At 48.3% G+C, this 119,534-nt stretch overlaps 5 protein-coding genes across 6 annotated transcripts; 2 read left to right on the forward strand and 3 right to left on the reverse strand.

Moving 5' to 3' along the window:
- Positions 1–406: 406 nt before the first annotated feature.
- On the reverse strand, positions 407–22,611 carry KCNJ4 (potassium inwardly rectifying channel subfamily J member 4). The gene is made up of 2 exons (XM_081084129.1): positions 22,240–22,611; positions 407–2,531 (listed from the first exon to the last, which is right to left on the reverse strand). The coding sequence occupies exon 2, from the start codon at positions 2,490–2,492 to the stop codon at positions 1,167–1,169; it is 1,326 nt and encodes a 441-aa protein (XP_080940255.1). The 5' UTR covers positions 2,493–2,531; positions 22,240–22,611; the 3' UTR covers positions 407–1,166.
- A 10,889-nt stretch (positions 22,612–33,500) lies between these two features.
- KDELR3 (KDEL endoplasmic reticulum protein retention receptor 3) lies at positions 33,501–43,230 on the forward strand. The gene is made up of 5 exons (XM_081083341.1): positions 33,501–33,720; positions 38,408–38,508; positions 40,548–40,706; positions 41,325–41,577; positions 42,445–43,230. Exons 1-5 carry the CDS (start codon positions 33,630–33,632, stop codon positions 42,483–42,485), a joined length of 645 nt encoding a protein of 214 aa, XP_080939467.1. The 5' UTR covers positions 33,501–33,629; the 3' UTR covers positions 42,486–43,230.
- On the reverse strand, positions 43,222–62,679 carry DDX17 (DEAD-box helicase 17). Of its 2 annotated transcripts, none has more exons than XM_081083340.1 (13): positions 62,327–62,679; positions 58,819–58,969; positions 57,579–57,678; positions 55,960–56,093; positions 55,599–55,664; positions 54,079–54,220; positions 53,339–53,499; positions 53,079–53,251; positions 52,642–52,752; positions 52,322–52,383; positions 51,297–51,356; positions 47,143–47,379; positions 43,222–46,233 (listed from the first exon to the last, which is right to left on the reverse strand). In XM_081083340.1, exons 1-13 carry the CDS (start codon positions 62,374–62,376, stop codon positions 45,728–45,730), a joined length of 1,953 nt encoding a protein of 650 aa, XP_080939466.1. In that variant the 5' UTR covers positions 62,377–62,679; the 3' UTR covers positions 43,222–45,727. The 2 variants fall into 2 exon arrangements, with proteins under 2 accessions (XP_080939466.1, XP_080939465.1); XM_081083339.1 differs by having other exon boundaries at positions 47,137–47,379.
- An 8,489-nt stretch (positions 62,680–71,168) lies between these two features.
- LOC308513364 (protein FAM50A-like) lies at positions 71,169–72,549 on the forward strand. Its single transcript, XM_081083342.1, has one exon. It carries the CDS (start codon positions 71,348–71,350, stop codon positions 72,365–72,367), a length of 1,020 nt encoding a protein of 339 aa, XP_080939468.1. The 5' UTR covers positions 71,169–71,347; the 3' UTR covers positions 72,368–72,549.
- A 335-nt stretch (positions 72,550–72,884) lies between these two features.
- DMC1 (DNA meiotic recombinase 1) lies at positions 72,885–104,321 on the reverse strand (the record flags this gene model as incomplete). Its single annotated transcript, XM_081083343.1, has 13 exons — positions 72,885–73,400; positions 78,993–79,109; positions 90,902–90,962; positions 91,556–91,670; positions 91,798–91,871; positions 93,412–93,503; positions 97,292–97,364; positions 99,205–99,246; positions 100,497–100,549; positions 101,284–101,366; positions 102,137–102,283; positions 103,418–103,462; positions 104,271–104,321. 13 exons carry the CDS (start codon positions 104,319–104,321, stop codon positions 73,331–73,333), a joined length of 1,023 nt encoding a protein of 340 aa, XP_080939469.1. The 3' UTR covers positions 72,885–73,330.
- Positions 104,322–119,534: the final 15,213 nt, after the last annotated feature.

Here is a 119,534-nt window from a genome sequence, read left to right on the forward strand (position 1 = left end):
TGGCACACACCCCCCACACATATGCATATACAGACAGGTACCACACACATCCATACCACACACACAACACACAGGCCTGCCACATGCAAGACACATGCATGCATAGCACACACACACCGCACATATCCATATACAGCCAGGTACTACACACATCCATACCACACACACAATACACAGGCATGCCACATACAATACACACATGCATACCACACACACACACACACACACACACACCATACATACCACACACACAATACACAGGCATGCCACATATAATACACACGTGCATAGCGCACACACACACCATACATATATATATATCATACACACATACATACCACACAGAGACACACTCACATTATGTTGGTCTCTCTTCTTCCCGACCCTCCATCTTCAACCAACCTACCCCAATGGACCATATACTTTATTAAAAATATATAGTTACAAACTCCATTGTCGATTTGGGCTGGGTCCGGGGCCCGGAGCAACCACAGGGAGGGACGGCTGTGTCCTTCCCCTGGGGCTCCCACCTCTATACTCAAACCAGCACCATCCGGGGCCGAGAAGGCTGGCTCTGAGGGCTTCGAGGGGGCAGCCAGCTGGGCAGGGACGGGCTAGGCCACACGGGCGGAGGGAGGGTGCACAGAGAGGATGGCACCTCCATGTCCTGCAGGTACAAGCGGCAGAAGGTGGATTTGGTGCCTCCATCTCTCTCCATTTATAGGTATTTACAAAAGAAAGTCATGAGCAACAGGTCACAGTCATGCAAAAGAAACGCACCCGTCCCTCCCTCCCCCAAAACTACCCCCTGCCCACCCCAGACCCCAGGATGCCCACCCTCCAGAAGTCCAGCCGCGGTCCCCAAGGTTCTGAGAACAAAGGGGGCACGTCCTGGAAGGGCCGGTGGGGAAAGGGTGGTGAGTCCGGGGCCCCGGAACCGCCAGCTGGCAGGCGTTGGGGAACGCGAGCGCCAGGCACAGGGTTCCCGGGGCCCTGCCCAGGCCCGGGTTCCAGAGTCAGTAGGAAGGGGTCCCCCAGCTGTGAAGCCCCGCCTCCCTCCAGAAGGTCCACGGAGCCAGGGCCAGCTCTGCCCTGAGTGCGGAGGGGGGTCCTGGCACCTCACCCCCAGCAGAGGCTCTTGTGGAGGCGGCGCGGGCGGCCGGAGGTCAGATGGCGGACTCCCTGCGGTAGGAGATGCTGTCCAGCGGGAGGGTGGCCTGCATGCGCTCCAGGTCCAGGTGGCTGCCGAACTCCAGCATCCGGATGATGCCCGCCTCCTCCTTGCAGCCCGCCTCCAGGCCCAGGCCGGCCGCCACCGCCGCCGCGGCCGCCGCGGCCTCCTCCTCCATCTCCTCCTCCTCCTGGCTCATGAGGGCCAGCTCGTTCTCGTAGCAGAAGGCACTGGGCGGGGGCGGCGGGGCGGGCAGCACGGTGATCTTGCTCTCCTGCAGCTCCCGGGCGGAGCAGCAGGGCGTGCCCGCCACCTCGTAGGTCTTGTGGAAGCGCGAGTAGTCCACCTTGTAGTGGCTCTTCTCCTCGAAGACCACGGGCTCGAAGCGGTGGCCCCACAGGATCTCGCTGGCCAGGTAGGAGCTGCGGGCCTGGGTGGTCATGGCGGTGGCCTCCACCATGCCCTCCAGGATGACCACGATCTCGAAGTCCTCGGACTCCAGCTCCTCCTTGCCCATGCCGTACAGCGGGCTGTCCTCGTCGATCTCGTGCACGATGATGATGGGCGACACCAGGAAGATGCGGTCCAGGCCGACGTCGTAGCCCACGTTGAGGTCCCGCTGGTCCAGCGGCAGGTACTCGCCCTCCTGGGTCATGTAGGGCTTAATGAGCTGGGCCCGCACGTGGGCCTCCACGATGTGGCTCTTGCGCAGGTTGCCCACGCGCCACATGAGGCACAGCTTGCCGTCGCGCACCGAGATGACCGCGTGGTGGCTGAACAGCAGCGTCTGCGCCCGCTTCTTGGGCCGGGCCATCTTGGCCATGATGGTGCCGATCATGAAGGAGTCGATGACGCAGCCCACGATGGACTGGACCACCACGGCGATGACCGCCAGCGGGCACTCCTCCGTCACGCACCGGAAGCCGTAGCCGATCGTCGTCTGCGTCTCCACCGAGAACAGGAAGGCGCCCAGGAAGCCGTTCACGTGCATGATGCACGGCTTGGGGGCGGCCGGCGCCGCCCCGCCGCCGCCCGCCGGGGCCGCCACGGGGCCGGCCTCCAGGTCGCCGTGGAAGAAGGCGATGCACCAGAAGAGGAGGCCGAAGAAGAGCCAGGAGGCGAGGAAGGCCGCGGAGAAGATCATGAGCATGTAGCGCCAGCGCGTGTCCACGCAGGTGGTGAAGATGTCCGCCATGTAGCGCTGCGACTTGTTGCTCAGGTTGGCGAAGTAGACGTTGCACTGGCCGTTCTTCTTGACAAAGCGGTTGCGGCGTTTCCGCCGGGGCGCGTGGGGCTGCCCGTTGCGGTTGTGCCCGAGCATGTCCCGAGGCAGGCGAGGTCACCGGGGAAGACACGGGGCCTGGGGGCGAGAAGCCAGACACGTGAGATGCTGGGAGCCAGCGGCGGCCGCAGAGGGCGGGGTGGGGGGAACCCCGGCTCTGGCCGCAAGGCGCCCACCCAGAGACACTCAGAAGGGAAGCGCCTGGCCTGGCCGGAGACCCCCTCCGCCCCGGCCAGCGGCATGTGACCGCGAAGGTGGCTCTGACGAAGGGAGGGGTGTCGGGATGGAGCCAGTGCCTCACGGCCAGCCCGGCTCCAGGACGGGGTCTCTGCCAGGCCAGGAGCTGAGGCCACCAGGACCCGGGGCCTAGTCCAGCCCTCCCGCTGCCCCCTCCAGCCCCCCTTTGCCCACTGCTCCAACCCGAGCTTCCTGATGCCCAGCCTGCCACCGGCCGCCCTGAGCAGAGGGAGCTGCGAGGGCTCCGGCCCCAGCTCGCCTCCCTGCGTCCACCCTCTGCCTCTTGGGTCTTTCGGGCCAGGATGGTCTCCTGTGCTGTCCAATACGACAGCCACTGGCCACCTGTGGCTCTTCACGTTCACTTAAAATTAAGTAAAAATTTAACTCGGTCCCACAGCTGCATTAGCACATTTCACCGTCCACGCTCGTGGCTACTGGCGGCCACACCGGGCAGCTGACACAGGACACGCCCTCCACTGCAGGAAGCCCCCGCGGAGAATGCGGGGACCTGCGCCCCACTTCGGTTCCTGTCCTGTCCCCAGACTGTTGGGAGCAGTGGGGGGGGGACCCAATGTTGGGCAAGACAGGAAGGGGGGACGCTGAGCGCGGCTCCTGTGGGGGCATCGCCACTCCCATGTCACAGGAAAGGAAGAGGGGCTCAGAGAGGGGAAGTGACCCGCCCGCGGCCACACAGCTGGTAAGTGGCCCAAACCCAGGTGTGTCTACCCCTTCTGTCCCCACCTGCTGTCAACTTCGACGAGGTCGCCGTGTGGAGACTCAGAGAGGGGAAGGCCTCACACCCACCGGCCACTGTGTCACCTGCGGGTGACGCATCTCACCTCCCTCGGCCCCACTTCCTTCGTTTGTAAAGTGGGGACCCGCGCCCCCCTCATGGGCCGAGGAGCGGTAGGTGCTCGCTGGCAGCAGCAGGTGCCCTCCGCTGCCTCCCGCCTCCCGGGAGCAGGGGAAGCTGGCGAGAGGCGGGCCTGGGCTGTCAGCATCCCAGCTGTTTCGGCAGAGGTGGCCCCTCACCCCCCGGGTGGCAGGGCGCACCAGCTGGGCCCGCAGAGGGCGGACCCTCCCTCATCCCTCCCTTCCACGGGGACCCCAGGAGGGAGATGGTGCTGCCGGGCCCCAGCGGCTGGCAGGGCCGGCCCAAGCCTCGGTTCCTGGTAACATTTTGGCCCAGAATTACATAAGGCTGAAAGTTTCTATTTTCTGTGCTATTCTTCTTCCTGATCTAATTGTGCATCTGTGGCAATGTTTATACACTTCCCCGGTTCGGGACAACTCAGTTGCCGCAGCAACCGGTGCGCGCCAACGCTGTAATTTAGAGATCAGCGGCGCCAGAGCCTGCCTCTTCCAGGGAGAAACGCCCTCTCTCAGCCCAGGGAGAGAGCCCTGCCCCCCTCCCCCGCGGTCACCCCACCCCTGCGCTGGGTTCGGCTCCCTTCTCCCTTCTAAGGAGCTCCCTGGGTCCCACAGTCCCGGATGGAAGTCCAAGAGCCACCTGTCACTTGAGGAAGTTACTGGACTGACCTGAGCCTCAGTTTCCTCATCTGGAAAATGGGATGAGTGAGACTCATCAGTCTGATGGCCTAACTGGTAATGTTGCCATGTGATGCTGGCCCTTCAGGGGTCATACCTCTACCTGGGCATCCCAGGCTCTCTCTGCTCAACAGCCAGGGTGCCGGGTGCGCCTTCTGGCGAGAAACAGTTTCTAGGGGGTCTTCCTTCACTAAGCGTCTCTGTCCCAGCTCTGTCCCACTGTCTTCACTGCCTCCAGTAACACCAGAGGGAACCGGAGCCAGAGGAACAGAGGATCGCTGATTTCAAGGCCCTCATTTACCTGAGGCCAGGGAAGTCCAGAGCTGGGACAGACTTGCTGAGAGTCCCAGAGTGAGGCTGGAGGCCAGCCCTGAGCCTGGTCTCCTCACTCCCGCTCCAGAGCCCCTGGCAGAGGGCACTGGGGTGAGGTTTGGGGGCCAGGGGAAGAGAGGGGCAGAGGGGACAATGTGTGGTGACCTAGCCTTTCACGGATGAGGTCACCGAGGCCCAGAGAGGGTGAGGGCCTTGCCCAAGGTTCTCTGCCCAAAGGGACTGTCCCTCACCTGGCAAGGCCGTCCCCCCTCCCCCCCCCCGCCCCTTTCCCGGGTTCGTCCTCCGGCACTTCCTTTAGTCCGAGTGCATCCTGGGGCTCCTTTCCTGGCAGAAGTCTTTCTTTGGGAAAAGGAATGGGGAAGGGACATGCTGGCTGCATTTTACAAACGTACTGTCCTTTCTTGGCAACTGAAGGATTGACAGTGCTGGGCCAGGTACCCAAGTTTTAAAAATGTACTGTGTCCTGGCCGGTGTGGCTCAGCGGTTGAATGTCGACGCATGAACCAGGAGGTCACGGTTCGATTCCTGGGCAGGGCACATGCCTACATGCAGGTTCAATTCCCAGGAGGCAGCTGATCAATGATTCTCTCTCATCATTGATGTTTCTATCTCTCCCTCTCCCTTCCTCTCTAAAATCAATAAAAATATATATATTTTTTAAATTTTTACTATGTTGTGAACATCTAAAATCTGAGGCCCCAGTCCAGACTTCACTGGACAACTAGGGAAACTGAGGCAGAGAGCAGGAATGTGGCACAGTGAGTCAGCAGTGGGCCCAGGGCACTGGGGCCTCAGGGAGATAGTGCAAGCGGCCAGCAGGGCTGTGAGCTCGCTGGCACGGCTGCTGCCCAGTCCTTCCTGAGGAGCTGGGGGCAGAGGGGGGTGGGGGCTGGAGACCCTGCCGGCCAGGGGTCCGAGGAGGTAGGAAGAGACCCGCTCTGTCATCTCTTACATTTTCCCTCTGATTTTGTGGCAAAGCTGGGATGCGATTCCTTGCCTGCACGACTCTGCAGAAGAAAAGCTGATAGGGTGGCAGCGGCCCCAGTGGGTTCCAGCAACCCAGGCAAGTCTCCCGGGCACCCTCACCACGCATGGGAGGCACGGGGGGGGGGGGGCCCGCACCTCAGGTGGCACCCAGCCCCAGACAGAAGCAGGGGTGGGTCTGAGACCCAGGGCATGCTCAGTCCACACTCCCACTAGAGGGCAGGACAGAAGCCCACACAGGGACACTCCGCCAGCCTGCAGGGCCTTTCTGCATCTCCTGGTATCAGGTGGGAGAGCAGGAGGGTGAGGCCACGCAGCTCAGCCGTGGGACCCCTGAACCATCATCTGTGGCTGCTCGTAGGGAACAAACCCTCAGGACGGCCGGTGTGTCTCACTAGAGCCTCAGCGACCCTCCGTTTACTTAACAGGCATAATAGGAACCTCCATAGCACAGGCAGGGCTAGTGGTTCTCCTCCCAGCTGAAGAGTCCCGGGTGGGGGTGGGGGTGGGGCGAGGGATGTGGATGGGGGGGGTCACACGGTAGAAGTGGCAAAGCTGGGATACCGATTCAGGTCTGGCTGGTTCCAGGCCCCTGACTCACCCCGGGCCCAGCCCCTCCGCTCTCCAAAGCCCTCGCTGGCTGCGCTGCCCGCTGCCCGCCTGCCTCCCTGAGCCTGGGCCCTCACTGTCTGCACTCCGGGACCTCTTTTCCACTTTATGAGAATACTGTGCTGGTTGAACACTTGTGCTTGGGGTGGCGAGACCTGGTTCTTGGTCTCAGCCCTGTCACCTCCTAGGGTATCCTCTTTGGGCCTCAGTTTCTTCATCTGCAAAATGGAGGTGCTGATCACAGCATCTACCTCACCAGGCCACTGTGGCGGCAAATGTGATCAGCACTCGTAATAGACACATCGGCTGGGGCGTCAACAGGCACTGCAGGTAAAGGCACAGAATACGGCGATGGAGACGAAGATGATGGTGATGACTATGTCAGAAAATCTGGCTTCCAGTCCTGGTCCGGCCACTGACTGCTCAAGCCAGATGCTCCCCGCTCTCTGCAAAATGGGGGTGGCAGGGAGCAACTGCTCCCTGGGAAAGCTGGGAAGATGTAATGAAACACGGCGCCCAGCATCGTCTGGAGGGAGACTGGCTCTTCTACCAGAGGGAGCAGGCCCAGGGGGCGGGCAGGGCAGAGGGACTCACCCAGTGCACCCAGGAGGGATTCCAGGGGTGGGAAGTGGAAGGAATTCACGCCCTGTCCCACCTCCAGCCTCTGAGGAGCACAGAGCCTGCCCCCTTCCGGCTCTGAAGGAGCCTCTCAGGTCTGGCCACCTGGTTGGGGTGGGTGTCCTTTCAGCTCTAACACGCGGGGCTTTGCAGGGGAGGGCAAGGGGCCAGGCAGCTGAGCTGTGCCTCTCGGAGTGAATGGGAGCTGAGGAGGGATCTAGCCACGGGGGGGGGGGGGGGGGGGGGGGGAGGGGTGTGGCAGGGTGTCCGCTCCTGCCCACGACCCTCTGCAGGCCTCTGTCCTGCTCCTTGGACCCGGGAGGTCTGACTCTCTTCTCTTTGTGAATGTCGAGAGCCCGTGTCTTCCCCCTCCCGGACCAGTGGCTTCGACTCCGGAGTCTCTGTCCGCTTTCTGCCTGTGTGACCTTGGGCAAGTCACTTAACCTCTCTGGTCCCTGCACTCCTCATCTTTTGGTGGGGCTAATTATAGTCCTTACCTCACAAGGCTGTGATGAGGAATAAATAGGACCGTGACCGTGCACATCACGTGCCCAGAACACAGTCAGTGATTGATAGGTGCTCGGAATCACTCCCAGGCCTGAGCGGTCCTTCCCTGGACCTCCTCCCCTGCATTTCAGAGCCCACCCTGTGTCCATCTCACGGCCCTGCCCAGTCTGTTCCAACAGCAGCACGAGGGACCAGGTGAGTGAGAGCAGTGGCCTCAGGACCTCACAGAGCTGGGCTCCAGCAGGCTCCCTGACCTCTCTGAGCCTCCCTGTCTCCACCTGGGAAGGAAGACAGCAATGCCTACCTTGCAGGCGGTCCTGAGGGCCAGGCGCGGCTGGTCAATCGTCATAAAAGTGCAGGCCACACAGTGGGTGCTCAATTAACGCTGTTCCTCCCCCACCACTCCTTCTGAACCCCGACATCCCGCTGCACACCTAGCCCCTCCCCTGGCTGACGGCATGAGGTCTGACGTTGCCCCATCCGCAAGGAGCATTCAGCACCCACTTCCTCTGTGCGGGCTCTGTGCTGAGTGCTTCGCCAGGATCGATTCCTGCCACCCTCACCATGACCTCAGAGGAAGTTGCCATTATTATCCCGACCACGGCACAGAGGGGGTCGGCGACTTGCGCGCGCTCACACAGCTCCTGGGGGGCAGAGTCAGGAGTCAGGCCCCAGTGGTCAATACCAGAGCATATTCGTTAGACACTCTGCTCTCCTGCCTCCAAGAAACCCCGTTTCTCCCACTTAGCAAACATTCCCTCACCCGCCCGCCGCGGGCCAGTCAGTCAGGTCAGGCCTGCTGGGCGGGAGGGACTGGGTCACAGGGAGTGGAGCCAGGACCAGGTCCTGGATTCCAGGTCCAGCCGGAGCCTAGACACGCAGGCGGCCCTGGGCTCCAGGGGCTCTGTGCAGTGGGTGCAGCAGCTCAGTCCTCCAGCTCCGCACCCCACCTCTCGCCCAGCCACCGGCCTGCGGGAGAGCAGGCTGGCAAAGAAAGCTGTTCCCCAGATTGTCCACACAGGCTGCTGGTCCTGGCAGTGGCAGCAGCTGGTGGCTGGAGGACTCCAGGGCTCCAACCTGCCTGGGTGCCCTTTGACACCTGGGCCCTGCCCTGAAGGAGAACTCGACCCCCCCCCCCCGCTTCGAGCCCCCAGGAGTCTCTTCTATCGATTACTCTGTCCCACCCACCACAGGGGCACCCCCCCACACAAGGATCTGGAGGCGAGCAGGGCTCCCCGAAGCTTCTTTTCCAGAACCCCAGTCTCTCACTGGCGGGGCGTCCACTCCCCCACCTGCTGTGGCTCGGATCTGTCTGTTGCACCTCGTCCTCCACGTCGCGCCCTCGATAACTACGTACTGCTCACTTGCTGTGGGCAGACACGGGGGCACCCAGCTCCACAGTAACAAGCGCAGGCGGCAGCCACCAACCGTGAGCTCCCGAGGACAGGTCTCACCCCGTGAGAGAGAGGACGAGGGGCTCTGGTTGGCCGGGGCTCCACAAAGGCCTCCTTGAGAAAGTGGCATTTAAACCGAGACCTGAGTGGAAGTCAAGGTGGCCGTGAGAATTGTGTGTCTGTGTGAAGGGCAGGGTGTAGAACATTCCAGAAAGAGCCTGGTGTGTTGCCCGGCTGGTGTGACTCAGCAGTTGAGCATCAACCCATGAACCAAGAGGTCACTGGTTTGATTCCTGGTCAGGGCACATGTCCAGGTTGCAGGCTGGGTACCCGGTAGGGGACATGCAGAAGTAAGCCAATCAATGATGTTTCTCTCTCTCTCTCTAGCCCTCTCCTGTTCCCTCTCTCTAAAAATCAATAAACACGTATTTTTAAAAAAGAGGCTTCACCTGGGTTGGTCTTTTACATTTTCGTGTGAATCAGGAGATACGACAGGCCCCGTGTGTCTGGGACACTGACGAGGACCAGGTTTGAGGGGTGACACGTTCTAGTACGCAGTGGCCTTGGAACGTCCCATGCAGATGCCCAGCAGGTCAGACCCCAGGTCTGCGGGAGCTAGACTGGTTAGACCTTGACCGCCCGGGGATATTTTAAGCTGCGAGGGTGGAGGAGATCGGGGCAAGAAAGCTGGATGAGCAGAGACAAGGGCTCAGACCCAGCCAGCCTCCTGCACAGGAGACCTGACACAGCAGAGGGAGGCTGAGCACAGGGCCAGAGGACAAGGGGACAGCGGCCGGCCGAAGCCAGGGAGGAGGGGGTGTTAGCGCGCTGCCCAGGTGCCCTGACCAGCCCCGGCCAGAAAGGCAGCGACTCCTCCTGGGCTAAGGAGGGGAGGTGTGGGGGCAGAGGTGACCTCCCCAGCCAGGGTGGGAATGGGCGTGGAGATCCCTGTCCCTTAACCTTGTCCTTGGCCTCTCAGCAAACAAGTCTCCAGGAGCTGAGGCTGCTGGTGGGGGGAGAGGGTCTCCGAGAGCTTTGGGGAGTGGAGGCCAGCACCCTCCTTCCCACACACAGGATGCCCTGGATCTTGGCTGGGCCCAGGGGCTGCACCTAAGAGCAGGTGGGGGGAGGGGGAGCACTAGGGAAGGGGAGTGAGAGCCAAGTGCCAGGCTCGCTCCCTCCCTTGCTCTGGGTGGCCTGGGTGGCCCTGCGACGCTTGTGCGTGCTCCTGGGACCTGGGCCTGCAGACAGTCACGCACCTCCGTTGCCCAGCCTGGCAGCAGCCTGCCGCCCATGCCCATCCCCGAAAGGCTCCCCACGCAGCCAGAAGGAGGAGTGAGCCCTGCAGGCAGCGATGTGGGTCTTCAAGATGTGTTTTAAGTGAAAAAAGGCAACAGTGATGGATACCAAGTATAGTATCTACCGTTTGTACAAAGAGGCGAGAGGAATTTTTAGATACACATATTTGCTTGTCTGTGCTTGTCTACGGATGGGGACCCAGGAGACGGGTGCCACTGGCGGCCTCCGGGGAGGGGAAGCAGGTGGCTGGGGATGGGGTGGGAGGAAGAATTCTCACTGTATTCCCGTTGTGTCTTTTTTAATTTTAGAACCATATGAATGTATTACCTACAGAAAAAAAAAGGCACAGAGAAAGTTTTAAAATTAGTGTGTACATATGTGTATTTTTCTGAGGAGGATCATAACATTCATAAGGTCCTCAAAAGGGACCGTGATCCCAGAAAGCTTGACTGTGCTTCACTTGTGCGCGGTGTGGCTGTGGGAAAATGCCTTCCCCTCTCTGAGTCCCATCCACAGGAGGGAGAATAACACTCGCTGCATACACGCTTCGAGACGGACAGTGTACGGGAGGGTAAGGGCGTATAAACTGTGAAGCGCAGAAGCCCTTCTTGACGAGGGTGCCTTAACGTCACCTCTCGTTCTCCCCACAGTCCCCTGAGGGTTCGGTTGCACCCCGTCCTCCCAGCAGCTCGGATGGAGGCCCTGGCTGGCCTTTGCCTTCCGCTGTGTGTCCTCTAGGCCTGAAGGCCCCTCTCTGATTGCCCTCCTTGCTCTCCCTCCTCCAGCCTCTACGTGCCCACCCCGTGCAGTGCCCAAGCTCACCTTGGCTGAAACACCACCTGGCCCATCACCCTTCCGAGCAGTGACCAGCCAACTCAGCTCCTGCTCCCGTGTCCCCTGGGTGTCTAAGAGGCATCACAAACTCGCATCGAGAAGACCCAGCCATTGCCCCGCCCCTGCCTTCTCCACCTCCCTCTGTGACCTCCCAGGAGGGGTCCACTCAGCCTAGCGCCTGGGTGTCACCCTTCAACCCTCTCCAAAGCCAGCTGGCGTGTCCGTGTCATGGTACAACTAACGTTTAGTGTTTGCTGTGGGCCGCGAGCCTCGGCCACTCCTCTGATCCTTGAGACCCTGGAAGGGGAGCTGCTATTTTCATCCCAGCTGAGGGTCCAGGAGCTCCCCCAGGCAGGAGAACCCCCAGGACTGGGGCCTGGATGCTGGCCCCACACCCAGTCCATGCAGCCTGCAGAGGGCTCCCTGCTCTGAGCCATGTCACTACTGGACTCTCCACGGCCTCCTCCTCCCTGCACCTGCTGCCTCCTCTCCCCCTGCAGCCCATCTCCGCGGGCCGAGGACCCCCGGTCTCCTCAGCTTAGAGCTGAGGGTCTTTCCTGCTCCTCTGACCTCAACCCTTCCGCCCCCACCCCACCCCCAGCCACTTGGGCCTTTCTCCTTTGTCCCTTGAACACCCCAAGTCCATTCCTAACTCTGGCTCTTTACACCGGCTGTCCCTTCTGGTTGGACTCCTCCAGGACTCCACCGCCCACACCTTCGCACCATTCAGGTCTTGATTCAAAGCTGCCTCCTCCAAGAGACCCCCAGACGCTCTCCGTCTGTCTGTCCGTCTGCGTCCTGACCTCCTCACAGCACTGATCCCATTTAATTTGCAATCTCCTTAAGTGCAGGGACCTTGAATCTCTGCCTCACCCCTGAGCCCCAGACGCTTCATAAACATCTGATGACTGACAAAGAAACAAGATAATTTCAGCCCATCATGATTCCCACAAAGGCCCTACGCAGGGTGATGTGACAGAACGTGACCAAGCAGGAGCTATTTTTGTCACCGTAGTCAGGGAGAACCTCTCGACAAAGGTGGCCGCTGAGTGGAGACCAGAAGGAGACCTTCTGCGACGCTGGAGTGGGGACAGGACATCTGAGCCTCGGCCTCCGCCTCACCCTCCCGTGGACCACTGGCTTCTGCTCTGCTGACCCTCAGGTGTCCTCCCAGGGGCCGATCAGGGCATCTGGGCTTCGTACTCAGTGTCCTCGGCCCAAGAGTTAAGCTCCAAGGACTGGCGGGGAGAACGGTGCGGGGCCGAGCCGGGGGCAGCCGGCTGCCTTAGGAGGGTCAGACAGCGGGAGGGACACTCAGCCTCCACTCCTACCCCAGCATCCCAGCTCAGCCACAGCCAGGGGAGATGGTCGCTGTCAGAATGCCCACTACGGGCAGCCAGGTGCGAGGTGCTTACTCAGCATTTCTTCTGCCCATCTGGCTACTGAAGCCAGAGACTCTGAGGCTCCATTCATTCGTTCGTTCATTCATTCATCACCCTAAATGTATGCTGGGCTGCAGTGGCATCTGCCCTCCTGCCTGGCACGTCTCTAGCACAGCACAGTGCCTGGCCTCGGCGGGCACTCTATAAATCACTGGGGATCAGGGAAGCTGCAGGGCCTGGCCTGGCGCTCAGCCAGCCCTACCCCCACCCAGCAGGAATGAATGAACATTTACTGAGCACCTACTGTGTGCTGGGGGAAGACACGTGAGTAAGGCTCAGCCCTGCTTTGCTGAGCTCCGAGTGTCAACACGTGAGGATAGGAAACGAAGGGTCTACACAGCAGAGGGCTTAGAGAGAAGGTCCCCAGGAAGGTGTGGGGCAAGCAGGGAGCACAAAAGTGAAGCAGGGCTGGGCCAGGGCTGGGCTGGGCAGAGAGCAGGACCTAGGGCCTGGGGTGGGGGTGGGGGTTGACAGAAGGCTCCAGGCCTGGAGCTAAGTGGGCTGCTGGGCAAGGGATGGAAGGTCTGAGGACAGAACAGCCGCATCCTAGAATTCTCTGTGCTGGTGTTTTTAGGAACTGAGTATCCTGGGAAAAAGGAATCTGCACCCCCTATCAAGGGCACCCCCAGGATTTCTATACAGAGCAGTAGCTTTTACACTTTTTGACCAAAACCCAGAGTAAAAACAAACATGTTGTACATTGCTATTCATTATATAATGTATATTTGAAAAGCTGAAACAAAACAAAAAATAATACTCTCACTACATGCAAAGTGCTTGCTATTTTGTTTTTTAGAAACAAGTAGTGAGCCCTTGCTGGTTTGGCTCAGTGAATAGAGCGTCGGCCTGCAGACTGAAGGGTCCTGGGTTCGATTCCGGTCAAGGGCACGTGCCTGGGTTGTGGGCTTGATCCCCAGTAGGGGACATGCAGGAGGCGGCCAATCAATGATTCTCTCTCATCATTGATGTTTCTCTCTCCCTCTCCCTTCCTCTCTGAAATCAATAAAAATATATTTTAAAAAAATAAAAATAAGTAGTGAACTCACTAAGTCAATTTCACAACCACTGATGGGTCAGGACCTACATGCAACTTATTAATTTATTTATTTTAATTATTTTTTACTTTTTTAAATATGTTTTTATGATTTCAGAGAGGAAGGGGAGAAGGAGAGGGAGATAGAAACATCAATGATGAGAGAGAATCATTGATCGGCTGCCTCCTGCATGCCCCACACTGGGGATTGAGCCCACAACCCGGGCATGTGTCCTGATTGGGAACTGAACCGTGACCTCCTGGTTCATAGGTCAACGCTTAACCACTGAGCCACGCTTTTTATTGACTTTTAGAAAGAGAGGAAGGGAAAGGGAGAGAGAAACATCAATGTGAGAGAAACATCAAGGGATCGAGCCACAACCTGAGCATGAGCCCTGAAGGAAATCAACCCGATGACCTTTCCATGCACGGACGACGCGCAACCAACTGAGCCACACCGGCCAAGGTGGACCTGCAGGCGATTGAAAACACTGACCTGCGGGGTGTTTAGGAGCTGTGAGCAGATTGAAGTGGGGATCTAGGGCTTGCCTTGATCCCCATTTCAGTCTGCTCACAGCTCCGAATCTGCTCACAGTCCCCCTCAGCCCTCAGCCCTCAGCCCTCTTTGGGCACCATGGGGTGCCTCTGCCCAATGCACCCCCTATGCCCTGCCCACGGGGCCACACAGGACCTAAGTTTTACCAGGTCGAGCAGCTGGTAGTGGTAACTCTCCGTGGCTGGCTGTCCATTCCCTCCCTGTCTCCCGGTCTGTCATCTCAGGGACCCGGGCCAGCCCCGGTACGAGGCCATGGCCCACTCGGTACCCCATCCGGTTCCTCTCTTCCCTGTGGCCCTGTTCCTGCCCCAGGTCTGGGGGGCGGTGGCGCTGAAACCCGCCAGAGGCTCTTTCCAAGGTCAAGTGGCGCAGGATCTGCAGCTGCAGGGCCTGGCCTGGCGCTCAGCCAGCCCTACCCCCACCCAGCAGGTCAGGAGGGTGGGGAGGGTACAGGGCAGGACTCAGCCAGGAGAGCAGGATCTGAAGGTGCTGGCTGGGGAGTGTGGGGGCTGCCAGTCTGGAAATCTGCCAGGAGTTGCCACCGAGTGATCAGGCCACACAGCAGCTCGTCAACAACTGGCCACTTTCCCCACAGGCTCCTGGGATCTTCCCAGCAGATGCCCGGGCACAAGCCCACCCTCACGGCTCAGGGCAGGGAGGCTCAGAGGTGAAAGGCTGCCCAAGGCCACACAGCCATCCAGGGGTGGAGCTGGACTGGCACCAGCCCTTGTGTTTCCCACCCACAGGCCTCAGCGGGGATCACTGAGGGTGGAGGAGCTAGCCTGGGGGTGGGGGGCAGGCGGAAGTAGCCACCCTTCCTCTCCAGAACAGGCTGGGTCCCTCAAGCCCCAGAGTGCAGAGCAGAGGCCAAAGTGGGAGGCAGGTACCAATGAGCAGAACCTTCTAGAGACAAGTGGGCTGCCCGTGAAGATGGTGAGGTGTGGAGGGGTGTGGAGGGCCTGATGCCCATGTGGCAGAGTGCGGCAGCCCCTCTGCCCCCCATGTCACCCATAGTAGCCAGGACCACTCTAGTCTGTGCCTGCCGAGGCCCCTGTATGGCCTCATGGAGTTCCTGAATCACTGACCCCCACTCCATCTGTCCCCCAGGCTGAGCAGCGCCTTAACTCTCACAGGGCAGAGGGCTCTGGGCTCTGAGGCCCGCGGTGGGGTTAGGAGAGGAGCTGCGGGTGGGGGTGGGTGGGGGAGAGACTGCTGAGAAGTCCCAGAGGCCAGCACTGAAACCTGACTCCACCACCAAGTCAAGGTTGAGCAAACTCCCTCCCTCACACCTCATTCTTCCCATCAGGTGAATGGGATCAGGCCGTCACAGTGCATGTACCCCTCCTCCCCGGCCTCGCTGAGGTCCCCTCCCATCCTTGCAGGCCAGGGGAGCCAGGGCGGCTCTGAGAACAGGAGGAACAACAAAAGGAAAGAGCCAGGCACATCTCCCTGTCACCACCGTCGTCCAAGTTTCACACAGGAACTAAGAAAGGTTCTCGGGGGACAGTGACCCCGTCAAGGTCGTGTGGGAAAAGTCAGTAGCTGCGCTGGGGTTCAGTTCCTAATTCAGCTGCACAGCTGCTGCCCCTTCCCCTCCTTCCATCTGGGGGTTTGCCCAGGAGAGGGGGCTGATGGGATTTAGCACTTCCCTTCCTCCTCCAAACCCGGCCATATAGGGCATGTCTGAGAAAGAGAGAGGGTGTCAGCAGCCCTGGGGGAGGAAGAGCTCTGGGTTCCAGTCCAGCCCAGCTCTGCCACCGCTGCTGGGACCCCGGGCAGTCACTGTGGTCTCTGGACTCAGTTGCTCCGTCTCCCATCAGAGGCTGGAGAAGAAGCAGACGCAGGAGCAAATTGGGGCCACCAGGTAAAGCCGGGGAGAGTTTTCTCCATCGTCCCGGGCCCACGGGGTGCCTCTGCCCAATGCACCCCCTATGCCCTGCCCACTGGGCCACCCGAGCATGCCTAGACCAAAGCTCCCAGCTGCTAGGTCACCATGACAACGCCTTCACCCTGCAGAGCTCCAGCTGGGGTCTGGAGCTCCGAGGCCCACTTTTCTCAGTGGCCCCCTCCTTGACCTGCCAATGCCCCTCATGGCACCCCCTCCCCCTGCCCACTGAGGCCAGACGTTCCTGCTGCCGGACTAGGCTGTGCGACAAGCGGCCAGGTAGCCACGGGAAGAGGGGAACCCCGCAGGGAGAGGCAGGGAGCCCCAGGCTAGGAGAGGTGCACCTCCCCGCTCAGGAGGACAAATGGGTCCCAGAATGACCGGAACTGGGAGCACAGGTGGGTCAAAGGGTATTTGGCCTTCTACCTGCGGGGCCTTCGAAGACCCTTGCTTCTCAGTTTATGTACTTATTTTTTTTAGAGAGAGAAAGAGAAGGGAGAGGGAGAGAGAGATAGGAACATTGATGAGAGCCCTGACCAGTTTGGCTCAGTGGATGTTTCTAACTCTCTATCCCTCTCCCTTCCTCTCCGTAAAAAAATCAATAAAATATATTTTTAAAAAGAGAAACATTGATTGGCTGCAACCTACATGCCCCCTACTGGAATCAAGCCCACAACCAGGGCACATGCCCGAGACCTCTTGGTTCATGGGTCAATGCTCAACCACTGAGCCACACCAGCCAGGCGAGCCTCAGCTTTCTCATCCGAAAAGTGGGAGTGATGGTCCTCAGGGCATCGCAGGGAGGATTACGTGAAGTAATGAATATAAAGCCCCGCTCAGCCTGGCACACAGGGGGTCGTCCCCCACTCTGCAGCTGGGTCACCCAAAAACCTCTTTGTCACCCCAGCCACCCATCAATATCATCATCTAGCTGAGTAACTCCGGTGTGAGTGTGCGTGTGAGTGGGAAAGTGTGAGTGTGCAAGTATGAGCGTGCGAGCACATGACTGTGTGTGTGTGCGTGTTGGGAGGAGACAGGGCACGGCACACAAAGGGAAGGGCAGCCCCCCCACCCCCAGCATTCCTCCCACCCTTTCGCCTGGCCTGTGTGTCCTGGAAAGAACCGGCCTGAGAATCAGACAAAACCCGCCAGTTCAAACCCAGTCCCAGCCGCGTTCTGCGGTGCCAGCCAGCCACTCCCCTGGCGGAACCTCAGTTTCCCCTGTAAGTGGAGAGGACAGCTGAAGCCCCTTTAAGTCGCCGCAGGGACCCGACAGTGGGCCACAGGGGTGGAACTGGTCCAGGCTTTCGGGAGTTGGGGGCGAGACCCAGAGCAACCTGGAGCGTGAGCCCCCCCCCCCCCCGCCCCCCTGCCGTACCCCACCCACCACCCCGTGAGCGGTGCGCGCGCCTGCAGGAGCGTGCGCGCGCGTGTGTGACTCAAGGTCTATTCATAGCCGCGCTCCACCAGCTGCATCGTCACAAGCAGAGGGGCCTCAGCCCATATTATTATTTCAATTACCATCTGAATTAAAAGTTTGAGCAGCGATCAGCCCACGTAGCCAGGGGAAGAGGGAGCAGGAGAAGAATAAAGATGAAAAGGAGAAGGGCTGGGCCTGGAGATCCCCCCAAACCCCAAGGAGGGCTGAGGGGCTGAGGAAGCTGCAAGGTTATAGCAGCCCCAGGTTCCTGCCCACCCCTTGCCCAGGGCCCAGGACCCCCGTGGGGATGGGAAGAGCACGTTGGGACGGCAGCCCAACGGTGGCTGCTTTGTGGAAATAACTCATAAAACCCGATTCTTGGCCACACGGATGGGTGGGCCGAACTAGAAAGGGCGAGGACCCGACCTCAGGTCACACAGGAACCACACCCAAGGTTGCTGGCTCCACGACCCTCTCAGGCAGGCCCCGCCCTGTTTCCTTGGCGTCACGGACTGTATGACACAGACCTCTGTGGGTGGCTCTAGGGCAGGGCCGGGGAGGACAGAGGCGAACCTGCTGTCCCTGCTGTTCCCCTTCCTGATCTCCGGCTTGATCCCCGCCCCAGTCCTAGCCTGTCAGCCCTCTGCCAGATCACCCTGAAACCTCAGCCCTCACCCCACCACCAGCCCAGATGCCCCTCCTCACCCGCTGGTGCCGGGGACAGAGCCCTGGCCCACATCTAACTCTCAGGCCATTCTTTGTTTCTGAATCCCAGTCTTCGCATTTGTAGAATGAGTTCTCCCTTGGGTGTGTCTTTAGGATGGAGCCCCAGACGGTCCTTGAGGGAGTGTCACGCTATGGGGGCGACAGACCATCTCCTGCCAAGATCCAGGCCAGGGGAGGGACGCTCTCCACTCTTCCCAGACTGGCCTGGACTCAAATTCAGGCTCCTCCACTTCCCTGCTGTGTGACCTTGGGCAAGTCACATAGACTCTCTGAGCCGTGGCTCCCCCATCTGTGACACTGGGACATCAATTCGACATTGTGGGGATGCTGGGAAACGTAGAATGAGCAGGGATTTGCACAAGCTCCTGGCGACAATGTGTTTCCTTGCTGGAGAAACAGGTAACTGATGGAGCTGCTTTCCAGAACCTCCTCGGGGAGAGCAAAGACTCCTGGGATTTTGGAGGTGAAGATGTCATTCAACCTCACCTAGAAAGCTGGGGTCACCCGGTCAGGATCCCTGGCACATACTCGTCTGGTTCTGCTGGAATAGCTCTGGTAGGGGGGTTGGGGAGCTCACTATTTTACAAACCACCCACAGATGCTCCCCAGCTCTCACCATTCCACTCTGGGAATCTTCTGGAGGGGCCACCATCTCCCAGCTTCACCCCTGGGGCAGCCTGCCCTGCCTGGGACTGCCTGCAACTGGCTTCTCAATGATCCTGAGAGGGAGCTTTTCAAATGGATCAAATGAGGGGTGGGATTAACGTCCAGGGATGGAGGGGGTGGGGCCAGGGAGCAGGAAGGGAGCCTAAGGGAGAACTGGGCCCTCGAAGTTCCTGGGTCCTGTCTGGGCAGCCACTGTGCTCCCTGGGGTTGGGCATCTGCTGTCTATCTCCACGCAGGACTGGGAGCTAGGAGCCCCAGGTTCAGGCCCAGGTTCTGCTTCCTCCACCCCCTAAACCAGCCGTGGGCAAACTACGGCCCGTTCGGCTGTTCTATCCGGCCCGCGGAGCCGAAAGAGCGGAGGGTTCTCTTGCTCTCCCCTCCGCTCCTTCACCAGCAGCAGTGTTAACATGGCAACGTCGGGAAACACGGCCGCAGCTCCTTCTTCTGAGTCCAGTTTAAGAACCCATTGTGGCCCTCAAGTCAAAAAGTTTGCCCACCCCTGCCCTAAACCATCACTGTGACCTTGGGGGGCTCCACGTCCCTCTCTGGGCCTCGATTTCTAGTTCTGTGACATGGGGGCACCAGAGCAGCGATCTGAAGAGCCAAGCCTGCGTCTGAATGGCCACCCTGTCCTTCTGCCCCGCCCCCCGCCTCGCATGCTAGGAGCACGGGGCCTCTGAGTGTCTATGGTTTCGGGGCCAGAGACCCTCCCTCTTCTCCCTGTGCCCCTCTTGCACATCTAGTGCCGTTGCAGGTTCTGCTGCCCCCATTTCACAGGCGAAGAGATGGAGGCATAAGGAGGGAAAGTCACTTGCTCAAGGTCACAGAGAGCAATTCAAGCTTCAGGACTCCTCGGTGCCCAGGAGAGCAGCGAGCGGAGCTCAAGGGCGTCTTCGTTCAGGAGAGTCACCAGGGTTTGGAGTGGCCAACTGTTCTCTATACAGATGTAGACGCTGCATGGGGTGGGGGCGGGGACTGCCCAAGGTCACACCGCAGCAATGAGAAACCGGGTCCTGAACTGAGCTCCGGCTTCCCGGGCCCCACCTCGCCAGGGGCACGGCAGCATGTCTGACCTCCGGCCTTGACTCTGGAGTCTCCCTAAATGAGAGCCCTTGCCCTGACTCTAGGCTCCACCTGGCTGCTCCCAGAAGCCCCCAACACCTGGGACCGAGGCAGGAGCGTGAGCAGGAAGTCAGGAAGGCAAGTTGCGGGGTGGCCGCCTGTCCCGGGCCCTCTGGCCCTCCCTCTCCTCTCCTCGTGCAGGGGGAGCTGCAGTGATGTAATGCACTCGGCTTTGGTCCTGGTGCCAATCTCAGAAGAGAGACGACAGATTGCGTGAGCCAAATTTGGCATCCTAGGGGGAGAGGCACGAAAAGTGGAGACGTGGAGGAGAGGAGCGGGGAGCCTGGGGAGGCGCAGGAGAAGCCCCCCTGCCCAGCAGACCCCAGAAGCGCCGGTTCTCCTTCCACTCCGGCCTCCCCCTCCCCAGCCCACCTGCACCGGAGGCCTCCCCTCCTGACTCGAGAGGCCAGCCTGGCTGCTCCCGGCCCCTGCAGCCCTGGTGCTGCCAGTCCTGAGCCTCCCCGCCCAACACACCATTCCAGCTCCGTTTCCCATCGCCGCTAGTCTCTTGGTTACCATGTTGCTGGTTGTCATGTCGCTTACATGTTCTCGTGACTCAGTGGTCCCTGCAGAGGGGCCCCCTCCTCCTCACACCCCCCTCAGCTCTCGCCCCCGCCTCCCCCAGATCCACATTAAGAACCAGCCCGCCCTGTAAGCCTACGCTGTTCCTCCTCCCCTTCCCTCTTATCCTAAGCTAAGAAATCTTTTCACAGCATCTCCTACCACTACTTCATTCTCTTCCACAAATGTCTGTTAAAAGAGCCTACTATGCCCCAGGCTTGTGCAAGCGGCCTTCAGAGACATGGCATCGTCTGTAAATCACTCAGCAACCCTTTGAAGTCACTACCATCATCCCCATTCTCCAGTTGAAGAAACTGAGGCTCAGAGAGGTCAAGACAGCTACCCAAGGTCACCCAGCAGAAACTCAAGGCCGGCGCTGTCTGTTCCCAGTGACGCCAAAGGTTTTTTTTTTTCCTGGGGAAGGAGCTTCTTTTTCAAGGGTAACCCAAGGGACCCTGAGGAATAGTTCCCAAACCCCAGATCGTCCCTCTAATTCCTGGACCCTCCTCTCCTTGATCAGCCCTCTATTTCCGGCCACATGTCCCCCTCTCCATTAGCTGTGCATTTTCCAAAAGGTCAAATGAATCCTTACTCCCACTTGCCCAGCCCGTCCCCAGCCTGTGAACAGCCCTCGGCTCACTGGAGCCCAGGGGCCCTCCTTGGAGGTCAGTGGGGCAGATGCGGAAGTTGAGGGTCAAGGAGCAAGTGACTTGTCCAGGGTGCCGGTTCCTCAACTAGCTAAGCTGGTTTCTAGGAGCCTGATTGGAGGATACGCAGGCCCACTGCCCAGTGTAGAAAGCCCCAGAGAGAGCCCCTCCTCCCAGTAGAAAACAGAGTCGAATGTTCTAGGCTCAGTCCTCCAGGCTCTGGTTTGAATATGTATGGGTCAGCTCCACGGCCAACAGCCTTTGCTCCTGCCATGCTGCACTCCAGCCCTTACCCCCCTGCTCGCTTCAGCCCTTTGCTCCCCTCATCCCAGTCCAAGCCAGGGCCATATGGGGTTCTCAGGCCCCCAAAGTCCTGGCAACAGTCCCCCAAAGCCCTGATGCTCTGGAGATCACAGAACTGGATGTGCAGGAGAAGCGGAATAGACATTTTACACGCATGCACACACACGCATGCACACACACGCACACACGCATGCACACACACGCATGCACACACACGCATGCACACACACGCACACATTCAGGGTACGGCTCCCTCTCCAGGCCTTGCCAGTGTGACCTCCCTCCCTAAATTGCCTTTCCCTTCAACCTGCTGCTTGACATCCGACTGCTCTTGAGGCCCCCACCTGCCAACGTGCCCAAGCCACCCTGCCTCTGGTCCCTCCACCACACTCCTGCCTGCCCATCTCCCTGCATCCTCCCCCCATCCTGGAGCTGGGCTCTGGGGCAGAAGCTGGTGATGCTGGTGGGGTAGACTCAGCATGTTGCAGGGGAAGTTTCCCGGCTCCGGGGTCCATCCAGACCTCTCTTTGCTGGGGTTCCCCCTCTAGGGAGGAAAAGGCAGCCTGTGCTCTCCCCACACCGGGTCTCTACCCTGTGAGATGTGGAAATGCCTCATTTACTGATCCCTGTCCCCTCACCCGGGGTCGCCTGGCCCAGAGTCAGTGCTCAAGACCTGGGAAGTGGGATTTGTTCTGGGTCGGACGGAAGGGCCCTGGGCCAACAGGCTGCGGTGGGATGAGGATCGCAGAGCTCCTCCGCCCCCTTGCCAAAGTCACCTGCCTCGGAACTCCTCTGGAACCCAGGGAGGCAGCTGGAGGTGGGTGGAGGCAGGGAAGGGTCGTGACCGGGGCAGGAGGTCAAGGCCCGCTCAGCCCACCTCTCCCCCATTCCTGGCATCCACCCAGACCTCGCCACTGCCGACAGACAGAAGGACAGAGCTCGCCAGCTCCCGGGAATTCGCAGGACCCCGGGTCGGGCGGTGGATCAGGTACTGAGCGCACCGGCCAGAGCAGCGGGCCCAGGACACAGCCTCCCCCGGGGCGGGACCGACGACGGGCTTACCGCGGGCCGAGGTCCGATGGCGTCCGCGAGGCTGCGCGCCGGCTCTACATCCCACGGCGCGGGCGGGCGGCGTCCCGGCGGGGAGAGGGGAGTCCGGCGCCCTCTCCCCGCGAACCCGGCGGCCGGCCCCGGCCCCTCCCCGGCTGTCGGGGGGCTCTGTCCGCGAACCTCCAAGCGTCCGGCTCCGCGCGCCGCCAACTTTCAGCGCTGCCCCGCGCCGCGCCCTCTGCGCCGCCTGGGCGTCAGCATCGCGGGGCCCGGGCCGGGCTCAGCGCGGGCTCCGAGGGCCCATGGCTCCCGCCGCCGGTCGCCCCCCGCCCCCCGCGGCGCCTTCCCCGCGCTGCTCTCGGGCGGCCCCCCGCCCTGCGCCTCACTCCCGGCCCCGCTGCGCTCGCCTCCCGCCCGAGACCTCCGGGGCGGACGGCCGGGCTCCGCCGCCGCCTCCCCGCCAGCCCCGTCTCCGCCCCTCTCGGTCCCCGTCCCCCTCCGGCCCCGGTCTCTCGGTCTCCCGCGCTCTCGCCGTCTCTCCCTGCGGGTCTGTCTCCGTCCCGCCGTCCTCCCAGCCTCGCCCCTGCCGCCCCCTCTCTGCCCGGCGTCTCTCCCCTGCGCGTCTCAGCCCGTCTCCCGCCCCGTCTCTGTCCTTCGTCCTTCTCTCCCTCGCGCTCTCGGCGCGCCCCGCCGTCTCGGACCCCGGCCCCACCGCCGCTGCGTCCCCGGCTCGCCCGGGAGCCCGCGCTCCCGCCGCCCGCGGCGCCGAGAACTCCCAACTCGGCTCACGCCGCCCCGTTTGCGAGACTTTCGCCCCTCCTCGCACGTGACCCGCACCCCGCTGCGGGGGCTGCACCGCCACCGCCACCCCGCCAGCCCCGGAGCCCCCGACGGCCCACGGGGGGCCCGGCCCGGCCCTTCCCCTCCGCCCTGGCCGGGGGGACGTCAAACCCCCTCCCACCCGCCCGTCGCGCGGGGCTGGGGGCTGCGTGGCCCCGCTCCTGCCCTCGATCCGGTCCGGGTTTTCCTCCTGCCTCCCGGAGCGCTCCTCCCAGAACCCATTCCGATCATCCGCTCCCGGGCTTTCCAGCCCCCCGGGGGCAGGTGGAAAGGGCTCCTGTGCCGGGAAGGGAGTGGGTGGGACAGGGTCGGGGCTGGGTTCCTGGGCGCCGGGCCGCTCCCCTCCTGAAGCACCGGCAGTGAAGGACCCTATGCACCCCGCTCCTGCTGGAGGGGCCCTCACAATCACCGAGGGCAGCACCGCCCATTTTACAGACTGGGAGACTGAGTTCCGAGGTCACCAGCCTGCCAAAGTCACCCGGGAGGCGGAGTGGTCCAGCCGCCAGTCTCTTGTTCTCTGCATCCTCATTACTTCACAGTGTTGTCTATGGGAGGGTCGCGCCCTGACTGTGCCCCAGGTCTGGGTTCCACACACTCTGGACTGTGGGGGCAAGTCCCCAGCACCCCTGCCCCTGGGGAGCCAGCCCTCCGAGGAAGGAGGTGGGGAAGCGCTCCTCCAGGGCAGTGGGATGAGGGCACGCCTGCAGTGAGACAGCCAGAGGAACTTCCCAGGAGCCGGGCCATCTCCGACCACCCCCAGTTAAGAGAGGGAGAGACTGAGGCACCCCGAAGTCGGATGGGGAACTTACTGAATATGAAATCTCCAGCTCCTTCAAGCTGACCCCGGAAGATGCAACCAGCGCAGGAGCCATCACACATGAACCACCCTGACTGCTCCTCTGTCCCCAGACCCTCCCCACCTGAAAGGATCCAGTCCCGACTTCTGGGGTGATGCACAGCCAGGCCCCACTTTACCCCACCCCCATATACCTCCACGTACACCCTGATTCCCACAGATTCCAGAACACACCAGATGCTTCCACACCTCTCTGCCTTTGCACATGCTGTTCTTCCTGACTGAAATGCCCTTCCTCCTCCTCGGCCCAGAGAATCCCTGCTCTTCTCCAGGCCCAGGCTCCATGCTGTCTCCCCCAGGAAGGCCTCCTGACAACCCCTGCGGAAGTCACCCACCACCCCCTCATTCACTCACCCAGCACTGGGCACAAGTTTAGTTCTTGTTAAGTGAGCTTGGGAGTCAGGCCAACCTGGGCTCCAAAGCACTTAGGAACTGCACGACCTTGAGCAAGTGTTTTATTTAACCTGTCTGTAAAACGGGGGCCCTATCAACCCCTCCCCTCAAAGGAGCAGATCCAGTGATGTAGATGCACAAGCATGCATAGCTCACAGTAGATGCTCAGTAAAAGTGACCGTCCCTTCTCCGTCCTCCCTTCACCACTGCGCAGACCTCCATGGTGCATGTCCCATCCCACGCCCAGCTCCCGCCTTGCCCAGCTGTGCTCTCATAGGCATGCAGCCAGGACTGAAGTTCCATTGAGTGAATCTTGGTATGTGAACGAATGGGCAAACTCAAGCCATCTGAATGCTGGTTCAGCAGCAGACGTGTGCCTGGTACCCATCATACCTTTCCAGGGATTGAGAGTAGGAGAGTGCAGGTGAGGCAAATGGCCTGGCTTGGTTTTGGCCCTGAGAGTGTGGGGTGCAGGTGAAAGAGGGGGGGTGCAGGTAGAAGGGGGAGATGGAGACAGGGGTGTCTGTAGACCCAGAGCATGTGTTCCTAATATTAGGTCACTGGGCACCAGTTTAAAGAAGGGTGGGGACTTGCGGGCAGTGACTTTTGGGAGAAGGGAGGGGAGGCATGGTGGCTGTGATGTCACAGATGAGAAGAAACATCTGATGGTGACCTTGCTGAGTCTGGGGCGCAGCCTGGCTCCCATTGCTCATCTCCTGTAAGGAGGGTCCCGTGGAGGCTGAGGGTAGACTGGGAGGAGGTGGGGAGAAGCAAAAAGGGCAGCTCTAGGCAGGGAAAATATCATGGGCCCCAGGAAAGAGTCCCTTCTCCACCATCTAACCCTTATGTGACTCGGGGCAGCGCATCTCTCCTCTCCATCCTCGGTGTCCTCATATGTAAAGGGAGAGGGTAATACCCCCTTTAAGGGCCTGTTCTGAGGATGATTAAAATCTAAAAGAGGAACTCACCACTGTTCAGCCCATGTTTGAGTAGCTCTACCGCAGCGGTTCTCAACCTGTGGGTCGTGGCCCCTTTGGCGGTGGAACAACCCTTTCACAGGAGTCGCCTAAGACCATCCTGCATATCAGATATTTACATGACGATTCATAACAGTAGCAACATGACAGTGATGAAGTAGCAACGAAAATAATTTTATGGTTGGGTCACAACATGAGGAACTGTATTTAAAGGGCCAGAAGGGTGAGAACCACTGCTCTACAGGCAGGTAGGGATGTGAGGCAGGTGTGCAGAGGCTGTGAGGGTGGGGGAGGGTAGGTTTGGGTGTCAGAACCTGGGTGACCCTGGGCAAGTTGCTTGTCCTCTCTGGGCCTCAGAATATCATCTAACACAGAGGCATCCCCTGGATGGAGTTGAGGACAAGCACCCTTGATGCACACTGTTCACCCAGCACCGTTCTAGGCGTTCACAGCCACTGCCTCCTTTAATCCTTACAGAACCCTGTGCCACAGGCACTGTTCCCGATGGGAAACTGAGGCACGGGCCCTAGTGTTACACGTGGTGTGGCCTGGGTGGCCAAGGACAGCTCTCTGGAAGGGTGAGACCTGTTGTGAAGTTCGGTGGAGAGTGATGGTAAAACCTTTATCTGTTTGGCCAGAGCTTCCTGCTCATCCTCCATTCTCATCTGAGCCTGGCAACCCTCTGAGGCAGAGAGTATGACTGGCCCTGGTGCACGGGAGGAAACTGGACTGCGACGCGGGGAGGGGAAGGGCCTTGCTCAGGGTCACTCAGGAAGCAAGCACCTGTCTGAGCCAGGATTTGAACCCGCTGCTAGCTTCTGGGGAAAGGCCATCCAGGCCAGCAGAGCACTGTCTAACGGGCTCACTCTGAGAGCCCAGTCAGGCCTCCCTGGTCCCACAGGGGCCTGAGAGCACCGCAGAAGGCTGGGAGGACTGGAGAGGAGAGGCGTGCCAGGAAGGTGAGCCAACTGGGGAGGGAAGGGAAAGAGCACCTCAAAATATCGGTCACAGAGCTTAGAGGTTCCTGGACTGGAGAGTTCCTTGAAGTCCAGCCAGCCTATTCTACAGATGGGGCAAACTGAGGCAGCTCAGCTGCTTAGATTAGAAATCAGAACAGGACACAGCTGGCCTGTCTCAGGACCTTAAAGTCTGAGCAGCCTTGAAGGACGAGGACCAGAGGCAGGGAAAGGGGATGGGGCCCAGAGGGTCAGGACCCACCCTAGCAGACTGTGCCCTGGGGGTAGAGGACTGTAGGGGTCTCTCCCCCCTCCGTTCCCACCCTCGCCTACCCCCCAGTACTCAGTAGTCACCAGGGTGGAATATTTTAGCACCTATAGGAAAACTGCCACAGACGGCCTGTGGCAGCTGTTGCTAAGGAGACGCTCCCAAAATAGCCCCCCTCCGCCAACCTTTCCCGCTGCTGCTCCTGCTGTGGGGAGGGAAGGAGGGTGGCACACAAGCCCTGGCCCCAGATTCACCCACCCACCCTGGCTCCCGGGGCCCACACCTGCCAAAAACCTGGGCAAGCCAAAGACCTGAGCAACCACCTGGTCTGCAGAGGGGGCGGGAGCGAGCCTGAGATGCCTGTGGCCTCGGCCACCGTCCTCAGCTGGGGGAAGAAGGTCACCCCATTGAAGTGAGATGGGGAAGAAAAGAGCTGGCACCCCAGACCCCAAGCACACGCCTACACATGCACAATCACAGAGCTCACAGTCTTACACATCCACGGTGCACACCACCAGCACAACCCCACCAATGCCCACCTAGACACGCACATACACCATCAGAGACACAAATAGATGCATGGGTAAACACATATGCCACAAATACACAACACACACCTGCCAGCGCACACCACCCAGCCATAAACACACATTTACATACACATACACAAATGTGTCTCAAGTACACACACCCTCCAACATATGCATGCCTCCAACACACACACACACACACACACACACACACACACCAATGTATATACACAGCTTCACAGCACAGGAACACACAATGTCCAAACATGATGTTTGGGTGATGTCTCTGTGAACCTCTCTAAGTGGATGGTCTGGGGACCAGAGGATCCCTGTGCCCAGGAGAGCTGCCTTGGGCCCATTCCTTGGGAACTGAAAAGTATGGGGGGGGATGGGGTAGGGGGCAGGGAGGGAGGGCTCTCACCTGAAGACTGGAAACCTCTGTGCATGGAGAGAGTTCTGAGCCCAGGTGCACTGCAGCCGGCTGGCACTGAGGCTGCAGTTGCGGTCTGGGTGATGATGAGGGAAGAAGGCAATAGGGTGGCAAGGTGATGGTCGTGGACACGTGCAAAGCCCTTCGCAGTTTGTAAGGCACTTTTACACATGGCATTTCACGGATTTACTTGGTGAAAGCCACTCTGAGGGGTGCTGTTCCCATCTCTGAGACCCAGGCGGGAGAGGGATTTGGAAGATCACACAGCAAGTTACTAGCAGAGCGGGAAGCGGAACCCAGGAGGCGCCAGCACCCAGCCCTACGTGCGTCCACCTGGCTGCGCTGCAGGAGCTGGAAGGCTTTGCCTCCTATTCGCCCTGTAATCGTGGCAGCCACGCCAACGGGAAAGCTGAGAGTGAATGAATGCCCAGGGCTGTTCAAGCAGCAGTTTGTGGCTGCAGCCCGGGGCTGGGGAGCGGTGCCTGCCCGATGCCCTCGGAGTGCCCGCGCAAGGACGAAGAGCGCCTCGTCGCCCCCCTCCGCACTCGGTCAGCCGCGCTCCAGCGTGGCTCAGGTTCACGAATCCGGGTTCCGGGTCTTCGCCGGCGCCTCGTCACTCGGGAGACGCGGCGAGCGGCGTGCGGTTGCCTTGGGAACCTCGCCGGGGCCGCTGCGCCGGGCGCACGGGCGCCTGACTTGCCGCGCGGGGCGCAGAGCCTGCGCCGCTCGGGAGAGTGGCTTTTGGAACCGAGAGACACCTGTCGCCCTCGGGCAGGAGAGGGGGCGTTGTGCTAGCGTTGTTAGGTTTTTCCTTTCCGTTTATTAGGGAATAACAATACATACATCTTAAGAGTGCAGATGGTTTTACAGATATAAAACCCGTGTAACCACCGCTCAGATAAGACACAACACACTTCCAGCGCCCCAGGAATTTTTAATTGTCCTTAATTTTTAATTGTCGGCCACAGACTATTTTTAATTGTCCTTTTTGCACTTCTCCCGGAATAGAAAATAAACCAGCGAGGGAGGATCGCCTCCGAGGACACAAAATTTCTGTGTCCTCTCCCAGCGCTGCACGGGCCTTGTCGGTGTGCACTCCTGGCAAAGCACGGTAGATACTGAGCTGACCTAACACCCTATGAAGTCAGTACTACTTGGTTTACACCCAGGTTACCGATGAGAGCACCATGCCTTATTGAATAAATTGTGTAAATAGTGGAGCTTGAGACGCCCAGGAAGGTCTTCCTCACCTAGACGTTTGTCTCCCCCCTACCCTTCCCAGACGTTGGCCTCTTTTATTTTTCATTTAATCTTTTGGTCTTTTTAAAAAATATTTTTGTTGATTTCAAAGAGGAAGGGAGAGCCCTAACTGGTTTGGCACAGTGGATAGAGCATCGGCCTGCGGACTGTAGGGTCCCGGGTTTGATTCCGGTCAAGGGCACATGCCTGGGTTGCGGCTGGATCCCCAGTGGGGGGTGTGCAGGAGGCAGCCAATCAAGGATTCTCTCTCATCATTGATGTTTCTCTCTCTCTCTTCCTCTCCCTTCCTCTCTGAAAATCAATAAAAATATATTTTAAAAAAAGAGAGAGATAGCCGAAACCGGTTTGGCTCAGTGGATAGAGCGTCGGCCTGCGGACTGAAAGGTCCCAGGTTCGATTCCGGTCAAGGGCATGTACCTGGGTTGCAGGCACATCCCCAGTGGGAGGTGTGCAGGAGGCAGCTGATCGATGTTTCTCTCTCATCGATGTTTCTAACTCTCTATCTCTCTCCCTTCCTCTCTGTAAAAAATCAATAAAATATATTAAAAAAAAAAAAAAGAGAGAGAGAGAGATAAACGTCAATGATGAAATCCTGCAACCCAAACCAGGGATATGCCCTTGAAACGAATCAAACCCAGGACCCTTCAGTCCCCAGGCCCATGCTCTATCCACTAAGCCAGACCAGCTAGGGCGGTTGCTGGCCTCTTTTAAAGAGTGATAAAATAAAATGCACTGGGCGCCCTGGCCGGGTTGCTCAGTTGGTTGGACCGTCCTCCCATGCACCAAAAGGATGCGGGTTTGATTCCTGCTCAGGACACATACCTAGGTTACCGGTTCGATCCTCGGTGAAACCCCTGCGGGATCAACTTATAGATGTTTCTCTCTCTCTCCATCTCCCTTCCTCTCTCTCTAAGAATCAATAAAACTTTTTTTTTTTTTTTACAAAATCAGTGGAAACACAGCCTCAGGTGAGGATTTTTTAAATGTGCTGGGAGAGCGGTTCGTAGCATATCTCTGCGCAGTTGTGTGTGTAGTTACTTCTACTTGGGACTCTACTCTCTTCCCCAGGTTTTGTCCTTGAGGCAAGCAAACTCCTACTCATACTTCAAAACCCACCAGGGCATCCTCTGAAGCCTTCCTAACTGAAATCTTCCCTGGCGACTCCCAGCAACCCAGGGTAAGACTCTCTCCTCTGTGCTGCGTCCAACACATGCACCAGCGCCCACCTCCCACCGTGTCCCAAGGGCTCCTGGAGGCGCCTCTAAGCTCAGCCCGCAAGGCACCTGGCACACAGTGGGTTCTCAGTAACTGTGCTTGGCACTGAAAGCGGAGAAGAGGTTTGGGACCCTTGGTTTCGCCTCTCTGTGCAAATGGGGGCGCCGTGGCCCTGCCGCATGTCACTCAAAAGGTGCTGGGCAGGACCGCAGGAAGGGAAAGGCTGCCCGCAGCCCACCCGACCCAGGTAGGGAATGGACTCGCCCTCGGGGCTGCCTGGGAAGAGTCCATTCCCTCCACGGGGGAGCGGCCCCTCACCGAGGCCCGAAGAACCCACAGCGGCCCCTGGGGACCCGGTGGGAGGCCTGGGAGCCCGGCCCGCGGCGCCCCCTTCCCTCCAGGCCCCGCCCCTGCGAAAGGCACCGATTAGTGGAGGCGTGTCGTCGGGATGGTGACTGACGTTCTAGCCCCGCGTTCCTTCCACACAATTGGAAGCACCTGACAGGATGCTGAATACGGTGGGAAAATATGCAAAGAGCGAGGACCAGGAAGGAAAAAAGATGGGACGCGCTTCTTGTGTGTGTGTGTGTGTGTGTGTGTGTGTTTTAACATTAAAAAAAAGATTTTTTAAATATTAAAAACCCAAAGAAGTATGTGCAATCTGACTTTGAACATATGTTTTGCTTTATTAATTATTTTAAAAAAAGAATCCTTGCCTTTGAGCTGAAGGAAATGTCCCTCTGGGCTTCCCCTCCATGAGCTTTTACCGCAGACACATTTTAAGTGTCAGGAAAGTGAGGCGCCCAGGGGTGAGGGACTCGCCTGGAACCACCTGGCAAAGGGGAAATAGTGTGTGATGGTGCAGGTGGCCGGGGTGCGGGCATGGGCCACAGCCAAGGGTTTCTAATGAGGAGGCTTTCCCTCTACTCCACGGAGAAGGGGGGCGGGGTGAAAAATGCTCCACCTGGAAGATGGGCTGGACCTGAACAAGGCAGGGCTGATTACTAAGGGCGGACGGGGTGGTAGAAGTGCGGGAAGAGATCTATGCGACCTGGGGAAGCAAGAGGCAAGTGTGAGCCTCAGTTCCCTCATCTGTAAATTGGGGGAGATGAGCTCCCGGTCTTGAGACATAGGGAGTATCGATTCCATCGGGAAGACTAGATACAAAGGGGCCAAGCAGTACTTCTGTCTTCATTAGCCCCTTTAACAGATGGGAAAGCTGAGGCCCAGAGCGGGGCCATGGCAGGCTCAAGGCCACTGCGGCCCTAAGGTCTTGCCGCCTGGGTTCTTTCCCCTCGGCCTCGCCCCTCAGACCTCCCCTGGCCTTGGCCTGTCCCCCTGGGGCTCCCCTGGAGAATCAGGGAAGAGGAGGATCCTAGCCCTGCTCCCGCTCCTGCTGGCAGTGGGCGTTGCTGCTCAGGAGGACAGATGTTTCACCAAATGGCAAATGCACGTGCTTTCCCTGGTTTGGGAGGAGGTGGGCGCTGAGAGGGAGATGCCAGCCTGTTGGGCAGAGAGAACTGTAGCCACACCTGAGGTATTTAAATAGCCACCGCCTTCTCTGGGCATCAGCGGGAGGCATCTGGGAGGGCAGGGCTGGGGGAGGGGGAGGGGACAGAGCAGCTCATTCAGAACCTGCCACAGCCCCAGGATGAGTGCCTGGCTCCTCCCCCCAGAGGGACTTGGACCACCCACCTGGCCTACTGAGGCCTCAGTGGCCATCACCAGCAAGGCAAGGACTTAGAGCCTGTCACCGGTGCCTGCTGAGGCTGAATGGAGAGAACCTGGTTTACTACTTGATTGCTATTGTCATCTCAACCTCTGTGCCAGGGCAGGAGTCCCCACTGCAGCATCCCTGGCAAATGGGCCCTCACCCCCTGCCCCCCACCTCCCATGACAGGGAACTCATCACCTCCCACAAAAACCCACAGTGTGATGTGATGGGTTGATGGCATGAACCCTGAAGTCAAACTACGTGTTGGAACCCAGGCTCCACTGTTCAGTGTCTGTGGGACCTTAAGCAAACTACGTAACCTCTCCATGCCTCAGTTTCCCCAGTGCAGAGTGAGACTAATAACAGTACCTCCCTCGTGTTTAGATCAGTGCCTCTCAAGCTTTCCTGTGCACACAAACCACCCGGGGATCTAGTTTAGCCAGAGATTCTGGTTCAGTAGGTCCGGGTGGGCCTGGGATGCTGCCTTCCCAGCAGGTGAAGCAGACGTGCTGGCCCTTGGACCACAGTTTGAGTCTCCAAGGACTGCCTCGTACCGGAAGTCAGGATGAGGGGGCCAGGAAGGGTCATGGGTAGCAGGAGTGGGGCGGGAGGCCAGTAATTTAGGGCGAGATGAAGGCCTCCAGGGGGAGAAGGGAAAGGGGTGTGTGGTAAGGCCCCTTGGCTCAGGTGGTTCACTCCTACAGAGGCAGAGACCAAGGCCCAGAGAGGGTGGCTGACCTGCTCATGCCACCCAGCACTGGGAGGACTGCTGCCCACCTGTGGTCCTTCCCCACGCCCCCTTCCTGCCTCCCAGCTCTCTGGCCAACAGCCCCCAGCCCCTGGAGTCTCTTCTGGCCTGCGCTGCTGTGCTACAGCTTGTCATTCCAAGAAGGAAACATTAGTGAGGTCAACCTGACTCCCAACCTAAGAGCCGTTAGATACCACTGTCCCCCGCAACGGGTCAGGTCAAGGTGGCTACTCAAATGAACATGGGGGGTGGGGGCTCCTCACCCCACCAGGCCCAAGGAGGAGGTGCTCAACCCAGGGTGAGGACAACAAAGCCGCAGGTCACAATGGATGGGGTGCCTCCAACCTGCGAGGCTCCGGCCAGCACTGGAGTGAAGCTTCGTGTTAGGGCTGGAGAGCAACACCGTCCTCAGGCCATCTGTGCGCTTCCGGCCACAGGAGAACCAGGAGCCGGAAGAACTTGCTGGACGCCAGGAGTCAGACCCTATGAGGAATGGAAACTGTCCGAAGACACCTGATCGCACACCTGCATCCACCCCAGCCCCAGCCCAGCTCAGCCCCAGACCACAGGCGACAAGGGCTCCCGGCCAGTGACTGCACCTAAGGATGGACTCCTGCTCCTGGCGGGGCCGTCAGCCACCCCATGTCCCCTTGGCCCGGTGCTGGCCAGCCCTTCCCTTTGGAGGTCCCATCCCCCGGCCTCTTTCCCTTAAATAAATTCAAATTGCCTTAAACCACCATCCGAGATGGCTCTTGAGCCTGCCCGCCTGCACCATCCCCTCTACCCTCTCGCTCCTGGCCCCGGGGTCACGAGGGGCCCCCGGCCTGCCCACGGTCACCTCCTGGCGGCCCCCGGGTTCTGGGAAGGCGGGGCCCGGGCTCGGCAGCCACCTCCCGGGCCTCGGCGGCGCGGAGCCCTCGTTGGCCCAGAGCGGAAGCCCCCCGGCCGGCCGGCCGCCCCGCCCGCGGGAGCCCAGGCTCGGGGGCCGGGCCGGGGGCGGGACGGCGGGCGGCGGGCGGCGGCGCTTCCTGGCTCCCGGGCGGCGGCCCGGCCACGTCACCGGCCGGCAGAGCGCGCTGCGGGGCGGGCCGGGCCGAGCGGCTGCGGAGGCGGGCGGCGCGGGACCGAGGGCCGCCGGGGACGTGGCAGCCGCCTCGCCCGCCAGAAAGTTTCCCGGAGTCGGCTGCGCGCGGGAGCGGCCGGGCGCGCCGCGCCATGAACGTGTTCCGCATCCTCGGCGACCTGAGCCACCTCCTGGCCATGATCCTGCTGCTGGGGAAGATCTGGAGGTCCAAGTGCTGCGCGGGTGAGGGGCGTCCGGGCGGCGGGCCCGAGGGGGCCCCCATCTGCTCAGGGTGGGGCTTCGGCTGGGGGTGGAAGGGTTTCCAGAGCGCAGCTTCCAAAGATACTGTCCAGTTGTCCCTGTCAAAGGGCGCCCTGGAGGTGATGGAGGGAGGGTGGGCTCGCGCCTTCACCCCCCCCCCCCCGCATTGCCACTGCTCACTGGAAGAGGGGGGTAAGGGGGCGGTGACACCCCTCTGCCTCCAGGGGTGCAGGGCATTGAGGCCATTGTTCTGTCTTTCCTCCCTCAGGCCGGGGTGGGAGGGGAGGGTGGGGGCAGAGGAGGTTTGAACAGGGTGGTCCCCAACGCTGTCTCCTCTTTCCTTCTCCACCCCACTCTCTCCTGCCCCCTCCACCCCCTCCAGTGCCCCCCTGTCCCCGCACCCCGCCTGGGTGTGGCACAGGCGTCTGTGATGTGGCAGGAGGGCCCAAGCCCAGCCCAGGTGGGCACGGAGCTGCCCCTGAGCCCCAGCCTGCGGAGGGCAGGAGGGCCCGCTCTTTTGCCCTGTAGTCTGGCTGCCCTGCTGGGGGTTTGGAGGAGGTTCAGGGCTGGACTGGTGGTGGCCAAGCCGACCCAGTGCAGGAAGAGGCTGCCCAGGCCTCCTGCCGCCATCTTTGCCTGCTAGGGTCCTGCCGGCCTGCCCTGTGCTTGGCACTGGGGGGAGGAGATGCAGAGATGAGTGGGGACTTCCTGTGGGGGCCTGGGAGGCAGAGGGCCAGCCCTGAAGGCTTCCTGAAGGTGCAGCTCTGTGCTGGGTCCTGGTAGACGGCAGTGTTACCAGGAAGGGTGTGCTGCGTGGGGGACACGGGGTGCAAAAGTCCAGAGGTCACAGAGGGCAGGCACATCCCTGGAGGGGCGAGCAGCCCAATTGGGGGTGGTCTGGGAGGCGAGTCTGGAAGGAGGGTGGTTTATATGTGACAGGGTCTTGTTTGTCAAGCTAGGGAGTTGGTACTGGGGAGCCATGGAAGGCTTGGGAGCAAGGGAGGGCGCTCAGAAGGGGACCTGAAAGCTGTGCAGAGGGTCCAAGAGCGGAGGCAGGGAGAGCAGCGTGGAGGCCACCAGCCTGGGAGGGGTGGGTGCTGATGGGAGGGTCACTGCAGAGGGCGGCATTCTGGACTGGGAGGCCATTCGGGTTTGGGGTTTCTGGAGAGATTGGCACTCACGGCTCGCACTCAGGGGAAGGGGGCCAGGAATGCTGAGAGGGGACTTTGGGTCAGAAGGTGTCAGTGACCGGCAGAACCAAGCTTGGACTTGTCCCTGCACTTCCGTGGAGGACTCTGGGCTGGGTGTGCAACCATGACCAGGAGGGGGCGCTGTTCTCCAGCCCATTCTGCCCGGCACTGTGCTAGGTCCCTGGCATACAGCACAGGCTGGATCCTGGGCTGAGGAAGCGGACTCTAGCCGTGGGAGACCATTAATAAGCAACAGTAGCGACTGAGTAAATGACCCGGTTTGTTAGGGGAGAGAAAGGACAGCCTGTGCGCGCCAGAGGGGGCTTGGCACAGGCCTGTTGAGTGTGTGAGGGTGAGGTGCCTCGATGCCAGCCCTGTCAGCCCCAAGAGCAGGGCCCGGTGCGACCCTGCTGACTCAGCCCTGGAGGCAGAGGAGACTGGGGCTTGCTTCTTGCCTGCCCCTGACTCAGGGGGTGACCTTGAGACTCGGTTTTCCCATCTGTCGATTGGGAGGAAGGGCTGCGCCTGGGCGGTGGCCCCATTGTGCTGAGGTGCCCTCAGGGACTCTGGCCAGGCCCTGACGCGGCTCCCTCCCATGTCCCGGGTCTCCATGCCCCGCTTGCTTTGGTGGAAATGACGCCTTGCTCTCAAAAGAGTGTTGCAACCATGGCACTCCAGACCACCAGGGCCCCCAGCACTGCGGACGGTGTGGTGCAGCCCAGGGCCTGGCAGTGAGGATGGCGATAAGGGAGGGCTTGGGGAGGCCGTGTGAGTCAGGTGGCCAAGCACCCCCACCAGGCTGCTTCCTGGGCCCTCCTAGTGGGGCTGAGGGCCTCCAGAAGGCTTCTGAGGGCTCAGTGAGATGGCTTAGCAACAGGCACAGCCCAGAGCTGTCAGTATCACCTCCCCCGGCGGGCTCGTTCCCACCTTGTTGCAGTGCCAGCCCCCCAGGAGGCACTCAGGTTCCCATTGAATCAGTTCTGCTTGTAGGTGTGAAGGCGCCCATTTTACAGATGGGGACTGTGAGGCCAGCCTGCCAGGCTGTGCTGGTAGGAAAGCTGGCACATGGGCCCAGTGCTCTCTGGAATGTTAGGGGCTTCAGTGGTATTCATCCTCAGTCATTAAAAATATTCCTCTCGCCCGGCTGGCGTGGCTCAGTGGTTGAGCATCAACCTACGAACCAGGAGGTCACGGTTCGATTCCCGGTCAGGGCACATGCCCAAGTTGCAGGTTCGATCCCCAGTGTGGGGCGAGCAGGAGGCAGCCAATCAATGATTCTCTCTCATCATTGATGTTTCTCTCTCTCCCTCTCCCCTCCTCTCTGAAATCTATAAAAATATATTCCTCTCACCCTGCTGGTGTTGCTCAGTGGTTGGAGTGACAGCCCGCTCACTGAACAGTCACGGGTTCGATTCTTGGTCAAGGGCATGTACCTGGCTGGATTGCAGGTTTTATCCCCGGCTCCAGGGGCGCATGTGGGGATCAAAGGCAACCAATCGGTGTTTCTTTCTCTCTCTCTTTCCCTCCCCTCCACTCTCTTTAAAAAAAATCAAAGAAAAAAATATCCTTGGGTAAGGATTAACAAATATATATATCTCCCTGTCTCTGAATTGTCCATCACCAGAGGAATAGTCAGATCAGGCACATTCAGCCGCAGGAAGGAACCAGAGCCTGAGTCAGGTAATGCCACTTCTCGGAGCCCGACTCCCCAGTTGTTCCATTACATTTAGGATAAAACCCACGAGTGTCACCGTGGCTGGAGGGAGGGAGAGAGGAGGAGAGATCAGATGTGGGGCCAGGGAGGCACCCGGCAGGCCCTCCTGAGCCATGGTGAGGATTTGGTTATTTGAAGGGCTCTGGGGGCTGGCTAAGAGCCCATGGGAAGAGCAGTTGGGGGTCACTGAGGCGGGGGGCCTGGCTGAGTGAGGGGCATGGAGTGGGAGCCGTGGAGCTCAGAAGCAGGAGGCGGGGGACCCAGGGGAAAGAGACTCCAGGCTGGCTCCTGGTTTTCTGGCTGGAGCGTGGAGGGGATGTGGTGGCATTATGACGGGGAGACAGGAAAAGGAGGGGGCTCCCGGGGAGAGGATGAGTTCGGTCAGACGGGAGTACATAGGTCAGAACTCGGAAGAGTCCGAAGCAGGAGTGTCCCTGCCATGGGGGACGGGGCGGGATGGGAAGGGGACAGGGAGGAGAGGTGGGGGTGGCAAGGATAAGGTGGGAGGAGGACAGGAGCAGCCAGAGCCGGTGAGCAGCCAGCGGGGCGGACAGTGGTTCAGGGTAGACGTGGCTCAGGATAGAGTGGGGGAGTGGACAGACTTGACCTTTGGATGCAGAAAGGTGGGCCCACGGACGGGTGTGGTGTGGTGGGCTCCACGCTGGTGTGGGCTTGAGAGAGCGCGGGAAAAGGGGGGCAGGGCCTCTGCGCCCCTGGTTCTGGAACCGTCTCCAGGACGTACCAAAAGTGGCCCACAGAGGCCCAGGAAGCACACCCGCTTCGGTTCCTGGATCGGATCCCGGAACAGAGGAGGGTGTCCGTGCGAAACTGCTGAGACCCAAATAGAGCCTGGGGTGGAGTCGGTGCTCCCCCAGCGTGAATGGCTTCGCTTCGGTCAAGCTCTGTGGTTATGCAAGACGCAAGCACGGGAGGAAGCCGGGAAGGGTGTGTGGGAACCCTGGCACTGTCTTCGCAGCTCTTCTGGAGATCTGAGATTATTTTTAAAATAAAAAGCTAAAAGCAAAGAGGCCGAAGCAGGTGAGGAAGCAGCCTAGAAAGTGGGACTCCAGTTTTGTGCCCTCGATGCATCTGTGCGTGTCCTATGTGTGCACAACACAGGAGCCGAGAAAGGCTGGGAAGGGCGCAGGCGGAGGCTTTGGGACGCAGGTGATGGCTGCCTTTTGGTTTACAGCTTTGTGTACATGCTGATCTTTGTCATAACGTTTACGACGAGAGAAAAACAGGCTTTTTCACATGTTTGGATTTGGAAAAACAAATAGAATGTTCCCCTGGCCCCGTGCCTTCCTCCACCTGCTCTGGTCTCCCTGGCGAGTCAACCTTGTCAAGTGAGTGAGTTGTTCTTCAACAGACAGAGCTTTGGGGATTGTCCGTGGGGCTCTGGGGGTGGAGCACAGAGAATCCTCAGGCCCCCCTCCTCCCTCTCCCCCACCCGTCCCCCTCACACGACTGCCACCGTTTCCAGAGCAAGAACCAAGGCAGGCCCACGCGGGCCCTGGGGACTCAGCGTTCAGTCTCTTTGGAGGTTGGGAGACAGATTGCAACCTCATGAAAGGAACAGAGACGCAGGTGACCCGGCGAGAAGGGTGTTTCCCGCTCTCGGGAGAGCGCAGCACCGGCACAGGGCGTCTGCACTAAAGGAGACGGGACACTCTGGAGGCCTCTCCAGCTCAGGCTCGGGCTTCTCGGGTGCACGTGGGCCTAGCCGTCTGCGTTCTCACGGTCTCCTGTCCCCCTCCGACCACAGGCATCTCTGGGAAGAGCCAGATCCTTTTCGCTCTCGTCTTCACTACCAGGTACCTGGACCTGTTCACCAACTTCATCTCCATCTACAACACAGTCATGAAGGTGAGGGGGGGGGGGCCATGGGGGGACCTGCGGAGGCCCCACACACCATGAGACTACGCTGGGGAACTCAGGCTGTGGAGCCAGGCAGACCTGGTTTCAGTCCTGTCTAAGGAAGAAAGGCGCCCTGGGAGGGAATCCTACCTTGTCTGGCAGGGCTACTGTGAAGATGACATGAGGGAGCATAGGTAAAGTGCCTAAAACCCAGAAGCTATTTAAGCAAAGTGAGTTCCCTTTCTCCTCCGTTATCAGAGATGCCGCTTTGGGATCCCAGGCATCTTGTTCCTAGGATTGGGGGAGAAGGCTGCTGTGGGTGCGAACTTGAGTGTGAGGGCCTGAAATCACTGTCTCTTTAAATTCAACACACAAGTGGTGCCGTTTCTTCTCTGCCCAAGGGTCTGACTTGTGCCCAGCAGACCAGCCCTTAGCATGGCTCCTGAGGTCGAGGAACTGTGAAGAGGTCAGGTTCCACATTTTTGTGACATAAAGAAGTGATCGCCTACCCTAGCTGGTTTAACTCAGTGGCCAGAGCGTCGGCCTGCGGACCAAAGAGTCTAAGTTTGATTCCGGCCAAGGGCATGTACCTGGGTTGCAGGCTCCTCCCTGGCCTGGGCCCTGGTTGGGGCGTATGCAGGAGGCAACCAATCGATGTGTTTCTCTCACATCGATATTTCTCTGTTTTTCCCTCTCTTCCACTCTCCCTAAAAAAAATCAATGGAAAAATATCCTCGGATGAGCATTGAAAAAAAATAAAAAAGAAGTGATCACCACGCCCGTGATTCATTCGTTCATTCCAGCATTTGTTTTGTGCTGGGTCCTGAGTCAGGGGCTGGGAATTCAGAAGTCAACAGGACCCTCTTATAGGAATTCCCTCCTAGGGAAGACACTGTTGCACAGACATTTACAGAACATATGATCATGGGCAGCAGCTAGTATTTTTAGCTATGGTGACAGAGTATGTGTGCCTCATTCTGGTGAGAAAAGACTTCAGTGAAATTACCTGAATTGTTTTTTTGTTTATTTTTAAACCTCACCCAAGGAAGGGAGGTGGGGAGGGAGGGAGTGGGAGAGAGAGAAACATTGATGTGAGAGAGACACATAGATTGGTTGCCTCCTGCACAACCCCAACCGAAACCTGAGGTCAAACCCGTGACCTTTTGGTGCCCAGGCTGACACTCTTATTTTTATTTTTATATATTTTTATTGATTTCAGAGAGGGAGAGGGAGAGGAACATCAACGATGAGAATCGTCAATCAGCTGCCTCCTGCACGCCCCCTAGTGGGGAATCCAGCCTGCAGTCCAGCAATGTGCCTTGATGGGGAATTGAACTGTGACCTCCTAGTTCATGGGTTGATGCTCAACCACCGAGCCACACCAGTCGGGCACTACAAATAACCCTTTAGGCCAGTGTAGTCCTAGGCCAGCACCAGCAGCATCACGTAGAAACTTGCTAGAAATGTAGATCCTCAGGCCCACTCAGACCTACTGAAGCAGAAACCGGGCAGTGAAGGGGCAGTCAACTATGTGATTTTGATGCATCTCCAAGTTTGAGAACCTCTGGCCCAGAAGGTTTGAGGCCAGATCCTACAATCATTACATGCTGGAGGACAGCTGCTGCTAATTAGAAAGAGAACGTTTCCGAAGGAGCAGTGACCATGGGCTGAGGGGCGTTAGTCCCTGTGGAAGAATGCTCACAAGCCACTGATGCGCACCTAAAAAGCTCCGGTTTTAAAAGTGCCCTGTGATGCCACTGAGGAATCCTCCCGCAAAGACCAGTCCTGGCCTTTGGCCTGGGCACTCTGAGTCCTCACCGTAGCACCATCAGTCCCAATCAGAAGCATGAAGTTACTAACAAGGGTCAATAGCTTCAGGTTCTAGGCTACTGGACCGAAGAGAAATTGCAAACACATTTCACCTCTTCCACCTTAAGGCAGAGCACTAGCCATGAGGCTGGGTAGGTCCCAGCTCAGGGTGGCCTTGAAGCCCAGCCAAGTGGCTGGGAAATGACTTCATCGATGCCCCCGTGTCTCCCCCTTTGCAGCTGGTGTTCCTCCTCTGCGCCTATGTCACGGTGTACATGATCTATGGGAAATTTCGGAAAACGTTTGACAGCGAGAATGACACGTTCCGCCTGGAGTTCCTTCTGGTCCCAGTCATTGGCCTCTCCTTCCTTGAGAACTATAGTTTCACTCCCCTGGAGGTAAGCAAGGGGCCCCGGGACCGATTCTCAAAGGTAAACGTGCGCCCAGCGTCCTGCCCTCGGGACTCGTGTCTGGGCCTGTTTTATTACTCAGATTGTTCAGCGGGAGGTTTAGAAACGAGCAACAAGCTGTCCATACCGCCCCATTTGGAAACGGCACATTTCCTGTGGTGTTCAGGCACAGAGCCTCACAGCACCACCTACGGCTCTTGAGACCTGTCCAGCGGGTGGTTAGTGGGCACCAGAGCACAGCCCAGGCCAAGGTTTAACTCTGTAGTCTGAGCTGTAGCCCAACAACCTGGGGCAGCAAGCACCTCGCGCGATTCTGATGCTGGTGTTCGCAGCCTACATTGTGTGAGAGAAGCCATGGCTCAGTCCAGGGGAGTTTACACAATAAAATTCTGCGGTTAAAACACTGAGCTATAGAAATGTCCATGCTGTTGTGGGGGGGAAAGCTTCTTAAAGAGGTTGAATGATACATATTAAAAATTATTCAGAATATGATTTTTTACTTCACTGTATTCTCTCCAGTAAACATATTTTAGAAATTCTTTTAAAGAGATGGGCCTCTTCTTGGTCTTGACCAACCTCCTCTGGACACTTATCTCGTTGGCTCAGATCCTCTGGACTTTCTCCATCTACCTGGAATCGGTGGCCATCCTGCCCCAGCTCTTCATGATCAGCAAGACTGGAGAGGCCGAGACCATTACTACCCACTACCTGTTCTTTCTGGGCCTGTACCGGGCCCTCTACCTGGCTAACTGGATCAGGCGGTACCAGACTGAGGGCTTCTATGACCAAATTGCAGTGGTGTCTGGAGTGGTACAAACCATCTTCTACTGTGACTTCTTCTACTTGTATGTGACCAAAGGTAGGTGCTGGGAGAACAGCAGTGTTGCTGGCACCTGCCATTCAGTGTGAGTGGATATGGAAATGTGAACAGAGGCAAGTCTCTGCCCCTCATGGTGCTTATTTTAATGGGAAGACATATACAAGTGAAATGGTGCTATGAAAAAAATAGTACAGAGGGGATATGCTGTATGTACAGTGCTAACCCTGTGTATGGGCAAGACTGTTATGAGGCAAGTTTGGAAAATAAGGAACAGCTTATATTTACTATATGAGCCCCAAGGCAAGAATCTGCTTAGTACAAAAAGGCTAGTGGGGTCCAGATCTATAAACCTGGGGATGTCAGAGGCCAAGTGCGTCCGTCACACAGAGACATATAGGCCAGGGTGAGGGGTTTGCAGTGCATTCTGATTACAAAGGGCTGCTGTTGGAGTCACTTAGACCAGCGGTCCCCAACCTTTCAGACCTCATGGACCACCAGTTGGCAACCACTGACTTAAACAGATCCACCAGCTGCCAAAGCAGGATAGTTTAGAGGCAACTGCAATGGTTGGGAAGAAGTCATTAGTGGAGAGAAGTGGACAGTTCTCTTGGGAGTAGAATGAGGGACTGCTGATGGACTGATGTTTGAGATGTGGACTAAAGGAATCAGGTGTTAACCTTACAGCGTAAGGGAGTGGTGGTGGGAGTATCAGAAACCAAGATGGGGGTCAGTGAGATGTAGTTAACTTGCGGTGAAGTTCCCCTCTTGGCTTTTTCATCTGAACAGCTGTGAACTGGGCATTAGAGATACTAAGATTATGCACAAAGTTATAAAGGAGTCTACTCATTAGTATGTTTTTTTTTTTCCTGAAAGAACTAATATTCCATCTCTCTTATTTTCTTCTAGTCCTTAAAGGAAAGAAGTTAAGTCTTCCAATGCCAATTTGAGGGCCCTCAAAGAACAAGGAGGATATGAAGCCAACTATTTGAGATGTTCTATCAAGCAACTTAATACAGGACTCAGACCAAATGTAAAAATTAAAGCCAGAAAACTGCTCAGTGTGCATGGATTTCAGCAAAGCACTGATCATTCTATCTAGAAGACCTCATCAATAACACCTCTCTTACAGAGGTAACACTTGGGCCAATTACATAAAAATGGTGACATTTGATATTCTAATGTCAACAGGAACATCAAACCTTAGTTGGTCAAATCACAAATGGGTCAAATAAACTATGGCCTCTAAGGCCCTCGTGTGAGGCATGCTACGGCAATCCCAATCTGGAAAGATGTCCCTCTGAGTACAAAACACCAAATTTACAAGCTCTGGCAAGACTTAGTTTCACGCTCACCTTTAAAATCAACTCAGGTCTTACTGTGGCTCACTGTAGTTCCACACTCAGCATACTTTAACCCAGTTACAATCTTAGGTCAGTACTGTTAGCATGACGACCATTTACTGATGAGGAAACATACCCAAGCCCTTTTACCCTACCAGGTCTTGTTTTTTGCTTTGTGACTCAAATTTGCATTAACACCAATCAATCCCACCTCCCTTTCACATTTTTAGGTGCTAATAACTAAGGCAATTTCCATCCCCAACCCGTCTTGAAGCAAATAAAAAAATGTAAGAGGACCACCATTGGCTATAGTCACAATTTTTAAGTAATAAAAAGCTCACACTTTATTGTCAACAGTGTTTATTTATACCTACAAAAGAAAACAAGATGGTATCAAAAGGACAATTTACAAACTAAGAATAGTAACATAGCTCTTAGCATCCTGTGCCTGGACATCACACATCTACAATCTTTCAAGTCTTAACGCAACAGGAATGTGTTCGGAGACCAGCAAGGACATGAATAGAGAGCACTGATCCCAAGCAAAAGCCACCAACCTTTGAGATGACAGAACTCCACACAATGAGTTGTTGAGGGATTGGGGAGAAGCAGCCCCATAGCTTAATGTTGAAATCCTTTCCCTAAGTGAGTTTAACCATGACCGCATACCTAGCATCAAATGAGATCCTGTTGCCTGTGCTCTGAAGCTAAGGCTGACCCTGAATTGTGAGCGTCAGGCATAGAGGCAGAAGGTTACTCTAGATTACAGGACAACCCTGCTAGGTTCCAGCTGTGCTCAGGCCACAACAGCTTTTAGGATTTGGAACATGCTATTTTGACTATATGATTACAATATTCCTGGTGGAAAAAAGGGAGGCAAGCAACAGACAAACTATTTATTGCTTGCTTGCCCAAAGACCTTTCCTAAAAAGGGACGCTTCTCAGACCTGCAAGTGAGTATGACAGCCCCTCTGGTGGCACCTGTTTTGAAAAAAAAAAATCAGAATTCTCATGTAGAAATGCCTACAATCGACTGGTCAGTGCTTAAACAAACAAACATTTTTTTAAGGAGGGCAAGAAGAAAACACTTTGGTTTAAAAGCACAGAGCAGTTTTGCCATGTTTCTCCTGTGCCTACTACCCTCTTTCGGCCTCAACTTCTATTAAGGGGGGAAAAAGAAGTTAAGAAAAAAGAAAGGAGTAGGGGAGAGGTGTAGGGGTGGGCAAAGATCTCACATGCATATATTTCAACTTATGCTCACAACCTACCTGTATGTTGTATATTCAACCACACTTTCAGAACCTCTCAGAAACAAACCCTTCTCTCTCCCTTAATTTCAAAAGGAAAACAAAAAACCTCAAGTATTTAGATATTTGGATCTTACAAATGAGCACGCACACAGGCCTTAGCCAAAAATGCAGTGGCCCTTTCCCTCTTCAACTACACTGTGAATGAGCAATACTGATGACAGTATTAATTACGTCTGACACTAGATGACAGGTTTCTGACTCTGTCTGATCTCCCTGTACTGTTATAGTGAACACGAGCGCAGAAAAGTCTTTCCAGGTCTATTACAGGTAGTCTCAGTGAAACAGTCAATGTTATCATGAAGGGGACAAACTCACCTACCTTCAGATGGAGGAAAAGGACTTAGGTTATAGTCCTTGGTACCTTTTTGTAAGCACTACCTACCTGTAGAAAGCTGAGTGCAAAAGGATGTCAAGGAAAATTTGCACCCACAGCTGTTACAAAGCACAGCAGACAAAAGTATGAAGAGAGTAAGAGTTCTTTCCTAATAAACCCTTAAGATTATTTATTCACGATAACTTGGCCAAAAGGGCTGAGTAGCTGGCAAAGAGTTGCTTTTATTCTAGCTCTATAGTTAAAAAAAGAAAAAAAAAGAAAAAGTTGCCCATTGAGTATACTGTTTATAATTAAAGGTGGTTTTTACACTGCAGGTGAATGCACTTAACTGGTTAATAAATTTCCAGTGAGCATTTATGTTCATTCTGTCAACAGCAGCTGTCTGGTTGAAAAATGAATTTCACAGATGGTCCCTGTTTATATGGGGAAGAAAAATAGGCAGCTTCCACCCAGATGCTGAGCTGCTCCTTTTAGCCATTGCAATAAACACTTGGGTTTTTAATTTAAAAGATACACTTAAAATACTCAGACTTGGCAATTCCATTTCTAACCTGACACTAGAATGATTATTTTTTAGTCACTGGGAAGGGGGAGGCCAGATTGGGAGACAAAACCAATTAGGAATTTTTCAAAACTGTGAATGCACTTAAAAAGCAATCAGCCAAAAGGACAATGGCAAAGCACTGTCTTAAAAACTCATCAGGCCTGAGGAAGCCTGTTCCAGCTTGGGAGACATTAAAACCGATTATGGAAAACACGCGGGGAACTCTCTCTTGGTTTTTTAACTCAGTAATAGGAACTTAAAGCACAGATGCCATCTTCTTCTGCAGAATTCAACCCTTTACCCTCCCCACCCACCCCCAACTCAGGACAACAAAAAGGACTCCCATAAAAAGGGCCTAATACCTTGCTTTTTCTTTTAAGATGAAAAATAGCTCAAATATCCTCAACATGCAAGAAGTTGGGGGGAGGGGGGGGTCTCTTCCAGTCAGCTATATATATGTATTTTTTACAAAAACTATTATTACAGACTGGATCAATTTGGCGGGCAGAAACCTGGCAGTGAATTCTAACTAATCTGCATAAAAGACAAACCACAATGGTGGGGGTGGGGGTTAAAAAGAGAAGGGGAACAGAAAAAAAGGGAAAGACAGCGTTCCTTTAAATGTAGTAAGTCTGCACAAGTCACTACCACTTGAGTGGTTTCATTTACGTGAAGGAGGAGGGGGAGGAGGAGGAGGAGGGTACTGGTAGGCAGTCTGCCCCATGTAACCTATCATACTGGTAGCTCCAGGAGGCTGTGCAAACTGCTGTGACATCAGTGGCTGTGGCTGCTGCCCAGACCGGCCTAGCCCACTAAACTGCTGGCTAGAGCTCTGTGAACTTCTCCCAGCTGTGGTGGTGCCACTAGCCCCGTATGTGCCAGCGCCATATTCCTGGGCTGTATAGCCACTGGTGCCATAAGCAGCTGCACCATAGGTGCCTTGAGCATAGGTGTATTGGCCTGCTTGTGCTCCAAAGGCAGAATTTGGACTTCCATAGCCACTGCCGTTAGCATAACCAGCTCTATCGGTTTCACTACGATCCCGATAGCTTGCAGAGTCTCTCCGGCCACCATCCTTTACTCCTCGAAGCCTCCGGTCACACTCATCCTGATACATCAGATTGGGGTTATTGGCTGAAGAAGCGGTCCGGTATCGAGAACGACCTCCTGATGAAGGATACAATGAATTTTTAATGCCAGACTTATGATGAAAACATAACCACATGTAAATGTTCTACTAGGTACAAAAGTATTCAACATTCTTTCTTGATATTTAACTAGCCCAGCCTCCAAATCAGTACTTTAATTTGAATCTTTAATGAGACATATTCAAAAGAATGGTAAACATAAAGAATTCAACTTTCTATCCATTTAGAAACTGTGTTGACTTGAGGATTACCGAGAAGCAAAATCTTAAAAATGTAAGAACAATGGCAAAGAGGTATGTGACTTACCATAGGGTTAAAAAAAAGACAAGCAGCTAAGCTCATACCACCATGAAAGGGACCCCCTACTAGTGCACAGTGGTCCCCAGTACTGCTTTATGGCCTAACTGCAGCAGAAGCGCCTCACCAGCTTTAGGAAAGATGCTCAGGTTCCTAGCTCAAGTCTAAAGCTCAAAAGCCTGTATACATAAATCTCTCAGGTAATCCCAATGTCGAACTTAAATATGCATGCAATAAACCGGGGGGAAAATACCAAAATGGTAGTCAGGAGGTGTAGATTCTAGTATATTTTGCAACTAATTTTTAGATCCAATAACTTTGCCTGCTCTACCACCTCACAATGGTGTAAAATTAGGTGTTAAAGTAGCCATAATTCAGCTTAATTTTGAACATACACCAGGTACTTAAAAATACAAAGGTCAATTTTATATTATCTACAGAAATAATATGCTGGAAATGTAGGACCATCACACTGTCTTACTCAGAAGAGATTATAAAAACTATTAAGCACTGTCCTTTGTTATTGAGCAGCATACTTAATTAAAGCCTTCACAGAATTAAAAAAGCAAAGCACAATGAACACAAAAAGATACCTTGGCAGTACCTGGAAAACTCCAGGACTTACCCTTACCCCCTCCTCCGCCGCCTCCTCTGTGGTCCACCAGCTGCATCAGTTTGGGATTGATAGCCTGATTAGCTTCTTCCAGCACTTTGATCAGCTCTCTGGCCTGCTTGAGGTTTCCCGGGGTGAAGAAGGTATAGGCAGTGCCCTTGTTGGTGCTGCGGGCCGTTCGGCCAATGCGGTGCACATAATCCTCGGAGCTGTTTGGATAGTCATAGTTGATCACAAACTTGACATCTTCCACATCTTCAAAGCCAGCGGTGAGTCAGTGTGCAGGTGGACGTGGCAGGGAAAGAGAAGGTAAAGGACATGCCAACAACAGGTGGAAAGCACAATGCAGATGACAGCAAGAGGAGAGAAGATTAAGTTAGTAACCACTCTGAACAGGAACAAAAAAAGACTCATCCCAACAGAGTAAAAGAGGATTAATGATTCTTGGGACATGCACAGGAAGTGGCATCTTTATCAGCTGTAAAATCCTAAGGGAATCCCATCCAACCATCCAAACTCCTGCCTCTTCTGTCTGTATTTTAACCAATATACTGACAGAAGTCACACCAAATTCCAGCTCTATATTTTTCAAAGCTGGAATGAAGAAAATGGTACCACCATTAAGTTAAAAGGCCAAATCACTTCTACTCTGTTGGGAGAAGCCTGTCAAAATCTACAAAAAATATAACAAACTTACCTTTAAACCAGTCACAGAGCACAATGAAAAAACAAAACAAACATACAAAAAACAAAACAAAAAAACCTCCATATACTTTATTATATTTTAAGGAGACTTAAAAATATTTTAAAATCTTTTGCTCTTATATTTTAAAAAACCAACCAGAGCCCAAGTATACATCTAGTTTCCTTTGCAGAAACATCCAAATTATCTTTCCCTTTCAATTACAAGAGCACATTACACTAAAATTTCACTGTACTACCAAGCCCAGCTCTGCCAAATGAAGGTATTTTTGCTCAACTCAAGGTTATTTTAACTCAATACTTGCTTCAATTTATCAAAGATTGTCTATGTAACCTGGGAAATTAAATAGCCAGAGTGTGGGAAAAACCATGAAACCTTGAGACACAAGTTTAATGTTCTGTCCACTGCTGGGAATTGAGTTGAATAACCTCCTAATGCTTAAAGTATGTAAATGTTAGTGTAATGCTTTCAGCTAAATGTACCTTTTTTTTTTTACCTACTTAAACAAAAACAAATTTAAGAATATAACAAAGAATCCTAATGTTTTGTGGAAAAAATCTGCATTTTACAAAGAATATTCAGAAAATATCCTAGATAAAACACAGATTTTTGTGATATAAATAATTAAAAAACATTCTCTGTTTGTTACCAGACCGATGCACACTCCCTCCTCCTTTGGGAAACCGCTGCAGCCGATCCCGTCTCTTTGCCTTTTATTTTTGGCGGCCTCCTTTCGAAAACTCCGCCTTCTGACACGGGACCACTGGAGCGCGGGGAGCATGCATCAAGGGTCCGTGGCAGTGAGAAGTCCCCACACACGCTCGCTCTGTGAACTGGCTTAGATGCTTCTCTGTAGCCCCATTTGGTTGCCAAGCGCCGGAGAACCTGGGTTCGGGTAAAAATTTCAGGTCCTCCAACGCCTCCCCCAAGGATAATTGGGGTGATTGCAGAAAAAAATAATTAATAAAAAAATGTAAGTTACATCCAAAGGGTCAGACTGCATCTATTGCCCAGACTGGATTAATTTCAGGGGGAAGGGGTAAAGATTAAAAAAAAAAAATCAGCTATTGTTAAAGGGCCAGAGAAGAAAGGGGCATTATGTCTGTTTCTTATTACAATAAAGGCTCCTCAGTCTTTACTGACCCCTAAAGTCCTGAAATCACACCAGAAAGACGAGAAGGCAGTCATCACAGGGGGCAGCGTGAGTCTCCGGCTAGGGTCGTTGATGCAATCAAGGGAAAAACAAAAATTTACAGGGCCAGGACGGATGTGAGGTGGGGATGGGAAATTAGCTCCATGATCACATCTTCAGAGATAGGATAATGCTCCTTAGTCAACCCCATCGTGTCTGACCACGGCAGCAGAGCAAGCTGAGCTACTGCGCGGGGTGTCCAGACGTGTGCTTTCCGAGCAGAAAGCACGGGGAACTGAAGTCAACGGTTCAGATACTAATACTTGGGAGTATTTCTGGAGGGCTCAATGGGGGCAGACATGGTGCCAGTTCTTCACACTAGAAAGGTGTCCTGTATGTGCACAGAGCTGGCTGAGGACACGTAAGAGCAAGCGCAGACTTTGGTTTTCTCCAGTCAAGCCTGCCCTGATGTTATTTGTGCACGGCCACAATATTATCTTGCTGCCTTTAGAGAAGATGCTGTAGCAGGGTGAGAAATTGAAAAGTTAATGTTTGGCCAACTGCCTAGGGTAACAGCTTTTTGTTTGACAAGCCCTATAACATGGCCTGAATCTCCAATCACTAATTGGGTGGGACAGACTAGCCAATAGGCTCATCTAGAGCTGCTTCGGGCCAATGTAGATTTGCCTCAGCCATGTACTGAGTGATCTGCAGCTGATATCAAAGCTTCTGTTAAAAAACAAAACAAAATAAATTCAATACTTTTAGCTTAACAGCATGTAGTTTAAACAAAAAATGGGAAAATCAAAAATATCTAAGTGGGAGGGAGCAATCAATAGTGGTTCCTGAGGACCGCACAGCATGATGGGAGTCAGAGAACTTACCTGAAGGGACATTTAAGAGGCCATCGCTCGACAGAAGTGAAAAAAGGCCTGGTGACTCAGCTGAAAAGCGCGCCCCTGTCTATGAGGTAGAAGCCTTCACTTTCCAGGATCTTGTAGGACCTTGGTCAGCATTCTGCCATTTTGGTGGGTTTTCCCTCCTTTTGATTTTTACAAGGCAGCAAACAAAGGGGCCCAAAACAAGCACTGATGTTGAGTAACAAGAAACAGACTCGGGTATCTTCCCTCTCCCCGCACTTGGATGAGTGGGGGTGGGATGAAGAGTCTTAAGTTATTCTAATGGCAGCCAATTGATTTGGTTTAGAAATGCAGGGGGACAGGGAACCAGTATTTTTAAATGTCTAGGCAAGATGCACAAAGAAGCTACCAGCACATAGCAAGCCTGTTTAAAAACCACCATCCCTGAAAGCTTTCCTGGAACTGCTTTCAGGCCTCAGCCTCTTCTCCCAACAGGCCCAGTTCTGAGCGCACAGATCCAGACAAGGCCTCAGAGGGCAGAGGCAGGTTCAGTCATGGCTGCAGGTCACCACCTCTGAAGGAGGGAATGATGAGTGCAATGTATAGTCTTCATTACTTTTGTATCCAGTTAACTGAACAGCTGTTCCCTTTGCTAAATATTATGAGGGACTATGGTACTTCTCACCTTACTGGGCAAGAAATTAGGTACCAACCAATAATTTAAAAGTTATCTTTGTGACAGAAATAATACCTTTCTTAATGTAAAAGTTTTGAGTTACCCCTGTTTAAGCTCAGAATAGGCTAAAATACAAAATATCTCTGATCTTAAATCATAACAAGTCACAAACTCCAGGGAAAAAAAGCCTCAAATTAAGTTTTTAAATTGGAAGACGGCATGTCAATGATATAAGTATGGGTAGGAGGGGATGAATGAAATAGTTCCCATAATAGTTTTACTTCAGGAAATAAAGTTGGGCAATGAAAATTTAATTGCAGAATGGTATCATGTTTACAGACTTATTAAATCCCAAGAATATAGTGTGTTGGCATTCGTGGGATTGGACCTCTCTCTATATACAGCACAGACTGGTATGAGGAAAAGAGGAAATGGAAAACCAGTTCCTAACCGCTAGGTGCCAACGGGCTCCTTCCACCCAGACAACAGAAGCTGAACTGTTAACGGAACGTCTCCGCTCCTGCTAACTGTACGAACAGTCATGCCTGGGCCTTGCTGCAGCCCAGAGCGTTTGTCAGGAGCAGGAAGAGACTTGGAAAATAAAAACCAGAAACAAAAATGCCAGGGTTAAAAAAAACTGGGGGAGGGGGGGGGGTAAAATAAAATAAAAAATTAGGCTTGTGTATTCTTTTCCTTTAAATATTTATCTAAATACACATATATACAACTCTAATTTGAAATGACAAATCTTTAAACCAAAAGATACATATACCATTGACAGAGACACCTATCGATACAAACCTAGCCCACGGGAGGCTACATCTGTGGCGATGAGGATGGGCGCCTTCCCAGAACGGAACTCTGCAAAACAACAATGATACCGTGAAAACCAAGCCGCACACTCAGGACAATTTCAAGTGATGGTGTCAGACCATGCCTAGGTCTTTTACATTGAAGGGAAACAGTAATTCTTTTGAAAATCTTTATTACATTCCCTTTTAGCAGAGGAGCCAGAACAGTAATAGACTAAGTTACCTCTAATAAGGGACACACACGCCGTTAGAAGCTTGGAGCTTCAGGCCCACCCCCTCATGCTTGAAGAAGGGAAAAGGGGCTGGAGATTGAGTTAATGAAATCATGACTACACAATAAAGCCTCTATAAAAATCTCAAAAAAATACGAGGTTTGGAAAGCTGCTGGGCTGGTGAGCGTATCGATAAAGACAAGAACTTATTACATAAAGGAAGGATGGCACAGGTTGTACAAAAGTGCGAAGAGCCAGCGTCACTGACCTTAAAGGACAGCAAAGATATGCCAAAAACGCCCCCAAATTCCACTAACTAGAGCAGGCGTGGGCAAACTTTTTGACTCGAGGGCCACAATGGGTTCTTAAACTGGACCGGAGGGCCAGAACAAAAGCATGGATGGAGTGTTTGTGTGAACTAATATAAATTCAAAGTAAACATCATTACATAAAAGGGTACGGTCTTTTTTTTTTTTAGTTTTATTCATTTCAAATGGGCAGGATCTGGCCCACGGGCCATAGTTTGCCTACGGCTGAACTAGAGCAATGCCAGGCAAACTCCAGCCTGCAGGTCAAATGGCACAATGCCTATTTTTGCAAATAAAGACTTGTTGGAACACAGCAAGGCTGTTTCTTCTTCCATATTGTGTCTGACCATTTTTGTGCTACAAGAGCAGAACTAACAGGCGTGACACAAACCATCATACAGCCTGCAAAGCCTAAAATATTTACTGTCTGGTCCTTTTACAGAAAGTGTGTCAGTCCCTGAAATAGGGTATGAACGATGCTGTTTTGAACTCACCATTAAGTACCCAATCTCTTTCTGGTTGACTCTTGTCTCCATGGATACACATAGCTGGCCAACTGTAAGAAGAAAAGTGACCAATATTTTAGAAATCTTTTTTTAAAACGCAGGAAAACTAAGCTTTAAAAAAAAAAAGTGCAACCATATGGAATGAAGGTTTATTATAGACTACATAAGTAGAAGACTATGTCCACTTAAAGAGCAAAGGCATTATTAGGCATTATTAAACTATTATACAACATTCACAATACCAATCGAGAAATTCCTACTGAACTATAAAACCCAAAACGAATCAATTACTTCGGTGCTGCACTCACCCATCCCTGCGCATCCTTCGAGTGAGGTCATCACAGCGTCTCTTTGTCTCTACAAATATTATTGTCTTATTTTCCTTTTCAGCCATTATTTCCTCCATGAGTTGGATCAACCTGAAAACAAGACCAGCAACAGTGCAGCCATTCAGAGACCTCCCTACACATTACGCAGAAGCTATGCCTGCAACATCAACCCCCTACAGCACTTTCTCTTCACATTACTTTCTATACAGCGGGTAATTATCAGAGCTGGGATTTAAATCCAAGGATCCAGAATACTTTGCCTTTAACCACAACGAATGACATAAAGGATAGATTGTTGGAAAGTTAGCAATGTTTTAAGTGTTTTCAGACCTCAAAAAAAAAGTTTCTCCAATGCTTTGATTTTGGAGGATTATTAAGGAAAGGTTGATCAGAATATGGAAACAGTGCACTCATACTTGTGGTCTTTTTCACTTTCCATGCAGACATCCACGATCTGGAGGATGTTGTGGTTGGCACTCAGCTCTAGGTTGCCCACGTTGATCTGGGTGTAATCGCGAAGGAAGTCCTCCGCAAGCTGTCGCACTTCCTTTGGCCAGGTCGCACTCCACATCAATGTCTGCCTATCAGGCTGTAAAGAAAGGAAAGGCTTTCTTTTAGGCTAAGGAACTGCGACAGGCAAAGGGTATAAATAGAGCGTATTACCAGCTTTACACACCCTGATCTGGTCAACAATTTTACGGATCTGGGGTTCAAAACCCATATCAAGCATTCTGTCAGCCTCATCCAGTACAAGGTAAGTACATCGGCGAAGATTTGTCTTTCCTGACTCCAGGAAATCTATCAGGCGCCCAGGAGTAGCTATACAGATCTCAACACCTGTAAAACAAAACCGAAGATCTAGAAACTAAGAATCTTTTTTATTTTTTATAGCCTCACCCATGGGTATGTTTATTTGTTTTAAATTGATTTTTAGAGAGAGGGGGTAGGGAAGAGAGAAAAACATCAATGTGACAAACAGCGATCGGTTGCCTCCAATTCACGCCCCGACTGGGGATCAAACCTGCAACCTTTTGGAGTACAGGACAATGCTCCAACCAGCGGAGCCATCGGGCCAGGGCAATTTAGAATCTTTACACACTGTCCAAGCCTTGGCAAACTAATAAGCACCATCTCTGGTGGTGGTACTCCATGCTGCAGAGAACTAGCTAGCTACATTTTAACTTACTACCTGGAAAAGCACGTTGTAAGAATTTAGGCATAATCACCAAATCTTCACAAAGTATACGTAAGTCTCTAGCCATGTTGAACTTTCCCAAAGTAGTATTTTAACCATACCTAAAAAATTTAAGCTACTGAAATTTTTCCACAAGAACCCTCTATTTTAGTCTTAAATTTCATTCATAGAAATTGACAAAATGAGAAATTAATTCGTATATGCTAATTTTAAAAAATTACCTCGTTCCAAGTCTCGAATCTGGGGACCTTTAGGAGCACCTCCATAAATGCAAGTACTCTTCAATTTTGAACATTTGCCATAGTCATCAGCCACCTGCTGTACCTGCTGGGCAAGCTCTCTTGTAGGAGCCAGAACTAGACACTGAAACAAACAAAATACTTGAAATACATATCCCAAGTTTTTTTAAAAGTACAAAAGGCTATGTATCTAATTCTTTTTCTCCTGTCTAATTTGGTACTTCAAAGTATGTAATGGGGTGGGAGGATAGTTTACTTTTGACATATGGTTCATTACTGTTTATAGATGCTATTTAAGTGGATTTAGAGATTATATTACCTAGTTTTAACTAAAGAACTTCCACAAAATGAACAAATGGCTTTAAAAAGATACCTTTGATTAAGTATTAGCGAAAAATAGATGAGCCCTGGCCGGCACGGCCCAGTGATGAGAGCATCAGCCTGCTCACCAAAGGGTAAAGGGTCGTGGGTTTGATCCCCAGCCCGATCAGGGCACCTGTGGGAGGCAACCAATCGACGTGTCTCTCCACATCAATGTGTTCCCCCCCCCCCCCCCCCCCGCCACGTCCAACTCTCTAAAATAGCAATGGAAAAAATATCCTCGGGTTAGGAATGTAAGAAAATAGAGCTGACCCTTTTCTGACTTCTAGTTTAAGCTCTCAGCCAGGCACCTTAGGCAAAAACAATGACATGGAATACATTACATATTACATAATGCAAAGTAATGTGTTCTTTTTGTGATATTAAGACATACTGCAATAACGTACATATTAATATATCAAGTATGAGCTCCATTAAAAAAAAAAAAGCACAGCCCTGGACACTGTGGATCAGTTGGTTGGGCGTCACCAAAGGGTCCCAGTCCAGACACATGCCTGGGTTTTGGCCTCAATTCCCAGTAGAGGGTGTACAGGAGGCAGTCCATCTATGGTTCTCTCCCTTTCCCTTTCTCTCTCTCAAAATCGATAAAAACATTTTAGAAAACAAAACAAAAACAACAGATACAAATGTTTTCAAAATGTTTAAAGACCACTACTTGAACTTATAAAACAGCCGGAGTTAAAAGAATGGAAACAGAAAACCATGCTGCCCTATAAACATTAACAAACGTGTTACTTAGCCACAAAAAATATACATCCCAAACCTGACTTAAATCCAGAGCAGGGACCTCATTTCACTCCTCTTTTGTATCCCCCAGAGAATCACTGAGCAATTAAGAACTGCACTTGAACTAATGCCTATATATGAAGGTAGTATGCACAGTGCTTAGGAGTAATATTGATTCAAATTTAAGCTCAATTATTTATAGCTGTATGACCTTGGACAGGTCATTTAATTGCACTCTCTAAAATTTATCAATAAGATGGGGATAATATCACTTCCAGATATGGAGGGTAGAGATAAGAATGAAATCTGAAAAAGTATGCAAAGCACAGTGCCTAAACACAATAATCTTCAAATTAGTTATTCTTAGAATTATAAGCAAACTGAAACACACTTACGATTGGACCATCTCCCCTTTCCAAGTATGGCTGATGGTTAATATGAACAATTGCAGGCAGCAAATACTGAGGGGGGAAAAGAATAAGTCTTGTAAGAAAACTGAGCCATTATCTTAACAGTTCTAAATTATCACAGTAATTGACAATGTCCAACTAGAAAAATGAAAACAGTGCAACTGCTGACCAATATGTGCAATGCAAATTAAAACACAAAATGCTTCCATCTCATATAGCTAATAAAGCTAAAATATTACTACCTACACAATATAAATTAAAATTTTATAAAGAACTGAGAAATATATATTTAGAATAGCAAAGTAAGTCACCACAATGTTAAAAATCTTCCCATGCCGGTACGTACCGCTAATGTCTTCCCAGAGCCAGTCTGAGCAATGCCCACCATATCCCGGCCACTAAGAGCCAATGGAAATCCCTGGCACTGAATCGGAGTTGGTTCTGTGAAATGCTGATCCATCAATACATCCATTACATATTCTGTAAGAGGATAAATATTAATGCTTTTAGTAAAACTAAACACACAGCCAAAAGAATTCTTTTTAAAAAATATTTTTATTGATTTCAGAGAGGAAGGGAAAGGGAGAGAGAGAAACATCAATGATGAGAGGGAATCATTGACTGACTGCCTCCTGCACACCCTCTACTGGGGGATCGAGCCAGCAACCCGGGCATGTGCCCTTGACTAGAATTGCACCCGGGACCCTTGAGGCCTCAGGCTGACGCTCTATCCACTGAGCCAAACCAGCTAAGGCCAAAAAAATCCTAAAGCACTGTTTTTGGCAAATTTACCAGCTTTACCTCTCTCCATGAGAGGTGTTTTTTTCTTTAGTTACTAAATCCCTGATTTGCTAACCACTACCTTTCAGAGAGCTGCTGCCAGAGCCATTTACCTTTCCCTTCAAAAACTTGAAAACCACTGCCCTCAAGTATCTTAACAAGGCACTGGCACATGGTAATCACTTATTGTTCCCCAAATTCAAATTCTATCCAGCTAGAAAGCAATTCCATTCTGCTGGTTTTTTAACAGGTAGAGGCAAAACCCCTAGGGCAGCGATTTTCAACCAGTGTCCATTTTTCAACCAGTGTCCGCAAGCATTTTTAAAACCTGCAACACCTGACTATCCAGTCAGGGAGACGGACCTCTTTTCCTTAGATAGTCGAACAGAAAAATGACAACAGCCAGCCAGTGTGAATGAGTAAAATTCACACCTTTTCCGTCAGCTTGGCAGAAAATGTATGTATTTTTGGTGGCCACAGGATTTTAATAATTAGTGTATGTGTGCCAAGGCTGAAAATCACTGCCCTGGGGGAAGAGGAAACTCTAGTTCTAAATCAGAAAATAGATGAGCATTAAAAAAAATCCCTCCTATGTAACAATATATTATTTAATTCTGGCCTTGAGGTTTTAAAAAGTAAAAAAAAAAATTACCATTACTTTAAAAACATTTTTTAATTGATTTCAGAGAAGGAAGAGGGAGACAGAAACATTAATGATGAGAATCATTGATCGGCTGCCTTCTGCATGCCCTACACTAGTTCACAGGTTGATGTTCAACCACTGAGCCATGCCGCCAGGCCATAATTACTTTGGTGAAAATATTCTACTTGGGTTTTCAACAAAGTGACGAGAATGGCTCAAAACCTTTAAACAGCCGAAACCGGTTTGGCTCAGTGGATAGAGCGTTGGCCTGTGGACTGAGAGGTCCTGGGTTCGATTCTGGTCAAAGGCATGTACCTGGGTTGCGGGCATATCCCCAGTAGGAGATGTGCAGGAGGCGGCTGATCGATGATTCTCTCTCATCGATGTTTCTGGCTCTCTATCTCTCTCCCTTCCTCTCTGTGAAAAATCAATAAAATATATATTTAAAACAAAACAAAACAAAAAAAAACCTTTAAACATCTATTACCCATGTTTACCATTCAACCCAAATTAACAATGAAGATCCTGGTGAGAATACTTACGTGGGAAGTTAGCATGATGGAAGGCAAAAACAGGTTTAGGACAAACATCTCCCCCTCTCACTGTAATCTCCTTTTTACGGCGTAGTTCATCAACCTCATACTATGGAAGACCATGAAGAAAGACAAATTAATAAACAAGTTATTTTAAACATGCAAAAAACCTTACATAGCAATCTAGTTGAACAATTATCATCCAATTTGAAATCAAAATGAAAAACGATTGAGGAGTCACCCAACTTTGTGAGTCAATAAAGTCAGTGATAAGAGTTCCATTTTCCACACGAGAAAACAGATACTCAGAAATGTTAAGTAGCTTGCCCAAAATCAGAACTAGGAAGAGGGAGAAAATGTAATCCTATCCTATATAATAAAAGCCTAATATGCTAAGGGTCCGACCCGTCGCTGACCACCAGGGGGCAGGCACTCCAACTGGTAGGTTATCTTGCTGCTGGGGTCCAGCCTATCCGGGCTGGGCAACACAAGCCAGACATACCCTGGAGCCCTCCCACGGTCCCTCAGCCTGGCCTCGCCTGAACCCTCTCAAAATCTGGGACCCTTTGGGGGATGTTGAAAAGCCAGTTTCGGCCCGATCCCCGCAGGCCAGACCGAGGGACCCCACCGGTGCATGAATCCGAGCACTGGGCCTCTAGTAATGAGCATAAAAACCAGGAGTACGCAATGCTAATATTTTAAATTTATTTAACTTATTTCATGGATGAAAAAACATGACCTCATATACAGATAAAGCCATGTATAACAAATTGGTTGAAAGCATAACCAACAAATGAGAACCAAGCAATCAATACAAAAGTACATATTTAAACTAGTTTCTCTTATGAGTACTAGCAGTTTTTTTTTTAATATATTTTATTTATTTTTTACAGAGAGGAAGGGAGAGGGATAGAGAGTCAGAAACATCGATGAGAGAGATACATCGATCAGCTGCCTCCTGCACATTCCCCAGTAGGGACGTGCCCGCAACCCAGGCACATGCCCTTGACCGGAATCGAACCTGGGACCCTTCAGTCCGCAGGCCGACGCTCTATCCACCGAGCCAAACCGGTTTCGGCGAGTACTAGCAGTTTTAATAAGAACTTAAGGAAGTACCACTGCACTAGAATAAAACATATAACAGCAATAGCAATGTACATATAAATTCTGGCTACTATGTCTACTTAGTTCATTATTGTGTATAAAAAGGGTAAATAAATAAATATACCCCACCCCCTCCAGAACTCACTGGAGTCAGCCTTGCCACTTCCGGATGTTCCACATAAAAGTTCTTCTCAAACTTGGGGAGCTCACTCAAATCCCACTTCTTTTTACGTAAACGCTCCCCAGGATTACCAAATTTCTTTGGGGGAAGGCCACCACCACCTCTTGCTCCAAATCTGGAAATAGCAAAAACTTTAGCTGTTAGTATTTTAAAAGAAATATACCTTAGGTGCCATAAAAGATGCAAAAGATAGGGTACAGTTATAATAGGTGAAAAATTAAAAATTATTAATATATCACGAAAATTTCAACCAGATTCTGAAATTCAAAAGAGTCTGAATTTTAATTCTGCCAATTACAAGGTGATTTTTTGCAAATTATTTAACTTCTGTCCCTCGGTTTCTTATGCAAAGTAGAAATACCACTTATTTCAGAAGTTGCTGTAAAGACTAAATGAGCAGGTATAAAGTGCTTAAAACAGTATCTTGTACAGTAAGCACTTAGCACAAGTTAGCACTCAATCAATACTTCCTGGGTATCCCTATATCACAGGTACTGTTTGAAGAGGTCAAGTTATTAAAGTGAATAAAACAAGTCTCTACTCTTTTTGTAATTAATATTCAGACAAGTAGGTAAGGGAAAACATTAGTTTAAGCTTAAGTTAAGGTTAAGACTGTGACAGGTTGTAGACTATTTTAAAAGGTCTTAATTTCCTGGATTTCAAGCAATTCTTGAAACTCTGGCTTAAAGACCTAGCTAGACACGTCTCTAACTACAAATAGACATAAAGATTGTTGGCAGGAAATTTTCTTGGAGCCACTGAACACCTACATTCAATAGACAGAACTCAGTCAACCGCATTTACGCTACTGCTCGGCTGGCAAGAGAAACCAGGAGCCAAAACAGGCAAAGCATAAAGCATACAGGTACACGTACCAAAGGCAAAGCATCTGTGACATTTTCAATATGCCCACAGGTCCAAAAACCATCTGGACCAGCCTCCCCCAGCCCTACATCTGTAAATGAACCAACACAATTTTAGTAACAGAAAAGCCAAGTCTCTAAACAGTCTTGTAAAGAAAGTAAAAATAAGCAAAGACCAACTTTTAGAGATTGACAGTATAGTTTATGTAAATTTATGTGGTTCCTAGAAGGTGCCATTTCAATGCTGCTGCTGCATTCCAATGTGACCAAGACCTTCAATAAGGAATTAGAACAACTTTTCAACAGTAAGGTTCCTGTTAAGGTTTATAAAAAAGAACCCCTTATTTTATTAAATAAAAATGTTTTTTCCTTTCTCCTTAATGCCTTGGCTAATTATCCAAGACATACCCTCCTACACTAATGATATAATTTGAAACATGGGGTTCTTTATAAATATGCTGTCTTCTACCTTTATAATTAATGCTGATTTCAATATATATTCGAGAGCCATTTACCTTTGCAGAATTTCATAGCAAATTCATAATTTAAAGATGCATGTGTCCTAATTACCCTGGCATAGCGTGCTGCTCATTAAATGCTTTATTGAGTATTAACAGTTTAATCTGGCTCTACATACGAACATGCAAAACCATGCTAGTTAAAATAAACAATGCACACTTTGGACTGTATACTGACCTCACTCATTCCCCTTTGAAAATAATAACCCATTTCAGCTCTGTAACACAGTTAAGGAAAAAACAATAGCAATATAAAACATGAAAAAAAAATTCATAGTGGGCAACCCACTTGGGTCCCCTCCCTGCTAGAGGGAGTCTGCCTCTGAAGAAACTTTGCTTTTGCTTAAACATTTTTTTCATAGTAAATGTAGGTAGGGCACATATTTCACTTTGCTTGAAATGAATAATTTTTAAAGCGTTTAAAAAATGCCATCTGATACTAAAGAGTCAATATGGGATAAACTAAATATCCCATAAACTAAATATGAATCACTAATTCAGTTTTCAAATTTTATTACTAAAGCATATATATGATGCAATGAAATATTAAGTCAAACAGGTAACAGGACATTTACCTGTAGGTTGGTAGCCTCTGTATGCCTATTTCAAATTTACAACACCCATCATAACTACCTCCAGTGTTAAACATTCCCGTGCTTTTCACGGTCTTGCCATGTTTGTAGGAATCCTTCTATGCATTATCCTACCACATCTTGCTTTTCTACTCTTGTATTCTACTGTGTGAGTACCCACAACTTATCCAGACGTTTATTTCCAATACTGTCACGAATGACGCTGGTACAAACTTGTCTGTGCATGAATGCTGGACAGATGCGCAAGGATTCCTAGGCCTTAGAGCTTAGGGCAGAAAGCTTGAGAGGAATTACCGGACCACTTAACTTTAGCGGGTAATCTTCTTTTTCCTAAGGTTGTAAACTTACGAAATTCACTTCTAAACTTAGTTCTACTAGGAAACACTTAGCAAAACGGCTCACGTCTAGTCCTCCCAACTTCTAAGGTAAAATACTCTCCTTCCTAACAAGGCATCAATCAAAGTAACCCTTTTTTTATTTTGTGAATTAAGTGATCACCAGCTTGTGACTGGTAGACCTGGTCCTCGTATATCCGAACCCAAAGGACCAGTCTGGAGACAACAATGGCCCCAACACCTACTGCCGAGGCAATTACGAGCAGGACTCTCAACCCCAGAGGACAATGCACAGCGAGGGCGACTTTTACGACAAAAAAAGAACCGGCACAAAGCAGCATGGACCTCTCCCTTACGCGTCTTTTCCGTTTCGTCGACGTTAAGATTTGCATTTCGGTGCCCGGGAGGACTTCGGTTTCAAACCTGCTAACTTCCCACCCTGTGGTCGTGGCGTTACAACGAAAACTTTCCGGCCAGGCCGAGACATGAAGGCTCCGGCCCAATGACAGAAAATAAAGCCCGCAACAGGCAAGGGAAAAAAACAAACAAAAAATACCCTACAAAAACCAAACAAAAAACCCCTCCCCGCGCAAACACGCCCCTGAGATGGCAATGCCATGGCCTTCCAATTGCAATTCCCTAAGAACGACTAATGGCGACTTTAAAGCGAGAAGACGGCCTCTGGGCTCAGGCCAGGCTTCCAGGTCCGCCGACAGCGTCTCCGGCGACAAACAGCCCGAGAGGAGCCCTTCCGTGCCGACTTCCCGGCGGAACCGGGCGCCCCGCTCTACGCCCCACCACATCCGCGCTGCGGACGGACGAGGCCCCGAGGGAGCAAGTGACCTGCCCAGGGGGACAGGCTCCAGGGCGGGGCAGCCAAGCCAGCCCCGGCGAGGCCCAGGCCGCCCCTCCGCCCTCGACGGCCGTCCGCAGGCAGCGGGGGCCGCGGGGCCGCCGAGCCGCCACCCCTTCGCCGGGTCCTCAGTGACCCCGCGGCCCAGGCCCTCTCACAGGCCCGCCGGGCACTAGGTCGCTCTTCTGCCCCGAGTGCCTCGCTGGCTTCCCGGAGTCGGGAGCGTCGCTCAAGGGCCGGGGGGGCCTCACAGGAAGCACCCACTCCACCCCCCGCTCCACAGGCCTTTCCTCCTCGCCTCCCCCCTTACCCTCCACGGTCACGGTCCCGGTCCCGGTCCCCAAAGCCGCCTCCGCGCATGGTCCCAAATGGGTAGAGGTCTGGGAGCGGGGCACGGATGGCCGCGCTCGGGAGGGCCTGCGGCTCCGGTCTGGTGACGACCGATGGCGGCGGCGCCTCCGCTGTTGGGGCGGCGGCAGGCGCGGCGCTCTCTCGCTCCGACGCGCTATCTCCCGTCGCAGACGCCACCGTCGCCGCCTCTCTCGTCGGAGACGGTAGCAAAACACAGAGAATCGGGGTGATAAAGTCAGTGGGCAGGTTTGGCTACGCTCAAACCCGGCAGGGCCGCGGTTTAGGCGTCTCCTTCCTTCCCGGCGACTGCACAAAATGGCGGCCGGCGCTGAGGCAGCTCCAGCTTAACGCGACGTGCGTCGGAGGCGCTACGTAAATAGCGTGTCGGAATGGCCCCCGGGCTGCGCGCAGTACTGCGGGTATTCTCGGAAGCATTTTACGCCACTTGCGAAGAGGGGCGCGTTTTACGGTCGGTAGAAGGAAAACAAAATACGGAGCGGGCGTAGCGTTCTCGCGCCACCCGAACTGGAACGTGGGGCGGGAAGGTGGGGAGAGCCTCCGGCGCGACGTAACATTCTTTGCGTCGGGAGCCGGCCCACTGTTGCGGCGGTGCGCAGTCTGCGTAACGCATTCTCTGTGAAGAATAGAGGGTTTTGCCGAGTTCCACCGTGGGGCTTTGGCCGGGCTCGCTTTTGCAAATGCTTTTGCAAAGAGAATAACAGTCCCCCGTGTTGCAGTCGCCAAGGTTCAGGGTCTGCAAGTGCCAGAAGCCCTGGAGGGGCTGAAGGGTCCCTGGCTGGCTCTCGGGCCCCGCAGCCCTCGGCCTGCGGACACTGGCCGCCTGCCCCGGCGCCATTTCCTTTCGGCTGCCTTTCGCCGCGCTGTCGCCGGCAGCCATGACGGGCGCGCCGTTCTTTCCGGAGGCGGGCGGGCGGGCGGCGAAGTCGGGCTGGGTGAAAGCCCTCTGCTCCACCTGGTCACGCTAACGAGCCTGTTCTCAGCAGAACGTGTACACGGCCCGGGCTGAGCACAGCGGACTCACAAAGAGCCACGGTGGGGGAGCCCCCCTAAGGCAGCCGCTGGGGTCCCCGACCCCTTCAAATGGCGCCGCCTCGGAGGCCCCTCCGCCGCCTGTAAGCCGGTGCTGGGCGCTGCTCCCGCGGCCCGTCCCAGGCCCTTAGCGCTCTCCCAAGAGGAAGGGTTTAAAAGGGGTCTTCAGACAGACAAGGTGAAGGGATAAGTCATGTTTTTATTTTATTTTTTAAAATATATTTTTATTGATTTCAGAGAGGAAGGGAGAGAGAGAGAAGCATCAATGATGAGATTCACCCATCAGCTGCCTCCCGCACGCCCTCCAGGGATGGAGCCCTAACCCGGGGCGAGTGCCCTGACTGGGAGTTGAACCCTGACCTCCGAGTTCATAGGTCATTGCTCATCACTGCGCCAAGCCAGCCAGGTGATGACATGTTTTAACCAGCCTGTGCCGCGTTCTCCCTTCCAAGCTGGCTCCCTTCTCCCTCAGACGGCACTTTAAGGCCTCACTGGTCAGGTACAGCCACAGGTTGTCCAGCTCTTCTTTCTATAGTTTATAGTCGGGTGTGCGTGGGGAGACTTCAGACCCGTGTTGTGGGCTGCTGTCTTCTACTCTTTCTAAGTGTTTCTAGAATTATTACAAGAATAGCGTGAGGAAAGGAGCTTCCTGACTGGCCATTCAGATGTGCCTTGGGCCGCAGGCGCCGATGAGGAATCAGATTCCCTGAGCAAATGAGTGCCTCAGGGCCAAGCGCTGTGCTAGGGAACGGGCACAGCAATAAGCAAACCAGGTACTGCACCCGTGGAGTTACAGTGGGGGACATGGGCACGTGTGTATGTCAGGGTTGCTAACTAAAAAGAAAAAGCAGGGAAACGTGACAGTGTACGCGTGCCCGTTGGGGAGGAGAGCGCTGTAACACAGGCTTGAACCGGGGATCCTGGGCCGGCCTCCGGGATCAGGTGGCATAGGGGGAAGAGCAAGGGCAAAGGCCCTGAGACAGAATGGGGCTGGAGCCGAGGGAGGAGGAAGGACAGGAGAGGACCAGATGGAGAAGGGCTTGCTGGCCACTGTTAAGGACTTTGTTTATTCCTTTCATTAAATTGGAAATCTCTAGAAGGGGTTAAGCAGGGTGAGGAAAGGACCCCTGTGGCTGCCGTGTGGGGAATAAATTGAGAGTGAGCAAGCAGGCAGATTAAATAGGCTAGTGCAGTAAGCCAGGCAAGAGATGATGGGGCTTGGTGCAGGTTGATAGCAACCAGTAAGGGAGAAGAGGTCTGACTGAAGACTGAGCTGATGACTTGCTAATGGTGGGATATGAAAGAAGAGTCAGGGGTGAGTCTTGGAGGAGTTGGCCAACAGTGAAGCTCCTCCTGGGATTTAGACTGGATAGGCACTGAGGGAGTTTTCTGGACTAGTTTGTCTATTGTATGTGCTAAGTAATTAAATCTGAGGCTCTCTATGTAATAAGTAATTTATAAAGTAAGGTAGAGCCATTGAAATCCCCCTACATTGTGCCAGGGGAAAAATAATTCATATTTTGCTACTAGATCAGGTCCCTTTTTTACAGCATCTCATAACTCCTTTGTCTTCATAAAGCTTTCACAGTGTGTAACCATATATTTCTGTCATTTTTTTGCCCTCCAAAAAAACCTTTAGTCTTCCTTTGGCAGACAAGCTTCTGGCAGACAAGCAGGGATTATAAAGTGAATCCATATTATGCATTTCTCATTCTTGATATATCTCTGTGTTTTCCTGCCAATGATGGTTAAAGCGTATTACATTTTCCTAAATACAGAGAAAGGTTTTCATTCCAGAGAACCTGGGAACTTCATTAGTAACAGTCAAAACTGTTGGTAAAAATGAAAACATGCTTTTCTCAATTCATCCTTTTTTTGAAAAACCTAACCATATCTTACCATGTCATACCATCCAGCAATCACGCGCTTTGGTATTGAACAAAAGATTTGAAAACATCTCCACACAAAAGCCTGCACAAGAATGGTTATAGCAGCTTTATTCATAATATTCAAAACTTGGAAGCAATCAAAATGTCCTTTAGTTAGTGAATGGATAACCTGTGGTACATCTAGACAGTGAAATATTATTAAGAGTTAAAAGTAATTTAGCTATTAACCCATGAAAAGACTGGAGGAACTTTGAATGCATCATTGCTAAGTGAAAAGAGCCAATCTGAGAAGGCTACCTATTGTATGATTCTACCTATATGACATTCTGGAAAAGGCAAAACTATGGAGACCATAAAAAGATTGATGGCTGCCAGGGGTTGAAGGGAGGAAGGGAGGTAGAGCACAGAGGATTTTTAGGGCAGTGAAAACCATTTTGTATGGTATCGTAATGTAGATACGAGTCATTATACATTTTCCGAACACATAGAATGTACACCACCAAGACTGAACCCTAATGTAAACTATGGACTTGGGTGATTATGTGCCAATGTGGTTTCATTTATAGAAACAATGGGATGTTGATAGTGGGGGAAGCTGTGTGTGTGTGTGGAGGCAAGGATATATGGGAACTCTGTACTTTCCACCCAAAAAATAGTCTTAAAAAATACCTAAGGACTGACAGCTATTGAGTGCTCATGCTCACCATGTTCCAGGCATGTGCTATGAGCTTTTATTTTTATTTTAGAAAAGTGAATAATTCTGTGAGGAAGAGATTCAATTCTAGAGGATATTTAAGTGTTTTCAATTGTATTGGTAATGTTTCATTTCACAAGTATTGATTGTATTATTTTAAATCTTTTTATCTTAAATACTTCATAATACATTTAAAATATGAATGAATGAAGGAGATTAATGCAACTTTAGCTTCACATGAACTTGCTCACTGAGACAATGGGTTGTTAGATCAATCTTTACATCTGGTCTGCTTGACAGTATATTTTATTCCTCAGTGTTACTGGTGTCCAGGTATACTCTCCTGTGTGCTTAGTCACACTAAGGCCGTGGTCGGCAAACTGCGGCTCGCGAGCCACATGCAGCTCTTTGGCCCCTTGGGTGTGGCTCTTCCTAAGCCTTAGGAGTACCCTAATTAAGTTAATAACAATGTACCTATCTATATAGTTTAAGTTTAAAAAATTTGGCTCTCAAAAGAAATTTCAACCGTTGTACTGTTGATATTTGGCTCTGTTGACTAATGAGTTTGCCGACCACTGTACTAAGGCATCTTTCTATAAATTAATCAATACTGGGGACTAAACATACTGAAGACCAAGGGTGAAGGCCTGACCCTGAGGCATGGAACATTCACATCATGTGAGAACTCTTGGGGAAAATCCAACTTGCCTTCACCAGCTGAAACCCTTTTCTTTGCCTGCCCTCAGACTTACATAGTCTTAAAAATGTTATTTAAATACTAGAGGCCCAGTGCACAAAATTCGTGCACTGGTAGGGTCCCTAGCAACTGCCAGCTGCTAGCCGGGTACTCCCTCCCTTCCCTTGGCAGGCCCACCCCCTGGTTGAACTCCTGGACAAACTCCCAGTTGAGGGGACAATTTGCATACTATGCTTTTATTATATAGGATTTAAATCCTGTGTTACTATTTTACTTCCCAAGATTTTGTGTCTTAAATATCCCTGATCATACTGTAATCTCTTGACGATAGACTCTTCCTATCCCCAATGGACTCAACATAGAAGACGGTTATACTATAACTGTAGAAGATGGTTATACTGATGACCTCCAAGGAACCACGCCCCCTGGTACTCAAACACCTGTGTAATCCCCTCCCACAATGACTCTGGGTTTAGTGCATGACTTGCTTTGGCCAATAGGGGATTAGCAAGCATGATGCAAGTAAAGGCTTGATAAGCGCTTGCTCTCTTGGAATCCAGCTGTATTGTAAAGAAAGCAGCTCAGGCTAGACTGCTGAATGATGACAGAAGTCCTACCCTTTCACAGATCCCTGCCAAGATCCCAGATATATGGGTGAAGCCATCTTAGATCTGCCAGCCAACCCATGAGCTGGCTCCTTGCTCTGAAAAGAATGCCTCATCTTTTTTCTAGATGTTGTAATTTTAGGAGGTGAAGGGAGAACTTCTGTAGCCATCTTTTACCATGACTGGAGCTTCTGGAGACCAAAACCAGCACTCTGAGAATGAGAAGTTGGAGAGAAATAAAGAAAACCCGAGTCAGTGACAGCATCATGGAGTTGCTGAGCTAACTGTGGAGCTAGTTGACTTCTGGACTTTTTATTTTATTATATAAGATAGCATATTTCCTCATTGTTTAAGTTACTTTTGAGTTTTTTAAAAATATATTTTATTGATTTTTTACAGAGAGGAAGGGAGAGCGATAGAGACATTGATGAGAGAGAAACATCAATCACCTGCCTCCTGCACACCCCCTGCTGGGGATGTGCCCACAACCAAGGTACATGTCCTTGACCAGAATCAAACCTGGGACCCTTCAGTCCACAGGCTGACGCTCTATCCACCGAGCCAAACCGGCTAAGGCTGAGTTGGTTTTCTTTGTTACTTGAGGCTGAAGGCATTCTAACTGATACATTCCTCAACCAGCTCCACTGGGACAAGTACAAAATGCCTGACCTACCTGCATAATATATAATAAGTTTGTCATTGCTGAAGAAATTAAAAAAAAAATGTTTGTGGTGGAGATTACTAATTGCTTACCCAATAACCATTCTCCTTTTCCTCCTTAATTACAGAACTTTGAATTTTAGCTGGGCATATTGCTGTCTAGAACAAAAGATTGTTTCCCTACTTTCTTTGCATATAGATATGACCATGTAACTAAGTTCAGGCCAATGAGATGTAAGCAACAGTGTTGTGTGAGAGGGTGGATTTACAGGAGCTGACTCAGCCAGAAGGAACCTGTTTTTTGTCCCGATTTTCATCTTGCCTCCCCAACTTGGTTTCTCTGGCTAGAGATCTAGACACCATTGAAGCCATGAACTGACATTGAGGATGGAAGCCAAGAGCTAGAATGGTCAAGCAGAAAGAAGCCTGGGGTCCTGATTGCTACCACCCCAGTTCGATTCTTCATCATCTCGCAATTGAATTGTAACTACTTTTCTTTCTTTCTTTCTTTCTTTCTTTTTTAAATATATCTTTATTGATTTCAGAGAGGAAGGGAGAGGGAGAGAGAGATAGAAACATCAATGATGAGAATCATTGATTGGCTGCCTCCTGCACGTCCCCTACTGGGGATCAAGCCACAACCTAGGCATGTGCCCTTGACCAGAATCGAACCTGGGACCCTTCAGTCCGCAGGCTGACGCTCTATCCACTGAGCCAAACCAGCTAGGGCTATAACTGTTTTTAAAAAATGTCTCCCTGATGCCAGTGTTAGTTCCTTTACCCATTTTACTGTGTCTCTAATAGATTACCCCTCCAGCTTCCCATGCCAACAACATTCCATCAAAGCATGCCTGGAACCTTTATTTTTCCACTATAAACTTTGCTATTACTCTGTCTGACTTTGAGTCTCTACCAAATGAAAATGAAAGTCACTGATTCTCTTTCTATAGCAAACTAAATAAATACCGTCTATTCTCATTTGGTGGTCTTTGTTTATTTCCGCAGAATGAATAACCTCTGCAGGATCTAGCTGTGTGGGCTGTAAGCCTAGAGCTGTAAGTAGCACCTTGGCGACTGTGTAGGGAAAGCTAAGAACAATAGCGGCGTGGAGACAGGCAGAGCAGGACATGGAGGCAGGGAGAACAAGACCTGATGATGTGCTTTGAGTCTTGGCTCCAGCTGTGGCTAGAGTCAGCTCTGCTGGATTTTGCCATTTCATGAGCCAATGAATTCCTGTCTTGCATTTGCTAGTTTGCGTTTCTGTGGCTTGCAACCAAGAGTCATGACAATAAAATCTTTCTTTTGAGCCCCTCCCACCCTCTTAGAATAAGGGTCCACCGCAGTTTCCACCGTCTGGTGGAGAGGGAGACCGGAAAGCCCTCATGCTTTGGTCACTGACGACAAATGGAACCCTTACCTAGAAGAGTCCAGTGGGCACCGAACAGCGCTGTGCCGTCCCAAAGTTAGGCTCCCAGGCTACGGCTTTTAGTTCACATTCACATGCTCAGCTCAGGTCTCCAAAGCAGGACCTATTCGCGTGGCTGGACCTAGGGAGGTTTCTAGCCCAAGCCACATAGTATATTAAAACCAGCCCTCCTCACAGAACTGGAGGCCCTGTGTTGAGCCCTGGTTTATAACCCTAATGCCCACCTCTTGGTAAATTCTCCTGGTCTGGGGCAGGGGGCTACTCAGCTTAACCTAGAAAGATATTCTGAATTTTAACTCTTAGGAGTCTTATTTTCCCCCCACCAAAAGGTCCTGGACTCCTATACAAATTAGTCCAGCCCCTCTCCAGAGCTCAGCATACAAGGGAATCGCTAGGAGATGCTCAGTGTTTCTCAAGTCACAAAACTTTCCCTTCTCCAGGACAAAAAGTATGTGTTTATATTTGTATTCTAAAAGAAGCCATTTCTTCTTCTTCTTCTTCTTCTTCTTCTTCTTCTTCTTCTTCTTCTTCCTTCTTCCTTCTTCCTTCTTCCTTCTTCCTTCTTCCTTCTTTCTTCTTTCTTCTTCTTCTCCTTCTTCGGAGGCTTTGGTTGTATTTACACTGTAAGTCTGTTTTCTCCAGGGGTTGATTTACCTGAAGTCAGCAAACATTCTATCTCTATAAAAGAAGCCATTTCTTAAATGGCCTTGCAGAATATAAAAAATCTGCTCTTAGATGACTTGATCTTTGTTTATTCAGGGGAGCAGTTCTGTGGTTTAAGAAATGTAAAATGAAAAAAAGCTCTAGTTTCCCAGTACCCCACACTGTGAACAATTCTGCTTGTTTGGTTGGTCTCTTGTTTGTTTCCAAATCCCAGCTTCTAACATGCTGTCCTGCAGGCTTTATCTTTGGAACCCTACAATCCAAGTCCACACTACTGACTATATAATCATTTGTTCTCTCATTCTCCATAAATATTATTCTTTTCTCTTAACTAGTGCACACATACTTTGAGAGCAGAAATCAGTTTCCCTGTCTATTCTTTATCACTTAGCATTCAATATACAGTTAGTGAGTGAATGACAATGGGTTATCAAGTATCTTTTGTAACAAATGGTACTTTCAAAGCTTGAATTAAAATATATATATATTTTTTATTGATTTCAGAAAGGGAGAGGGAGAGAGATAGAAACATCAATGATAAGAGAGAATCATCAATCAGTTGCCTCCTGCACCCCCCACACTGGGGAAAAAGCCCACAACCCAGGCATGTGCCCTGATCATGAATCAAACCTTGACCTCCTGGTTCATAGGTCATTGCTCAACCACTGAGCCACGCAACAGGGCTTTTTTTTTTTTTTTTTAATCTCCCCTTTCCTCTCTGAAATCAATAAAAAATAATATATAATATTAAAATGACATTCTTTAAAAGTAATTTCAACTTGTCAAAATGTCAAATGATTTAAAATCTAGCTTAGTTTAATGTTTCTTTTCTGTTGCTGAAAAGCTGAATGTGCTGTTTGATACTCTAAGTTAACAAAAAGCGTTTTGTGTGTGTCCTGTAAACTTTTCTTTCGCAAATGTCTCCCTCCTTTGGAAATGGAACCGGATGGAGAGCGGACATTTCTGAGCTCCAGGAATTCCCTTCCGTAGTGGTTCCCTTTAAAAAGCTAACGAGAGAGGGTGCGGGGCGGGGCGGGGCGCTCGCGCCTGCGTGTCCCCTAGTAGTCGACGTCACGGCGCCGACGTCAGCTGACGGCACGTACGCCGCGGTCGCCGCAGCCATTTACCCTACCGGGCTGTGGTCTCTGCTGTCGCCGCGGTCCCGCCGCCACCGTTGCCGTTACCGCCTCCGTCTCCGCTGCCGCCTCCGCTGCCTCTGCCGCCTCGGTCTCCGCTGCCGCCTCCGTCGCCGCTGCCGCCTCGGTCTCCGCTGCCGCCTCCGCCTCCGCTGTCGCCATGGCGCAGTACAAGGGCGCCGCGAGCGAGGCGGGCCGCGCCATGCACCTGATGAAGAAGCGGGAGAAGCAGCGCGAGCAAATGGAGCAGATGAAGCAGCGGATCGCCGAGGAGAACATAATGAAATCCAACATTGACAAGAAGTTCTCTGCGCACTACGACGCCGTGGAGGCGGAGCTCAAGTCCAGCACCGTGGGGCTGGTGACCCTGAATGACATGAAGGCCAAGCAGGAGGCACTGGTGAAGGAGCGGGAGAAGCAGCTGGCCAAGAAGGAGCAGTCCAAGGAGCTGCAGCTGAAGCTGGAGAAGCTGCGCGAGAAGGAGCGCAAAAAGGAGGCCAAGCGGAAGATCTCCTGCCTGTCCTTCACGGTGGGTGAAGAGGAGGAGGTGAGCGAGGAGCTGGAGGAGGCGGCCCTGGATGAGGAGGAGCTGGAAAGGGAAGAGATCGCCGCCAAGAAGAGGAAATTGGGGAAGAACCCCGATGTGGACACAAGCTTTTTGCCTGATCGCGACCGCGAGGAGGAGGAGAATCGGCTCCGGGAAGAGCTGCGGCAAGAGTGGGAAGCCAAGCAGGAGAAGATCAAGAGTGAGGAGATTGAAATCACCTTCAGTTACTGGGATGGCTCCGGGCACCGCCGGACAGTCAAGATGAAAAAAGGCAACACCATGCAGCAGTTCCTGCAGAAGGCGCTCGAGATCCTGCGCAAGGACTTCAGCGAGCTCAGGTCAGCAGGCGTGGAGCAGCTCATGTACATCAAGGAGGACCTAATCATACCCCACCACCACAGCTTCTACGATTTCATCGTCACCAAGGCACGAGGGAAGAGTGGCCCACTCTTTAATTTCGACGTTCATGATGATGTGCGGCTGCTCAGTGACGCCACTGTGGAGAAGGACGAGTCACATGCGGGCAAGGTCGTGCTGAGGAGCTGGTACGAGAAGAACAAGCACATCTTCCCCGCCAGCCGCTGGGAACCCTACGACCCCGAGAAGAAGTGGGACAAGTACACGATCCGGTGAACGCAGAGGTGGAGCAGGCTTGCTCCCCCAGTTCCCTCCAGTCTCCCCACTCCCCGTATCTCCAGGATTCCACATGTCCAGCTTCCCCGCTCCTGTGACATGACTGATCATCCCCTGCCCCTGATGCTGTCATTTACTGCTTTTTTCTTTTGTGATAAAGAAATGTACATGTTAGAATCAGACCACTGTGTTTTATTATTTAATTTTGAGATAAAATTCACATAACAAAAGTTCACCATTTTGGCCATTTCAAGTGTACAATTTGAGAGGATTTAGTACATTGACAGTGTTATGCAACCATCACCTCTAGTTCCAGAATATTTCCAACACCCCAAAAGGAGACCCCTTACCCTTAGCAGTCTCTCCCCCCAGGCCCTGGCACACTCTAGTGTACTTTCTGTCTGTATGGATTTGCCTATTCTGGAAGTTTCACATAAATGGAATTATACAATTAAAAAAAAAAAAGCTAAAGTGAGAGAATCAGGTACCCTTTCCCCAACTAGTTATTATTTTTTTTAATCTTCACCAGAGGATATTTTTCTATTAGTTTTAGAGTGGAAGGGAAGTGGAGGAGAAAGCGAGAGAGAGAAACATCGATTGACTGCCTCCCACAAGCGCCCCAACTGGGCTGGGGATCAGGCTAGGGTATGGTGCTGGAGATTGAGCATGCAACTGAGGTACATGGGCTGATGCTCTAACCACTGAGAAAAACCAGCTAGAGCCCCAACTATTTTGATAGGTTTATTCATTCATATATATTCATGAATTGACATACAATGTAAAGTTATAAATCAAGAACTTTTTACATTTTTAGATAAATATGAGTTAAATCTCTTGCCAACTTTCCTTTAATAACATGTTGAAAAAACAAATTCTTAAATCAAGATCTAAAAATGTGAGACTGCTTTTCTATTTCTTCATCTCCTAATAAGCAGTAAGAAGCAATTTGCATCAATTCACCACCTACTCCTTGGCATCCCCAATTCCTCCAGCAGTTATTGCGAAGGTGGCTTCATTTTCAGGCATCTCGGGGCTAACAGAATGCAAGGGAACAAGTTTATAAAAAGCTCTATTTCTATAAATACTATATTCATGTCACAGGCATCACACTCCTTCAGTATGATTTTCCAGAGACATCTCAGAGTTGGTACAGCTAAATGTGGACTACAGAATTTACAAGTATCAACCCTCAAACATTTACTGAGCAACTTATTTTTTCTCTCTAAATCTTACGAAAGTTTGAGCCAAACAGGACATGCTGGGAAACAAGATCTCAAATGCTCCTGAACAACTTCTATATGTAAGATTCTGAATGTCAAGAAAAATTACCCCAAACTTAGAAATAGGCAAGAAGGATAATTGACTATTCTTTCGGTGTGCTATCAGGCATTGTGTGGCAGACGCTGAGGGGCGTACCTGATTCTAAAGGGGTATCACCTTTTATTGACTGGACCTAAGCAGGGGAAACTGAAAGACTGAATGAACTAAAAGACGACTGAGTAACTTCAGCGGAAAACACAGGTTGGCTAGCACATCTCTCCACGTTACCCAATTCCATGAGAACTGTGCTTGTCATTGTCTTTGCGCTGTTTTACAGCTCTGTAAGTTGTAGAAAACTATGAGTTATATGAATTATTCTTGTCCACAGAAATGTCACTTTTGAGGATGCATGTAATTGATTATTGTCCTGTGGACATTGTAACCCAGTTCTTATCAATTTATAATTCATTTCAGTGTTCCTTATTTAATTGCATATGTATGGTAATTTGCTTTTTCTTTTGATCTAGTTATAAAATTTTATTAGTTACTGCATTAATGAGTTGAATAAACTCTTGGATATTTTATATTTGTACATGATTCATTGTGTGTTCTTTAAATTTTACTTTTTTATTCTACAACTCTGTAGGGAAGAGTTAATTTGTAGAACACTAATAGCAATGCAGATGATTCTTGTCTGAGAGCAATGCAGATTACTCCAGTCTATAGCACTGGAAATGAATTTCATTATGTAGAGAAGCAACTGATTTTCCTCCAGTAGAAAATATAACTTCATTTATTGATTTATTTTTTCAAGTATATATATATATATTTTTTATTTCAGAGAGGAAGGGAGAGAGAGAGAGAGAGAGAGAGAGAGAGAGAGAGAGAGAGAGAGAGAGAGAGAAACAGCAATGATGAGAGAGAGTCATTGAGAGAGAGTCATTCATCGGCTGCCTCCGGCATGCCCCACATTGGGGTTCAAACCTGGGCATGTGCTCTAACCAGGAATCAAACCTTGACCTCCTGGTTCATAGATCAATGTTCAACCACTGAGCCAGGAAAGTGAGGCTGATTTTTTTTTTTTTTTTTTTTTAGAGAGAGGAAGGAAGGAAGGAAGGAAGGGTGGGTGGGTGGGTGAAAAAGAGAGAGAGAGAGAGAGAGAGAGAGAGAGAGAGAGAGAGAGAGAGAGATTTGTTATTCTACTTATGGATGCATTCATTGGTTGATTCTTATACATGCTCTGACTGGAAATCGAACCTTGGCGTATCTGATCAATGCTCTAATTAACTGAGCTACCTGTCCAGGGCCAAAAAGACAACTTAAAATATTATAATTTAGCCCTAGCTGGTTTGGCTCAGTGGATAGAGCATTGGTCTGCAGACTGAAGAGTCCTGGGTTTGGTTCCCATCAAGGGCACATACCATGTTTGCAGGTTCCCCTGGCCCTGGTCGGTGTGTGTGCAGGAAGCAACCAATCGATGTGTCTCTCTCACATCAATGTTTCTCTCTCCCTCTCCCTTCCACTCTCTCCAAAAATCAATGGAAAAATATCCTCGGGTGAGGATTAACAACAAAAAAATAAAATATTATAATTTAAAAAATATGTATTTTATTGATTTTTTTTACGGAGAGGGACAGAGAGTTAGAAACATCGATGGGAGAGAAATATTGATCAGCTCCCACTGAGGATGTGCCTGCAACCAAGGTACATGCCCTTGACCGGAATCAAACCTGGGACCTTTCAGACCGTAGGCCGACGTTCTATCCACTGAGCCAAATCGGTTAGGGCTAAAATATTATAACTTATTGCTGGTAGGAGAGTAACCAATTTTGCATTTACTAGCAAATTTATTTCAGCATTCTTTTGACTGATTATATAAATCCCTGTCTCAAAATATCCTTTGGTGATTTCCTCATTAATTACAGAGTTGAATAAAATCTTTGACACATTCATTTTATATTTATTTGCGAGAAAGTCACATTTTTAACTTTTTGAAAACCCTACTTTAGCATGTACTAGACCTTACAGATTTCACAAAAATGAGACAGTGTCCTTATTCTCAAGAAGTCTTAACAGGTGAGCTATGACATATGACAAACTGTTTCATAAAGTCAGTATATATGTTATAGAACTTTAAAGAAAGAAGACATTATGTTAGGTAGGTTAATTAGGAAAGACTTTATAGATAACATTTGAAGGGCTTTTGAGGCAGAAATGTGAATAATCCAGGTAGAGGTAATAGCATAAATAAAAAACTGGGAATAGAAAACTTGTTTTGTGTATAAGAAAGAGGGAAAGAATAAGTTATGTTTAGATATGTTGCATCTGAGGTACTTCTGGAACATTCATGTCGAAGTTATGAAAGCAACTGGGAGAAAAATGTACACTTGAGGGTCAGCTATAGCTAGTTATGGGGGTGGTTACTATGGTGATATTCTAGGAAATGGGCTGGGTTCCTTTTTGTAGTCATTCCTGTACACCTGGGAATTCTTCTGAGAACACTTTTCTGCTCAACTCTTGGGGAATTCTTTGTTTTAACAAGAAATGTCTTTATCTTACATGCGTGTAAGGTAGTAGTTGAAGACATGGGGGTGGCTATAGTAGAAGAGCTATGACTACCCTAAATAGATCATCCCTAATAAACTAAGAAATGGTGTAATGATTAAAAGTGCAGACCCTAGATTTAGACAGCATAGATTCTAATCCTGATTGCATCCCTTACTGGTTGTGCGGTTTGGGGCAAGTCCATTCATATACTCATTTAGAAAATATTTACTGAGCATCTGCTATTATCCCTGTTGTACACACTTGAGATCTATAAGTAAAAAAAATAAAAATAGACGAATATCCCTGTCATTGTGGAACTTATACTTGGAGGGAGGGAGAGACAGACAATAAATAATGGACATAATAAATATATTATTTGATATCTTAGAAAATTATGTGTTATGGGGAAAGAAAAAGTAGAGCTAGCTAAGGGAGACAAAGTATGGAAATTGGGAGGAGGCTAGTTGCAATTGTAAATAGGGAGATCAAGATAAGCATTGTGGAAAAGTAACATTTGATCAAAGACTTGAAGGGGGTGAGGGAGATAACCAGAGAAAGGGTAATGTGGGGAAAGATTATTCCAGACAGGGAGAATAATTAGCACGAAGGCCCTAAGGTAGGACTGCGCCTGACATGTATCGAACACCAAGGTGCCCACTGAGGTTGGAGCACTGTGAGCAAGGGGAGAACAGGAAGAACAGGAACAGGGGGCCATTCATGTGCTCTGTAAACCACTGTAGAAATTTGGGCTTTTATTATGAATTAAGATGGGGAGCCATTGGAGGATTTTAAGCAGAGAATAGATATGATCTTAGTTTTACAAAGGATCGCTCTGACTTCTGTGTTTAAAATAGACGGTAGAGGAGCAATGGTTACCTAACTGCTTAGGGCCTTGGTTTCCTCATGTGTGAAATGGGGATGCTGACCTCTGTCTCTGGGGTTGTTATAAACAATGAAATAGATATAAAGCACTTGGCATGAGGCCTAGCACATAGTAGCCCCCAGTGCGTGTTAGCTGTTATTATTGGCAGCAGCATCTTCTATACCAAGAAGTTCTGACATTAAGAAGTTCTTTGTGAGAAATCTTTAGGAACTAGAAAGAAGGGAGTTATGTGCTACAGACTAGAAACTTAGAAGATAAGTTTTGACATTTTAAACTCTGATCTAGTTTTGCTATTTTTATTCAAATCTATGAAAATTTGACATAACTAATCTATATAACTTTATCCTTTTTTGAGTCTGCAGAACCCTAGTATTAGGATTTTAAGAAACGGAGGAGTTGTCTGTTCCTGCACAGTTTGGAGGGCTTGATGAAATATATAAATGACTGAACATGGAGGTACATTCACTTAACTTAATAAATAGTTACTGAGTTCCTACATGTGCCCAGTAGCTTGCTAGGTGCTGGGGACATTAAAGGACCAAACAGTCCCTGTTGTGAGGGAGATGCACATGTAATCAGTTGAAAAGTGTTAGGAAAGTTCTAAGCACAGAAATCTGTCCAAGATATAGATCAAGAATTTTTAATTTTTTTAAACAAAAAAAAAAAAAGAATTTTTAGTAAAAACATGAAACAATTCTACTATCTATTTAATTTAACAAAAAACCCCACATTTGTAGCAAATTTCTAGAGATTTTTGAAGCTCCATAAAACACAGCATTTGAATATTATAGTCTTCCAAAGGACAGGCAATAAAAAGCAAAATGGTCTGTATAAAAACCATATAGATGTGGGAAATGATTACTTAATATTTATTCAATAACAATGTATAATAAATACTCTGATTCATAGCAAAAACAAGATTAAGAGCTATCTGATTTCTTTTTTACTGATTTTCCCCTCCCTAGTGTAGAGAGTTATTACACATCTTTGCCTTGTTGCTCAGGGATAGCTAATCAGTCAGTCACAAATATTGCACATCTCTGATTTCCCAGGCATAGTGTCCCTATTCTCAAGGTATTTAATGTCTAGTAAGGATGACATATGCTATACTATAAATCACTACCAATGGAATGTAAGCTGTATGAGGGCAGGGCCTTGTTTTTGTTTCACTGATCTATCCCTAGAACCAAGACCAGTTGACATGTAGTAGGTTTCTTTTTAAAATTTATTTGTTTGTAATTATTTTTTTAAGAGGGAGAGTAGAAGGGAGAGAGGGAGACAGAGAGAGAGAGAGAGAGAGAGAGAGAGAGAGAGAGAGAGAGAGAGAGAGAAACATCAATGTGAGAGAGACACATCAATTGGTTGCCTTCTACACATGCCCTGACCAGGCCGGATTGAGCCTGCAACCCAGGTACGTGCCCTTGACCGGGAATCAAACTAGTGACACTTTCGTGTGTGGGCCGGTGCTCTAACCACTAAGAAACACTGGCCAGGGCTGTTTATAATTCTTAAATAAATAAAGTACTGTGAAAGAATATAAGGTATAATATAGGGTATAGCCTAGACTGCAAGGGTCAGGAAAAGTGATGTTTAAACTGAAACTTGAAAAGAAGACTGGCAGGAAGAAAGGAGAACATATTCCTGCCATACCTTGAACTTTTCCTGCACTTAACCACACTTCAATTGGAATTACTTCATTATCTAGCTTCACTGTAAGCTTTGGAAGGCCAGGGACCTAGTCTGTTTGTCAATAGAATCCCTAAATCCCTAGAACCTAGTGCACAGTAAGGCCTTCCCAATTAGTGGAATAATTTTTGAGAAGGAAATTCAAACAATGTAGTATCTTCCAGCAGTATAATTACAGCCTCTCGAGAGAGACAATTTCATTTAATACCACATGTACAAGAATCTGATTAAGAAAAGGAAAATATTTACCTGTCATAAATCTTGGCAATTCTTAGTTCTCCTCTTCCCTTTCGCAAGCTTATTCTTGTTGTTGATGCATGAGCGAGAATGTGTCCCCCAATGGGTTTTTTGGGGTCTGCCTGAAAACTGAATTAGAAATACCTTTTCAGGTTACAACATATGAACTATATAGAGTAAAACCTGCAATTTCAACGCAACTTTTCTGTGGAGGATGGCAGTGGATGGAGTAGGTGTGTGTTCTGAACAAGCAGAGGTTTGGCCCAGCCAGTGTGGCTCAGTGGTTGAGCTTTGACCCAGCAACCATAGCGGTCGTGGTTTAATTCCTGATCAGGGCACATGCCCAGGTTGTGGGTTCGATCCCCAGTAGGAATATGTGCAGGAGGCAGCCAATTGATGATGTTCCTCTCTCACTGATGTTTTTATCTCTCTATCCTTCTTCCTCTAAAAACCAATAAAAACATATTTTTAAAAAATGAACAAGCAGCCGAAACCGGTTTGGCTCAGTGGATAGAGCGTCAGCCTGCGGACTGAAGGGTCCCAGGTTTGATTCTGGTCAAGGGCATGTACCAGGGTTGCGGGCACATCCCCAGTGGGAGATGTGCAGGAGGCAGCTGATCGGTGTTTCTCTCTCATCGATGTTTCTAACTATCTCTCTCCTTTCCTCTCTGTAAAAAATCAATAAAATATATATATAAAAAAAATGAACAAGCAGAGTTCATTAACTTGGGAGTGAGGTAGGATTTGGAGTCATCCAGGCTTCTGGTTTTGATTTTTTTAAATAGAAAAAACACACACACAAATAAAACATTACTCACTATCTTGGGGTTAAGCAATTTTTCTTCTTTGCAAAATATACTTTATTTATTCATTCATGCACTCATTTATCAGAAATATTTATTAACAGCCTACTATGTGCCAACTAATATTCTAGTCTAATGAATAAACATCCAATGCTCCTTCATGATGCTATGATGTAAATGACAGCAGATGGAAAAATCCTTGTATGTATTAACTGTAGTTGGAAGCCTTCAATGTTGTACAGGTTATGAATTTGCAGTGAGAATAATCTCAAATATAGAAGTTATCAAGAATATCAAGAACCTTGGACTGTAGAAAAATTGATACTGCCACAGAAGGTAGAAGTTAGAAGATTCTATCAAGGGGAGACAAGAAAGGATAGTCAGAGTTCGCTACATGGGCTGAGAAGTTTTAACAGCTATGTTACAGGTGGCCTCTCAGTACTGCCCAGTAATCCTGTACGAGCACGGTGAGCTTCACCTCCCCTTTCCACAACTTCAGCAGTTCCCTGAAGTGCCCTTCTGCATTCCTGTCCCCTCATCTTTGACAACACCGCCTGCTTCTTCACAAAGAAAATTAGTGCTTTCAGGAAGACGCTCCCTCAACTCCACTTTCTTTCTATCTGCCACCTACATACTTATTTACAGTTGTCGTCATTCTTCCTCCCTCCCTCTCAAACTTTTCTTTTTTCTTATTTCAGCAGCTCCTCTTACACATCGATGCCTTTGCACACAGGATTCCCGCTGAAATGAAAGCCTCTTTTCCACTGTTGTCATCCTTCCTGTGAGTCTTTCAGGGAAAAGTTAGATAACCCTGAAACAGAGTAGAACCTGCCCCCTCTGTGCTCTCAAACTACTGTATACATTTTTCTATTTCTAAAAATTAATTAATAATTAATTTATTTATCCTCTCCCGAGGATATTTTTTCCATTGATTTTGATTTCTAGACAGAGTGGAAGGGAGGGGGAAAGACACACAGAGCGAAACATTGATGTGAGAGACACACGATTGGCTGCTCCTGCACGGTGGAACCTAGCCACCCTGGCCAGGGCTACCGTCCTCTATTAAAGCGCATTAGGATACTGAGTCGACGTCATCCTGGATTTAGTTCCTGGTAATATGCAGATGACAAACAGAACCAGATTTGGCCCTTTCTGTTCCTTTGGGGGCGGGGGGTTGGGGGCTTTATAAGGGAGGAGGGGCAGAGGTGCCAAGGAGAAGGGTTAGGGGGCCTGAACAGAGATTGTGGATTGCAAATTAATGAGATTAACCTAACTTTTCCCATTCAGCCACCCCGCTGGCGGGGCCCGGGAGCTGAGCGGGCGTCCTAATTGCCCTGGTTAATCTCATTAATTTCATTGTGCGGCCGCAGTTCTCCACTCCTCCGCCTGACCTCTCTGCCGCCACCCTTTCCCCTCGGATTGGGTCCTATTTTTGGGTGCGATTTCCTCTGCAAAACGCTCAAATCCATTGTGGCCGATTTTACTTTGGGGCTACTTTTCTTTTTTCCCTTTCCAATTTGGTTTTGTTTTGAAGAAAATGTGAGGGGCAGCGTTCACCTCCAGAAGGATTGAAAAGTCCGCTCTTCCTCCGGCCCTGTGTACTCGCCGCCAAATCTCACCTCTGCTTTATTTATTTTTATTTTTATTTTTTTTTAAATATATTGTATTGATTTTTTACAGAGAGGAAGGGAGAGAGATAGAGAGCCAGAAACATCGATGAGAGAGAAACATTGATCAGCTGCCTCCTCCACATCTCCTACTGGGGATATGCCCGCAACCCAGGTACATGCCCTTGACCGGAATCGAACCTGGGACCTTTCAGTCCGCAGGCCGACGCTGTATCCACTGAGCCAAACCGGTTTCAGCCTCTGCTTTATTTTATCTTGAGCTGCTCTCCCTAATGGAATTGGTTAACACCCCCCGCCCCCCAACCCGCCCCAACCCTTTTGTTTTTGCAAAGGCCAAAACTTGTATAAAGGCACATTTGTATAAACGATGGAAGAGGTGCCACGTGCTTCTTTAACTATGTACATGTTTTTATTTTTTGCAGTCACTTTGGGTCTGAAAACGACCATAGCAGTCAGTCCCTAAGTCTTAACCAGCGGAAACCAAATCTGGCCACTGCTGACACTTGGCCATCAGACGCAGCATTCTGAACCAGTTTCCAGGTGTTCACTGCATGGGTGTCGGTAGGTTTTGTGTTTTTTTCTTTTCTTTTTTAAAATTGTATTTTGGAAATGGGGTGTGTTCTCTCCCAAACTTTTTGTAATAAAATAAAAAATAAAAATAAAGCACATTACATTGCAAAATTTTTTTTGAATTTTAGAGGATGTTTATTAAAGCTGGTGTGGACGAAAGGGGCCACATGCTAACCTGACAAGCTCAGGGAAGGCCTGCATGGCGGTCTTGCAAACTCAGAGACCTAAAGTCACCACAGAGGATGGTCTGAAATTAAACTTTAACTAAAAGCAGTTACGGTGGGTAGTTACGTCCTAGGTCAGTGATGGCGAACCTCTTGAGCTCGGCGTGTCAGCATTTTGAAAAAACCTAACTTAACTCTGGTGCCGTGTCACATATAGAAAGTTTTTGATATTTGCAACCATAGTAAAACAAAGACTTATATTTTTGATATTTATTTTATATATTTAAATGCCACTTAATAACAAAGAAAAATCAACTAAAAAAAATGAGTTCGCGTGTCATAGGTTCACCATCACTGTCCTAGGAGGATATCTTCCCTGACAAGGTCATCCTTTACCTTAGCTGAGTCTATCTGTCTTTTTGCATCTATAATAACATACCCTTGAAATGTCTGGGTACCTTGTAACTTCCCTTTTCTGGACTCCTTGGGGCACAACCTAATGTGCCTGGGTGCCAGGACAGATACCACAAATTCTTTCATTGTTATCATGTTAATTGTCCCTGCACCCACCTAAGTATGTGTCTATCATTTTACTTTTTATCCAATCCCAGGGGTCCCCCGCTTTGCTTTCTCCCGCCTCTCTCTCTAGTCTATCACCAATGGATTTCATGTAACCCCCCTACTGTCCCTTCCTTTGACTGCAATGTATAAATATAGATGTAACCCACCATTCTCAGGAGCATTATCTCAATCCGTTGAGGTTCTGCTTCCTGGCGATTGTCGACAGTTTGGCTCAAATAAACTCACAAAAATTCTTCACAGATTTGAATGTTTTTATGTTAACACTGGGGACAGTGAAACAAGAAGGGCTGGGAAATGAGCCTAGGTTGGTCTGCTTTGGCTCACTAAGAAGTGAGAAATGGAGGCCTTGGGGACAGGTTCAGGGGGTTTGTCTGGGATGAACTGCTGCTGCCCATTGTTACCCTTGGTTGCAAGCCTCCTGGGGCCCTTATAAGTTTAGGAGATTATGTCTGTGGGGGAAGAAGAGGGTGGGGGAAGCGTGAGCTTACTCCTGGAAATGATTGCCCACCACACTGCAATTTTTAATTCATGGGTCTCACGCCCCCCTATATTATAAATCTTTGTAACTCCAGTGCTTAGAAAAGTGCCTATAACATAGAAGGCACTCAATAAATATTCATTCTGGAATGAATACAGAAAAGAAGATAATTTGGATCGCCTTAGTTTAGATCCTTTTGGATGGAGATTTGTAATCTTCAAAGGAGCTGTAATTCAAAAAAAAATTATGAAGGGTGTTCTGACAGAAGGCAAATGTAAAAGGAGATAGAATTTCTCCCTAATTGAAGTAACCCTCTCCCAACCCCTGCACAGATAACCTAAAGAAGAGTAGAAAACTGGAGCTTCTACATGTATAGGCATGGTGTTTCCTTAGCAAATTATTGTTTGCCTTTTCAAATGTAGTACCCCATGCGCAAAAGAGAATTGGTATTACTGCTTATTCTTGATTAGAGTTCCGGTGCATGGATTCTTGCACCAGTGGGGTCCCTCAGCCTGGCCGGCGCCCTCTCGCAATCCGGGACCCCTCGGGGGATGTCAGACTGCCAGTTTCAACCCATCACCATGGCCAAAACCGGCAGTCTGACATTCCCTGAGGAATGTAGTAGTGTGCAAAGCAGCAGGTGGCCAGGGAGGAGCCTGAGCCCCAGCGGGGTGCCGTTCTGCTCCTACTCAATCCAGCCCTACTGTGCCTGCTGCCACCACTTGGTGGCTGCCACAGAGGAAGGAGAGGCTCGTACCACCGCAGCTGGGTCTGGCCCATTGATCAGCTGAGCAGCGCTCCCCGCTGTGGGAGCATACTGACCACCAGGGGGCAGCTCCTGCTTGAGCATCTTCCCCCTGGTGGTCAGTGCACATCATAGTGACTGGTCATTCTGCCGTTTGGTTGATTTCCGTATTAGCCTTTTATTATACACGATAGATTGTTCTAGGTGAAGAGCCTGAATGTTAAGAAGAATGTCATCTCCAAAGGGAGATGATTTTGAATGAACTAAATAGGGAAATAAATGATAGCATTTGCAAACGTACTAAGAAAATATATCGGAAAGATATGGGGGGAAAAGTACTTAAAATGAGACATAAACTAAGTGGTTAAATTTAATCAAATAGATTGCAAGATAGCAGAACAGCCTTAGCTCTGGGAGAATGTCAAGCCAATTCAAATTTTACTTGTTCCATTAAAGTATTCAGGGTTCTGTGTAGAAATTGGGGTCAAATTTATGGCTCTTAACCTTTTTGTAGGTCACTAACATGTTGCTAATTTAATAAAAGATATAGACTCTCTCCCAGAAAATGTACATATGTACATATATAAAAGTTTGCATATTATGTTTAGGAGATTCATAGGTATAGATAGGTATTCTATATAATATCCTATATAATAAAAGGCTAATATGCAAATCAACCAAATGGCAGAACGACCGGTCACTATGACAAGCACTGACCACCAAGGGGCAGATGCTCAATGCAGGAGCTGCCCCCTGGTGGTCAGTGCACTCCCACAGGGGGAGCACTGCTCAGCCAGAAGTCCTGAGCCAGGCTCAAGGCTGGCGAGCACAGTGGCAGTGGCAGGAGCCTCTCTCGCCTCCAAGGCAGGGCTAAGGATGTCCAACTGATGGCTAAGCTGTCAGTTGGACATCGCCTGAGGACTCCTGGACTGTGAGAGGGTGCAGGCTGGGCTGAGGATCCCCTTCCCTGAGTGCATGAATTTGGTGCACTGGGCCTCTAGTTTATAATAACAGCCTGGCCGGCATGGCTCAGTGGTTGAGTATTGACCTATGAACCAGGGGGTCACAGTTTGATTTCTGATCAGGGCACATGGCCGGGTTGCAGGCTTGATCCCCAATGTGGGGTGTGCAGGAGGCAGCTGATCAATGATTCTCTCTCATCATTGATGTTTCTATCTCCCTCTCCCTCTCCCTCTCCCTCTCCCTTTTTATCTCTGAAATCAATAAAAATATATTTTAATAATAATAATAACAACCAAGATTTATTGAGTCTTTACTATGTGGCAGTCCATACTATTCTATCTCACCTAATTATTTCCCTTTGCTTGGATTCCATATTTAGTAAATAACTTTGGATTAAAATTTGGATTCCTAGGGAGGTCAGCCTATGGAGAGAATGCACTGGTCATAAGAACCTCAAATGTAGTTACATTTTTCAATATCAGCAAACTGGCCCTCTGGTCTTTGAGTCTCATGAGCTTGATTAATGTAGGTCTGCCCCTGAGAGATGAACTTATTCTTAGCAGGCTGACTGAATCAAATCTCTGCCTGCAAGGCTGAGGGCCCTGAAAAGTCTGGTCAATTCACCAGGGTAATAGGTATATCCCTGAAAAGCCTCTCAAATGACAGCATGCCAACCTTTCCCATCATACACAGCCCTGATGTACCGTGTGGTATATGAACTTGGAGTTAGACCTGGTTTCAAATTTTGGCTTATCAGCCAGATATATGACCTCAGGGAAATTCTTTAACCATTCTAAGTGTGTTTCTTCATTTTAAATGGGGGATAATAACTGTGCCTAACTAGGAGGGTAGTTGTGAAAATAAAATGAAATTATTTAGGTAAGGCATTAGCCCAGTGACTACAATGATTACTACCTGCTTTCTTAAACCTGAAGCAAACACCTTATCTATGTTACCTTGGGCTTCTTACCTTTAAGAATCTTAGTTTCTTTAACTGTAAAATTAGAACAAAAAGACCTTATCTCTTAGGGCTGTTGTGAGGATTCAAGATATATTTAGGATAACTCATTGGGAGCCTACTACATGCCAGGAACTGTGCCAATTAGCTCTACCCTTATAGTAATCTTGGCACATAAGAGGTACTCAACAAATGATAATTATTATTATTTAACTAAACAATTCAGATAAAACATACAGACCAAGAAAATCTTCTTAAAGTTTCTTTAAACTTTCTTTGAACCAAATCTTGAGGTAAAGTACATGATAGCATTCCACATTCTTTTCGAGTGCTTTACTTCTATTTCTTACCAAGTAAAAACAGCTTAAGAAAAACACCCACATCCCTCCTTTAGCATATTTTCTTATTTCCCTTCTTTTATATTTTCTTTTCCACTTCTTTCCTCCTTTTCTCAGGGGTTGGGGGAGTTGTGATGATAAAGAGGAAGAGAGGGGGTTGTATATTAGAAATAAAGAGGGGCCAAGAAAGATTGTTTTATTTATCCCCCTCTGGTTGAACAGAATATGGCCTATAGCATACCATTGAGGGTAAAACCCAGAACAGCCTGACCTCCCAACCTCAAATTTGGGTGATGGGGTCATGAAGCATAGGTTAGGGTGATGGTAGGGCAGATGATATCTTTCTGGGAGTGGGATGTACTTAATCATGACAGTGAGGCTAAAAGAGCATAACTTTGAAGTCAAAGATACCAGGATTAAAATCCTGGCTCTGTTTTTGTTTTTAAATATATTTTTATTTATTTCAGAGAGGAAGGGAGAGGGAGAGAAAGATAGAAACATCAATGATGAGAGAGAATCCTTGATCAGCTGCCTTCTGCATGCCCCACACCGGGGATCAAGCCCACAACCCGGGCATGTACCCTGACCGGGAATCAAACCCGTGACCTCCTGGTTCATAGGTCGATGCTCAACCACTGAGCCACAACAGCCGGGCTAGCTCTGTTTTTTAATTGTGTGATTGAGTAAGTACTAAATACTCTGAGCCTCTGTTTCCTCTTTTATAAATTAGGAATAATAATATCTATCTGAAATACTTGTTGGAGTGGGGACCTTGAGGGGCCTGGGCAAAGGCAAGCTTGAGGGACAATTGGTAGTCATGGTATTTTTGACTTGCTAAGGGGTAAGCTTACAGATAAAATTTCTGAGAAGGGGTCCAATGAGGAGAAAAAGACAGGGTGAGCATGCTCAAGAATAAGGAAGATGCTTTGAGATTAGGGGAAGATAGTGAGAAAAGAATATTGCCAAAAGAGAAGAATTTTGGAGAAAGAGAAGAGATGGTTTTAAAAAAAGGAATATGTTTAACAAGTCTTGTTAAGTAATTCATCCCTTTTGTTTCCTCCAAAAGTATGCAGAAAAATCTACATTTTTTTCCGCATTTTGAGATGGAATTCTAGAGTTTTTTGGGAGCAGGGGAAGGATGGAGCAACATACTGAGAACACCTTCATAGAAAGAACAGGAAGGCCCAAGGAGGCTGAGTGAATTACATAAGATAATGCATGAAAGACCTGGCCATGGTAAGCAATCAATAAATATAAATTCTCTTCATTTTGATGGAGAAGAATATAAGTTCAAATGACAAGGTCACCATTCTAGTAACCCTGGTTTAATATTTTTCTCTAACTATATTGCCTCTTAATTTATGCTAATGATGTTGAATCAGGAGACATCCCTAGAGAATAAACTGACTTCATATTTATGAGACTGCAAATGTCTTAAGATGACTTTTTGTTTTAGCAAGACAAATACATAAATGAAATAAGACCACTATCATGGTCTTATTCATTCCTCATCTTATTATTTACCCTGGTGTGCAGTTTTATAGCCTGACTAGAGGCCCAGTGCATGAAATTCCTGTACTGGGAGGGGGCTTCCCTCAGCCCGGCCCATGCTCTCTCGCAGTACAGGACCCCTTGCTTCTTACTGCTCCTCCCCACCCCCTCACTGGCTGCTCCTTACCACTCAGCTTGCTGCTCTTTAGTGCTGCCACAGAGGCGGGAGAGGCTTCTGCCACCACTGCTGCACTTGCCAGTCGTAAGTTCAGCTTCTGGCTGGAGCGCACTGACTACCAGGGGGCAGCTCCTGCATTGAGTGTCTGCCCCCTGGTGGTCAGTGCGCATCATAGCGACTGGTCGTTCTGCTGTTTGGTCGATTTGCATATTAGCCTTTTATTATATACTAGAGGCCCGGTACACAAATTTGTGCACACGTCAGGGCTGGCAGGCCATGGGGAGGGGATGCAGGAGGTTGGCTGGCCACCCCCGATCAGGGGGCGGGGGCCAATCAGGGCTTGGGTGGGCAGGGTGAGGGGCCGCAGGAGGTTGGCTGGCCACATTGTGTGTCATAGTGACCAATCATTCCGGTTGTTCTGGTCATTCTAGTTGCTTGGCTTTTATATATAGAGAGGATATTCTGACTTTTTATCTCTAGACCAGGGGTGGGCAAACTTTTTGACTCGAGGGCCACATGGGTTCTTAAACTGGACTGGAGGGCCGGAACAAAAGCATGGATGGAGTGTTTGTGTGAACTAATATAAATTCAAAGTAAACATCATTACATAAAAGGGTACGGTCTTTTTTTTTTTTTAGTTTTATTCATTTCAAACGGGCCGGATCCAGCCCGCGGGCCGTAGTTTGCCCACGGCTGCTCTAGACCTTCATCAATTGGATCATTCTAGTTTTAAAATCTGTATCTGTAAGCCTTGCCTAGGAGCTACTGCTCTGCTGTATCACATGGTAGCTCCTTGCCTCTATAATTTTGTTTCTTTTTAATACACTGTGCCATCAAGTATAATGCATGGGCTATAAGCCTCAATTATTGTCAGCACTTGGGGACTCATCCTAATTATAGTGACAATTCTCTGACAGGCTCCAGGCAAGCTGTAGCTTGGAGTTCAACACTGAGAAACAAAGGTATTTTCTTTATGGGAGGTTTTCTAATAGCATTTGGAATCCTTTAGTTTAAAACTGTCTTTTTTTTCATTTAGTGTGGTAATTTATGTGCCTTATATGAAGACATGCATTTAATTTGTATTGTTATAATTTAAAATACTTTAGAATATACTAATTATGGAGAGCCTTGTTTCCTTACAACTCAGTTAGGTGGAGGAGATGATGTTTCAAAGCAGATTCACCCAGCAAAAATACTAGCTTCTGTTACCTTCTCTGGCTCTTTACCTAGCTCATCCTCCTATATAATAAAAGGCTAATATGCAAATCAACCAAACAGCAGAATGACCAGTCGCTATGACACGCACTGACCACCAGGGGGCAGATGCTCAACTCAGGAGCTGCCCCCTGGTGATCAGTGCACTCCCACAGGGGGAGTGCCACTCAGCCAGAAGCCAGGCTCACAGCTGGCAAGTGCAGCGGCGGCAGCGGGAGCCTCTCCCACCTCCATGGCAGTGCTAAGGATATCTGACTGCTGGCTTAGGCCCGCTTCCCATGGGGAGCGGGCCTAAGCAGTCAGTCAGACATCCCCCAAGGGCTCCCGGACTGCAAGAGGCACATTTTGTGCACCGGGCCTCTAGTTTCATTATAAATCTCCTCTCCGACTCCTTAAATTATTTCCTTTTTGTCACCTCTCTATTTCTCCTGTCATTGTCTTACTGGAGTCAATTCAAAATGGTTTTATTCTTTTTGAAACTTTCTACAAACTTAAGAAAAAAAACCCCTACCTGTGACCTAATTCCCACTGATTTCCTTTGCCTTCTAACTACAGATAGACAGTGTTGGCCTCTTCATTGTTCCCTCCCCACATCTGAAGAAAGAACATTGCTCTTTAACTTGAACTGTTTTATTTGAATGCAACCCACTGAGCCAATGAGTCATTTTCTCTTTTTAAAGCAAGCCTGAAAAATCTTCCATTTCTCTTCAGTTTAAAATTATTCTGTTTGTGAAGTGTTTTATGTCCTATGTATAAAGATACCCTATAAAACAGAGAAGATTGCCTTCCCCACTCAATGACTAACAACAATGGGTGCCCTAAAGACTAAAATTTTGAGTTAAAGGAACATCATTTAGTTGTCTTTTTTTATGGAGGCAAGGCACATAGTCTCTTTTGTTCACTAGTGAATTTCCAGAATCTTGATATACATTTTCAATAAATATTTATTTAATGAATTTAATGACTGATTTCCCCCTCCTCAATCTTTTAACTTGCTTAATATAATTTGTGTAGTTAGTCTTTTCACATTGGAATCTCCTGTGATCAAAAGAGTATTGAAAAATGAGAGATATATCAAACTGCAGAAGGTGCAGCAATATTCTTAGGGTTAATTTAGAAAATGTCTAATGAGAGACACATTCATTTCAGTACAATTTGCAGAATCTGCACTAGCATATCAAATATCATCTAATATATATGTCAATCTCCATTACATTTATTTTATAATTGGAAGTTTGGGGAATGTAATAGACAGCAGAGTGACTGCAGTTAATAATAAAAAATAATATATGTCAGTGACTCATTCATCTGTTACTCTCTGATATACTGACTCAGTTTTCAAGTGATATCACTATGTTTTGCAACCATCAGAGTAATAATTGATGGAAGCAAAAATCTTCAACAGATGTTGAAATGATTGGGTGAAAGCTTATCATAGAACAAGGTATTTACACCAGTCTCAAAGTATAACCTCACAAATTACTTGTTGATTACAAAGGGGAAAAAGTCTTTTACAATGCAGAAATTTTGTGAACACCATCTTAATCACATGATCAAACTTAACATCACTAATAATGGAACAAACTGTTCTATAATTTTCCTGCCAAAATTATTAAATAATGAGAAAAAAAATCAACCCCAATTTGAGGGACATTCAGAAAAAAACAGTTTGCCTGTGATCTTCAAAAATGTCAGTGTCACAGAAGTCTAACATCAAAACTGATTATATTGGAATTGTTTTCTACTCTACACTTTAATCCTCTGTTATTAACCTTTGTGAAATACAACAGCAGAATATTGGGGCTTACGTCATAGTTGCTCCTGGATCAGCAGTCATTTGATTGGTCACAAACACAGCCACATTATATTCTGCATCAAGAAATAAAATTAAGAAACTAAGTAATGGCAAAGTAAATATAAAAAGTTCTTTGCTTAGATTTCAGAGGTTAGGAATATTGTAGCTTATTTTATAAACAAAATTATATTCTTATTTTTTCTTAATTAAATAAATTGAGTCAAAGTTATTATTATTTTTAAAAAATATATATTTTATTGATTTTTTTACAGAGAGGAAGGGAGAGGAATAGAGAGTTAGAAACATCGATGAGAGAGAAACATCAATCAGCTGCCTCCTGCACACCTCTTAATGGGGATATGCCCGCAACCAAGGTACATGCCCTTGACCGGAATCGAACCTGGGACCTTTCAGTCTGCAGGACAATGCTCTATGCACTGAGCCAAACCGGTTAGGGCAAAGTTATTATTATTACTTAGGTACCTTATTGTATTAGAATTTAGAATCAATATTTTTTTATTTTTTTTTAAAGAGCGGTATTCCCATGAGAGTAATTTTAATTTTAGAAAATGTATTGCCTCCTGATATTATTCTGAGTTTCTCTGCAAAGTCAACTCAGGAAACAGTCACAGATGCTATTCTGATAGTGCAATTTATTAAAATCTACCTTCTGAGATTTTTTGGAGTCGTGATAACATCTGGGCCAATTTTTGTTGTCGTTCAGCCAACTCCCCACGACCACTGAAATCCACTCGAAAAAGGGCCATTATTGAATCAATGATCTGCACAGAATTCATGTAAAAATAAATATGCATTTGGAAAGGAAGAAGTTAATATGAATCAGAATCAATAGAAGAAATATAATATACTAAATATCTCTGTGACTGAGCAATATTTAAAGGCTTGTACCAACAGCTTGAAGATGCCAGCTTCTTCATGGAACTTTGCTGCTACATAGTCAAGTAGCTCCATCTGATGTTCACCTGGTGGGAAATGCAGTGAGAATATGTTATAAAAGCTGGAAGAAGCAGAGGTTAAGATCAATTATGTCCTTGGCAGCCAGGCAAAGAGAATCCTAGAAGGATTTCTTTCTATTGTTTATCCTCACTCGAGGATATTTTTTCCATTGATCTGTTTTTAAAAATATTTTTTTATTGATTTTAGAGAGAGGAAGGGAGAGGGATAGAGAGATAGAAGCATCAGTGAGAGAGGAACATCATCCATCAGCTGCCTCCTGCATGCACCCCTACCGGGGATAGAACCCTCAAACCCGGGCATGTGCCCTGACCAGGAATCCAACTAGTGACCTCTTAGTTCCTGGGTCAATGCTCAACTGTTGAGCCACACCAGCTGGGCTCCACTGATCTTTAGAGAGTGGAAGGGAGGGATAAGGGAGAGAGAGAAAGAGAGAGAAACATTGATATGTGAGACACACATTGATTGGCTGCTTCCTGCATGTGCCCCTACTGGGGCTGGGGAACTTGCAAGCGAGGTACATGCCCTTGACTGGGAATCGAACCCGAGACCCTTCCTTCCGTGGCTGATGCTCTAACCAATGAGGCAAACTAGCCAGGGCAGGATTTTCTTTTTAAAAAATATTTTTGTATTGATTTCAGAGAGGAAAGGAGAGGGGGAGATAGAAAAAGCAATGATGAGAGAGAATCATTGATTGGCTGCCTCCTGCATGCCCCACACTGGGGATTGAGCCTGAAACCTGGGCATGTGTCCTGACCAGGAATCAAACCATGACCTCCTGGTTCATAGGTCCATGCTCAACCACTGAGCCAAGCCAGCCCAGCAGGATTTTCTTAGTTATTTAATTATTTAACTTTATTAAATACTAGAGCCCAGTACACAAAAATTTGTGTACTCAGGAGGGTCCTTTAGCCCAGCCTGTGCCCTCTCGCAGTCTGGGACCCCTCAGGGAATGACCACCTGCTGGTTTAGGCCTGCTCCCCAGGGGATGGAGCCTAAGCTGGCAGTCAGACATCCCTCTGGCAGGCCTAGCTGCAGTCGGACATCCTTAGCACTGCTGAGGAGGCAGGAGAGGCTCCCACCACCACCGCTGTATTGGCAGCCATCAGCCAGGCTTGTGCTGAGCAGAGCTCCCCCTGTGGGAGCACACTGACAACCAGGGGGCAGCTCCTGCATTGAGCATCTGCCCCCTGGTGGTCAATGCACATCATAGTGACTGGTCGTTCCACAGTGTGGTTGATTTGCATATTAGCTTTTATTATATAGGATGACTTCATATTCTGCATTAGCATACATGCCAAGTACTACATTATCCATGTTACTCTCCATTTCAAAGATATAGGTAAGAAATAATTTCATGGCATTTTAATATCTAAGCTGGCAGTCAGACATGATGATACAATTTGTGGACTGACTAAATCAATTTGGAGAAAAGTAAAATAAAAAGAGAAAATAACAGTGTCAAAAAGTTGTGACTATCACTCATATAGTAAATCAGTGCTGCCAACCTTAAAACAACCCAAGCTTCCAATTGCTTGGGGTTCTTACTAGTATATGCACGTGCATAAAGCACATTGTCCAGTACTGCATCATGGTCTACATTGAAGCGATCAGCAATGTCCCGGAGGCGATCTGGACGGCTGGAAGGTGCCAAAATTAAGGAACTAATAAAGCAATTTTTAAAAAGTTTAGACAACTACAAAAAATAATACTGTAAGGAAATGAACAGAAAGGCAAAACAATGTACCTGCACAGGTATTCTGGAGGATACTAATAATCACTTCAAATCTACACCACATTTTATTTTTCATAAGTGCCTCAATGAATACCTTAGGTAGTGATAATGGTTAGAGAAATGATAAGGCCGTAAACATTTAAATGTTAAATTACCTAATTTTTACAATAACCATGGAAGCCAGTTGTATGGCCTATATTACATTTTACAAATGAGGACAGGACAGAGATTAAGCAAATGACTCAGAATATGCGGCAAATCAATTACAAGAGAAAAACTAAATATTAAGATTTGTGAATCTCTTTTGTTCTCAATTCTATAATAGATGTATTCTAGGAAGATAATATCACTGAATTATAATTTAAGTTGCTTCAAAGTGAATTAATTCACTCTGTTCATACTCCTCATTGTTCAATATGAAATAGCTTAATATACCATTAATCATGTTTTGCCAGTGAATGGTAAATTTGACTACATGAACCAAAGGGTCAGAAAGGTAACTTCAAAGGTCAAAAGGGAATTACCAACCTTATTCTAAGGAGTTGTGTTAATTTTCTGAAATTAGTAAATTCATAGGAAAGCAAATTCAGTGTACCTGCAAAGGTATTCTGGAAGATGCTAATTATCACTTAGATCTATCTAAACTGTAAATGAGTAAAAACATTTTTCACCATGTCAGTGTTCACAAAACTTGGTTACTATGTAACCAGAAGTATAAAAATTGTGCTTATGCTGAAGGGAAGTTCAAATCAATCTACAAATATTTATTAACTGAACACCATATGGAATAAATCACCATAATCATAAATTACCAATGCAAGGCATTATGGTGAATATAAGGAGTCATAAGATAATCCACACCAAAAGGTAATCATAAAACATAATTAAGTAGACAAAATATAAACATTAAAAAGAAAAATATCAAGAGAGAACCAGCCAAAACCGGTTTGGCTCAGTGGATAGAGCGTCGGCCTGCGGACTGAAAGGTCCCAGGTTCGATTCTGGTCAAAGGCATGTACCTGGGTTGCGGGCACATCCCCAGTAGGAGATGTGCAGGAGGCAGCTGATCGATGTTTCTCTCTCATCGATGTTTCTAGCTCTCTATCTCTCTCCCTTCCTCTCTGTAAAAAATCAATAAAATATATTTTTTTAAAAAAAAAGAGAGAACCAAATACATGTAAGAGACACTGGAAGAATGAAAACATTCTGAGGCACTCGTGTGTCCTTGTCCCTCCCTACTCGTTCTTGTACAGGACTTGGCTCCTGTTTCTCTTTACCGTTCTTGATAAAATCTAAATTACCCAACAATGGTTTCTAATCTGTAAGAACAATTCCTCCCTCTCCAAGAACCACCCTTAAACAGCTATTTCTGAAACTAGCTGGAGCCCAGCTGAGCTCCTCTCATTACAGCCCTATGCAACATTCCACCCTCCTTCCCCAAGTTAGAAATTTCCTTCAGAGTCTTCTTATGCCCAGTATTTCCAAATAAAGTATTCTGCAAACAGTTCTCTGGTGTTTTTCATCTACTGGAGTTTTTTTGGGTAGTAAATTTAGAGGATTTATATGATCCAGAAACACTGTGAGGTGGGCATAGAGGAGCAAATACCCAATAGGATAGAAATATACCATGCAAATTTGTATATGACAGGCCAAATGAACATTCAAGAGTGAGAGCGACAGAACCTAGAGACAGAACCTAGCGAGAGAACATGGCAAAAGATCCTGGACAGAAACTGGCCACAGAACCTAGATACAGAACCTAGCGAGAGAACATGGCAAAAGATCCTGGACAGAAACTGGCCTCAGAACCTAGACACAGAACCTACACAGAACCTAGAGACAGAAGAACTTCGCTGGAGAGAACATGGCAAAAGATCCTGGACAGAAACTGGCCACAGAACCTAGACACAGAACCTAGCGAGAGAACCTGGCTGAAGAACCTAGAGACAGAACCTGGCTAGAACTTGGCAGGAGAACCTCTCTATGCTGATCAACAGAACCTGGCTGGAGAACCTACAGAACCTGGCAATAGAACCAGGCAAGAGAACCCAACCATGCTGATCAACTGAACGCTGCCTCCGAGTCTTTCCTTCTTCGCCGACTCCGTCCACACCTTTGGGGACCCCTGGACCTACTGGGGTTGGACCCCAGCACACCAACACATAAGTATGCCCACTTCCTTACCTTGGCCAACATTAATATATTAAAACATTTTAATTTTTACTTACTGGATAGGTAAAAAAAAAAAAAAAAAAGAGTGAGAGCAAAATAATGCCAGAGCTCAAGTTTACCTACCACCTCACTACTTTTCTGATAAAATGACTTGAGTAGGTACTCCAGGAAAACAGAAATACAGAAAAGATTTGGGATGCAAAAAACAATAATGAATAAAGAAAAGGAGAGTCTTAATAGTTAAGTCTAAATAATTGAAACTCTTCTTTTTGTTTATCCTTCACATCCAGATTTCCTCCTACTTCCTCTATCTCCATGGTTTCTTCTTTTTAAGTCCTTCTTTCTAAATACTGGCATACCCCAAAGTTGTGTTCTCAGTTCTCTCTTCTAAGTTCTCTTGCCCCTTTGGTTATTACATCCATATCTCTAGGTCCTATCCCTTTCTTAAGCTGAGTCCAATGTTTACAATTGTCATTTGAATGTCTTCCTGTACCTCACATTCAACACATTAAAATGAAAAATCACCTTTTCTCTGAAACATGATCTGCTCAATTCTGTCATGAGCATCATGATTCTCCCATTTTCTACACAAAAAACCTTGTGTGGTTTCTCTCACCTTTCCTTTGTCTACCAAATACAGTCATCAAGTCCTATCAATTTTCCTCCCTAATATTTCTTGTCCTTTTCTTTTTATTCCTACTGCTTCCAACCTAGATCAAGTTCTCACTACTTGCCTAGAATATTGCAAAAGTATCTAATTTACACTCATCATCCATCTGGTTTTAAAGCCCTTTATGTCTAAGACCCAAATCACCTTACCAGCCTTGCATTCTGGAATACCTTCCACTTCAAACAAATTCTTTGTTATCTAAATAGGTTCTGCCCTTTACTCTTCTGTGCTTGTGTTCCTTTCATACATTTCCCCTTATTTTGGACCACACTCTGAGTGAATCAATAATCTTCTGTCTAATTATAAGTAAAACTAGAGGCCCGGTGTAAAACATTTGTGCACTTGGGGTGGGGATGAGCGTCCCTCAGCCCAGCCTGTGCCCTTTTGCCCTCGGGGGATGTCGGACATCCTTAGCGCTGCCACGCTTGTGGCTGAGTGGCGCTCACCCTGTGGGAGTGCATTGACCACCAGGGGGAAGCTCCTGTGTTGAGCATCTGCCCCCTGGTGGTTAATGCATGTCATAGCGACTGGTCACTGCACCATTCAGTCGATTTGCATATTACCCTTTTATTATATAAAATATTTGGAGAAGAGGATTAAAAATGAATACATATTTTACTCTCATGTATTTGTTTTGTCAATTTCACAGCAAATCCTTCCAGAGAAATGAAATCTTTTTAAATAAAAAGTGATTTGAGACCTTGACCAGCAATTGTTTTCCCCTTGGCTTTTCTCATTATTGCTGGTTCCCGAGATGATTATAAAAATGATATATTTAAACAAAACTATTTTATAGTAACAGTACTAAATCACACTACTATGACAGCAAGTTGTTTAAATAAAAAGGTTACAAAGTATTTTCTGTATCGATGAAGATAATCTTTCCTCCTGAGTAGCCACCTGCTCCTGGAAGTTGAGCTGTCACTAGGAAGCAATTAAGAGTTAATTAATATTAATAGGAATGAATACACTTTATACAAATAAATATATAAATTAACATGGGATTTATGCTGGTTGCAGTTCTTTAGTTAAGCTAGCAAAGAATCATGATCCTTTAGTTTCTAATCAGCATGTTATATTTTTATATTACTAAGCAATGGCAAAATTAAAGCATTCTGCCAGCAGAATAGTAATTCAACAGAGAATGTCAACATCTCTCACAAGGGGAGATATTCACGAAAGATAGTTCTCCTAAAATATAAAAATAGAATTTACTAACTTTCTTCGTACAAAAAATAATCACAAATATAATTTATGCTGTATAATCCATTTAATATTTTGATTCATTTTAGTCAAAATTTAAAATGCATTTTCTTTCTTATGTAGTGGTAGCTCATACTAAGGAATTATTTTACATTAAGTACATGCATTATTTCATTTATTTTTTCAAAACAACTGTAAATTTGGTACTATCATTATTCCTATTTTATTGATGGGGACAATTAGGAAGGTGAAGCAACTTGCCCAAGTCACACAGCTATTAATGGTAGAGTCAAGAACGAAGCCAGGTATTTTGGTTCCAGAATCCCTTTCTTACCCATTTTGCCATGCCCCTTATACTTAAGTCAAAGAAATACACAGTAATGTCTTTGTGCAAAAGGAGGTGTTTTACTTACTGTTTTAGAAAAATTTATTTTTAAGTCTGTCCTAGGGCTAACCTTACTCCACGGGATTCTAGGCCTCAATAGATTTTGTGACATTCTTGAAGATACAACATAGAAGATAGAATGGAAAAATTGAGACAGTGAAACCCTCTGCCCACCAACACACTCATATACCCACTTACCTCATCCCTATTTCCATATAGGTGTTCAGAGTGCAGCATATCACCTTAAACCTCACACATTCAAAGACTAGCTTTGGTATCTGTGTAACTATGGGCAGTTAACCTCTCTGAGATTTATTTTCCTTGTAAATCTGTTCAGATTACATGAGATTATATAAAGTATCAGGCACGTCCTAACTGGTTTGGCTCAGTGGATAGACCAGTGATGGCGAACCTTTTGAGCTCGGAGTGTCAGCATTTTGAAAAACCCTGACTTAACTCTGGTGTCGTGTCACGTATAGAACTTTTTTGATATTTGCAACCATAGTAAAAAAAAGATTTATATTTTTGATATTTATTTTATATATTTAAATGCAATTTAACAAAGAAAAATCAACCAAAAAAATGAGTTCGCGTGTCACCTCTGACACGCGTGTCATAGGTTCGCCATCATGGGGGTAGATCAATGGCCTGCGGACTGAAGGGTCCCGGGTTTGATTCTGGTCAAGGGTGCAGCCTGGGTTTTTGGCTCAATCCCCAGTAGGGGGCGTGCAGGAGGCAGCCAATCAATGATTCTCTCTCATCATTGATGTTTCTCTCTCCCTCTCTAACCTCTTCCTTCCTCTCTGAAATCAATAAAAATATATTTAAAAATAAATAAACAAAGTATCAGGCACAAGTTAGTAAATGATAGCTATGATTATTTTTGTTATTATTATTATTTGTTGTTGTTGTTAATCCTCACCAGAGGATATTTTTCCATTGATTTTTAGAGAGTGGAAAGGAGAGGGAGAGACAGAGAAACATCGATGTGAGAGAGACACATCGAATGGTTGCCTCTTGCAGGTGCCCTGACCAGGGCCAGGGATGGAGCCTGCAACTGTGGTATGTGCCCCTGACCATCATTGACCCCGGGAGCCTTCAGTCCGAGGGCCGATACTCTATCCACTGAGCCAAACTGTCTGGAGCTTTGTTATTACTGTTGTTATGTATCCTTACCACAGAGTGTATGAGAGAGCTGGGTTTTTCCAGTACGAAATTCTGTGAAAATATAGAAAACAAAAACACATAGTTAATTTTTAGATATTTTCATAAATAATAAAACATGGCCTCAGGGTATAGTTTTCTTTTCCAAGTGTCAAATTTTACACATAAAGTACCACATCATGAATGGATTCTGCATATATGAATACCAGTAGTAAAAATAACTTTTAAAGGTATTTTTTCACAGAATTGTCCTTTAGATAAAGATTAAGTTAAACAAAGTTTTCTTTAGGAATAGTCATATAAACGAGAGTTTAAGACCCTACCTACCATAGGAGAGCCTGGGGTTCTCCCACTGAACTGAGATCCTCAAAGGGGAACTGAAGTAGTCTCATACTGGTGGTATGCCCTAGCCCAGTGATGGCGAACCTTTTGAGCCGGCGTGTCAGCATTTTGAAAAACCCTAACTTAACTCTGGTGCCGTGTCACATATAGAAATTTTTTGATATTTGCAACCATAGTAAAACAAAGACTTACATTTTTGATATTTATTTTATATATTTAAATGCCATTTAACAAAGAAAAATCAACCAAAAAAATGAGTTCGTGTGTCACCTCTGACATGCGTGTCATAGGTTCGCCATCACTGCCCTAGCCACCAAAACAGCAAATTCTCTCTGGAGGAAAACTTGCACTCTCACCACTTTCGGCCCACTGAACTCCCACAGATTAAAGTCAAGCAATGATCTCACAAATATCAATACACATACAAGACAATAAGCCACTAAGACTAAGTTAATAAAAATAGAAATAATGAAAACCAGATATATTTTTCTAAGTCAACAAAAACATCAACTAAACAACATATTTAATTCCCCTAGGGCTGCAAGTACTGGAGTAGTCAGACATAGTATGTAATATAGTTATGTATGAATTGTTTTGAAGAAAAAATAGAGGATATAAACAGGGAAGAGAAAATCTACTATGTTCACTCAACATGCATTTCTTAGAAATAAGATCTGTTTCATTATTCAACTATCTTTTGAAAGAATGCAAAAAAATTCTATCTTCTATAGAAGTCAGAGATGAAACAATGAAAAATGTCAATAAGACCCATCTATTAATGTTGGAATATATTTAACTATAGCATAGAATAATCCTGTATTATGAGAATTGATATTTAAACATAAGTTCTAAATTAGATATACTTTACTATTGGTTTATTTAATTATATACATATGTTTGTGTATATATATGTATATATGTATAATTTTTCCCCAATAACAAAATATTAAGGTTCTGCTTACCTCCAAAAGCTTCTGTGATTGCCATGCTTTCAATTCCACCTCCTAGCAACTTACTGGATATAGAAAGCAAGTATTAGTAACAGGAACAGAAACAGAGAAATTAAGAAAGGAGAAAGCATTAATATCATTTCTTTCTATATCTATCTATCTATATCTATTTAACAGGAACAGGAATTCTTGGCTGAACAAATGGTACACCACCTGTTAAATCACAGGTTCTACTCTGTGAAGGCTGGTGGATCAACAGAACAACTTGTAAGCCCTGCTGTTCTTATTTCTGGTACCAATAGGAAATGGGCATTATAAGCCTTATGTCTCAGTTCTGGTAGAGCTGAATTGGAGTTTGACTAAATAGTCTTATTATTAACTGGGTTTTTCATATTGTGCTGGAACTATGTTTCTAAAAATCAACTATTCAATTTTTAAAAAATATACTGAGAAACATGAAAAGTAGATATTAGGATAAAGGAAATGATAAGTTAAATTATTTTTTTTTAATTATTTTAAAATTTAGTTTGGGCTAATTTTAAAAATTAGGCTGATTCCAGAAACTATATATTTTTGGTCTGAAGTTCTTGTAAGAAATTTAATCATTTCCAGAAGTAGTTTAAAATTTATTTGCTACAGTTGCCTTTTGAAAAAAAAAAAAACAAACACAAAAAAAAACTATTTCAAAAGAAGAAGCTATTTGTATTACCTTTGGTAGAAACAACAGCCAGATAGAGAAAAATAAATATAGTATTTCAAAGACTGTGCTTAGTGGTTATAAAATATATGAGATACACACTCAAATTCCTGGCTCCCAGTGGTGATATGGAAAACCATTTTCCTCTTCTCACTATACTCAAATGCAGTCAAGAATCCTGGCTCCTTCAGAAAGACAAAAAGGAAGGGTTTTAAAAGGGTATAAGATGATGATTTTAATTTTAAATGCTGCCGAAACTATAGACTTGGTTATCAGGATCATTATTTGATATAAGCTATAGTTCATTTGTCTTTGAAGGCAGCACAAGGTCATGTTTAAGAATACAGCCTCTTGAGCCACCCTACCTAGGTTCAGTGGCCCCAAAAGCTCTACACAAAAGCTTGAATCAAAGCATATGCTTTTGCTTGGAGCCTGACAGCAGCATGGACCTCTCACCTTGTGGGCTCACTTACAAGGTATGGGTTTGGCTCAGCTGCCACAGTGAGCATATTCTTGGTCCTATCTATCTCAACTGTATACATCCATTGTTAGTCTTTTTCTAACCCAATGCTCTCTTATCAATTGGTCTATACCAGGGAAAAGTAACTTCTTTGGTGCTGAGTGCAATGCAACAGCTATGATACATTTGAGAAGACAAAACAAAAATAAGGAGGAGGAATATAAAAAAGTAAATAAAAAGGAGAAGAAAAGGCAGAGAAAAGGAAATATAAAGAGAGACAAAAAGGAAAGTTTGGTAAAAATAATTACCTTCATAGTGTTCTAGGTCTCTTAACCCTGCCTCAATCTTTTAGAAATTAATCGGGGAGAATAGTACACTATGATCTATAGTGACTTAAGAGTTCCCACAATGGTTTCTAGTGTTCATAATGAAAAAGGCTACAGAAACTCACAGAGCCCTTCTAAGCTAAAACAACAAAGAATGGATTTTGCTTACAATAAGTTTGTTGGCTGCCTCTTTAATCTTGTCCACTTTTGCTTCTGAGAGCCCTTTGACATTGCACAGGGCTCTTCTTGTTGTCATTTGTATCCCTTTGATGGTACAGATTCCTACTGACTTCAGTTTTTTAATGTCAGCCACGTTCTGTAAGTAAAAGAATGGAGCAGATTGATAAAATACCAGCCTGAGAAATTCCCATAGTATGTCATGCACTTTGTGTCCATCTCCTTCCACCGTGATGCCAATTTTATACAAGCAACCAGGTGGAACCCACCCACCATGTAGCCAAATGTTCTGGAAATACGAGTAGAACATACCCAGCACACGGCCAAATGTTCTGGCTGTGCCCTGATTTCCCAAGAATATTAGTGGGACCATGGCAATGTAACAAGGAATTCAAAAGAAAAGTCTGTTGGTAGAAAAGCTAGCTAATTTATCACACATTCACCCCCTCAGTTCAGCTCCTTCCTTCTACAAAACTTCATTACTAATATATTATTTTAATTTTTTAAGGATTTTTTCCCCTTCTACCCTTGGTGAATGAAAATAACTACATCACCAAAGGACCAGAATTTTCTCTTGCTCCTATTTTCTAAATCTAACCGAAAGAGATAAAATGTGAGGCTCCAGCCGAAACCAGTTTGGCTCAGTGGATAGAGCGTCGGCCTGCGGACTGAAAGGTCCCGGGTTCGATTCTGGTCAAGGGCATGTACCTGGGTTGCGGGCACATCCCCAGTAGGAGATGTGCGGGAGGCAGCTGATCGATGTTTCTCTCTCATCGATGTTTCTAACTCTCTATCTCTCTCCCTTCCTCTCTGTAAAAAATCAATAAAATATATTTTTTTAAAAAAATGTGAGGCTCCAAAAGTTAATGTCACAGAAGTTTTCTATCAACTAATTGCTGTTGAAGTTCATTTAGTTTGTTATTTGCAGTCTGGATTTCTGTAAACATCATTTACTCTAATCATCTGACACAGAAGTGAATTTTCTGCTGATGAAGACAGTAGGTGCAGAGAGCTTGCAATACCTCCAGTTGAACCAGTGGTTCTCAAACGTGGGCAGTTTTGCCCCCTGGGGATACTGGACAATGTCTGGACAAATTTTAGTTGTGCTACTGGATATAGTGAGTGGTTAGGAGCCAGGATGCTGCTAAACACCCTACAATGCATAGGACAGCTCCCCACAACAAAGAATCGCCCAGTCCCAAATGTTCAATAGGGTCAAGGCTGAGAAACACTGAATTGGACAATTTCACACAGCATTAAAAAAAATACTTACAATTCCATGTTTTTGTAACAGGTCAATGTCTTGAAACAAAGATTCCTAAAGGAGAGCAAACAGAAAAAAATGAAGTTTTGATTATTCATATTACATTGTTTAGCACCTTTTAAAGAGTTAATTCAATATTATGGTCACTCCAAATTCCTAAAATTCCACTTCTCCAGACAGAGGTACAATCAATAATACTTTTACAAGCACTTTGTTGCATACTTAGAAGAGCTAACATCCAAAGAGGTAGAAAAATCTAACAGTTTTGTCATGGTCTAAGACAGTGATGGGGAACCTATGACATGTGTGCCAGAGGTGACACGCAAACTCATTTTTTTGATTTTTCTTTGTTAAATGGCACTTAAATATATAAAATAAATATCAAAAATATAAATCTTTGTTTTACTATGGTTGCAAATATCAAAAATTTCTATATGTGACATGGCACCAGAGTTAAGTTAGGGTTTTTCAAAAGGCTGACACGCCGAGCTCAAAAGGTTCGCCCTCACTGACCTAAGACCTTCACCCATAGGAATGGAACAACATTTAACCTATTTTAAAATATGTTTTCTCAACCTTCTTCCCCACCAGACCTTGCACTCCTTCCTCTGCTATGTGTTACCGGTATACACAGGAACCAGTGTGGCCGTACTAGTGGTTGAGTTATTGCAATTATCCCATGCCAGTTGCTAAGTAGCTAATCTTAGCACCTCTTGCTAAACAAGTTGTTACATATTTGTAATATTGCCTCTCTCTAGAACTAGGTTTTATTTCTATTCAGTTTCTAAATATCGTTGCTAACAGAGGGAACTTCATTTTTGTGGCATGACTGTCTGCATATCTTTCAATATTCTTGCCATACCTCATCATCTTGGAATCCTGATTCCTCCAGGACAACTTGATCCTCCTTCATATTGAAAGGAGAGCAGCAGAAAAAAACAACAACACCCAATTCTGGGAAAATAAGAAATATGATTTAAGAAGTAGTCATAGATGATACAGTACAAAATCCTTTGCCCAGAGGCCTCCTTGATTTTATTTCAAAGTCCAGAAGGATAATTAGAGAAACATTTAGTTTGGAATGGCTTGGCCGGCCAATAATCTTTCTGCTGAGCATGTGGCATTATCTCCTTCGTGAGGATGTATGTGGGGTGGGGATTTGAGTTTCTTCTCTCTCTCCTCAAAAGTGGTCATTTATTCTTATATCTTTTGATTTCCTTTAGCACAGCTAATTATGACTGTCTGCCATCTTTTTTGTTATCTTGAAATGTTATCTAGACTTGCATACTGCTATTTAACCTTTCATGTTTAGGTTAATAACACTCTAAGAACTTTGACCTTGTGTCGTTCTTCCTGTATCCTCCCTGGCTCCTAGAACTTAATCTACCCTCAATAGAGAGATTTTATTTTCCTCATAAAAATATGAATACCTTTCTGCTAGTTAATTATGAATGGGCTCTCTTGTAACATACATCTTTTTGCTTCATAGATTAGGTGTATTTTGTATTTACTAATTTTATGAAGATTTAAAATTACAGTGGCTACTCTCTCTCTATGTACATAAAAGGCTAATATGCAATGTCCCCTTGGGAGTTGGATGGGTTAGAGCACTTGCTATGACGTGCGCTGACCACCAGGGGGCGGCGCAGACGGAAGGCCCCCATCGGCCCTGATGGCTGGCCAGGCCCAGGGACCCTACCACGCACAAATTTTGTGCACCAGGCCTGTGGGCTATAATAATAAAAGCATAATATGCTAATTAGACCAGGCAGCCTGACGACCTTCCTGACGACCTTCCCTACGACCTTCCGGACAAAGCCAGAGTGTGCAGGCCGAGCATATAACATTAGGGCCAAGAAACAGAATCCAACAGCCATTTAACACTGAAGCTGTTGTTTTAAGACCTCAGGAATTTACAAGCCATGGCCGTATTTATTAGAATAAAATGTGGTCCCAGTAACTCCTTTTGGGGGGTCTATTCCGTCTCCTCACTTAACACTAAGTCGGGGGTTGGGGCCTAGCAGAAGGGAACAAACCGCCGGGAGGTGTGGCTGCTGCCACCTACACAGCCGAGTCACCGAGGAACCGAGGCCGTGCACTGGGGTCTCCTGGATGCTGTCCCTCAGTTAATCCTACACATTATTCCCCAAAGTTCCACAGACTGCCCTCCCGGACGAAAACAAAAATCACCCGTTTCTTCTCCCCCTGAAAAAACGAAAAGGTTGTTCTCTCTCCTTCTCAAGTGGCAAGTGCGGGACTGAACCGCGGGAGGGCTCCCGGGCCCTCAGTCTCAGGCGCCCAGGCGGCAGGGCGGGGAGGGCGGGGAGCGCGGGGTGCAGGGAGCGCGGGCCGGCACCCTCAGCCGCGGCCTGGCTGGCTTGGCGGACATTTTCCTGACCGATTCCCTCAGGAGGAGGCTGAGGGTCTGCAGGACGCAGGCCCGGCCGGATTTAACATCGGATGCTGGAAATCCCTCCCGGGGTGAAGGCCCTGGAGCCTTAAGCACGAAGGAACCCAGGCGCCTTCCCTCACAGATTCCTCACGCGCGTCCTTTTTTGCTGCAAACCCCGCCCGTACCCACAGCCTTCGAGGTTCTTGAAGTGAATCCCTGCCGCCCCCGCGCGGGCTTTTCAGTCCGCAGGGATTCTGCCTTGGAACCCGAACCCGGAAACTGGCGCCTCGCGCGTCGCCGGCCAGGAGGCTGGGTTCCAACCCGCGGCAACTGGCACGCGGAGGACCCAGGGGGCGGGGCTGCGCGCGAGGGGCGGGGCTGCGCGCGAGGGGCGGGGCTGCGCGGGGGGCGGGGCTGCGCGGGGGGCGGGGCTGCGCGGGGGGCGGGGCTGCGCGGGGGGCGGGGCTGCGCCCGAGGGGCGGGGCTGCGCGGGGGGCGGGGCTGCGGGGGGGGCGGGGAGGCTGGGCGCGAGGGGAGGGGCTGTGCGCGGGGGGCGGGGGACGGGGCTGCGCGCGAGGGGCGGGGCGGCCCCCGAAGCATTGAGGAGACCGGTTGAAATCTGCAGGTACAAGTACTGAGGCGGGCGCGGGGGGAAGGCAGGCAGCTGTGAGAAAGAAGGCCCTAAGGCGGGGGCCGCCCAGGGATGAAGAGACCCCTGGGGAGGGGACGTGAGTGGCAGAGCTCAAGGTGGAGGAGCGGTGCTGCGGCAGTGGCTGACTTTTCCTGCTCAGGGCTGCGGTTAGGACAAATACGGGGCTCTTTTCCTCCTGCTCAAGGCTTTTCTTTTCACTCCCAGTTCATTCCTGGCATTGATAACTGGCTTCACTATAACCTCAGGGTTTCCTAACGTCTCTTTCTTCTCTATGACTCTCGCCACTTGCCACTCTCTAGCTTGCGAGTGAGGCACCCAAAGCCCATTCAGGATGTAGAGTACGTTTTCTTCGCCTTAACTTGAAAATTAATTAATTAAAGGATAGAGCAATCTTTTCTTTTTCTTAAATATATTTGTATTAATTTCAGAGAGGAAGAGAGAGGGAGAGAGAGATAGAAACATCAATGATGAGAGTCATTGATCGTCTACCTCCTGCACGCTCCCCACTGGGGATCCAGCCCACTACCTGGGCATGTGCCCTTGACCGGGATCGAACCTGGGACCCTTCAGTCCGCAGGTCGAAGCTCTATCCACTGAGCCAAACCGGCCAGGGCACAATCTTTTCTTGTTAGACGCTTAGAGCGTCAGTTGTCAGTACATACACTTTCCAGGGAGAACAAGGAACATGAAAATCAGCCTCCAACCCCGGGCAGCTGCTCTCGGATGCCCTCTCCTGGAGGTGGGTGGAGGCTGTAGTCCCTTCCGTTATCAGCTTGTCCTGCTGACACGGGATGGCACTCAGACGGGTCACCGGGTCATCGTTTTCTGCAAGGCAGGCATTCTAGGAAGTCATCATATTCTCTCTCGCACTCTCTGTGCGGATGCCACGGATTGCATGTGCACCTTCTATCCGTTCTTTCTCAAAAGCATGGCCCCGACATGGAGTCTCGGAGGCTGCTCAGCACTTTGGACCGCCGCCGGGACTGGATGATATGCTGGCGACGCGAAGACCCGCCACAACGTTAACTTGAAATGTTAAATACACAACAGAAGCCAAACACAGTCTGGTCCAGCTTTTAAATAGAAATGTTAAGCCAGCTTTCATGTCAGCAGAGCTGTCTCTTAAATGCTGACTATTGAGGAGAGAGAGTCATGAAACATTTGAGAGAGCATCTGTTGAGGTGGAGGCTGTGATGTGTCTTGGCTGAATATCTGTGCAAACAGTTTTTGGGTTCAAGACCCAGTACAGGGCGACCCTTTTTCTTCAGTGTCTGGACCATTTTGCTGGAATAAATAGCAACAAATCCCCACAACAGAAGTTGTCATTTTGTAGGGCATGGCTCCCCTCCCCCGGGGTCGATTGTCTAAAGAGCTAACAAATGGCTCTCCAAAACCTGTTGTTTTCCAGAAACATCGCCTGCCCTTCATGCCGAATGGAAATTCATGCTCATTGTTGGGATGAACTGGATAGTGACAACAGGCGTCCACTTTGAGGACTCACCTAAAATAATCATAGCGATTTCTGCGCAACTTGTTACATGGAGACATCGACTGTACAGAAGAGCTGCAAAGAGCGCAGCAAGAGGATTTAGGGAAATAGAACATATGTAGTTTGGTGTAGTGACAGCTGGGAGAGAGAAATGCTCATAATATTTGAAGGTTGTGTGCAGTACACTTAAAGAAACTGAAAGGAGCCTGTAATTCATGAAGTGAGGATGAAAATCTTGTTTGAATATGATATTGATGGTTATATACAACTTTTAAATGTTTTTTTAAAAATATATTTTATTGATTTTCTACAGAGAGGAAGGGAGAGGAATAGAGAGTTAGAAACATCGATGAGAGAGAAACATCGATCAGCTGCCTCCTGCATACTCCCCACTGGGGATGTGCCCGCAACCAAGGTACATGCCCTTGACCGGAATCAAACCTGGGACCCTTCAGTCCACAGGCCGACGCTCTATCCACTGAGCCAAACCAGTTAGGGCTTAAATGTTTTTTTAAAACGTGTTATTTACTTTTTAAAAATATTTTTATTGATTTCAGAGAGGAAGGGAGAGGAGAAAGAGTGATAGAAACATCAATGATGAGAGTGAATCACGATGGCTGCCTCCTGCACACCCCCTACTGGGGGTTGAGCCCGCAATCCTGGGCATGTGCCCTTGACTGGAATCGAACCCGGGACCCTTCAGTCCACAGGCCGACACTCTATCCACTGAGCCAAACCAGGTAGGGCAAAACCCTGTGGTAATTAAAATTCATTCTGATGCCATTCGGATCAGAAAAAAAGATATCTTCCATATCAGATAAAAATTCTGAATATGGTGGTGACATTTCAAATCGGTGGGGAAGTGATGAATCCAACGAATGTTGTTGGAACAACGAGGTAGTCATCTGGAAGAAAAATAAATTTGGAATCATACTTCACACCTGTACCAGAATAAATTCCAGATGGAGCGAGAAATTAAATCTGAACAATAAAATAATGAAAGTGCTAGATATAGAGCAGGGCAATCCAGAACTTTTTTGTCAATTAGTAATTGTATCATTTAGTTTTTACAGTTTCTCAAATACTTCAGCGAGGCAACAAATTCTCCATAAAATTAAAAAATTTTGTGTCATTTTTTATGATATTCTAAGAAAAACAACAACAGGCATTCAGTTAAGATCTGAATTTTAAACCATTACACCTTATTGCCCCTCTGTGGACAACCACCTTATAATCAGTAGATGCATATGATTCCTCAAACTGATGCCTATAGATATATAATCTTAGAGTTTAAAGAGCTCAAATTTGAGAAATCCTCTAGTAGAGAACTAAAGAATGAAGGGTCATTCTGAAAAAAAGACTTGCACTGGGTACATCTCCCCTTAAACATATTTAATTCATTCAAAAGATTGTCAGATGCTGTACTAGGTATTGGGTGCTAGGAATTCAACAAACAAGACACAAACCCTAATTGGGGCCACAGAGGAGTATACAGGCAAATACAGTAGTATATATATATATATACATATATATCAGTCATTTGGGGCTTTCTCATTTATTTAGGTTTATTTCCAAGTTTGAAAAACTCCAAAGTTGGCACAGAGCTACCTAAACAGGCATGCACATGACAGTTTATATAAGCACCATTCATTAAACACGTGACCCAGCTCTCTGCTGGAAATGGAGATGGAGACAGATCTGTTCTTAAGAAGCCACGAGTCTCATAGGGAAGATAGATGCAGAAACAGATAATCCCATGCAGGGCAAGATAAGACGGGAATTGAACCCGGGACCCTTCAGGCGGCAGGCTGATGCTCTTTCCACTGAGCCAAACCAGCTAGGGCTGAGACTGGGTCTTTATTCATCTCTGTTTCCACAGGGACAAATGCAGGCATAGCACCGAATAGACACCTACTGAATGAATGTCTGCTCAACCTCTCCAAGCCCCAGTGTCCTCCTAGGAGAAATGGAGGTAACAGTACCATCTGGGGGTGGGGGGGCACAGGAGGAGTAACAGAGATAATATTTAAAAACACTTTAACAGAGCACTCAGCACATAATAGGTGCTCAATAAAATGATGTCTCCTATGATTACTGTTACATAATAATAATATATATTCCATGGTGTCATTAATAAACAAGTGAATGAAAAAATTAGTAAGTAAATGCATGCATGCATGAATGAATGAATGAATGAATGAAGGTGAATTAACTTCACTTTACATCTTGACTTTGGCCCAGGGTAGGAGTGAACTTTAATATTCTTTTTCCCACGGACTGGGAATGACTAGATGTGCTGAAGTATTATTTTCTGTTTGTCTTGTTGCTGTTTTAGATTAAGCCCATGTGCAGGCTTCATCCCGAATGTTCTCCCAGTTCTTGGACAAGGATTCCTCCAGATGGCCAGAAGGTGAGGGGCTGTATTTTTTCTGCATTGCTTTTGACTTGCTCATCTCTCTGTGGATGAACCATAAAGACACAAATGGAAACAGATTAAAAGCCAGTGTGATCTAGAGAATGAAGAAGGGAATCCCCAGGATGACATAAACGGCTAGAAACCAACCGCCCAGAGGGAAGCACGTCAGAAGGTGAGGCTGATTGACGATGCAAGCATGTCAAACTCGTGGCGGAGGGCCGCATGCCTTGTTTAAGTTTGACGTGCTTGAATTGTAAAGTGCCTGAATGTACTGGGAGGAGATTTATGCAACCAAGTGGAATTTGGAGATAAATTATGATAAGTACATAAGAAAAAAAAAGGGGGGGGGGGAGAAAACAGGCAGATTAACAAAGAGAGAGACCTGGTTCCAGGGATAGCAAATCGTTTTGCAAGAAAAGAAAAATAACCATAGTACACTCAGTGGCTCATGGCAATGGTATTGATGGTATAATAAAGCTGATTAATGAGCCCACAACTGAAACACATTGGGAGGGTGGGAGGTGGGGAGTGTGTGCGTATGAGAGAGAGCCCTGTCCTCACCCTTCCTAGTGAGAACTCGATAAAGCCTAACACCGAAAAATCAAGAAGCAGAGCAGCATGGAATTTAGACGTAAAAAGGAAATCAAATACTAAAATAATCCGTTTTAAGAAAGTGAAAGTATTGTTTGTGGGGAATGGGAAGGGGTCCAGGGGAGTGCAATTTTTTGGAACAAGCTTTGTAGAACTATTAATTAGCTAATATAATAAGCACTTACGTTTACTCTGCATCAGGCACTATTCTGTTTTAAAAATTTTAACCAATTTAATCCTCCTAACAACTTTATGCTGTACATACCGTTATCATCACCATTTTACAAATTTGCTGAATTCCTACTATGTGCTGCCACATGAGCAGGCGCAGGATATTCAATGCTGAATGAGACGAAGTGTCTGAACTTGGGAGACTTACAGTACAGAGAGGCAGACGGACACAGACTACAAAACAGGTAGTGATGCCTGAGCTGGGCTTTAAGGGTCAAGTAAGAATTAGCCAGTTAACAACAGTGTCTATACCATGTTCAGGGAAGAGGAAGGAGCAATGAATACTTGTTAAAATGAACTGAACTGGTTGGTCTCCTCTTCCATTGTAAAATGAATGTTAAAAATAATAGTATTTATAAGCTACTACTAACCTGGAAGATTTCATAGTCCAACCATCCAGCTATAAGTCAGTATCAGTGGCTGTTTCTTTAAAAAACAAAACAAAACAAAACAACTCATAAAACTTTCTTCATATTAAGTTTATCTCTTAAGCTTTTTCTTAAGAATAGGCCAGCCCTGGCAGGGTGGCTCAGTTGGTTGAAGAATCTTTGATCCCTGGCAACTGATTGATGTTTCTCTCTCTCTCCCTTCCTCTCTCTCTAAAATCAATAAACATATCCTCAGGTGAGGACTAATAAGAAAAGAAGAAAGGAAGAGAGGAGGGAGAGAGGGAGGGAGCCTGAGGAAGTCACTAAGCCTCTCCAAGCCTCAGTTGTAAAATGAGAATAATGACATCCCGTATCTCGAAGGAAAACTGTGAGAATTGAATAATACATGGATCGTGCTTAGGGCAGAATAAGGGCCTGGCCAGGCACTGAGTAAGTTTTAGCTATGGAAACTCTGTTGTGTGCCACTGCTCAAGGTGATAACAACTAATGAATAAGAAAAAGTTATAATTAAGTAAAACATTAGTTGTGATTTTGTTGTTGTTGTTGTTAATTCTCACCTGAGAACATTTTTTGCATTGATTTTCAGAGAGTAGAAGGGAGGGGGAGAGTCAGAGAGAGAGAAACATGGATGTGAGACAGACACATCAACTGGTTGCCTCCGGCATGTGCTGGGGATCGAGCCTGTAGCCGAGGTACCTGCCCTTGACTGGAGTTAAACCCACAACCCTTCAGTCCAAGGGCTGCCACTCTAACCACTGAGCCAGACAGCCAGGGCTCGCTGTGATTTCTTAACACATTAGGTGATATTTTAATTTAAGATACCAAACTTTGCAGATATACTAAAAATTCAGATGTTATGCTAGTGGTCGGCAAACTCATTAGTCAACAGAGCCAAATATCAACAGTACAACAATTGAAATTTCTTTTGAGAGCCAAATTTTTTAAACTTAAACTATATAGGTAGGTACATTGTTATTAACTTAATTAGGGTGCTCCTAAGGCTTAGGAAGAGCCACACTCAAGGGGCCAAAGAGCCACAAGTGGCTTGCGAGCCGCAGTTTGCCGACCACGGTGCTAGTCAGTTGTCCTTTGTTGGGTGCCAGAACTGAAAATGATAAGATTTTTATGGACCTCTGCAAAGAGCACTATGACTTCTGGCTGTCTTGTCCCTGACAGATGGGTGAATGAGGGCGGTGAGAACTCAGGAAAACGCCCTGAATGGGTCAGCACCTGCTCCTTTACTCTTATTCCATCTGCAGCCTGCCTCTTGCTCAGCCCTAGAGCAGTAACTTGGTGCTTTCTTCAAAATGGGTCTGCTCTGATCGCCCAACCCAGAATGTTCCAACGCCGTTCCTTGCACTGCTTTGGGCTCAGTGAGTTTTCATGTTATAAAAAGCCTGGGAGCTTAGAGGAGAAGCATTTGACCTTGACCTTCTGGGGGGGGGGGTGGTGTCAGGGAAAGCTTCCTGGAGGAGGAGATGTCCTCTGCACTGACTCTGAAGCAGCAGCAGGGCCGGCTGGGGAAGGAGGGCCGAGTGGGAGGGGAAGGGCATTTCCTGCAGAGGAAGAGGCTTGGGCCAAGCAAGGCCTGGAGGCAGGAGGGGCTGGGCCTCTTAGGGCAGCTGCAGGGCTCAATCTGGCTGGAGAGGTGGGGGCGGAGAAAGAGGAGAGGAGTAGGGGCACCTCATGGCAGTCTGGTGTCTAAGAGTTTGGACTTTACTCCTAGGTTCCTTAGGGGATGAGGAGAAACTAGGTTTTAAGCAAAAGAGTAGCCTGATGAGATACAGGTATTTGAGAGACCCCCGAGGAGCCTGTGCCTCCACTCAAGTGGACCCCCTGCCTCCTTTGGAAACCAGGAACAATGACATGTACCTCCGGGGACTTTCCTGAGACGTTAATGGGGCGCTGACGGAATGTGCTCAGCACCCGGGAGGCCACCTGTCCTCAGTATCTCGGTATTTGCAGCAGGAGGAGCTGGTCTGCTCTTCCTCGGGCCCCTAGAGGGCTGGGGCCTGATCCTCAGTGGCTTCTGGTAGCGGTGTCTAGGAGGATGTTTCTGGACCCGGCTGTTCCCTGTCTGAATGTGACTTTTGGAGTGTGGGGGCGCTTCCCTGTGGGTAAAACTTGTGCATTTTCTGGAGTTTCACCATTTCCGTTCCCAGCGGTGAGTGAGCAGGGAATGGTCTGCCCCCAGGGGTGAGCTGGCCCAGGGCTCTCCAACAGGATGCCCCAAGGCTTTGCAGTAAGGAATGTAGCAGTTTTAGAGAAAAATAATATAATGACTATTCGTATTGGCAGTTTCTATGCCAGGCTCTTCATATGGGTTAGCAGCTCTTTTATACATAACCAGCCACACTCTTTAAGCCCAAGGAAACAGGCCAAGAGAACTTTGTAACTTGACCTAAAGTCACAGAGAGGGCGCAGCAAAGATTCAAAACCCCAGATCTTTTTAGAGTTAAAGCTCCTTCTACTGCTTCATCTTTTCCTGTGGGGGAAACCTTTATCTTATTGATATTTACCTGTGGGGGCTGGTCCCGAGTGGTTATCTCTACCACAGATAGGTCCACAGCAGAGCCATTATAAAGGAGAAGATATTGGAAATTCTAGTTATGTATTATTATCGCATCATCTTTAATTTCTATTTTCTCTATGTTTTATAGTATATATACTATATTAGTATGGAAATATATATTTATATCTAATATATAACATACTATATATATATATATGTATAGATAGATAGATAGATAAATAAATAGGGTGTCCCCAAAAGCGTGTACACACTTTAACAACTGATAACTCACTTAATTTTCACTCCTTTTCCGGTTAAACTGATTTGAAATAATGGGTGAAGCCAGACTAAGCTTTGAACAAAGAAAATTTATCTACTAGACTTTTTTATAGAGATACATAAAAGATAAAGTTTACGGTACAAAACAGGCAACAAGTTGAAGAATTGAGGGTGCACAAATACTGAAAAAAATGATTCTTATGATTCCATTGCTTCATGTTATTTATAAGTAGTGCCTGGACCAGAAAGGTCATCAGTTTAAAAACATGTGATGACAAAATAAAATTATTTATTTCTATAGATTCTTTTAAATTTTGAAAATGAACTCTATGTTAATAAACACTGACTTTATAATCATTCAGAGTATGTATACATTTTGAAGGGACACCTATATATATACTAGAGGCCCAGTGCATGAAAATTCATGCACTGGAGTGGGGGATCCCTCAGCCCCGCTTACCCCCTCTTACAGTCCAGGAGCCCTCAGGGGCGTGAGGTGACCCGGCGATCAGGGGAAGGCAACGCCCCCATCACACCTCTGCTGCTGCCACTGTCAGCAGTGCAAACCTTGGCCGGCCCTGGTTACCTGAGCCTCAGGCAGCCCTGGGCGGCTGTGGGGCTGAGGGGACTGGGGGACTCCAGAGGCAGGCGTGCCGAGTGGCTGGGCCCACGTGGGGGCAGGCCTGGCCTTGCCACGTGCCTGCCACCCCGGCGGCGCTGAGGGGACTGGGTGCCACTATCTTGTGGCTGTGGGCACCACCATCTTTGAGGGCGGGGGCAGTCAATTAGCATATTCCTTCCTTATTGGCCGTGGGCGCCACCATCTTTGCGATGGCATGAGGGTCAATTAGCATACTTCCTCTATTAGATAGGATAGTTTCTAAATAATTAATGTATTATTAGGGGCTGAATTCTCATAAATATTTTACTGAGAGAGACAAGATCAAGAAAGCTTGGGGACTACTGGTCAAGAGGTATAGCTAGGGTTCCACACAGAGGTAAATCTTTATGGGAGACTTTGCAAATCCCTCAAAATACATATATCCTCCCTTTGTGAAGACCACCATCTGCCATCAGGACTTTTATTATTATTTTCTTTGTTAATCCTCACCCGAGGATATTTTTTCATTGGTTTTTTGGGAGAGTGGAAGGGAAGGGGAGAAACAGAGAGAGAAACATCAATGTGAGAGAGACACATGTGGTTGCCTCCTGCACACGCCCCAACCAGGGCCAGGGTATGTGCTCTTGACCAGAATCGAACCCAAGACCTTTCAGTCTGAGGGCCCATGCTCTATCCACTGAGCCAAACCAGCGAGGGCACATCAAGACTTTTAAAGTCCAACTATGGCCATGCGGTTTCCCTGTTTGATAACTTTCTGTGACTCTCCACGACTTAGGAAATCAAGTGCTTCATGGAAATCCCTTCATGATTTGTCCAGGGATCATCTCCAGGCTCACCTCTCCTGAAGCCACTCACGGACCTCCATGACCTCCTGCCTCGGAGCCTTTGCCTCCCTTCTCCACCCACTGAGCACACCAGCCCTTTCTCATCCCCTGCCTTCTGCCTGGCAGGTGCCTACTCAGGTCAAGCACACTTCTTTACAGTGTTTCTGCGTGGCTCCAGGCTGCTGCCGTCTTTGTCCCCTCTGTGGAACAGCACCTCTGGAACTTACTTGCTGATACATCCACCTTCTTTCTAACAGATGTGAGCCCCTGAAAATAGGGACTGTGTCTTAGCTACTATTATTTACCCAGTGTTTCCTGTAGGGACGTGGTGAAGCCTCTACAAACCTGGGCCTGCTGCTGTAGAAACACAGTGGATGATCTCCACTATACCTGGCTGTTATAAAGGTTCACATGGGGCCATGTTCCTAATCTGTTTAGCTTAATGCTTGGCACAGAGTAACCAGTTAATAAATGGTAGTCATTATCCTATATAATAAAGAGGTAATATGCTAATTAGTCCTAACGGTGTCTGAGTCACAACCAGTCAATGGGTTGCGCACGCACAGGAGCTAGGGGGCGGGATGGGGACTTCCGCCCCCAGTGGAGGCACGCCCAGGCCTGCCCAGTGCTAATGTTATGCTCAGCGCTAAGGTGAAGCTGCTTGCCTGCATCCTTGGCCAGGGTTGTGACGCTATCTGCCTGTGTCCCTGACCTGGGATGTGGCACTACCTGCATGTGTCCCTGCCCAGCGCTAAGGTGACACTGCCTGCCTGTGTCCTGGCCTGGGACGTGGCGCGACCTGCGTGTGTCCCCGCCCAGCACTGATGTGACGCTGCGGGGGGTCGGGCTTGACAGGTGTGTGGCCAGCCAGGTCTGGGTCTTGCCCCGTGGGGGTGGGGCCAGCTGGGTCTGGGTCTCAAGTGATTTTGAGGCCTGCACAGGTGTGAGGGGACTTGACTCTCTAATTAATTCCCTTTTAATGTGCACGAATTTCATGCACCGGGCCACTAGTTATATTATAATTTAATATTATTAGTTATAATATAAAAAAAAGGGTAAAAGACTAAATGCATCAATAAATGTAGTCACCCAAGTAAAAAACTCCTCACTCCTGTTTTTCACTCAGCCTACAAAAAATTATAATGAACTCTCTTCTCTCTCCTGGGAATCATTATTGTTATTTTTCAGTCTTTGGCCACAATTTCCGTTTTCTTCTCCTGTTGTTGTTCTACCTACCTGAAATCAGAATCATCATAGGAGCTTTCATTATGACTTGAAAGTGGCAAGGAAGAGTCATACACCTTATGTCTCTCTTCCTCCTCTTTTTCCCTCCTGTGGGAAAACAAAAAAGACATCAACACAAATCAGCTTAAAAATTCAGTGTGATTTCTTCAAAGTTGTCACCGGAACCTTGATAGGTGTTGAAAGAAAAAGTTTACAAATCAATCAATAACGTTGGCAATAGCAAACAACTAAAGCAGAGTGTGGAACACACTGCGATGAGTCCCTCATTCATTTTTGAAAATATGTTTTTATTGATTTTTTAGAGAGAGGAAGGGAGAGGGGGAGAAAGAGAGAAAAATCAATAAGAGACACATCTATAGGCTCCCTCCTGCACGCCCCCAACAGGGGATCAAGCCCGCAACCAGGGCATGTGCCCAGACTGGGAATAAACTGGTGACCTCTCCGTGCATAGGATGATGCTCAACCAGCTGAGGCACACTGGTCAGGGCTCCCGCATTCATTTTCTAAGCACTGACTGAGGACCTGTTGGGTGCCAGGCACTAGACTAGACCCTGGGAAAACAAGGTCAGCTAGCACAAGATTCCCAACCTCGAGAACAAGTCTTTAATCTAGGAGTTAAACAAACTCTGACTAGAGCAGGCTCTGCTCTGTGGAGTGTGATCAGGAAAGCACAGGGTACATACTGGGTACCCTGAGTAGGCAAGTCAAGGAGACTTCCTGAAGGTGACCCCTGAGTGGAGTTTCAAGGGGTTAGCTTGGTTAAGAAGTAGTTGAAGGCTAGTCAAGTTTGAGGGAACAACAATCATATTGGTAAATTCGACTGAGCTGGCTTTTTATACTTCTGAAAATCTAAAATAAATATCGAAAAGACTGCTAATGAGCCACCATTGATCCTATAAGATTCCATGGCTCAAACAGGTAGGTCTCAGGCTAAACTGCTATTATCAAAACATTGTGGCCTTTTTCTGGTTTGAAGGAAAATTTAAATTAGAAGGTTTAAGACTGCAAGGTTTCCTTGGTTAAATTTCTCAACTCACTAAGATCTGATTACTTCATTTCTAAAGTAAAGAATATAACACCATCTATCTGTGGTAGGTACGGTTAGTTACCAACCCATCATCCACTCTTCCCTTTTTCTTCAGCAATGGAGTCAGTTTTTAAAATATATATATATTTTTTTATTGATTTCAGAGAGGAAGGGAGAAATAGAAATATTAATAATAAGAGAGAATCACTGATCAGAACCTTCTGCACGCCCCCTACTGGGGATTGATCCCGCAACCCCAGGCATGTGCCCCTGACCGGAATCGAACCAGGACCCTTTAGTCTTCAGGCCTATGCTCTATCCACTGAGTAGCCAAACTGGCTAGTGCTGGAGTAAGTTTTTATTTAAGATGTCAATGAGCCCATTTAAAATAAAATAAAATAAAAACACCTATATTTTCCAGCCTCCTTTGAAACTAATGTGACTAATATCTGGCCCTTGAAATAAAGTGGTAATGTAATATGGTACTTCCAGGGAGATTGTAAAAAAGGGGGGGAGGTAATTGGAATTGACTACAAATGGGCATAAGAATCTTTCTGGAGTGATAAAAAAAAGTTCTAAAACTAGATTGTAGTAATTGTTGCAAAACTATATAAATTTACTAAAAAAGTACTGTACCCTTAAAATGAGCAGATTTTACATTAAATTATACCTCAACAAAATTATAAAATAGTAATCCTATATAATAAAAGCCTAATATGCAAAGTGTCCGGTTGACTGGTTGGTCGTTCAACCAATCAAAGCATAATATGCTAATGATATGCTAAGGCCACTCAACTGCTTGCTATCATGTGCACTGACCACCAGGGGGCAGATGCTCTGACCTGTAGGTTAGCTAGCTGCTGGGGTCTGGTCAATCGGGACTGAGCGAGGTGGGCTGGACATGCTCTGAAGCCCTCCCACAGTCCCTCCCCGGCTGGACAACTTCCCACATCCCTTCCCGGCCCCCATCTTGCACTGGTGGGGTCCCTTGACCTGGCCTGCACCCTCTCGCAATTTGGGACCCCTCAGGGGATGTTGGAGAGCCAGTTTCGGCCCAATACCGCAGGCCAGGCCGGGGGACCCCACTGGTGCACGAATTTGTGCACTGGGCCTCTAGTAATTTATCTACACTAAAACAAGACAAAGATGCTAATTGGCCATACCTTCACTATGCCCCAAGCCATGTCCACCAGCCAATCAGAGTTACTACATGCAAATTAACCAAACCATGATGGTGGCTGGCAGCCATGGAGCTGGAGCAAGCAGGAGGCTTGGTTGCCTGGGCGATGGAGGAAGCCAAGCTTCTCACCTGCCCTGAGCCAGCTGTGGCCTCCGCTCATGGCAACAAAGTTTCAATTATAGAAGACAAATAAATCCCAGATACCTGCTTCCAGCCAGCCTCCACTGGGAGCTTGGGTGGCTGGAGGCCGTGGCCAGCCTGCAAACAGCCATCAGCC

This window comes from Myotis nattereri (genome assembly GCF_964212035.1).
Source record: "Myotis nattereri genome assembly, chromosome: 2".
Classification (NCBI taxonomy): Eukaryota; Metazoa; Chordata; class Mammalia; order Chiroptera; family Vespertilionidae; genus Myotis; species Myotis nattereri.

Coding starts and splice junctions, on each gene's coding strand:
- LOC308513364 (XM_081083342.1), top strand. CDS start 71,348: ATGGCGCAGTACAAGGGCGCCGCGAGCGAGGCGGGCCGCGCCATGCAC.
- KCNJ4 (XM_081084129.1), bottom strand. CDS start 2,492: ATGCTCGGGCACAACCGCAACGGGCAGCCCCACGCGCCCCGGCGGAAA.
- DDX17 (XM_081083339.1), bottom strand. CDS start 62,376: ATGCGCGGAGGCGGCTTTGGGGACCGGGACCGGGACCGTGACCGTGGA. Junction 52,384..52,641: donor CGAAGGATGCGCAGGGATGG/GTGAGTGCAGCA, acceptor TTCTTCTTACAG/TTGGCCAGCTATGTGTATCC. Junction 46,234..47,136: donor CGGCGGAGGAGGGGGTAAGG/GTAAGTCCTGGA, acceptor ATCCTTCATCAG/GAGGTCGTTCTCGATACCGG.
- KDELR3 (XM_081083341.1), top strand. CDS start 33,630: ATGAACGTGTTCCGCATCCTCGGCGACCTGAGCCACCTCCTGGCCATG. Junction 38,509..40,547: donor TCTACAACACAGTCATGAAG/GTGAGGGGGGGG, acceptor CCCCCTTTGCAG/CTGGTGTTCCTCCTCTGCGC. Junction 41,578..42,444: donor CTACTTGTATGTGACCAAAG/GTAGGTGCTGGG, acceptor ATTTTCTTCTAG/TCCTTAAAGGAAAGAAGTTA.